This window comes from Thermobia domestica, chromosome 9, assembly GCF_964235325.1.
Source record: "Thermobia domestica chromosome 9, izTheDome1.hap1.1, whole genome shotgun sequence".
In the NCBI taxonomy this organism is placed as follows: domain Eukaryota; kingdom Metazoa; phylum Arthropoda; class Insecta; order Zygentoma; family Lepismatidae; genus Thermobia; species Thermobia domestica.
In genome coordinates, this window is record NC_137462.1 from 147,198,871 (window position 1) to 147,343,049 (window position 144,179).

General features: G+C 34.6%; 3 protein-coding genes across 3 annotated transcripts in view; all 3 read left to right on the forward strand.

Annotated features, from left to right (window-relative positions):
• The window catches only part of LOC145694165 (general odorant-binding protein 56a-like), a 16,256-nt gene extending 2,187 nt beyond the window's left edge, over positions 1-14,069 (forward strand). The window contains exons 2-8 of the mRNA XM_081770284.1: positions 1,287-1,362; positions 4,171-4,220; positions 6,308-6,343; positions 8,280-8,397; positions 9,501-9,553; positions 10,433-10,494; positions 14,048-14,069. Coding sequence (XP_081626410.1) covers positions 1,287-1,362; positions 4,171-4,220; positions 6,308-6,343; positions 8,280-8,397; positions 9,501-9,553; positions 10,433-10,477 — 378 coding nt within the window. The 3' untranslated portion in view covers positions 10,478-10,494; positions 14,048-14,069. The remainder of the gene's footprint in view (positions 1-1,286; positions 1,363-4,170; positions 4,221-6,307; positions 6,344-8,279; positions 8,398-9,500; positions 9,554-10,432; positions 10,495-14,047) is intronic.
• A 20,613-nt stretch (positions 14,070-34,682) lies between these two features.
• Positions 34,683-48,985, forward strand: LOC145694166 (uncharacterized). Its single transcript, XM_081770285.1, has 8 exons — positions 34,683-34,774; positions 36,964-37,039; positions 40,482-40,531; positions 44,771-44,806; positions 45,702-45,819; positions 46,613-46,665; positions 48,506-48,574; positions 48,904-48,985. Exons 1-7 carry the CDS (start codon positions 34,715-34,717, stop codon positions 48,545-48,547), a joined length of 435 nt encoding a protein of 144 aa, XP_081626411.1. The 5' UTR covers positions 34,683-34,714; the 3' UTR covers positions 48,548-48,574; positions 48,904-48,985.
• A 12,036-nt stretch (positions 48,986-61,021) lies between these two features.
• LOC145694167 (uncharacterized) lies at positions 61,022-103,694 on the forward strand. The gene is made up of 7 exons (XM_081770286.1): positions 61,022-61,101; positions 80,371-80,443; positions 90,840-90,889; positions 91,799-91,834; positions 94,314-94,452; positions 98,750-98,820; positions 103,547-103,694. Exons 1-7 carry the CDS (start codon positions 61,042-61,044, stop codon positions 103,577-103,579), a joined length of 462 nt encoding a protein of 153 aa, XP_081626412.1. The 5' UTR covers positions 61,022-61,041; the 3' UTR covers positions 103,580-103,694.
• The last annotated feature ends 40,485 nt before the right edge of the window (positions 103,695-144,179 follow it).

Consider the following 144,179-nt stretch of genomic DNA (forward strand, 5'->3'; position numbering starts at 1 on the left):
TTCAAGTATTGTAAAGCGTAAAGCATATAACAAGTAATTTCGAGAAATAATGAAGAAATGCAGAAATTAACACTGAGAAGTCAGAGAAGTAAAAAAAATCTTCTATTTTTAGGCAAAATACTTTTAATTAGGATGTTAATTTTTATCAATAAAATTCGAATATGTTGTATTACTCAACTAAAATAGAACATATTTTAATTTAATGCACCTGAAAGTTAGAATGATATTTTCTACGTACAGAAGGGGGCACAAGTTTGCGAAGAACATTAATTTGTTTTTATGTCACTGAGATTAACATTAGTACTTTTATAGTCTGTTTCTACTTGAATTCAACTGCTTTAAATACAATTTCATTATGTTTTGTGTTCTATCTTGAAACTTTTGATATTTGAATAGTAAGAAATATTTATTTTCTAATAATTGTAATTGGAGCAGTTGTCTTGTTATAGATGAGCTTAAATACCTATCTTTGTTAACATTATCTATAAAATATTAGATTTGCATATTTTTAGCTATTTAGGAGGAAATTTCCGATATTGATTGTATCATTTAACATAAAATAGAGATGTTATCAAATAAATATAAAATCTTAATATATAGATTGAAACACGTAATTTTAGTAAACATAGTTCTTAAATATTGATTACCATATTAATATGCACTTGCCCAATTACTGATATAGTGGTAAGGTAGCTATTTATAAATATCTTTGCTGACTAAACAAGAGAAATGCGTTAAACGTTATACTAAAGAAAGTGGTCAAAAATAACCCTTTGATTTTTGTCAGTATTTTCGAGCAATATTTTCTTAAATAATGCTTTTAGAAAAGTATGATGCCATTGTTTCAAACAAATTGAAGAGTAATATATAACTAAAAATGAACTTAACCTCGCATCGCAAGGAAACTATTTTACTATTTTAATTTATGAGATAACAATAGATAGAAAATTATTAAATCATCTAAAAGTTTATGTACATTATTTGAAGATACAAATATTCTTTGTGGCAGCTGTTTGGTTGGTTTGTTATATTAGATTTTACCGTTTCTTTCAGCATTGAGGCTATATGAGACGTAGACCTGCAGCTTAATGTGGAATCCTAGCCACCGAAATACATTTAAAATTTTTCAATATTTTACTTTCACTTTCACGTCTCATTCACTTTATTTTCCATACTTTTCTTCATATCCAATTTGAAACATTTCAATACAGTTTTCTTTTAATATTCCGTATTTTACTCATTAATCATGTTGAAGTAAAATGATCCAGTTTTTCTTTTTATTTCAGGCGGAAGGAATGAGCGATCTAGCCGAATTACGTGGGCTTTGGGAAAAGTGTGCAGAAGAAAATGGAGTAACAGAAGGTACGAGAAATTCACTGTAAACCTAGTTGTTTATTCATGAAGTTTAGCGTTTCCCTCGAGCACCGAGTCTGTGTTAACCTGAACTTACAGTTTACGGTGACAACGAAACTACAGTAATGTATTTAATGCTTTCTCACAGGATATCGAGCACAAAACTACGTGCACCGAAGATGTACGTGCTAGTTACTAGACCAACGAAGAGGGTGTAAACTTCCATGCATATTATAGTTATAGATTTTTGCTCTGTCTAAGTGCATTTGAGACATTTAGATGCTGGTGGGTTCTTTCTTCGTCAACATATGTGCCAACACATAAAATAGGTAAAACTAAATTTGAGATTTGAAGCAAGTTATAGTCTGCAATGATTTAACAATGCACAAAATAAAGAAAATATTTGCTTTTAACGTAAGTGGAAAATTAATCTACTAAATTTATTAATGCACTAAATCTATTAATGAGAAGTATGGGTGCGCACGAGACACAAGTTGACAATGTCTCATTTCGAGAATATATCATGAAAGTGATGTCTCTTCTCGCAATTTTTTTCTGTTTGTTTCTCAGCTTGAACACTATCACGAAAATCCTTTCTCGTATCGTATTGTGTACAATCCTAATTGTGAAACTTAGCATAGTAATGAATGAATTGATGTGTTCTAATGAAACGCCAATTAAACACAGCATTGCGACTTCATATATTCAAATTGAATAACGTCATTTCAATTAATATGTTTATAAAACTAATCTAGACAGATTCAACTGAGTATTCAGTCAATTCAAAATTCGAAATCGTTCACCATATAATCTAAATTACTTATTCTGTTTAGTGTAAAATCATAAATTTTATATCTGTTATGGCAGTTGTAACAGAAATACAACATCGTTTGCATACACTATCAGTAATAATAATAATAATAATAATAATAATCGTACGGAGTAATGCTAGGTGATCTTGGTAACGTATGGTGTTATAATTTAAAATAATAATAGCTCACTAATATGTGAGAAGTACATGAGTCGTAACAACAAACAAATATAAAATATAATTCCTTTTCATCTTCGGGCTCAAAGTTAACGCTTAGTGTATGTTAAGATATTATCATCAATGGACGTATTATTATATTAATGAACTTATTATTACTAGTATCTTATGACATCATTTTTCAAATAATTCTTAAAGAAGAAGGACGAGGGCATTATTACATATAAACAATTACAACTGAACAGAGTAAATTTACATCGCAAGGATGTTGTCTATTTTATGACAAAAAAAAGGAAAACTTTTGAAGCTTATGAATGCTAAAGAAGTTACAAACATTCAATGCAACAGCAACGTATCGTGCGAAATATGTTCAGACGATAGCTTAAGTCATCATACATGGAGCAGTGTATCACCACTATATATATGTTATTTTATGGCATAACTAGAGACATTACAATTCAGGCATATGTTATGGCTATGGTATCGAAAATATTTTTTATAAAAATAATCGTACGAACTAAAGTCGTTTGACCTTGGTTGCAAATCGCTCTGTGATTATGCGTAATCTTGTGAATATCTGCACAAATCCATGGACAGTCTCTTTCGATACTTCCGATTTTCGGATAGTTATTTTTTTATTTACACAAAAAGTTTTGTTTAAACTGACTATATCAGTGCTAAACATTGTTATGGATTCGTCGATCTTCACCAAAATGTGTGTGAAAATAGCCGACTATCGGCTATGATTAATCGCTTGGATTTAAAGTTAAAGCATAGTAAAAAGTGACTATGTGCTGTTACTAATAACAACAGATAATCGCAAATGTTTGACTAATAACCATAATAAAACAATTCTAGTTCTTGAGGAAGAGTCCATGTGATATAATATGCAGATAACCATCTTATATTATACTCGTTAGCATCATCTTGCAATGACTTGATCCATGTTTTAACATTTAATTCTAATCTACTACTGTTCACTTTTATTTTCTTACAAACTTCGGTTTGATATTTTGAAGATAAGTGTTCTGTGGAACTATATGAGGCATGGTCGAGAATCTTAAGTTGGATAGATACACTGTCAAATTATATATTTGATAAACTTCATATTTTAAAGCTAATTTTTATGTATAGACAATGAGTAAAGCTAAAATATCATTGGATCGCATAGCGGGGTGAGAAAAAATATATAACATTGCTCTCGAAGGGTTCGCTTCACTATTCTGTTTAGACACTTCTCACACAATACACTTGCCACTTTGCCTGATGATGCTCGTGCAGCAGGAATCGGAAATTTTGCATTTATTTTATTGCTGAGTTGTTATGGCTATTACAATTTTACAAGTCAAATTATGTTATTTGCTAATTAAAAGAAAAGTACTTCTTCAGAAGCAATTAACAAGATTGCCTATAAATAATGTAGTACACTTATTATTATCATATGAAAATAAACACTAACTTTCTACGTACATTCAGAAGAAGCATCCAATGTTTTATTTAAATAAAACTTACTTGAATCGTCATTTTGCTAGGAATTTGTGTTTGTGATTAAGAATTGAATTTGTGCGTGTCTCTAATATTTTGTATGCACTAACTTGATAGCTTTTCAATAACGTTAGTTTTTAGTGTTTCAGATAATTCCGTTAGGGACAGATGGCACAATATTTGGGCATCAAGTTGCTTTATAATGAGTTAAACTTTACGATTAAGTTATTAGTTTTCATGTAGAATGTCTTACAAGTGAGCAGTTTTGATTTTAAATTTGTAAAACTTTACAAAGCCTTTAGATTCTTATTAGTTAGTATTGAAAATCTTTTATAAATTTGCAGAAATGGTGAAGCAGTACTTCGAAACTGGAGAAGAATGTGAAAAATTGAAGGTAATAAAATAATTTGTTATTTATGAGTGTTGTGGTTCTCAGAGAACAAGAATTGAGAAAATCTGGTTGCAAAGGAGAAATCAATTAAATTATTTCACATATTTACAAATGTAACTTAAATCGTTAATAAGTGAGACTTTTGATGATTTTCAGTATTTGAAATATGTTGATATGGAATTGTGTAATTCAAACACATTGAGGTGGAATTGTATGTAGCTACTATCGTAAGTATTTAATAAAGTTTTTTTTAAAAAAAATCGAAATATCATGACACTTTAAAATGATATTCTTATCAGTTTAATCAAACGGAAAAGTAGAATTTGCTACTTGGAATTTCAGAAATATTATAAACATCATTAAAAAAATAAAATAAATAAACAAAATAAATAAACATCTTTTCACTAACAAGAGAGGGGACAAGTTGTCCCAGGTCTATCGCAATCAAACTCGGTGGGTACATAAGTCTTAACTTCAAACATTATATTGCGTTAAATATTTTGCAACTTTTGCCTTGAGTCGGAGTTACAAGATTTTTCAAAATTTAGACATTTTGCTTTTTGTATCCTTACATGGAGATAAGAGGCCATTTTTATATATCAGTGGATAGTACTCAGTAAGTACTTTAATTTGATACCTCATATGGTCCTTTAGCTCTTACAATATAGGCGTAAAACAACGAAACGTCTCAAATTTGGAAACTATATATCTCTGGTCTCGGGTTTGTATATTGAAAATCGCAAATGCATAAAGAGCTATTGCAATTATCTACCTACAGATGACTTTTAGTGACTCTGGAGTCAACGGTTCTTAGAATACAGATTTTCAAATGTATAATAGGATATTATGTTGTCATGCCCTAACTAGTGAATTCTACTCAGCTCAACGTTTTGTGTAGTTAGATACATCATATAACATACGACGTCTTTTGCTAATATATAATTATGTGACAATTTGATCTAATATTTGACAGGAATTTCACTAACGTTATACGGGGCCTCCTAGGCCCCGGTTGCCCAGTTACGTCAGGAAAAGATTTTCAAATTAAAAAAACAACATTAGCTTTACCAAATCGATATGTTCATGATTTTAACTTCGACGAAAGATAGAAGAATTCAGTATTTTATGTCTTCGAAATATGTATGGTTATTGAGAAATTTTAGAGAAATGAAGCTACTGGGCCTGGGAGGCCCCGGTTGCCCGGATAAGGGTTAAGCAATATTTCTTTACTTTGTAAGAAATAAAATATTAAATCAATTCCTATCTTACCGTTTCCTTCTCCGTTGGCACTTTAAAACTCCTTTCTTTACTACTGCCTCAAGCCAAAACGGAAAAGATGAAAAATTTAAATTTAGAAGTTGATTGTTTAAATTGAAATAAAAGTTTTACCATTGTATGTGGCATGTGTCATCAAGTTTGCACTACTAGTTCATATATATTGGTCGAGAGTGTCAGTAGTTAGAGCATTTATAAAATCAACATCCTATATTCCTTTTAAAAAATCTGTATTTTAAGAACCATTGACTCTAGTAATAAAAATCGTCTGTAGGTTATTAGAATAGCACTTAACTGCATTTGCGATTTTGAGTACATAAACCCAAGACACGAGATATATAATGAAGTTTCCAAATTTGAGACCTTTCGTCGTCTATATCATGAGTACTACAGAGTCATATGAAGTATCAAATTAAAATAATTACTGAGTACTATCTACCGATATATAGAAACTATTCCTTATCTCCCTACAAGGGTACGAAAATCAAAATACCAAAAATTTTAAAAAAATCCTTAAGTTCGATCCCCCCCCAAAAAAGTTGCAAAAATATTTCAACGGATTATAGTGTTTTGCGATTAAGGTTTACTTACCGACCAAATTTGATCGTGATAAGTAGGGGAGAAATGTGTCCCCTTCCTTGTATGAATGTTTAATGGTAATTAAATGAATAACTGAATATTAGGAAAATGAATTACCAATATAAAATTCTACTAAATAAAAAATGTCGGCGTAAAACATTGAACTTTGTTATTTTATTAACATTATACTTTTATATAAAAGATCAAATAAATATTATTTCTTTATTTTATTATAGTGTTTGCAGAAGTGTATGTTGCAGAAGAGCGAAATGGTAAGAACTTAGTATTTTAAAGACCTTTTGCATAAATTTTATCTTATGGTAGATAATTAATATATACATTTTAAGGGTAACTTTAAAAAGAATAAGGTATTTTCTAACAATTATCCAAGCTTTCTCAGTAGATTAAGTAGAAAAGTAAATATTTTGAACATATATTTTCAGATTAAGAAACAGTTACTTTGATGGATGCAGAAAAATCAATCAATTTGGGCTGTAGTGCAGTTTATATTAAACGTTTTCTTTAGATTTACTTATTTTTAACTTTCAATCACATTTCTCGTTAGTTTTAAAATTTAAATTGTTCACTGTCTGTTTTACTAGTTCTCAAAATAATTAGGAAGATCAAAACTGTGATAAAAGTAACTTCGAGTATATGTTGAAAACATTTTCAATGATCAATACCAAACACAAAGATGAGTCATATTTCCACAATCCAAACAGGAAGTGCATAAACACACCGTGATCAACTAAGTACAAGGTTAAACTGGCTCAACACGACTATATAACACGAAGATCGCCACTCCGTCATTATCTTCAGTCAGCTTTCAGTGGCAGTGACGATGAGTGCTCAACAACGTCTGATACATGAACTGTTACTGAATAAGACCGAATTCACGCATAATGTTGCAGAAGCAACTCAAGATATTTCCCAGGCGAAAGGGGAAGATGCAGTGAGCTACAGATAGCAACTAGTTTGTTCCAGAAATTTCGTGCAGATTGTAAAACTTTCGATGTTTAGCCAACGTCTGGTTCCAATACAGTAACAGATTTCGATGTAATACAACATACCATTAAGGAGAACACCCGCGAGCACAAGCCAATTGCCAAACTAACTCACCATGTCCCAATCCAATGTAGTATATCACCTTCATGAACTTGGGAAAAGCATGAGGAGCTGTCACATGGTGCCATATCAGTTAATCCTAACTCAGGCCCAGAGGAGAGTCGGCGTTTACGTACAACTGCTGAAGAAACCTGTGATGTGTGTTTCCTGAAACGGATTTTCACATTCGACCAAAAGTGGATGTTGTAAAGAAATCCGAATGTGAAAAAACAGTGAATAACAAAAGGTCAATTTCCAGAACCAGTCGTCAAACAGGCTGTTTCGAGTATGATATGTGTGTGATAAAACTACAAAGGGGTAGTTAACTTTAAGTTCGTTTCTGAAGGTCATAGCATCAATACCTACCCTTATTCCGAACAATTGGAGCGGATGTAAGCTGTACTACGCAAAAATATCCTGCATTAGCGAAGAGAAAGTGCGCCCTGCTTCAAGACGATGATGCAAAACTACACTCAACTCGAAGAGCTCTAAAATATAAATAAATAAAAAATAGAAAAATAATTACTTCGAAGTGATGCTACAGGCAACCTATAGTCTTGATCTTCTCCTTCGGACTACTATCTGTTTCGATCCGTGCTGCATTTTGTGAAATTAAGATTTGTTTTCAACTAGCATGAGATAGAAAAAGCAGTGACTGATTTCTTTGCGTCTAATTACAAGATGTGATATCAATGTGGAGTTGAGAAACTCGTAGGAAAGTAGGTGCAAACAGTCCAAAATGAGGGGCTGTACTTTGAATGATAACCTGTTTTCGTTACACTTTTTAAACATACGGATATGTTGGATACCAGGATATTGCAAGACTTAACAATTTCTTACATATATGATTATTATAGCCATGTCTGTCGTAAAGAATAATATAAAGACAATATATTTTTAAAGTAAGACTTATATAAACTAAGGACTACATATACTTCGATGCCCAAAATGTGAAGAAGTCCAACGTATTTAACTATATTTCTATATTGTGTTGATATATCTTGTGGGTTGAAAATTTCGTTAGTGGTATTAAATTTTTGTAGAATGATAACGATTAAGTTTAATTTAGTTATTAAATTAATAAATTATTTTCTACTTATCTAGGTTAAGGATGGAAAACTCGATGTGGAATCGATAGAAGAGAAACTAGGAAGTAAATTGGAAAATCCAGAGATTAATGAAAATTGGAAAAACGTTAAAGAAAATTGCCAAAGTATTGAAGGTAAGTACATTTGATAAGAATAATAATTGAAATATATTAATTAATTAAGGTGTTTGTTTGCTCCTCTGCTAACAGTTATCAGGGCAAAAGCTATCCGAAATAGTATAATATGTTTCTTGATGTAGTTTCAGCGTTTCGAGAATGGTTTCCATTTATATAAGATCCTACATTATGTAGCGGAAAATATATACTTTGGATATAATATTTTACATTTATAGAATTAACATTCATGAACAATTAAACTAAAAGTGATAAGAAAGACGGATGACATTTTGAAATGTAGATGTGGAGAACAACAGAGAGTATTAGCAGAGTCGAAAGAAAACGAATGAGAAAGTGTTAGAAATAGTAGTTGACATAAGTACAATTTTAGATGTAATTAAAGAGAGGAAAAGGAAATACTTTGGAATTAGCTGAGAAGGAACTGTATCATGAGAAGTGTGCTAGGAATGATAGTAGTAGGAAAGGAACGAAGAGGAGAATGCGCCAACAATTGATGGACTGTAATAAAACAGAAAGTTCCTACGTAAGGACAGAGATTAGATGAATACCGTAGCGCATGGAGGTTTCTCGGTGGTTTGTGGTATGTGGTATATGACTTCTCAATAGTTATAGAACACAAGTGATAGTGATGATGATGACGTAACAAAGATAATTAACATTTACTATTTAAAAAAGAAATGCATAGAATGTATAGACACAAAAGGAAAGAATAAACTTAGTCTTTGACTATGAAGGAAGAAATTATTGGGAAAAGACAATGGAAAATAAACAAAATTCTGTACTGATAACAATGCAGATGCAGTTGTTTACTGCTAAAGTTCTTAAAGAATGAATAAAAGTTCTAATTTTAACATACTCAACATAAGGTATACAGCATTGCATTGAAGTTTTGTCATTGGGTCTTAAAAATAGGTTTACTAAATATTAAAATACGAAGTATTGATTCAATGATTAATTTGTGTTAACCATTGGTAATAAGATTAGGAATAGAATTAGCATTTCTAATAATATTCTAAAAACACTAAGATATTATTCCAATGATATTCTAGTGACTACGTTTGTTTGATACCAATTAAGTGTACTTAACGATTTTATTTCAGTGGGTGAAAGCTGCGACGACTATAGCAAGTTAGGACGCTGCATAATGTTGGAGGTAAACTGAAAACTTGTTTCATGTATTAAGTTCTTATAGAATTTCTTCTACTCTATTTGTAAGATAGAATAAACTAAAATTAACCTAAAATACTTAGGGTTACTGTGAAATTTTAAGATGTCAACAAGTATTGGTATCAGAGGATCAAATTTTTTAGTATTATTGTACTTCGACGCTACCCTCTTGTTCAAGGAGTATTTTACATTTTCTCCCAATTTAAATATTTAAATTACTGCACAGTTCTTCGTAATGTATTCTACTAATCTACACGAATATGAATTATTCTGGAAAATTATTCTATTCATATTATGGAACAAAATAGATTTCCATGCCACTGTGACAAAATTGATGAGATAGTAACCTCTTTAAATTGTTGACATTAAAATAACCCTAATTATTAAAACGATAAATTACTGTTATTATTATATGAACTTAATATCAATCTTATTGCCAGCGCTTAGGATGTACGAAATTTAACATTCGTGTGATGGAAGCCTGTTTGCCCATGAATTTAATTTATTTGTTTCTTAACAGCAAAATATCATTAAGCTCTATTTATTATTTTGTAGTTGGTAATAATCTTTAATGTAAACATTTCAACGTACTATTGAAATGACGGGAGAGTGTACAGAAAGTAATTACTTTTTCTTAAGTAGCTAAGAGAAGTCACTATACGCTATGTATAGTTTTTTCAATGTAGTATACTTTGTTTTATTGATTATTTTGTGGAATGAAAATTTAATACTTAAGATTAGTAGTTAGATATGCTGTACTTACTTGCATTAACTATAAAAGTTTAGTACAAATCAGTGCCTTGATATGTGTAAATATATTTAGCATTGTATCCATTACGAAAAATAAATATTTTTTTTCTTATAGGCTGGATTTCCAATGGGACAGAATACAAACACTATGAGAAAATAGACAGCTAGATTGAACAGGTACGCTGATTAAGTATATGTAAATCGATAAATCAGGATTAATATTTAATTTATCAACATAAGGAAAAAGAAAGAAACAATAGTTTTAAGAGACTTATTTAAGAAAGAAACATACGTACGTGCGTACAAATGTTTTGAAACAATGACAATACGATACCAGAGATCGAATACGGCATAATATTCACTTCTGCAGTGTATTTTAATTCATACACTAATATAGTTAAGACGTAAGTCAGTGCAAGTTCTATTGTGGTAAAATATATGATCATTCAATAAGAAGGGTACCTACTTACGTAATTGAAAAACGAAGATGGATGGACATATAGGTGTAGTAGTAGAACTTCAGCCAAGGAAAGGGGATTTCTGGTTGATGGAAGATGGAACTATTTGAATTGAAATAATCTTCATTTCCTATGACGAACTCACCTTTAGGCACACTGTAACTGTGACTTGTGAAGTTTGCCCCTTTCCTAAAGTCGTTTCTATTAATTAATCTAGTTTTATTCAAAGAAATCTGAAAAAAGATAATCTTCTTTGTGAAAACTGTGCGAAATTAATTAAAAATATATGAATAGCTATAACTTTATGCAAACGAGAAATTTCACATGTTTGTATCTCTATTTATTCAAATATTTTATAAATGAGTTTTAAATAATAGGAAACATGAAAACAAGTTTAATGTCAAACAATGTATAGTGTTGAAGCATTGTCTAACTGCAGATAATACGAAGATTACTCAAATCTATACACGTCCATATGTTCTGTTCTGGGACCGGAAAGCATGTACTGATTGTTCCATCTAAATCGGGAGATCGACGCGTACTACTTTTAGAATGTGGTGTTTTGTTTCTCTACAGAACGCATATAACACACACACTTGGTAACCATAAAAAATCTATTGCTTTTTCATGTTTTTAACAACATCGTTTATTGGTGGATAAACCTACTGTCAACAACGGTTCTTGAAAGCAGTCCGTCCACTACAAAAGTGTTGCCAACAGGTACCTCGGGAGAGAAGCTAAATTACACAGAAACTAGCCCAAAGCAGTTTACTTTGGCTAGCAAGCGCTTCAGAAAAAAAACTATCTGGTCACTACAAAACAGAACAGAAGTTCTTGAGATGTCCGAAGGTCACTCAAGACATATGGGTATATTATTAATCAATATCTCTTTCGTTTTGAAGAAAATAGAATATTAATTCAATTATCTTACCTTTTCGTCGTTTTGCTTCTTCTTTGCCACCTCAAATCTCCTTCTACCCAAAAGAGAAAAGATGAAAAATATAAATTTAAAAGTTTGAATGTTTAAAATAGAAATAGAAAATTCATATTATTGTTATCTGGCATCTAGTTTGCATTAATTGCACTTTTACCTGAAGTGTGGAGAGCACGAACCACTTCTAGATTTCTCCAAATATTATTTAGAAGTAAATCAGACTAAAGTGGGTGCTGACAATAAGACACAATATTACATTACTCGACTAACTTAGAAATCCAAAATTTATATAAATTTGCAGTAATGTAATAAATCTGGAAATTACTACTCCTAGCACACATGAATGTGTTTCAGACTTTTACGTCTTTGACATCCATTACACAGTAATCAAGGACATAGAAGGATATATGTAATTTTTTTCTGTATAAAAAATGAAATGCAATCTTTGAGTTTTACGTCCCACGAATATGCCGGCTAGGCTAAAGGAGACGGTGATAATAAGAAGTGAATGAAATGGTGGAATGAAGAAAGTGGGAGGAAACGGAAGAATCCCGAGGAAACTCACGCACACGGTGTTTGTCCACCACAAAGTTCACTTTACGCGAGCTGGGATCGCACCAGGGATCCCATGCACCAGAGGTGAACGCTATACCACTGAGCCACCGCGGCCCATTTCTGTATAAAACTCTCTCTCTCTCTCTCTCTCTCTCTCTCTCTCTCTCTATATATATATATATATATATATATATATATATATATATATATATATATATATATATATATATATATAAACACAGCGTTTTATTTCTAAAATAAAGGTGCCGGTACGCTGGACCTCAAAATCATAATGGTTAAAAAGTTGCATATCTTTCAGGCTATGATTCTTCAGAATACTAATCATGCTAATAAAATGTTCTAGAGAGCTCCTCCGTGTCTAAGCGGTTAGCGTACGCGCCTTTGGCGTGGAAGACCCGCGTTGGATTCCTGGCGAGAGCTCATGTGGTTCGGATTCCACGTTAATCAGTAGGTCCACGTCTCATATATCCTCGCTGCTGAACAGAATGTTAAACCCAAAACCAACTCAAATTGTTCTACAAACCTCTACTAAATTAATGGATAAACTTTGCAAAAAAAAATCTAGGGAATGTTTTTACTTAATCCTCTTCCTGATAATGAATAAAAACAATTAATTGTATACATTAAAATGGGAAGTGAGGAAAGGCTCCTCTGAGGAGAAATTACAGAGGTGGAGTGTCAACAGAAATTTTGTATTGGCTTTCAATTTAATCGAACTTCAGCGACAGAAAAATTTGTTGGAATTATTTCGTTGTGGGAGGTCAGTCTTTTCAGAATCAAAAAATCTGATCGGTTCAAAGCCATTATGGTTTATATTACCGTGCGAAAAATTAATGAGAAAAAGGAGGCGCAAGGACGTGCTAGCGAGCGAGAGACAGAAGGGCCCAAATATTTCTAGTCCCTGAATACAATTAAGTGACTTCAAGAGGAACAAAGATCCTCAACTCTTCTCTAGAAAGAATACAAGGAAAATGAAAACAATAAAAACTCTATATTCATTGAAACCATATATTTAGTATTGGTATTTTTGAAGTTTTTCGTCAATCTCTTTTTAAGACAGAAGAAGAAATATTCTCATTAAAAAGGTACCAGTACGCCATACTTTTTGCACCGCCAGAAATAAAACACTATATATATATATATATATATATATATATATATATATATATATCCAATAATCATAATAAATAATATAGTTTCTCTCAAAGTTACAGTTAAGCAATTTACAAAATCGACTTGCATAAAATTCAAGTTGTGGAAGGGTGTACGCAAGTCTTGAGGTTACTGAATACCCAATGATAGCTTAATTTATCATATGAACTTTTAGAGCGTTTCTAATAATCTTTAAATAATGAATTTCATATACTACAAGTAAAAGGTGTATAGATATATCATATTCCCTGTAAGATAATTCAGGTCCAAGCGAAGTAGCAACACCCATATAATCAAACATACTGTACTAAAGTGGTACCGAAATACCTTCATATTGACCTGAATTGTCTTCTCCAGATGAAATAACACATTTTATATTAAATTCGTTACTCTTTAATTTTATTTCTTACAATTTGTTTTCTTGTTACGCATTATTTGTATATGTTGTGGTTGTGTGCATGTATCGAAAATATCAAGTATTTTTAATATTTTATTTAGTTTTTATATTTTTTGTATGTCTTAAGTGCAGTCATAAAGTGGAAAGCTGTCATTTGTGTAATTGTTCATGATATTTTAAGTTAACCTCACAACAGTACTTTTAACTTTGCAGATGGCAAACACTACAGAAGCACCCTTTAAGATGATTATTTTATTTGAAATTTGTATGTACAAGTTTTAAAGCAAATAAAAATCTTCAACCAATTCTTTATTTTTCAATAGGAAACCTTGAAATATATTATTTAGTTGTAATAAATTTCGTCAAGCTAATTATGCCAAGAGCAGTGTTTGAAGTGAAGAAAAAGCAGAGGCGGTATTTTTTATTACGATTTTGACTCTACATACCGGCTATCTAAATACTGAAATACAGTGAGAGTATGTTGCCTTAAAGACTGCATTATTTACACCATGGCTCAAAACCATGGGAGAGTTTTTCAGTACTTACAAGGGGCAATGAGAGACTTTACCCCACTCTAACTTTCTGAGAAAAATAAAAGAAATTCTTTATGTTGTCTTATAGGAAATTATACACGAAAATACTCAAAAACCGAGTCGTTATATTAACAATTTTTAAATAATTTCCCGCGGGACAACTTCCAGACCCTCACTCGACTGAAGGGTATTGCAGGCTCTCCCGGCCCGGCCCCACAAGGATAGCCTCACAACTGACAACCTCTAATCCTTCCAAGTTCAAAACACGTCATTTATATGCATTAAGGCAAGAAGACATACAAATCCATAAGAAAATATGACACAACAAAATATAAAATGCAAAGCATAATGAGAAAACATCTACAAAATTTATTTTGAACAACTTACCCGAAAGTTTATTGATTTAAGGCTCTCCATAAAGGTTTCAATCCTGGACATTGAATGTTTCCTTTTCTCCGTTTCATGCTGTTGACATCATCTGCGCTGCTGCGTCCCTCTCCAAGCCAGGACTTTTACATATTTTTTGTAGGTTAAACTGTTTCACCGGTGGACAAATTAGTTTCAAGAAAAGTAGGTTATTTACAGAATACATTTTAAGTTGATTTCTTACAGTTTTAACACGTTGTTCATAACAATAAATTGCCTTTCACATTCAGCTGCTAATATGATTATAGTGCCCATTGTTTTCATAATCGGTTTCAGATCTTTAACAATGCCGTCACTCACATACTGTCTAAACGCTGTAACATTTGTTCTCAAATCGATTCCAAACTTTTGACAAAAAATATAATATTCCCGTCACCAAAGCTCCATCAATTTAATCTTCTTGACACCACCACAAGATAACCGAACACTTAAGCAAAATTACATATTTTTGGATTGCACAAACTATATTTTTCTCGTAAATATCGGACTCAGTTATGTATTTCTTTATCATTGTAGATACAAAAGAAGTCTCGACGAACTCATAACAATATTTTCCGATTTCAGTTTAAACTAGTGGTCTCAATACACCATCCTTTGTTTGGATTGGACCTACGACTCATTCATTTCTGTCTTTGTAACCCTTATCTGCAACCAACAACCAACACAAGTTCTTACGTAGGAGCAAGGGGGAACTTCTTTGTACTGTATAATGTTTCAAAAATCATGAACAAAATAAGCAGTTCAGGAAACGAAGCATTATGCAATTCAATATACCAAACATGAATGAAGCTTAGTAATAAGTAATTTGGTAATTACGTTTATCCGTGATTGATTGCTTCAGTAGTATGCTCACAAATTTCAGGTTGTGTTCTTGACAGCAAGAAGAATACATTTCGACTTTCAAAAACTTTAAAATTCATGAAATTACTTTAATGAATCCACACCTACTGGAGTTTCACGAAGACAAAGAAACTCTGAATTGAATCCAACTAGTAAAATGAGATATATAGAACAGTTTTCGGTATAAGATTAAGACATTTCTCTTTTTCAGTTCATACGTTACTATAATAAGAAGTATATATATATATATATATATATATATATATATATAAGAAAGTATAACTAATTATATTATCGAAAGAGAACTTCTTTACCGTTCACAACTAAAATTCACTCTTGTTTCCGTCTAAAATCTGTTATAACTACTACCTGTTGTAAAATATTTGTTTACATTAACCCTTTAGTGCGCAGCTTTGCATATATGCGAAGTTCACTTTGAAATTTTACTGGAACAAATAGTTTCTAGTTCGGACATATAAAAGCAGCTTTGCGTATCAACTAAGATGCCCGTTCACTAATGAAGTTCTGAATTTCCCGCTAGATGTCATAGTTATCTATACTTCTATGTTAGACAGAAGTATAATGAGTGCAAAAGTGCAAGTACGCTGATATTCGTCGCGTTTTATTCGTTCTATCTAGTTTTAGTGAACTTTGCAGATGTCAACGCGCAACTTTGCATAGACCCTATATCCAAATACCATAAAACATCTCATAGTCCACATATTATTTGCATTAATTTTTTTTAAAAAAATCCCGTGTTTCCTACACAAAAGTCACTTCAAATTAAAAAAAAATCAGTTTGATTGAAAAAATTACAAGTTAAAGGAAAAAGTTAAAGGGTTGAATTACACAGTTCTGCGAGCAAAATGATGCCCGGGACATTAGCAGAGTTTTACGTTGGCAGGCCCGGCCAAGTCCCTAATTGTCACAGAGACATGAATTCTATCTCGTTAGAAAGCTTATAGAACACAGATTATAACGAGGTATTACTCATGTTTCTCTGTTCCACACCTTTAGAAGAAGAAAAATATTTTCCTTATTTTCCTTTACTTTCGAGGCTCTGGCAACCCTGATCGTTAGCGTACGCACGCAAAAAATTCTCACATGTAGACTAGACATTTATTCCATGCACATAAAGAGTAACGGGCGAAGATCCAATGGCAAGGGAGAAAAAATTTCGAAATTTTACTTTACTATGACTTTCGTATTTCCCCTCCACCACCATTTTCCCCCGTTTGGCCGCCCTGGCGATGTCAAATAGGGGCATGAATGATACCTCGTTGGAAATCTTATGGAACACAGATTCCAACGAAGTATCACTGTTGCACCATCTTATACCCTTAGAAAAAGTAGAAAACCGTAACAGTGTTGGCAAAGCTAAAAAAAATAAAACAGTTTTAAATAAAAATATTCTTGCACTGCGTAAGGATTCTGCTGAGTTATTAGGATCTCGATTGAAATCAATGAAACCTACTTGTGCCAGGTACAACTTTTCTTGCTACCGGTCCCGTGAAAAACTATATTTCACTGAAGAGCAAACTCTTGTATATTGTAATGATATTTGTGGTATAATGAGATAGTATCAAATACAATATAATATATCTGATTGGAGGTTGTTAATCGATTCATTCATCTAAACACAGTCTAAAAGCTGTCCTCCTTCATAATGGTAATACATACGCATCTCTTTCAATTGCTCACTCCACTCACCTGATAGAAACGTATGAGAGTTTGAAATTAGTACTGGAGCAAATAAAGTCGGGTGGTAGGTATGTGGTCACTTTAAAGTGCTCTCTATGTTATGGGACAACAAGCAGGTTATACTAAATACCCATGTTTCCTTTGCTTATGGGACAGTGGTAACAGAGAAAGTCACTGTACCGACAAACAGTGGCCACAAAGAGATTCTCTCGAACATGGAGTGGCAAATGTTGTGAGGGAGGGCCTAATTCCTGTTAATAAAGTTCTGCAACCACCGCTCCACATCAAGTTAGGCCTTGTAAAGAGTTTCATAAAAGTTATCCTTAAAGATTGCGAATGTATCAAGTATCTGTGCTCCAAGTATCCAGGTTTATCAGATGGAAAACTAAAGGAAGACATTTTGGTTTTACCTGATACAAGGAAACTCGTAGCCGACCTTTGTTTCCTTGAAAGTATGAATGACACAGATAAACAAATTTGGATTGCTTTCGTAAAAGTGGAAAGGTTCTTGGGAAATCTGAAAGTGTCAAATTACGGGGAAATTGTTCAAAATATGTTGGCAGCGTCAAAGCTCTTGGTTGTTCCATGAGCTTAAAGATCCATTTCTTGCATTCTTATGGTGACTACTCCGTTAACTTGGTAAGCACAGAACAAGGGGAGCGGTTCCAACAGGATTTGAGGTTAATGAAAAGAAGATATCAAGGCAAATGGAGTGTTAAAATGATGGTGGACTTCCGTTGGATGATTGTGAGGGACATTCCAGTCACATTGTAAAATCAGAAATGCACCAGGAGAAGTCTACAAGGCAAAAAGAAGCACTTCCATAAGCATCAATGGCAGGTGAACTTTATTCCATTTTCATAAATGTCTTGCATTTATTATCTTTTTGCTGGATCTACGACAGGTATTGGATATTTTATGATGCGTAGAATGATTTAGGTCACACTTTGTTCACATGCAAGTATAGCGCAGGGTTGCCAACGAAAAATAAACAAATGTTTCTTTTTCCAAGAAAGGGATTTTTTCGTATATTCTCGCTACCTGATTTCCCTCCTGGTATTGGGTACCGGAATGATTGCAATATTGTATGGAATCATTGTATTAGAGGAATAAGTTGATATATAATTTATTTCTCTACTGCAATTACGGAGGGCATAAGAAATTTGTAAATTAATTAGAATGAACTGGGGAGAATTTTAGGAGGAAATAGGTACAAAATATAATATTTTTCCCCATTTCAGTATTATCCGATCCTGACCAAATTTCCAGATTATGTTACCAGCATTTAAAAGTTATTTTTCGAATATAAATTATATTTTTACCACGTAGGGTTGCTAACACACAGAAAATAATTTTTTGTTAAACAAAAGGACACTTTTTTTTCTAGTTTTCAATCCATAATTTCCCACCGGTACATCTGACTAAAAGCATTTGTACATTTTCTAAAGGTGTGGTCTTCGACGATTATAAAAAGGTATGACTCATTAATCTACGATAATCAGGGGTAAGGCAGTACGTGCTTACACAAAACTTGACTGATTTTAAGGGAAATTATTCATTTGCCAGAAAACCTGACGTGATGCAGGGCAACGGAGGTCATTTCCGGCTTCAGCCCGCCTCGTGAATCAGAAGCCCAGCATTGAAATTAATATACTTGCACCTTCTGTTTCCTTCAAATCCATTTTATGACCTGTATGCTTCTTTATAACATTGCTCTCACTTTTTAACCTTACGCTGTCTATATTTTTTCTACTCTTCGTTTCAACATGTTCCCTATATATTCCTTCGCACTTCTAACAATTAAGTCTACATACTATTTCTCTCTCTTGTTTTGATAGCTCATCTAGTGGCTAGCCAGTGTACCTTTGGTTCAGTATGTCCCAGGTTCGAGTTTTTCTGAAGCGTTAATTATGTTGTTCAGTTCCCACTTCGAACTCTAAGGCTTGTCCTAAATTGTCCAACTTCTAAGAAAGCACATAAACAAAAATAGTTTAATCAGTCAATATTTGTCCTTCTTCTTGTATACCTTTTTCAGCTTTCTCCTTCTTCTCTGTTACAAAGTCTAATAGTTATTATTTCCGTTTCGGTTCCGTTTTACCTTTCCTTTATTTAGTAACTGACGTTGATTACCCTGCTTCGCTGGGTTGAAATGAAAGCTTTAAATGCACAACTGTATGGTCATGTGTTTGGTTATGTCATGTGTTTTTTAAAAAAATTACAGTAAGAATTTAATACTATTATTGTGAGCTAAATTTGGATTTAAATGACATGGAAAGTGTCACTATTCATCTCAGTGACCCCGAAAACTGTATTCGACATTAATATGGATCATTTTCGATCATTTTTATATATACATCTCACCTCCTTCAATTTGAGGGGCTGAATTTGACTTAAACGTCAAGATGGTAGAGGAAGAATCAGTATTCTTCTTTCATAGGCATTCGAAAACACTGTTGCTCTGATAGTTCATAGGTCAGGGATAGAAATAACCACTCGCCCGGGGCGAGTGCTTCACCGGTGCAGGCAACTTTTTAATATCACTATTAAAATACTGAAAGTAAGTAAATGATTCCTAATATGGGATGTGGGCTAGTAGCCTTTTCTTGGGCTAGTAAAATTTTGTTGCTTACTTACATCCCTGTCCTAGTTGTAATGTGTTTCTTCCTAAGCGGTTGCTGGTATAGGTTAAGAGTTTTCAAAAGCATCTCGTTATGTTTCAAAAATTTAACGCCGAGATAACTGCTCTCAATTTAACAGTAAAACAACTTGACGTTCACGAGGAGTAGCTTAAGGAGATATTCAGGAGATAACTAGTCAAGAAAACCAAAAATATTGCACATGAAGTTAACGATATGTCGTTGTTGCTGTCACATTCTGGTCACTATTTATCAATGTGGCATGTGTAACTGTAGTAATAATTTTAAATGATAGTTTACAATAAGAGACATTCGTATCTTGGCAGCGACTTGGGAGTAAATACTTTCTAGACACAGGTAATAAAAGTTCGAAAATAGAAGGCCAATTAAGTTCTATTATAAGGACTTTTCTGGCGATTATTTATATGATGAGATTTCTATTCCTGTTGGATAAAAAATAAGAAGTTGCTTGCGATATCTATGGCAAAAACTACTAAAAATACAACTTAAATTTAGTAAGTAGCGTGAAAACTAGGATTCAAGTACTACCAAGGACTTATATACATTGTTCAACGCACGTTACTATTGGTACATTGTTGCGTATTACATTCCAGATTTTGTTCACAAGCCCTCGGCTTTGGGGATTAAATTTAAATAGTGGTTAGGATTCCAGTTACATAACAGACTTCGTTTTGATAGTCAATAACAATGCATTATTACTAAATCTCATATCTATATATATAAAAGAGAACGTACAAATCCTTTGTTCCCTCATCACGCTAATACGGCTGAACCAATTTCTTTCATTTTTGGGGGGTTATTAGGATTTGGACCCTAGATTGTTTTTATCATATCACTTTAATTTTTAATTACCAGTGTCTTGAGATAATTGACCATTCAAGTGTCCATAACGTACAAATCCTTTGTTAGTTCATCATAGGTAAAAATAAACGTATTTATATGCAACCCGCATGACCGTGTCACTCGGCGGGTTAACATACATGACAGGCGATATAATGTTAACATTTACTGCAAGCATATTTCACGGGTATTAAACACATGAGATATGGAGTTGTGCATTTAAATTTTCATTTCAACCCAGCGAAGCGGGTAATATATGCTAGTCTTTCATAATTCTTCTGTTATTATAGTTACTGAATGGTGAGTTGATTGTATTGGAGACATAATTTAAACATTTATTTTAATGAACAAGAGTGTTTTATCACTATTTGTTAAATATTATCATTCAATACGTACAATCGCACTGTTATTCTGACATTTGTCAATGACATGTTGACATTTGTCAATTAGCTACATGTTGATATTAACATACACATTGGCCACATTTCAATATCGATCATGCGATCTCACTAATGGCATTCCTTTAAATTACCCAGTTTCTTTGTGAGTCCCCTTGCACAATTTCAACTTGGCCTCCGTTGTTGCATCCTTATTGGTTTGCAATCGTGCAGATCATATTGCATCGATTTGGTGGAATATTATTGATGAATTGGCAATGGCTTTCATGTTATTGATGCTATTCCTTATATTTCCGACGCTTTGAAGTCACGTTTACTTCGTATGAGTGCAATTTTTCTGGGAATTTTTCGTGAATGTGAATCACCCTCCTTCATCTGTTGTGCTCTACCGACACTCCAGATGTCTTTCTATAGCATTTAGTACCAATTCGCTACACTTAATATTCAGAATGTCACTGTTGGCCAGCATCCGTACCTGGCGATTATGCAACCACACACAACGTGAATGAAGGTGTCCGCCATTTTGTATTTGTTCCAGATATCGACTGAATTCAAACGAATTATTGTTACCTGGTAGAAACCCTATCAATTCATACCCATGTAGACCAATTTTCATTTGGCAGATTATCTGGGACTCCCTACGTTCCTTTGGGGAATTCCTTACGCGTGTATGGTAGGATTGTAAAACATGCAAAATTCAATACAGCAGGCATGACTTCTTCAGTGAATTTTTTACCCGCCCTCTTTACATTGGATAGTTTCAGAACTATTGGCGTCCGAAAGTCATTTTCCCACGCTTTCGGCACCTTGTAGATCCGAGAATATGTCCGATAGCCGAAAGTTCAAGAGAACTTTTTATTTGTCTCAGTAGCAGGAGTTACCTCCCAAGAGTTGTAACACTTATTTTGCAACACCCGATATATATATATATATATATATATATATATATATATATATATATATATATATATATATATGTGTGTGTGTGTGTGTGTGTGGTGTCACACAACTCTGTAACGCTTTTTTTCGTGAAAAATACTGAACTACGAAAACATGACATATGCCTTGTCGCAGCAGACGAGTTTCTCCATTTAAGCCTACGAGTAACGAAATCATCTACTGCCAAACAGCTGCAATTGATTCATTAGTCATGGCTCATCGTGGTCAGAATGTTCGCAAGCAGCTTACTGCTCTTGTGGAATACGGTGGTTGTGTGTGAGACAAGCTGGCGAACATCTTGGTGTTCCCTGTTCTACAGCATATACTTGGTGGAAGAAATACTCAGAAATAGGCAACGTGTCTAGAAAACCTGGCTTTGGCCTTCAGAGGGTTTCAACCCCACAACAGGATCGGGCCCTAGTTGATGTAAGCCGTCGCAATTTTTTCATGTCATCCCGGCAGATAGTGGTATGTCGCGTTTTCCTGGCTCCTTTCTCACAGCTCGGCAACGCCTTAAAGATGCAAGGCTTCACGCATATCGAGCCGCGTGTAAGGAGCAATTAACGGATAGTCATAAAGTTGATCGACTAGCATTTGCTGAGGCAAATATTGGTCGTAACTGGGATCATGTAATCTTCACAGACGAAAATATATTCTCTTCAGCAAATGATGGTCCTCGACTTGTGCATAGACCCACAGGAAAACGTTACGATCCACAATACATGCACAACACGCATCGAATGGGGCATGTTACTATCCACTGCTGAGGATAGCTGTGTAAGGATCCAGTTGGTGAATTACACCGTATAGAAGGCCGATTGAACAGCCAGAAGTATCTGGATATTCTGCAGTATGGCTTGCTCCCTGCCGCGAGAAATTTATTTGAAGACGGCAATGTAGAAGTTCAACAAGACCATAGCTCAATACATGATTCCCATCTAGTTCAAGCCTGGTTTCAAGAGGAACCCAATGTTGAGCTAGTCGACTGGGTTCCAAGAGGATCTGACTTGAACCCAATGGAAAATCTATGGGCGGAAGAACTCTACACGAAAATCGGCCTGATCCCCCACCAAGGACAGCTGACGCACTTTGTGAGCTAGTTTCTGACGCGTGGGAAGAATAGCACAGGGACATCAATATGTTGCTAGCTTGGTTAACTCATTACCAAGAAGATTAAGATGCGTCATCGAAGCTAACGGCGATTATACGAGATATTAATAGCTGAATAAAGGTTTGTCTTCATACCCAGGTGACCTTCGAGCTCTTTCAAGAGCTCACTAAGTTTTTCCATTTTTCCTTTAATATTGCTTTCATTGGGACGTTTGCGTTTCGTCAGAATGTGCAATATATATATATATTTATTTCTGCTCGTTTGTTTACCCTACACAGATAGTCCAGTGGTTAGCACGTGTGCCTTTGGTGCACGGGGTAGGGGGTTATATCCCCACTGGGAAATTCTTATGTTTTTACATCTGTGATAATTCTGTGTTCGTGCCCCTGTTGTGAAAGAGGTACTGCAAAAACTATAAAACCGAGTAAAACAATTAAAAATAAGAAAAATCAGTTACTGAGGAACGTTCGGTAGGTCAGTTTTGTTTTAATATCTAATGCATAGCGCGTTCGTTGTTGGCTCTTATAGTCGCGGGTTCAATTCCCGTTAAGGGTCCATTAAACTTTTACTTGAACTAGAATTTATTTGCATGGATCACCCGTGTTCTTTAGCCTAAAGGACTTAAACGTTGAGAAAAGTATATGGTAAAAATGAAATAAATAATAAGACAGTAATAATGCTATTAATCTGTATCTATCTACATAAATGAAAAAGACATCGTCTATCAGAACAACAAATGGCTTAACCGTTTGAAATGATTTTTATTAGTTAACACTTTCACCTACCTCTGACTCATGGGCACCCGAAGGGGCAGGGTGAGCCGCCTTCTGACTCACGAAATGTATACAAACAGAAATACCAAATACAATATATAGCAACCATGAAGATAGCCTCTCCTAGAACATTTTAGTGTGCCTTGCGCGGACTGGCTTGTTGTCACGCCATTTCTATTACAATGCGTATCCTAACAGAGGAGAGGAGTTACAATTTATGCCAAAGATAGAATATTTTACATTTGTGAGATGAAACTTGACCCCATGCCGTTAACGTCGCAAATATCTAGTGGCCCACTTGCCTGTAAATATGGATCGTCGATATAGCGACGCATCGAAAGATTGCCGCTAGTGTGTCCCTGGCGGCAGGGTTTCGTCGAGTCAAAACACACATCTAGAGTAGGTGTGTTGCAGTTACCACCACGTAGCGGCGATGACTTCTTTTCGGTCCGTCTTTCGACTCGTCGCGGAGAATCGGTGAAGGGACCGAAACGACTTATCGCCAGTCATGTGCATGCGTTTATTATTATATATTTGTTTTTCCTGACGAATGTTCCTAAAGTGAGATCTGGGGTCAAGAGTAATCCATGCTTGTACATCACAAGGTTGCTGTTTCGCGCCATTCCGGGAGAACTTTATATATATTTTGTAAGTGCTTTTTAGACTTATCTCAATGTAAATGAATCATGCATATAGGCTATTTAACATATTTTGGTGGAGTAATCTTGTAATTCGTTGGATTTCTTCGCGTCTTTACCACCGGTGGTCCACTGGTGGTATAATTTTCAAAACAGAAGTGGGGCCACGGCGGATCGTTCCAGTGGGGCCATCAATTTTTGGCGAGAGGTCGCTAGTTATCCATCGGTGGTCTACCGACGCTTAGGGCAAGGGTAACTCTAAATTAAATTTAATTAGGAAATCACTATAGTTGCTTTTAAGAACTAGGTTTTGAACTTGGACTGTGTAATATTGATTTTTTGAGGCAAACATTTCATAAGTTAAACTTCGAGTATCTTCGGGAAACAGTAAACCAAAGATGATAGTTTCGAACCCACAATCCAACGTTCACAATCGAAAACATTCTGTAAATCTGTATTTTCCTCTTTACTGTACTTTCTATTGAACTGTATTGTAGAAACAATTCATCATTGTAATACTTAAGGATAAAGTATTTCGAAATTATGTATACATGGGACCGCATTGTAGTTGACTCAATCCAGCTATAATGAATGCCCTCAATTTCCTTCGTGCAGTTGAAACCGATTTTCCTGCAAGCTGTTACACAACGACAATTAGTCTAGTTGTTACGTGTCGAACTGTTGAGCTAAAGGACGAGGGATCGAATCTCGGAGATGGACTTGGAAATTTTCATTACTTGCAGAATTATACATTTCACTCATAATAAAATGAGCATTAAAACAGTTTGTGTTTCCGTGGAAAAGTAAGAATTTATTTCAAGTTAAACTTGTGAGCAGTGAAGAAAACGAATTGGGCTCATGGTTGTCCGAATACCTGACGATTTGAATAAATCATACGACACGCCTTTAGTATGGAGTTAAAGAGCTTTCTGATACGCATAAAGAAATCTCACTGACTTAAAATCCATTACGAAATAGGACCTACCAGAAGCTTCAACACTACGTCTGCGTCACTTCGGTGAACGCTGTATCGAACCTTCCTATATAAATTTCACTCACTTGCGTCTAGTCAGTCGACCGTAATTGGTTTGTTAGCCAACTATATTGAAAGAGTATCGACGAAAAATATGCAAAAATCAATTTTTCAATTTTGTCAAGAAACGAAGAAAATGTGACGCCCTTATGTTTCAGAATTGTTGAACTTTTCTTTTTTTGGTGGGGGGGGGGGGTTGTTTTTACTCATCTGTTGTAAGTAGTGACTACTGCTAGTAACCATTGCTTTCTTTCATTTTTCATTTACACATCCTATCCTCTTTCAAGTTCGGTTCCAAATGCCATTCCATTTAGTTTCATACATTCTGTTCGATTAAATACACATTCCTCAATCTCATATAATATGTCCAAATTAAAAAAAGGTTCTCTTGCTTTCTTTCTAATAATGATTATTTAGATTTCAAGAGAGTTAATTTTAAATAAACATGCAACCAATTTGTTAATTACTACGAGCATTGAATTTTTCCTCATTGTGTGTCAATATATATTCTTCAGTGTTTACTTTCTAATAATAATAAATATTTATGCCAAACTTAGATATAATTGCAGTATACGAAGGTTAAGTGGGTAATAAAGCAGTTCAAGCCAATATCTTACTTCAATCTGTATCGTAGATTACAATTATCGTTAAATGAAATTGAATATTCGCATTCAAAATTGATTTTATCTAGGTAGGATGGAAAGAGATGCGCACGAAACAAGATTTGAGGCGGTCTCGTCTCGACAATATGCTGTAAAAGTGATGTCTCGATTCGAAAAATGTATATTTTTCTATTGGAAGAGCTGTGTCTCGACTCGAATTTTGTCAGGAAAATTCTGTCTCGACTCGACTCTGCGCATCCCTAAGGATGGACAGTTTGAAGAGCCCAGTATTCCAAAGCTGGCGGGGTAACCAATTACACCATTACGCAACATTTATTTCAGATACAGCCATTGTGATACACTTATTTCACAAGCTTCTTCTTATAATAACTATATCGGTTTCATACTTAAATTCAATTATAGATAATTGTTTCTTATATAGCAGCTAATATTCATGCTATACAGTATAAGACTAGTACACATTCAATGTAAATAAGTAAAAATGTAAGATATTACAGGTTACTGGCATTGCGATATAATCCAATTTTAAGCAGTACATATTTTCTAAATAATTGGTCAAATTGCTTGAGAAGAATCCAGATTATGACTTACCTAAGTTTTGGTAATGCCAAAAAAATACAAGGGTATATATATATATATATAAATATGTATTTTAGGGGACTTCAGGGCTTAATCCCCCCCGGAAATTTTATGTTTATTCAAATAAAATATTGTAAAGTGAATGAAATATCTTGTAGAATGTTTACATTTCCAAGAATGAAGTTAGCAAAGCCCCCCGAAATATATATATATATATATATATATATATATATATATATATATATATATATGAATCATTTTCATTTTGGACGTGTGGTTTTAGGTATTCAACTGTGTTCACATTTCTCATTTTAGCGTTTTCGTATATGATTTTTGGACATGGTGGGCTAGTAAATCTGACAGGGATTTGAAAAGTGACAGTTCGTCGGATAATGTGTTTCCAATTACTTCACAGTAGAAATTTATATTTATAAAAAAGTTCTCATATATTTAAAAAAGGAAGAAAAGCTTTAACTTTCCGCACGGAGGCTCGAACCGTCGCCCTTCGTTTCAGTAATGTCAGTAGCAGTACTAAACCCACTTGACCACAGACGCAACTTACAAGAGATTGTGTTATAATATTGATAATAGCATCGCTCCAAGCAGAGGTTCCTACTTGGCGGTTTAAATATCCATTTGCTGTCGTTTTTAGCAATTTCTACTTAAGATAATGGTTGATTTTGCATATTGGAACTGTGCATGAGATGTGCAATCAATATTAATCTCAGAAATAAGTAGTTTGATTTTGTTTTTACATTTTCACATCGCTCGGATGACAGTACGGTTTGCAGCTAGTGTCTATATAAAGAACGGCGGAACATGCAATTCCCTATGTATAGATATGCGGGAATTGTGATGGATCTAGGCTCAGTTTTTCGGACTTAGTTTCTGAACGAGTTGCCAGCTTTTTGTGCACAAGTGTGTACAATTTAGTAACTGGAAAACACTATACGGAAACCGACGAGAGCTTCAAGCTGACGTGCATGAGCATTGGCGATGGAGACTAGAGAATATCTTAAATTTCGCGATGATAGATTTATTAAAAAGACAGTAAAATGTTCAGTCCTCTGGAGAGAACAAAAAGCGAAGATTCAATAAGAAAACAAGAATTTTGACATGATAAATGAAACATCTGAAAGTATGAGGGTTATTGACAGCTAGGGAGAGAGAATACCAACTCGATCGCTTATTGTGCTACAAAATAACTTCATTTGGAAATAAATGCTAACAAACGACCGTTTCCTGTCCAAGTCAAACAAATCGGAAATGATACAAAAATTGGGAAAAGAATGGCCTGAATGCCTACTTCAAACCTCTCTGCGTCTTCTTTAGCAACTTCAGGTGCACTTGACTTCATGTTTCATGCGCGTGTTGCTGCTGCGTAGGCTGCAAAGTCGTTGATGACGTATGGAGATTTTGCACATGATATCTTGACTTGAATTCTATCAATAGCACAAGAATCAAGAAGAATAGATGTTATATTCAATGTGCATAAAGAATATAGTGTAAAATAACACAAACGCTTGAGAAGATGTGAGAGTCAATGCGTTGAAATTACCACCAATGGCGCAAAAACCTCAATGCCAAAAGATATGCATGCATTCTGGGCATCTTCCCAAAATAAGTACAAACTGTAAATGTTTCTCGCTGAATATTTGATGAAACAGTCATGAATTGGGAGGGATGGATGTGTATGTTGATGGGTTAGTAGTTTGTGTGGAAAGAAGCATTTGCCTAATAAAGGAGGAAATAAACGATGTTCCTGACTTGCAATGCGGCTAGAAGAAGCTGATGAGAGGATATTTTTTCATATTAATCTTGCAGTCTAAAACTCGAGCAATAAGCGCCTAATTCTTCCATCCTCTGATATTGATGCTTTCATTTGTGCCTTCTATTATTACTAGAAAGACTTCAGAAGTCCCGATTAGTAGAATTATGGGTATTATTTGGGGTTAGGATCACTTCATATCCCCTCCCATATTCTTAAAATATTGGTATCCGCTGAATGTTTGCGGAGTCCCGTGATTGAGATGTTAATACGCATTCTGCTATTACCACTGTAAAAAAACATGGCTGAATTCGCTGCAAAGAACATGGCAGTATCTGACTGAATTTGGCAAAGAAAAATTGTCAGAAACTATGATAATGTCTGCAGGAATATTTCTAATGCAGATGATGTCAAGTAAGTTCTTATCGATTAATAAATATAGAATTCACAAGTATCATTGCATGAAACGTCTGGATTTCTCCAAATTATAGCCAACATCATCTTCGGTACTCTTCACATAAGAACAGCTTACTTTGAATGCTACAAATGATACCACATGGTTGATGAAGCTACACAGACAATGATGGTGAACTGATCTCAGAAATGATATTTGGAACTCTTCCTAACGACTTCCCATTCCCCTGCACTTGCAAAAATGCACAAGAAACACATCTTTTAAGTGATGCATTAATGTCATCTCTTCTTGTCAATTCTGCAGTTGTGAAAGCAGCGAATTTAAAAATCCTTTCACGAAATTTTGATGTTATCAAGTCACATCTATTTTTATAAAGCGTATCTATGTGCACCTATTCGTGTAAAAATGTATATATTCCAAATTAAATAACACATTAATATCATTTTATTTGTTTATCTGTTGCAAATACAGTATATTTCAACTTAGTGTTATACCTTGTAAAGAAATAAAGTATTTGTTTGCATGTTCAGCGTAATAAATATTTGAAGTGATGGGAAAGAAAACAATTCATACAATTAAAAAAATAATAAACAAATATCAGTATATATAACTTCAAACTTAAAATGGTAATAAGAAAGAATCTAAATTAATTATCATTGCAGAATAAAATAATTTTCTCGTAAGTAAATAGGATTTATATTCAGAACTCTGATAACGAAAATATAAAAAAGTAGGTTATATACAGGGAGTCCATAAAGTCCTGCAGGAAACTAAAACTCCTAAACTACGAAACCATTACGTTTAAGTGTATAAATTTTTGGGGTTGGAAGAAGGGAAGTTTAAAGTTTTGTTCTGGCCACAATGCTCGATAACCTTTGCGCTGGTAATCGCGTGACTTATGATGGCGTCCATTAAAGAAAAGGCACAATGTGTTTTGTGGTTTGCTGAATTAAAATCTTGCATTTCAGTGCGGAGAAATTTCCAAACAACGTATGGGAAAACACCCCCAGGAGAAACAAGTATCAAGAGGTGGTACGAGAAGTTAAAAGAAACGGGACGTGTGTCAGATTTACCACACAGTGGAAGGCCAAGAACGAGTGACGATGTGATTCACACATTGCACGACAGCGTAGCCAGGAGTCCAATGAAGTCGCTTAAACGTATGTCGTTGGAACTGGGAATACCGAAGTCAATGATACACAAGATCGTAAGCAAGAATTTGAAGGTCCGGCCCTATAAGTTAAAATTTGTGCACGAGCTGATAGAGGAAGACTGTCACATGAGAATGGAATTATGTGAGTAAATGCTTACCCGCTTTCAAGAAGATGGTGAAATTCTGTCTCAATTTTTTTTTCAGATGAATCCACATTTTATGTGTCGGGAAAAGTGAACAGGCACAACTGCCGAATTTGGGGGGTGGGGGGTGAAAATACACGTGAATTCGAGGAGCACAGGCGGGGTAGTCCCAAAGTCAATGTATGGTGTGCTGTTTCAATGGATCACATTTTCTTTTAATTCTTCTTTGTCCTCACATTTTCTTTGGTAGAACTCTTCCCTTTCTCAGTCAGTTTCCCTTCGTAACTCACTGTTTAACTTTCTGTACATCTTTCTGCCCTGTTCTGTATCAACCTTTTCCCATGCCTTCCTGTCCCTCATTTTCTGCAACATCTGTTCCGTAACCCATGGTTTCTTATCCGTTTTGTGTTTGCGGTAACCTACTACTTCTTCTGCAGCCTTCTGTATGCAAAGTTTAATGTTCCTGCCATTCCTTACTATTTGCGCCTATCTTTTTCTCGTTTGAATAGTTTTTTCAAAAAGAATTTTTCAACCAAAATATTTCTCAGTTCCTCGTTCTTAAACTTTTCAGTATTCAACATTTTGTTCTCTGTTTTTCTTCTGTCTATACTTTTCAGTTGAATATTTACTTCGGCCAACACATGATTATGATCTGAGAAAATGTCTGCCTCGGGAAGGGTCTTCGCGTTCTTCAAGCTATTCCGATACCTGTCCTGAATCATAATTTAGTCTATCTGATATCTTCCGCCGTGTATCGGGGATTTCCATGTATATCTTCGAAAAGGGGCGAGAAATATGGTTGTGTATTTAAAAATGTATGGCTCGAGCCCGGTATATGCTTAGTAGAAGAGTGTCCGGCCCGCGGGTCGGGTCGGGCTTCTTAAGCCCGCGAGTCCAGCTCGAGACCGTGCAAACCTCTACAAGCTAGCTAGTATAAATCTTTTCACATCAGGGCAGGGCAAAGAAGAAAGAACAGCATAATCCCATTGGAAAGAGATGTAGCGGATATGGGTTTGCATATAAAGAAAGATACTTTTACAATGCCTGGTAGTACGACTCATGTTTTTTCCCTCATGGTTGAAAGTATCAGTCGTGTCCCTCATGCATTAGTCGTGTCTGCGTAAGAATATCAATTAGAGATATATTTATAAATCTTATCTATAGTTTTCAGTACTGTGCAGGAAATTAAGTTACTTCATCAAGTGACTTAAAATTATTAGACTTGATAGGGTTATTCATACGGTGCAGGCACAGAGTTGTAAGCCCTATAGTTACAAGAGATATTTAAGGATTAAGGCCTTCTTCTTAAACAATCCGGTCACAGGGTTCTGTTCTTCAAACTGGGACAGTGACCTGGGTTGCATTGAAATGAAATATAACACATTCAACACAAGGCATACAATGTGATGTAGGGTAATAAGGAAAGAAAGAAAGGATTAACAGAAGTAGTAATTTCTAGCATAGTACATTAATAATTCGATGTTGCTGACTTTCAGAAGTGATTCTCTCGATCAATTCAACAGGTGGTCAATGTCGAGGATTATGGCCAAACGGATGTATTTCAGTCCAAGTGCAAAGCGACCTTGAAATGGAATCAACTGCCAGGGCATCGAAAGATTGTCACACGTTTAGGAAACTACAAGATTAGGTTTGTTTACATATCTTAATGAAAGATTGCTCATGTGTTTTGTTGTACCTTGTCCATGACAAACAAGGCAAAGGCACCTAGGACCTTGAAGGGAGTCCTCTGGTCGCTTCACTATACTTCTCGGACCATCTAACATCACAACATTCTCTCTATCAATCCTGCTCGTACCAACGCATCCTCTGGTTTTGTTCCTGGTCATTGGTCAGTCTGAAACGTTGAAATGAAATGAAATGAAATCTTTGAGTTTTACGTCTCTCGGTAATGTCGGCTAGACTAAAGGAGACGGTGACAATGAGAAATGAATGAAATAGTGGAATGAAGAAAGTAGGAGGAAACGGGAGAACTTGAGGAAACCCAAGCACATGGTGTTTGTCCATCACAAAGTTCACTTGGCGTGATTTGGGATCGAATCAGGAACCAAAAGCACCAGAGAGGAACACTCTACCACTGAGCCACCGCGATTCTGTCTTGCCCATTGATCTTACTAGGGAAGGTCGAGGGGTGTTACTCTGACTTCATACCGATACTATGCTCAGTCGACTACTTTTTACATATGAAACAAAAACGCAATCAGAGAAATTCTCGATTGTCAGCGTGTTTCAATTATGAGCGTTAAAAGTTCAAAACTGAGCAGATTTGCCAAAAGTTTGAAGGAACGACTCTTGAGAGAGACGCTTCATTTTAGGTATTGGGGGATTTTCTTGGATGCCCAACACAGTGGTGAGATCAAAACGTAGTTATTTTGTAAGATAAGGGCACTTATTGGGAGGGCTGAAGGGTAATGGCGTTTTACAACTTGCAAATTGGCCCCTGTGTGGCACACCGGGTTGATAGGCTGATAAACTGTATTTGTCACCCCTATTCAACTGTATTTTCAAAGAATGTTATTTTGCTTTGTTTTACTTTGCTTTTTACATAATCGGCATTCTAATTCGCTGAAAACTAAATAACATGGCTAGCGAAGACGTATTGAAACTGTTCGAAGCAATGCATAAGTGTAGGCCGACATACTTCGTAGTAACGCTCAGGTTAGTTCTGCGGCTGGCCCCTCTGGCGCTGCGGGAACTATTTGAATCCCTGATTCCGTGCGATTGACTACAAATGAAATACCGTGGTGTAAACTGATAATTATTCACTGCCAGTGCCAGCCCGTGGTGGATAATTTATTTAGTTTAACTTCACTTTAACAATAAACTGCTTTTTGTTTTCCACATATACTTAGGAAATTTTTTGCTGGATCCGGGCAAAACAACATCTTGGTGACAGAGTCTCTTGAGAAAATATTGGGGAAGAACATCGCAATATAGATTATCACAAGATTAATTATGAATACCAAAACGTTCTTCATTGAATTTCGTAAGCCTGATAATGTGTTTCGGACACAAGTGGTATTGTTCAATTTCAAGGTGCCCACAAGGAAAGTGACACTTAAATAACAATACAGTTGAATAGAAGTAGCAAATACACCTCGTGACCTTCCCCAGTTAGTGAGGTTCGATCGAAATATACTGTGCAAGAAAGATAAGTGAAACACACGCGTGAGTTTAGGAATGCGGAACATGGGTGAATAATTTTCCAGTTTATTTTTGATTAATTTACATTGAAGGAAGAGAATTATTTTACATTGTTAATTAAATAATTTCAAGTTTCGTTGTCCGAACTGCTTGATGTTACAAAAACAAAGAAATATAGGTTTCTTATTGCCTCTCTATTTCATAGTTTCACGATATTAACACAATAACACGTACGCACAAATTCTTTAGTTGCACAGTTTAGCTGGCACAAATTCTTCAGCAGTTCTACAATTTCGGTAAGTGTGTTCTGGTAAAGTACGTCGTAAACCACATGCTCCGTACGATAGCATCTAGTTATCAAAAGTAAACATTGCCCCAATATGAAGTGTAAGATTATCAATCATTTAAAATGTTATAACAAAAAGGATTAATTGATTTTTATGTCTCTCTTCTTCAATACTCCTAAATTGTTCTAGTGTTAGGCTGTAAATTTGGTACATTGAAAAAATGAACTTGTGGTGGACAAACACAATGTGCGTGTTTTTTCTTGGGGAACTCCAGTTTCTTCTCACTATTCATTCCATTATTCCATTCATTTCTCATCATCACTGTCTCTTTTAGCTTAGTTGCATAATTGTGCGACGTAAAACTGAAAGATGTAATTTCATTTTCATTCTTAATAAATTGAAAGAACTGTCACTGCACACCGAATCTGTCATGATACAGAAGCTTAAGTTAAAAATACAAATAGGGAATTTTTAGTGTTGTCCTTGAGTTATACTTATTACAAGACTTCCAGACTTCTGATATTTACGTCAACGTTGATGTAAATATAATCATTTTCCTCTTCGCATTTATGAAATCCGAGATTAGAGGATAAGTCAATCATTTCTGTAATTTATCGCAATTTATTTGGCACATAGTCTGGTACAATTTATGTCAAGGAATATAAACGAAGTCTTTGAAATTATTAATACGAAAATTACATAGGAAATCGACAATTTCCTATTCAAACGTTTCAAAAAATAAACGTCTTTTCTGATATTAAATGACTCAACATTGATGTATATATATAAGCTTGGTTCATCTTGTAGTTATCACAGTCTTCATCTCTAGAAGGTGTGAGGAACTTACCAAACACAATCACCATGGTTTCTACATTGAGCGTAGTTCTGGTAACAATCATGGCTTTTACATATAGAACATTGGTAAGTTTTAGAGTATAAGTATAACATCTCTATTATACAAGTTACCTGAAATTTGAACACAGACAATGTAGAAGTGTATGAAAAGCATATTATTAAGATATAAAATGTATAAATACAACTTGTTAGTGAACTATATTAAAAAAACTGTAAGATCTGACTTTTCACATCAAAATAAGAATATAACTTCATGTGGATCTTGCGAAGAAGTACTAAGTTTAGATATAGCGTGGAGAATGAAGTGTTATTTCAAACATGATGAACTATGAAGTGGCTGTTCACATTAGCATAAATGAAGTCACACATACGCCATCTAAAACTATATAGTTCATCAATGTGCAATGGTGCGCATGGGATTTCTCACAGGACATAATTCTCAGACATGCTACTAATAGAATTCCCAGATATGCACGGTCTTAAATGTTTATTTTAAAGTAGGCAAAAGGTAAGCCTTGATAGCAGTGAACACGAAATGAGTAGTTAGAAATTCGAAAATTAGGAAACACCTGATTCGCAGTTCCTTGCATTCAGGGATGTATTGTCTAATGCGTTGGACGGCCTTATCTCCGAAACTATGCATATTCCCTACATGTTGAGGAAATTTTTTTAAAAAAAATTCTGGTGTGAAGAACCATCTCTTAAAATATGTCGTTATAGTTCTTTATCATCCTGAACCCTATTTGTAATATATATATATATATATATATATATATATATATATATATATATATATATGGACCCACATTTAACATTTCCGGATGTAGATAGCTACATACCCTATTTGTCTTTTCTAACCTTTATTTAGAGAAATGTGACTACTGAATAGTACATTCGTCATATCGTTAACCCTGTCCTCCAATTTTATCTGAACACTCTAACAGCATAGTATCAGGGGATTTTTGTGCTATATTCGATATGCGCCTCCAACGTCGGCAAGCTATTCCTACGAATTTAAGCTCTGTTGAGCAATTGTGGGGAATTGTGGAATGCTGTCAGGCCCCACGCCAAGATCTATAGTTATGGTAGCCTAGCATATCGCATACAGATATTTACTATCTGTCAAACTGATTACGCACTTACCCGAACAGATGATCGTGTGACTATCGTAAGTGGCTATACATTCTAGTAAAGTAAATTCTGTACATTTCTGAACGCGCTGTGTAACATGTTCGAATATACTACAGTACTATGTTGGGAACAATATCATTTATTATGTACAAACTTTGTATGAAGTTCGTGTATTCACACTGAATATTCTCAAATGCGTTTTCACTAGCGCATACGAGTATGTAACACTTGTTTAAAGTCATATGGGTAAGTTCTAGAAGGCGAGAACATGGAAGCTAGTTCCTGTTTCCTTTAGGTATCCCTGCATATCATTTCCAACAATCAGTGAGTGTATTAGAGCATAAGGAATATAGGTGTAAGTTAATTAATTATCTTAAAACACTTCTATATTCGATTGGTACAAATAAATTGTGTTTCTAGTAGGACATTGGTTACTAACTACGAATGAAAAAAATATTACGACGATACTTTAGGATTATATACAATCAGTGAGCTTTGCGTTATGTTCCACCATTAGATCACTCAAATTACTTGTATTTTAAGCTCGTGGAAAGGATTTAGTTAATTTGATACTATGTCGTATACCAAGGCCTGAAGATGTTATTTTTTCCATAAGTTTCTTTAATGCATTTAAAACGGAATAAAATGTGAAATACTGTTCTTACAAACGAAATGCTTATTTCAACGACAATCTACTCTATTTCTGTTTTATTACTAGTAACAATAATGTAGTCAATATGAACAAAGTTCGTTTCCTGCTCGTGTAAACAGTCCTTTTTTTCTAGACGATTTAAGAAAGACTAAAAGTAATTAAATCCTACAGGTTAAATTGCACTATGACCTATGATCTGGGTATTTACATTAACCTGAGACATCGCACATGAAATACTAGAAGGCTAGTTACACGAAATAGAAAATGAGTTTTGTTATTGGAGTAAAGCAATATATCATATTCAAAGAAATTAGATTATTGATCCAGAGATAGACGAGAAATAGCATTGTATATACCTAAAATGTTTTCAATATTTTCAATACAGTACAATATTATTCGGGCATCACAACCAGAAAATGATTTTAATACGAGACTTTTCTTTTCCTAATTAGTTAATTCTTTGTCTTTTTAGGCGCATGGTAACTCAGATTTTGCCGAACTTCATAAACTTCATCACGAATGCATGAAGGAACAGGGAGTAACACGTGGTATGATATATTTAATCAATACTATTTTTAAATAAATATATTTAACATATTTGAGTTGAAATAGAATAAATTTTCTCCCACGATTTGTCTTATTTAATTGCCAACTTCATAAATAGAAGAACGCTACATTTATTCTCACTGTCTTTATTAAACTACTACTAACGATGTATGTTGAAATTTTATGAATTTAAAATTGAACGACATAAATCAAGCCTCTTATAAACCTCTGCAAAGAATTACTTTCTATACATTTCCTATCAAACTATCTTTCCTTTTCTTCTTCCTTTAAATTCTCTGACATTGTGCTCATTCGACTTGTATGTTTCATAAAAGCATCGGGGAAAATAATGGAAATAGCGATTTAAAACATATGGGATTTTGAAATATGGTTTGCAAAAAAGAAACTATTTAAGTAGAAATTGAAACTTAGATGGTTGATTTGAAGTTTAATTTATATCTTTAGCACCATGGATAAGTACAACTTAATGTAAAATTTGAATCACATAACCTTTCATCAAGAGTCGAACCAGGTGCCCTTTTCCGCACGTACGAAGAAGTATTGTTCGCATCTCAAGTTAAACTATAAGTCAACATTTTGTTGGTAATGAGAAGGAACGATGGACTTCAGACCAATGATTTTTTCCTCCAGTCTCCTCTCTGCGTAAACCATATTACAACGACATGTAATTGTTTCTTATTTCGTTTTAGTGATACTCATATATATATATACATATATATATATATATATATATATATATATATATATATATATATATATATATATATATATATATATATATATATATATATAAGCATGCCAACACCCTTTCCAGCAATGGTTCCTCAGACGAGACAGCAAAGAAAGACACGTGTCTACTCGCGTTGCCTGAAGATCTACATTTTGTAGATGTGTTGGTCTTCCGGCTCGTAGTGCGTCTTCGAGGGTTTCGTCACCGTCCGTAACTCATTCGCTGCCACTTGACGCCATATGGCGTCATTCATAACTATTGCTGTGTACCATTTGGCATCAAGAGGTAGGCTGTTGGCACACAGTGTTGGCCTGGTTATTTTCTGTAGTGTGCTTGGTTTCCGATAGATGTAGCTATTTAGTTGCAAAAGCTAAATGTTGCATAAGTGTAGGCGGAACATTGGGTTGGGGTACTGAAATAAATATAGCAGCGAAAGAGTTAAACTTGTTAACCCTGCGTTAGGCGCGTACGTTTGTGTTGTACGATTAGGCGCGTGGGTGACAGGTGTCACCCACCCATTAAAATGTATCTAGAATAAGTAAAATCATCTTTAAATGACGATTCTTTCATTTATTTGGTAAAATGTTAATCACAGGTTAGAGTTTTGATTGTACACAGCGTTCTACTGAATATAACGGACTTTTGTTTCATGATCACTAAACTGATTCCAAGCTGATCCATAAATGTCCTTGAGATGTTCTCCACACATCCATCTCTTACATTTCAAGCAACACTTCCTTGTAGTTTTGTCTCTTAATATTCCGCAAGCATGACAATATCTTTTGGAGCCTGATGGCTTCTCAAGATCGACCATTTCCTCTTCCTCAACTCCAAGAAACAGTCACAGTTGGCCCCTCTTCCTAATTTCAACTACAACTTGGGAAATATAGGATAGGTGTTGCTTTTCAGACTTAGTCATTTTCTAGGTGATATCCTCCAAAACAACTCCTTCGTGACAATTGAAGTGAACTAGTATTGAATTTCAGGATGCAAAGTGCATTAATTACACATATGTTTAGAAGATCAAAAATATCATCATGGGTCATTTTATTCCCATTCAGTTTTGTGGTCACTTACACTTATGTGATAATTCCATAATCACTCTCATCAGAGCATACCACCGACTCCTCCTCTTCGTCCTCAGGCCACTGCAGAACAACATTCTTATCGTTTGTTGTCTTCGTCTTCCGGTGTTTTGGCATTTTACTTGTTACGTATATAGGCGCGTGGTTGACAATTTTCACCCAAATACGCAGCTGCAGAGAGAATTTATTTCTTACAAACTACAGACGGGAAACAGAAGTTTACTACTGCCAGAACAATAAACATCAGTAACCAACCTTCAGCTACTGAAAGGCGCTACTCAGAATACCAATACACAGTGTTGCAGGTTCGAGACAAAAATCCCTGGGGGACACCTGTCACCCACGCGCCTAATCTAGGGTTAAACCATCGCTGCACTGTCCGCTAGTCACAACACTCTCACCAAAGGCTTGGCATATCTTCCGCCCGCTGCAGCGGCATTTGACCCCAGTCCGTCCTCGCCGAGCATACACGCCCTTATGATGCTCTGTGAAAGTCCCATGTTCATTCTTTCCTTACGCTAGTTCATGGTGTAATTGAACTGCCACAACCAGGTAATATGTTGGTTATACGCACACCAACAACTGACCTACGCCTTATCTCCCTTCGCATTCAACTTATGGTCTAAGGGCCAGTGCAATTGAAGGCCAAAAGATCTCCACAAAAAGCGACAGGACTTTCTTGGTTACTTTTATATTTTTCTATCCAGCTCCTGTCTTTTTATCAGATAACTTGTTCAAAACCGCCGTTTCTTTTAAGTTTTAATTACGTACTTTTGCTTTAGCTTCAATTATTCCTTTTTTTATAGGAATTTCTAGGAAGTTCCACAAATAATCATATAAATGATATTCTAGTTTGTATTGGACTTCCTAATTAATATTCAGAATTACCAAGACTACATTTCGAAATTTTTTAACAAAATCTGATTCATATTGAAACAAAAGCCATCAGAATGAGATCAGAGCGAACAATAGTGGCAAAACTCAAGTTATACAGAACTACTTGTTGAATAAGCTACATAAATTACATCCACGCACAGAATTTAGCAGTCATATAACATCAGGACACTATAGATAAGGCGAATAATGATATTGCCGTTTGTCAGGAGCACATAAGCAATTTCCAGGGTTGGGCTCGAACCTTCTCCATAGATCTAGTGGTGGCTGTTAATTATATATCTGTAGTGCTTTCAGTACGAATATTTTTTTACATTTTTTATTCTAGCCGCAACTTGAGCTCCTATCCATGGACCTTTCAAGATGGACTCATTTACCATTAAGAATTGTATGAACATTCCTAAATCAGGAATCGTAGCATAGAGAATATTGCTTTTACTACTAATTATTTCAGTGACAAAGTATGCATTTGCAAAATTAAATATTTAATGTGTAAATGTGAGCACTTATTAGAATTAATGTATGAATGAAAAGAAGGGTAATTCTTTTGCATCAACAAGACTTCATTCCAATGTAGCAGTAATCTATTGTCTACAGAAAAGTTATTGCCTCTTTTGAATTCCAAATATATACCGGATTTAGGGACATCGTGGAGTCATCATATTCCTAAAACTTTGTTGTACTTAATAATAATGGATATGTATCTACTTGTAGAAATGGTGAAACAGTACTTTCAGACTGGTGAAGAAACTGAAGAAATGAAGGTAAGAATTTAAATTAAACTTAAGAGATTTGTAATATAAAAATGGCAACAACAATGAAAAGTAAGCAATTCCACCAATAATTGTTACTGTTACTACAAAGGCGTGTTTGACAAGGCTTCAATGAAATACAAACAATTTTATATTAACATTTCAGGTTTTCTATTAATACTATTTACTTGTAACACAGTGTGTTTGAGTTCGTATTAATATGATTAGAACGATTGTACAGTGTAAAATGATAAAACAATACACTTTTCGATAGTTACACCCAATTGCAGGATTCTGTAGAAATATTTAGTACTACATTATTATGTTCACACAATTCTATTTATTATGCGTTGAAATCGATTTTCAGATACCAGTATTTTGATAGATGGTTTCAATTGCAATAGACGAAATATTGGTGGTAATTATGAAAGATCTAACTACATTTTTGTAGAAATTGCTTTATGAATAATGTTATGACTTGACAGTAAGTAGTAAATGTAAAATAATGATGATAATTTAAACATGTAAATAAAATTGATAGCAGTTATACAATTACATTAGCATACAGTGAGTGCACAATATACGGATTACTGACTGATACTCTTCTATCCGACACTATTATATTATAGCCCAAGTACATTCTGCTTTCTCATTGTTAGTGATTCTCTTTCTTAGTATCATTACTATATAATATAATAATATGTAATTATTCTACCGTCCCTGGATGACTATTTGTGGTGACCACCCTCTTCGTCCAAAGATATTTCGTCCAAAGGACATTTCGTCCAGAGACATTTAGTCCAAAGACATTTGGTCCAGGAACATTTGGTCCAAAAGACAATTCATCCAAAGGACATTTAGTCCAAAAGACAATGGGTCCAAAGCACATTTCGTCGAAAGACATTTGGTCCAAATGACATTTCGTCCAAAAGACAATGGGTCCAAAGGGCATTTCGTCCAAAGACATTTGGTTCAAAGGACATTTCGTCCAAAAGACAATTGGCCCAAGGGACATTTCGTCCACGGATGTTTAGTTCAAAGCACATTTCGTCCAAAGGACATTTGGTCCGGTAACGCTTGGGGGTCCGGGGTTTCTTTCTATTAGAAGAGTAAAAAAGTGATGCCTATAACATTGTACTCAGTAGCTTCTTATTTCTAAAGGAAATTTGAAATAGAGATTTATTCCGCAATTTTCATTTCGATAGAACAAATATATGCTGAGATATTCAGCAAAACGTAAACGCTTGAAAACAAAATGGCCGAACAACAGGAATGAGTGAAAGGTTGGAGTGTGAAGTATGTTGCTGCAATAACTGCTAACATGACCTCTAAAATTTTAATGTTCTGAATGAAACAATTTTAAAATATGTACCGGTAACTAAAATTAATGGAGTTTAAATTTAAGTAAGTTAAATATTAGGTATTCAAACCCTTGCGTTAGAAAAGTGAAAAATAATGTGTGTCAAGTTTCTTTGAAGAAATACTGAGAATAGAAAAATACACATGTGTGAAATATATTCTTTTTACCGTTAATAATACTCTTAATCAGTTACATTATTGGCTGCAACATTGTGGTGAGAGATTGAGAAATATAAGATGAAAATTGGAACATTTCGTGTAGAATATAGGTATCTTTTCAGGTTAACCAGAAGTCTGGTTTCTATTCGTAGGCTATTGATAGTGTGTAACTTCGGCAGACGTTTCTCCATAATTAGTGAGTTGTATGACAAACCAGAATTGTTCATTTTTCTTGTAGTTTTATTTCAGCGTTACTCCTCATGCAAATACTGTATATACACTTTGGCTTCCATATTAATTTTCTCGCTACAGTACAGTACATTCAGGATATCCATTGCAAAATATCAAACCAAATAGAAGATCCCATGACCATGCGGAGGCAATGTTGTCCTCAAATGAAGAGGGAGTTTGCTCTTCAAAGGGTTGTTTGCCATTTCGGGAGGAGGTGAATTCCTTAACCAACGAAGCTACAACTGTATTTCTGCGAAGCTGAAACGGTATTTTTGTAAAATTATTAATGAAAACAAAGAAAGATGGCCATTTTGTTTTCAGGCATTTACGTTTTTCTGAATATCTCAGCATATATTTGTTCTATCGAAATGAAAGTTGCGGAATAAATCTCCATTTCAAATTTCCTTTAGAAATAAGAAGCTGCTGAGTCATAATATTATAGGCATGACTTTTACTCTTCTAACAGAAACAAACCCCGGACCCCCAAGCTTTACCGGACCAAACGTCATTTGGACGAAATGTGCTTTGAACCAAACATCCCTGGACGAAATGTTTCTTGGACCAATTGTCTTTTGGACCAAATGTCCTTTTTACCAAATGTCTTTTGTACGAAATGTCCCTTGGACCAATTGTCTTTTGGACGAAATGTCCTTTGGACCAATTGTCTTTTGGATGAATTGTTCTTTGGACCAAATATCCGTGGACCAATGTGTTTGGACTAAATGTCTCAGGACGAAATATCTTTGAACGAAACGACCCCCAACTCTATTTGTCCCAAAGACAAAACTGTCCAAGCAGCTGACAAGAAATGCACACTATATAAACAAAACGAATCAACAGCAACTGTAAGAAGAAGAATAACTATAAAATAAAACATCTTTATAGTTATGTAACTACATTATCATTGTTACCTCAAGAAGAAATTACAATAATTTATTTCCAGTCACCATCAAGTAACGTTGTTAACATTAAACCATTTCTTACCAAGAAGGCACCTGCCATTGGGCGGAAAACTTATTCTGTTGATTAAGAAACAATTCCAATATTAACAGAATCGAACAAAAAATCGTTAGAACTTTGTTAACAAAATCAAGATTGAGGGTTCCAATCTTTGTGCTCGTTTTCTAGATAAACAAAGACATTCAAACAAAATCCGAATGGTTCAAAAGGATTATTTGAATGTGTAAGTACAGGTGTTCTATCACATTTATTTGTTGACAACATTTGCTATATTCTCCGGTTTTGAAAGGAAAACTTACCGAAATTTATAAGAATCATGTTTTCATAAGAGACAGTCCTGCTAACTCGTTTGGTTTCATTCGACTACTTTAGCCGTTCTTCATTCCAATACAAGAATGAGACAGTTGGTTATTGATACGGGGAACACATAACTCTGCTTATAACGAATTATCAGGAATTTTGGCGTCACATGCACCACACCTATTGACTGGCAACTTCAGTAGATGTCAAAGCTTCTGATTGAAAGAGGCATATGGATAGATTGGAGGCCAAATGGCCTAATTTCAATAAATGAAAAACGACTAATATTTTCATTCATTTCTATAGGCGGATACCTTTTAAAAATATTTTTGTAAACAGTAAATATATGAATTGCTCATGAGATATTCAACATGAAACTTCACTTCTGAAATTTCAATTTTAATCTTACACTACCTGACATCCAAGAGGTTCATATGTGAAGACCAATGAAGCACAAACGGTCTAAAAGTGTCACTCTACACCATTGGGAGAAAATAATTCCAATCAACGATTGGTAGAAGATATGTGGAACATCGAATTCAATCAAGCATCGTAAAAGAAGATACACCTAAATAACGCAATCAAACATTAGCAAAGAAAGCATACGTTGAGTTCAGTGTTCCGTTCAGTGCCGAGGCTATTCGAAACATGAACATATAGTTTAATGTGTGGCCCCAACCATATGGGCTCCAGCTGAGAACCAAACTCGGCTAACTATATAAATACGAGGGAGCTATTTATAGGAAATTTGCTGATACTGATCCTTTATTAATGTATACAACTCAGATGATATGAATTAATCCTGAGATTCCTGGATCAGGAGATTTAAGTCTGAGATATGATTTTGGTTTATGCATCTCAAGTATCAAACTTGTTAACAAAGTAATCATATTAAATTCAGGATACTTAACGTATCTTTCTATATTAAGAAACTAAATAGGATAAGCATTACGGTAAAAGTGACTCAAAGTGTGTTATCTTCCAGAATTGTTTTCCATAGGCGAGTTACCAGGTAAAGCAAAAGTTCACATTTTGTTTGAGAACACAAGAACGGGATAACTTCGATTTCTGCCCTTCCTCGTTTGGTTTGACAAAACTAATCGTACTAGAGCAAAAGGTTTTAAAAAGAGTTATTCTCGGTTATACTTTGATACTAAAATGTATATACAAAGGTACTAGAGCGAATCTAACAACAGTACATTACATAATTTCTTACAAATAATAAATATTTTTACTTTCTAGTGCTTATTGAAGTGTTTACTGGAGAAAAGCGGATTTGTAAGTACGATTTCAAATTTATTTTATTTTACAAACAACGTAACTTTTGATTCCTTTTGCTGTTTTAGTTAAAACGAGTGAATTAATAAGCATTTAAATCCAATATATTTAAATCTATTCAGAAGTATTGTATTCTTGTTGGTGCATTGCCTTTCGTTTAATAATTTAAAGATTTGTTACTGTTTTTCTGTACAAAATACGTACACTAATTAATGATGTGTTACGTTATAGACCTATTATTTACCACTACTTTACAGTGCTCAATACGATCTTTTTTCGATTTCATTTTTGAAAAATCTAAAACTATTTTCGAAAAAACAAGCCAATCCGATTTGAAAACGAGTTTTCTTCATAATTACACAGTACAAATGTACATAGCAAATTGTTGGGGAGAGTCCAGAATGGGTAATAACCAGATAGAGAGGTATCTATTGGAAACGAAGCAAGTATTTCCATTTTGAAGATTGATATACTACAAATTTGTGAAGATTTCTTTGGAAAGTACACACAATTATGAGCTAACTATTTCTACATTGCTAGTGGTGTAATCTTTATATGAATACAGTGCAGTACACAGAATTTCAAGAAAGGTTAAAACGCTCAATTTCATATTACTATTCCCAACTAACTATTGATGCTGTTGACAAGCTTTACGAGGGCAGAGTACTTATGGAACACATATGTTATTTTCAGTCAAAATGTGGGGAACTAGTGTGCAAATTATTTATAATTTTTAAATGGGTTGTAACCATGTTAAAAACTATAGTTGAAAGAGCTCAGTAGTTCTCCCATAATGATGGAATATACATGCTAATTTCATTTTATAAAGACATAGATTTTCAAACGGCATGATTTTTAAGTAATTTAGTTAATAAAGTAAATCTTTTTTTTCCAGGTCAAGGATGGAAAACTAAATGTGGAAGAAGTAGAATCCAAATATGGAAGTCAGTTGGAGGAATCAATGGAGAAGGAAAAATGGGAAAAAATTAAAGAAAATTGCGCCAGTATTGAAGGTAAACAAAATGTAAACATAATATATAATGATGAATAAATATTTATTTAAAACCAAGGCTCTAAGAAATAAAGCTGTTGTAAATCATAGATAATTCACACAATAAAAAAAATAAGTAAACGCTTTGGATCACTAGTGACGTATATGTCAGCTAAAAAGATATTTCATTAATAGTTGAATTAACTGGAAATATTTCATTAGTACACTGCAAAATATAAATCAATGTTTGAATATGAATTGGACCTTTTTCAGAAACTAGTTTTGGTCATTGTGTTTAGCATATTCAAAATATTATGTATTATCAATGAATTAAAAATCTCTAGAATGCATCGTAACAGAGGTTAATAGGGACTACATTAAGAGTGCTCAAAATCTATCTGAACTTTTAATATGTCCAATGAGTATATGGGCTTAAACTACTTGTAATATATGTAAAATGTTCTAACATTGTTTAAAAATCCGTTTCTACCCACATACTTATTGAACACAAAATAATTTTGGTTTATTTTGAACACCCTTATGGCAGTTCCCATCAACTACTGTTAAGATGTATTCTAGATTTCTTTTTGTTCACTGATAAAATACTTCTGGACATGTTTGGACATGTTGAACATTTCTAGTTTCTACGACATCCAAATATTGAATAATAGTTTACAAAATAAAAACGCTTGAACTTTTGAAAGCTCTTGGGAGAAACGTAAGTTTAAAAAGTACGTAAGATACTACTTAGGTAAAATTTTCGTAGTATTTGGTTATTATGTGTATTTGATTTACATATAAACATTTCTTTACAGTTGGTGATAGCTGTGAAGATTACGCCAAATTGGGACGTTGTGTAATGATGGAGGTAAGATCTAATTTCTTTTTTTTTTTAGAGGGTAGTGGTTGGAGCTAACACTTTATTTCTGTATACGGAAGTATGAGGGCGTCTTATTATGAGTGGAACAAACTTTATTTTCGGGGAATTTGAATAAACATTAGTTGTATATAATCTGCCACTAGAGGGTTTCGCCCTCTCTCTTGGCGTAAGATCTAAGATCTTTACTTCATTTATAATATCAGTTTCTCGAAACTAGTGGTGATTTTGTAAGAAATTTCGAATTATTTTACAGAAATTAGTAAGATCTTAGGTACAATTTATCTATCATGTAATATTGAATATTATTGTGCTAATATAACATTAGTATCTAGAGGTTATATGACGTTATGAGTACAACCTCCCGAATAGTATTTCGAAAACATATTCAAACAATTTTAATAACTTTAAATTTTGATGGGTACATTTTTTTGTATTGCATTATTTATTTATTAGGCCACAATTCTTCTTCTTATTATTTTTATTGAAGTTACGGTAAAGTGCCTAATGCGAATGTCTTTTGTACTCATGATTTCGGATTAAACACAGGTGAGAATATTGCCTTAAATATTAACCTATTCTGGATTTCACTTTCAACAGTAGATCTCATCTTTTATAGCATTTGGTGCAAAAAAGAGTCTTAAATTCCAAATTATTAATAATTGTATGGATGGTAGTAAGAAGAAATGTAACGTTTGATTAATATCGAATGGTTATAGAATAACGAAAATGGAACAGGTAGAAAGTGCAAATTAAAAGACTATGGAAAAATTAGGATGAGATTCGATGATTTGGAATAGAATCAAACTACAGGTTACCTCCGAGCAATCATTTCTCATAATACTATTTAGACGCTACACCGTGTGTTTATTTGTGTTTTAAAATTAGACTATTTTTTATGAAAGTAGTTTATTTCGTGCATGAAAAACCTTACAATATGCACATTTTAAATCAGTAAACATAATTTTGTAGTGAGCAAGATGGTGTGACGTCAACTAAATGGTAGACCCTAATTTCTAGTTACAATGTGTTTCTCTTGATATAACAAAATAATATATGGTATCTGAAGTATGAAAGAATGATTAAGAGCTTCTTAAATAGTTAATCATAGTTCCATGAAGGTCACAAGGAGAAATATGAATAGGCCTATATATGTTTTACCTGGAGTAGCTTTCCTTTTAGCAAAGACATTATATGAGACTTGGACCTACAGCTTAATTTGGAATCCGAACCACATGACCTACCTCCGGGAACCGAACCGGGGTCTCCAATGCCAAAGGTTCGTATGCTAACATGCATACTAGTGGTCACAACATAGGACATACTTCATCGGGAGCCAGGAATCTGATTACATGTGACAATAGATGAACACATTAAATAATTAGGATGGGCGCATTTAAAACTTGGTTAGATGCTCTAAATGGGAATGTCATATACGTATGAGGTAGTAAATCCACCATTCTTTTATGAATGCTTTGCACGCACACACAGAGATTTATATATAATCGTCTTGAGCAAAGATAATGGTAAGCGTCATTTCTGTCGAAATTGAGTTATTACGAGGAATGGGTTATGGTCGAACCACCGAACACTATGTAGGCAATTTAATTTCTGAAATGTACCTGCAGATTTCGGGGAAGCATGTTTGGTATGTGTCATTCCATTGAATTGCATGGAAATGTTCAGCCTTCTTCTCGCGCTTAGTCAAAAGTTAAAAAATGTGACATATTATTATGTTCGCCTTAGCCACTGATATTTGTAACGTAATTATGTAATTATATTGAGATTGCTTTAGATATGTATATCATGTATACCTATTAATATTTTATAGATTGGATTTGGACCAATGGGCACAACACCAAGTTCCCAATAAACAATTTCATCTTACTGAAGAAAGTCGGTATGTACTATACGGAACAGCTGCACAGTTACTACACTTCATCTAAATTATTGATATTACATAAAACGTAATGTTATAAAAGCCACTACTTGTAGTTTCAATCTTGGAAATAGTAATACAGAGTTTAAACATATTTTATTTTCCATGAAAAAAATATATTGTGACTATCCATTTCTATTGGTGTTTTAAATGTAAATATTACTTCACTAGAAATGACTCCTGTAATTTTTAAGCTATCTTGAAAGTACACATATTAAAGTTAAATATTTTTTTTTTAAAAAAAGATATCTTGATATCCTAAAGTATTACATTCTTTTTTTTTCTTACAGATGCTTCAACTGGCTTTAACTTATAAAAGGATTAATTATTCAAACTGATTTGCTGGTGTATGTTCAGAAACGGAATAAAAAATTATGCTTAAAAGATTTTTACTTTTTATATTGAAAACATAAATCCTGTACAATATCCTCTATTACAATTCACTCTGTCACATCTATTTTCATTTTCTTACTTATCGCTTCGTATACATGTCCTTTCGATTCTTTAATCTTTATACTTCAGCACGATACTATGTAGGACTTCCAACTAAAATTTTTGGTCCTCCCTGGTAAAGATAGTCCTTCCCTAGTTTTTTCAAAAGGAAAGACACTTAATCTTAAAACCGAAATATTATTGCTTAGTATGCTGATGTGCTTGCACATACCATACTCTTCAATATTACAAGCACAATTCGTGCATCCTATATACTACTAATGGTTATGTAGAGGTCAGCAGTGTGAAAATGTTTACAAATTTAGGAAATACAGCCTTATTGAACTTAAGAATCTAAATTTCCATTGTGCACATTAATAATAATAATAATAATAATAATAATAATAATAATAATAATAATAATAATAATAATAATAATTATTATTATTATTATTTTACGTTGGTGTGAAACAATAAATTGAATGATCACTGCATGTCTCTTACCATTATAATGAAAAGAAAGAAGACATAGTAATACTATATGAACTATCACTCTACAGATTGTGTAAGCCTTTAGCTGGCTTTAGATGTGTCTATATAGACCTTTATTTTAAGTGCCATCATGAAACAGGTAGAAATATTACCCAGTCCACCAGGTGCATCTAAATCTTCTTTTAGGAAACAAAAATCTCAATAACTTGCAACTGCACGAATTTTAGCTTTAACCTAAAGTGATGGTGAAAGCAGTTACTATTACAATGTCTCTTTAGAACCATTGCGCATGAGTTCGTTTGATTTGATGGTGAATATTTCTTCATAAACAACATATTCATTATATGTATTTTCATACATTCAGTTACTAAACTCTTGTTAAGAAGGAGTAGGGTGAATGCGTTCATCATGGTGAGGGCGCGAGGAGGAATCTTTATTTATCATTGTAAGGACAGACAGCTTTGAGAGGATTTCAATATTAGTTGAATATAGGTAATTACTCTAGATCAAATGTTATCAATCGATGTTATTCTGCACTCATAAGGGTTTCCTGAACTTACTAATATTACATATCCTTCGAATGTTTAGAGAAAAAGATCTTTATCATTATTACACCATAACAATTACATATTTTGCTTGATGAATCACATGAATTTTTGCCAGGATGTAGATCGCTAGCTAATCGAGTTTAGAGATGGACGTTTTATTGAAACCGAAAGTGGTTGAAATCAACGACTATGGTTTTAACACTGACAGTGCCGTTAAAAAGTCTCTTCGCAGTAGATGTAGATCTTGTTGTTGTGACAAAAATATTGGAAAAAGCCACTTTTATCCTTGTGTGTCTGTGTTGTATATTATATTATGACAATGTCCAATCCTAACATAATGAATCATAACATAATCACCTGAATCAGGCTAAGCTTTGACCTTCAACTCATAAATGACTTATACGTTGCGAGAAATGCGGTGCGTGTCACATTGTAGTCAGTAGCTGTCCTATAACTCACTGCAGAGAGAGCGCAGGAAAGAACTTTACATATAGTATATATATACACACGGTGTTTCAAAACAACACCGACAACGTTTGGGAGGTGATTCCTGACACCCCAATCACACGAAAAGTATAGACCAGCCTGGGAGCACAAATGTTTCCTTTCGGAGTTATATCCTACCAAAAACATGAAAAAATGAAATTTAAAGGTCTACCTACCTAGTCTTATGGGACCTACCGTAGTCGGGTCAAGACTTTACTCAGGAACTATTATGTGTTCTATCCAAAAATACATATTTCAGAATTCTAAGGTACTTACGCAACAAATTTTGTACAGGCAGTTTGTTTACGGGCATATAATCTGAAATACTCACTAACTACCTCTATAAAAATTGTGCGGTATATATATATATATATATATATATATATATATATATATATATATATATATATATATATGCCCTTTTTTGATTACTCAAATTTATTACCCTAGTTAAATATATAAAATCCAGTACATTAGTTTCTGAGAAATTAAGTATTGCTCCATGAAAATAACAAGATAACTCCACTCATTGAGTTTAAATAACATTTCCAAAATGCCCACTTTTTTGTTCAATGATTTGTTAAACCTTACCAGCAACACTTCTACAAATCTTTGGACACATTTACACGTTAATTTCAGAAAATTTGTCGGAAATTGCTAGTTTTAACCCAGGTTTTTTTTGTTTCATACTGTGAACAAAATCTTTCAATACAGCCCACAAGAAAAAGTCAGGTGGTGTTAGGTCTGGTGACTTTGACAATTCAATTGCTCCACGTCGCCCTGTGTATCTGCCCTCAAAATGGACATTTAACCATTCCAGAACGTTAACGAATACTGGGGCGGTCTATCATCCTGTTTAAAGTAAATGCCATTCTGATTTTGAGCTTGAGGCCAGAATTTAGTTTGTAGCATGTGTAAAAATAAAAAATCTTGATTAACAATGCCATCAAAGAAAATCGGTTCTATTATTTCCATTGAAGAAATGGCAGCCCAAACTATAGCTCCTGGAAAGCTAACATCTGACGTGGCTTAGTATCGCTTCAGTATACATAATTATGGCGATTGATATTTCCATTCAACTTGAATGTTGCTTCATCTGACCACCATATCTTATCAAGGAAAGTCTAACCTTCATTAACTTTGTTCATGAAAGTTGTAAAATACTCTAACCTCCAGTCTTCATCTCCATCATACAAACTTTGTAACACATGGCGTTGTAAGATATCATCTTAAGTTTCTTCAGGATTCTACCAACACTTCTATCACTAAAACCTAACTCTTGAGAAAGACCTCTACAGGATTTTTAAGGAATAGTTAATAATGATTATCTTACTTCTGGGCACTTTTCACACTTGTTACTGAAATTGACCTACCAAATGTTGGGGCATCATTTACATTACATTACCTGTTCTTTCAAATTTTCTTACTAAACTTGTGATGTTTCGACTCTGCACCTATCGAATGTTGAATTCTGCAGCTAACAAAGGAGCGCTTTCAGTACTATTTTTCTTGTTTTCGTAGTAAAGTTGAACTGCTCTCACTGTTTGCTCCTTTGTTAATCGCAAGACCACATTTATTTCAAATTTCTACAATAAAATGGAAAAATGATTTATTGTAAAATATTGTAAAACAATGTAAAACTAAACAGATACAAAACATAAAAAAGCAAAAAATAATATAAATAGTAATAATAATATGTAATATGTAATAGAACACTATGAAAGCTAAAAAGGCGGTGTTACTTATATATGCCAGGTTATCATAAAATAAGTATCGCTGTTCAGAGAATTCTTAAGACGTAACCACTGGACAGAATGCAACCAAACTTGGTAGGTGTATATTTGGCAACATGCAGAAGTGATTGGTGTAGAAAATAAAATTAGTTCCAATTTTCGCCACTAGAGGTAATTGTGGCGCTATACAACACCAAGTAAGTGCAGCGTGGAAGGAAAACGACACTAGTGATGCTAAGAGATAAGAAAGGCTGTAATTACCTCTCCTGTGAATCTCGTGGCATTGATTACCAATGCTATTAATACCTCAAGGTCAGTGGCGGATTTGCGGGGGAAGGAGGCTTTTGAGCTGAATCGTCCCTTTAAAATTCTTGGATATCTTACAAAAACGACGTTAAATATTAGTTTTTGCTGTGCTCATAAAGTGCAAGCTTTCCCCAAAATTCCACGAAAAGATTAGTGTCAAATCTCGCCCCCAGAGTTTATTGCGTTTCTGTTCAGTGTTAAGTGTGGCATGGAAGACAAAATATATTGTTGATATTCAATGAAAGAAAGGCTGTAATTACGAACCCGTGAGACGCGTGGCATTGATTTGTACTCCTAATTATAAACCTGCGGTGTAGTGATGTGTTATGGGCAATTATGGTGATATGAGATTCTGCCCAAAGGCAGGTCTTTGACGTGAAGCAATGTTGGGCAAAATCAATTGAAATCAATTGCAATTGATCAATCAATTGAAAGTAATTAATCTGAAAATCAATTGCAATTGATTTCAATTTGTAATTGACAATTAATTTCAATTGCAATTGAATTCAATCATAAAATTTGCAATTAAATTTTCGTAAATTGTTAATTGTTAATTGGTCACCAGGCAATTGAAACTTTTAATTGTTAATTGTCAATTGCAAAGGGTGCAATTGAAACATTCAATTGTTAATTGCAATTGACAATTGAAACTTGTAATTGTTAATTGCAATTGAAATCAGCAATTAAAACTGAAGATAAGAAGATGTGTGTATATTGTATTGTCCACTTGTTACTGTTTTACATATTTCAAATAAGGTACTTATAAGAAATGCTGGATACCTACCATCCCTTTCCTCCCCTGGGAAGAAAGCCGTGAAACTAAGTATTTTTTAAATATATTATGTTTATGGTTCTATCCCCCTCGAAACGAACTCTATATGCCCGTCATGCATACAATAGGAATGAGCACGAGCGAGTTCGAGCGAGTTTTCTTTAAAACTCGACTCGACTCGAAGCAGACATCTTTGAGTTCGACTCGAGACCTCGGCTCGAAAAATTTCCCCCAACTCGACTCGAATTCGAATCGAGTTTCCAGTCGAGTGGAGCCAATTCGAGCTAAATCCTTTGTGTAGTTCCAAGTACTACTATCTTCAAGTTTCCTACATAGACAATATATTATCAATGATACTACTACTACTACTATAACTAATTATTATTATAACACCGTGTACCTGTATAAACATGGAATATAGACGGTTTGTATCAGAATACTAAAAATTAGTTGACTGTCGGTCTCGGTAGTCAAGAAATCTTCAGGAGGCAAGGACATCGGTCACGAGGTTCTTGGTTTGAGTTCAGGAGGAGCAAATATTCGGGCTCGAGCCAAAAATTGTTAGAAGTTATGGGACTCCAGCCAAACATGTTTAAAACTGCTCGACCCGGGTTTAGGGTTGTCAACGACTCAAGCGGCTCGCTCACAGCTCATTCACTTATCGAGCCGAACCGAGAAGTGAGCCGAGCCAACAGCTCATCCAACCGAGCCAGCTCGAGTCGATGGCTCACACGAACCGAACCTAACCGAGCTGATTGCTTACCCCAACCGAGCCGGTTCGAGCCATTGGCTCAGTTAAGCTGACTCGAACCCAGCCTATGGACTCGTTTCAGCGGAGCTGGTTCGGGCCATTGGCCCCAATCGAGCCGAGTCGATAACTCGTCTTTACCAAGCCGGTTCAAGCAATTGGCTCAATTGAGCCCAGTCGATGGGTAATCCCAACCAAGCCAGCTCAAGCTGTACGCTCAGTTGAACCGAGCCGGGCCGGTTGACACCACTATTCCGGTTAGGCTTCTACTTTGGCTAAAAAATTGGACCGTGCAGTTCTCAGCCTTGACGGTAAGAACTACAAAAAATGATATGAAATCTTTAGTTTTACGTCCCACGCTTATGCCGGTTAGGCTAAAGGAGACGGTGATGATGAGAAATGAATGAAATGAAGAAAGTGGGAGGAAACGGCAGAACCCCGAGAAAATCCACGAGCACGGTGTTTGTCCACCACAAAGTCCAAACTGCGCGAGCTGGGATCGAACCAGGGATCTCAAGCACCGGAGGTGAACGCTCTACCACTGACCCACCGCGACCCTGGTAAGAACTACAGTATGTACTTATATTCGTGATCACGGCGTCATTAACTTGTTCCACCACTAACGAATTTCGAGGTACTTTGTTTTGCATCTTTTGTGCGTGTTTTGTGTCGCTTTGTGCGCCTATTCCCACATTTTGTGCATCACCGGAAATGGGTCAAAATGGGCCTACAAATATGGAGAACAAATTATTGCTCTTCCGCCACCAATGAATTTCGAGGTCGTTTCCTTCACATCATTTTGTCCCGTTTTGTGCGTCTACTTCCGTTTTGTACGTCATGGGAAGTGGATTAAAATGAGTCCCGAAGGTGGGAGGAAAATGACCAAGAGTTCCGCCACTATTGAATCTCGAGTTCGTCAATTTCACATCGCGTACCCTTTTGTGCGTCTATTTCGACGTTTTGTGTGTCACTGGAAGACGTTCAAAATGGGCCTCAAAGGTGGGACGAAATTGACCCACTGCTCCGCCACTACCGAATTTTGAGGTTCTTCCTTTCACATCGACTAGTGAATGTTTTGTGCCGTTTCGTGCCCTTATTTCCACGTTTTGTGCGTCACCGGAAGTGGGTCAAAATGGGCTTCCAAGATGGGACGAAAATGACCAAGAGTTCCGCTACTATCGAATTTCGAGGTCGTTAATTTCACATCGCGTACCCTTTTGTGCGCCTATTTCGACGTTTTGTGCGTCACTGGAAGACAGTCAAAATGGGCCTCGAAGGCGGGACGAAAATGACCCACTGCTCCGCCACTACCGAATTTCGAGGTCCTTCCTTTTGCATCGACTACTGCATTTTCGTGCTGTTTCGTGCCCCCATTTCCACCTTTTGTGCGTCACCAGAAGTGGGTCAAAATGGGCTTCCAAGATGGGACGAAAATGACCCACTGTTCCGCCATTATCGAATTTCGAGGTCGTTAATTTCACATCGCATACCCTTTTGTGCGTCTATTTCGACGTTTTGTGCGTCACTGGAAGACGGTCAAAATGGGCCTCAAAGGTGGGACGAAACTGACACACTGCTCCGCAACTACCGAATTTTGAGGTTCTTCCTTTCGCATCGACTAGTGAATGTTCCGTGCCGTTTCGTGCCCTTATTTCCACGTTTTGTGCGTCACCGGAAGTGGGTCAAAATGGGCTTCCAAGATGGGAGGAAAATGACCAAGAGTTCCGCTACTATCGAATTTCGAGGTCGTTAATTTCACATCGCGTACCCTTTTGTGCGCCTATTTCAACGTTTTGTGCGTCACTGGAAGACGGTCAAAATGGGCCTCGAAGGCGGGACGAAAATGACCCACTGCTCCGCCACTACCGAATTTCGAGGTCCTTCGTTTCACATTGACTAGTGCCTGTTTTGTTACGTTTTGTGCCCCTATTTCCACGTTTTGTGCGTCACCAGAAGTGGGTCAAGATGAGCCACCAAGGGGTGACGAAAATGACCCACTGTTCCGACACTATCGAATTTCTAGATCGTTACTTTCCCATCGGGCTTAGTGCCTTTTTTAAGAAGTTTTCTGCACCTATTTCTCGTCTTGTGCATCACCCGAGGTGAGTTAAAAGGGGCTTTAAAGTGGGAGTTAAATGGCTCACTGTTCCGCCACTATCGAATTTCGGGGTTGGTTCTTTCGCATCGTTTAGTGTGTATTTTGTACCGTTCTGTTCGCCTACTTCCACGTTTTGAGCATCACTAGAAATGCGTCAAAATGGTCCATCAATGTGTGAGGAAATAGAGCCATTGTTCCGCCACTATCGAATTTGGGGGGTCGTTTCTTTCGCATCGTATAGTGCCTGCTTTGTACTGTTTTGTGCTCCTATTTCCACTTTAGTGCGACAACGAAAATTGGTCAAAATGGCCTACAAGTATAGCGGAATAACTTAATGCTGTTCCGTCACCATCAAATGTCGAGGTCGTTTTCTTCACATTTTTTATGCATGATTTGTGTCGCTTTGTGCATCAGTGGGAGAGGGTCAAAATGGACCTTGGAAGTGGAATGAATATGTCTTTTTCTGCCATATTTGTATGTCGTCTTTGAACCACTTTCGTTGGCCTACAAAACGTGAAAATATGCGCAGAAACAGTAAAAACATGCAATAAACAATGCGAAAAAGCGACCTTGAAATTCGATACTGGTGGGAGAGTGGATCATTTTTCTTCCCATATTGAATGCCCATTTTGACCCACTACCATTGATTCACAAAACATGGAAATAGGCTTACGAAACGGTAGGAAACACGGACAAGACGATACGAAGGAAACGACCTTGAAATCGTTCCTGACGGAACAGCATTAACTTGTTCCGCCATAACATTGACCCGATTCCGGTGACGCAGAAAACGAGGAAATAGGCGCACAAAACGACACAAAAAATTTCCATGTAATTTAGCTAAATTTCCATTTAAGTTTGTAAGCTTAATTATGTGGAAAATTTTATACATTTTTCCTTTATATTGGTCTACTTTACGTTGATTTGGGACTTCTAAATTTTATTCAGTTTTCCACTGAAAAGTATCTATAATTCAACAAGGAAATAATTATTAATTATAATTATAATTATTATCTATATAATTGAATTCATTGTAATTTGTTCCATAACAAACACTTTACCATTTCGTACTAGCTGTTATGCCCCTTCTTCGCACGGATCAGATAAAATATCAATGTAAACAAACTGAACAACGGGAGAACAATTAAGAAACATTTCTAAAATTGGATATATTTTGTGTGAATATATATCCAACAACGTACATGTGTTTTCATTGGGAAGGACGATGGGGGCTGAATTTCAATGTAAACACTATCGGGGGTGTCACTATACGTCTGAGCAACCCCAATAAATATGGATTCGACACAAATTCTACTACTTTTACATGTCCCGGTAAATCCCCCTCAGACCCTCTTGGTTCGTATTGTGAAAAAATCTCCTCTGTCCCCCACCAACCTCCAACCAATACCGCGAAAACTATGAATGTGACACTAACAGCTGCCATATTCTACTACTTTTTACATATCCCGGTAAAAGTCCCTATAATCCTCTGGTTCCAATTTTGAAAAAACAATGTCTCTAGCCCACAGCCGATGGGGGCTGTATTTGGAAGTCAACACCTGTGGAAGTATCACCATTCACCTCAGCTATCCCGAAAACTATGGATTTGACATTAATATCGGTCATTTTCGATTATTTTTACATGTCTCGAAATTCCCCCCTCTGGTGACCCAAGGCCCGCATACAACGGTGGATGAATTTGAAAGTCATCGCTAATGGTAGTGTCGCCATTGATATCAGCAACCGCGAAAACTATGGATTTGACACTAATATCGGTCATTTTGGATTACTTTTACGTTTCGGTATCCCACCCCCTTGTTGACCCACGGCCCGCAGCCGAATACGGTGAATTTTGAAGTTAATGCAATCGGAGTTTCACCATTGATCTCAGCGACCGCGAAAACTATGAAATCGACACTGATATCGTTAATTTTCTACTACTTTTACAAGTCTCGGTAAACGCCCCCCTGAGACCCCCTGCTCGAATTTTGTCGAAAACGCTTTGCCTTAGTGTGGGACCTGGACCAAGGTATCTTTGACCAAAATTTGGTAACTCTCGGTCGACTTTTCTGGTCCCCAGGCCGGTCCCGGTAAACGTCCCCTGGAGACCCCCTAGTAAGAAATTTAAAAAAAACAACTCTTCGTCTTGGTCTGGGGCCTAGACCAAGCTACCCGTGACCATATTTTGAAAAGTTTCGGTCTACTCGTTCCGTCCACAGGCTGCACAAAGATAGACAGACAGACACACGAACAAACTCTATTTTATTTATATTAGAAAGGTCAGATCCGCCATTATTGTATTAGTGCGGTGCTTGAGCGATTGATCGTAGAAATTCAAACTCCGATGAGTGATAATTTTATAGGCTTGTTTTATTACAAGTTTAAACTCTTTAGTCAGTAGAGAAGAGGGCGTGAATCATGGGTCAGAGTTGATGACAAGGGTTTTGGTGGGTCTGTGGGTCACAGTGGGTAAGAGTGGTTTATGGTGGGTGGTGGGTCACAGTGGGTCACGGTGGGTCGTGGGTCACGACGGGTGGTGAGTCAATTGGTCGTGGCTAAAGGTTTCATTGCCCCACGCCCTCTCTGAACTACAGTGTTGAAAATTAATCAGTGAAAATCAATTGCAATTGATCAATCAATTGAAAGTAATTGCTGTGGAAATCAATTGCAATTGAATCAATTGCCAATTAATTTCAATTGCAATTGAATTACAGAATTCAATTGCAATTACTTTCCACTGCAATTACTTTCAATCGATTGATTAATTGCAATTGATTCTCTTTTATTAATGGCCAACTGCAATTAACAATTAACCATTACTTATTTCAATTGTTAATTACAATTAACAATTAAATTTACAGATTAATTGTTAATTGTTAATTCAATTGAAATTTGCCCAACACTAACGTGAAGGTCCCTGGGCAAGGAAAACCCATGGTGACTATTGCCGTATGAGATGAATATGACGTTCTAAGAACGAAACCTACAGGTTAGCAAGGGATCCATCCGACTCACGTGTGTTTTCACAAGAAATCGAACCCGGAACTCCTTGATCACAAGGCAAAGAGTGTGGGAAGAAAAAAGAAGCAAACAACGGATCACCATCAATTCACTACTGGCCCATATGGCGCTCAAACCCTTATCACTGAAACATATGAAGGCGTGAGTAAGCATCTGGAGAGGTAATTGCAACTTTTCTTATCATTTAGCATCACGAGTGTCGTTTTTCTTCCACGCTGCAGTTGCCTAGCGTTGTACAGTGCCACAATTACCTCTGGTGGCGAAAATTGGAACTAATTTTGTTTCCTACATCAACCGCTTCCGCATGTTCCCAAATATACTCCTACCAAGTTTGGTTGCATTTTATCGAGAATTCTCTGAACAGCGATACTTATTTTATGATAACCTGGTATATGTAGGGACATGTTATCAATGGCAAACTCCTGCAGCATTTGTAAGTAGCCATCTGCACTCACCGTTGGGGTTGTAAAGAAAATGGGCCAATTACACCAATAGCTGTCACGGCACACCACACTTTTATCTTTGGGAATGCGCGTTCATGCTTATGAAGGACACGTGGATTTTCAGTACCCCAGAAAAATGTGTTATGACGATTAAGATGACCACTCGTATGAAAGGTAACATCAGCACTGAAAACCATTTGACTAACAATGCCTGGTCGCATTTCAACTAGAATCTCATATCATTCTACTTCTATCTTTTCTTCCGAATTTGAACGATTTATAGGTTATATGGTCGTATGCCAAGGTCTTTGCATAGAATTCGGTTCACAGTCCTCTGTGGAATCCCTGTTTCCAGACTGCAACGTCTCATCGATTTTGTTAGACTTAGTAGTATAACTTCCTGCACTGTAGCAATATATTTAATTCACTTCTGCCAGTTCTAGGTCGCACCGCATTTCCACGATAATTGTCTGCTATTGTTCCAGTTACTATAAACTTCTGGTAAGTGCGATAAATTGTGAAAGGAGTTGTCGTCGATCTGGAAATCATTCTGCAGACTTTTGACGCACTTCTGTTGCCGACTGCACAGCATCCATTAAGCTTGCTATCTATCTAATATATCTCCTTACTTGTCTATTAAAATTGGAAGGAAGACCTATCACTTTTAGTTTGAATATTCGAATTCTAGGAGTCTAACTTTCACAATGTGAAATAAAACTCAGTTATTCTTTTCAATATCCATGGTAAATTCTTCTTCCCATGTAAGTGATAATATCTCCTTAAAATTCTGTAACCAACTCACTAGTAAGTAATTTCGAAATTAAAGTTGTAAAATAACAAAGTTTTCACGATATTAAAGCAAATGTTTAAATTTTTGATTTGCCTGAAAATTTCCTACATTTTGCTACTGGTGGGTTCCACATAATTATTAACATAATAAAAATGTAAGAAATTAATGACGAAAAAAGTGTTGATTGCGTTTGACAATTACATAACGTATTGAAGAATTGTTTAAATATATCCATGGCGAAATTCTGGTTTTGACATTTAAACTGGTCAGTATTATAGTCTTGGGAAATCACTCAAAAGAACATGAAATGTGTCAGAATTAAAAGATTGAACATCCTGCCGGAAATTATGAAATAAATAATAGAATCCATATATATATTAGTGATTTAAAAGTACAAGGCCATAGATGCACCTAGATATGAGATGCATGTAAAAGATAAAATTTACTATGTAACATGGACGTATCCTCTCCTTTCTCTCTATACAGCGTCGTGTATAATTAACTAACTCTTTTTGCTGCCAGTTTCAGTAAATGTATCTTTCGCACAACATCACTAGCAATGTTGTTGTCACGTTTACTGGCTTTAACAGCGTTTGCCTATGCTATAGTATATGTTAAGGTAAGATTTATTAGAGTATTATATCAGTATTAATAGATTTCATTATTTAAAGCGACATTGTTTGATAGTACCAATTCGGAGGTAACATATTTCTAATCCTTCAAGCACTACTGATTCAAACAACTTCAAACTTATTTCATGAGTATATCTAATTTTGGGTTCATTTTATTTTATGGACTATAATAAACAAGAACGACCATTCAGAGTTTACAAGAGTGAATTTGAGAAATCTTTGGTACAAAATTGCATGGGCAAACCTTTTTAACAATGTACAAAAGTTTTATGATTGTGAGATCCAGAATTGCTATAAACAACTCATTGAAACCAAATTTGTCAATTTTTAAATGCCAATTAACAAATGTGGAAAATAGCCTTGAATTTCTAAGTATGAAGAATTTGTGTTATTTAAAAAAACAAAATTTAAAAATTATCTTGACATATATTATCTGCAGGTTAGGAATCACTGCCTCTTCTAGGAATGGGAAGTATGAGAAAACCAGTACACTTCATCCTTTAATTGATTGTATTAAAACTTTTAAACTTGTGAATCGTTGCAAAATAACAAATATTTTATGTCTTTTAGTGCAGTTTACGTAACACATTACAGAAATAGCGTAACAAGCAGGGGAAACAGTAAAAGAGTTATATAAATTCCATAACATAAACATATAGAAATGGCTTCAATGTTTAAAGTTTATTGTAGAGTTCAGCTGGTAGATGTGTAGCAAAGAGGTTATAGTTCTTACCTGACGGACATCCGATCTCTATTCGCGTCTTTATTAAATGTAATTTTCTAGTCGAAGAAATAGCTATAAAAAGTAATTCTGTATTACAGTTAGATTTGATTTTATAATTTTAAGGCTTGTTTTTGATAAGATAATAATATCAGGGAACAGGTATGATTCTAGACCAAAAATAAGGCTGTTCTTGATATTTTTCCATTAATGAAACAAATTGATTTAGGGTTTACATTTTTGGGCTTTCAGCATCTATGGCCACTTAGCCCGTCAGGTTTGAGGGACGACGCATAGTAGGGACAAGCACCCGTTTTACGGACAAAATTCTCGATAATAGTGTAATGTCGGTAGAAGAAACAGACGATGGTGTGCTCCCTTGTATGTTATGATGGTGTATCAAATGAAACAATTTCCGGAACGTTACGACTGACTGCACTCAAGATTTCGCGAGCAAACAGATCATTAAATTGAGCTGTGTAAACTTCTGATGCATACAATGGATGATGCTAGTCGGAAATATCTAAAAAAAAGTAGAATTTGAGGAAGCCCGACTCTGCGTAATATCGTAGAATAAGTAAATCAAAGAGAAATAAATAAATAAATAAAAGTGTACTAAACACAATATTGTGTTATTTTATATCTTAATTATAATACAAAGAAACTGTACATTTATAGGAGTGTTTTGACAAGTCCGTGACTTGGAAATTACAAAACATAGATTTCAGTCTTCAAAAACGTTTTTTGTATATTTTGAAAGTGAAAAAACAACTTGCTTTATTCATGTTGGGAAAAGGCTGTTCATTCTATTAACAACGGTGTAAAAATACATGTATATTCTTCTTTTACATATAACAGACTTTAAAAATAATTTACAGGATAAACTGAAAAGACAAGTGTTTTTCAAAGAAAATCTAAATGAGTAATCCTCTAGCTTCAGTATTTACTAGGGAAGTACATGAACTGGTACGCAGAGATCTGCATGTGTTATATATCGTTGAAAAGGTCAGACCGAGTATACTTCACATGTGAAATATCTCGCTTGAATGGGGCCTGTAGGGGGCGTGGTGGCCATTTAAAGATCAGAACAAGGCTCGCTCCGAAACACCCAAAAACGTGGATAAGAAGCTATGAAGTAATTGTTTTGAAACGTGGCATATATAGGTTTGAAAAGTAGCTGAATACGAATCTGACATCAAATGTTTACAAATCAAAATGGCGGATCCAACATGGCGGACACAAATTACAAGGAAACTTGCTATGAATCTGAAATCAGGTATATAGCGTTATTCGACATCGCTGTGTATGAATCACATGCTAAAAGTGTAAAATTCAAAATGGCTGATCCAAGATGGCGGACAAAATGTAAAATACTGCCATGGAACTGAAAGCAGGTAGATAGAGGTTTTCGTGGTCGCTGAATACGAATTCAATGTTAAACGTACAAAATGCAATATGATGGATCGAATGTGGCGGACGCAAAATGCAAAAAAGATATGTATATACAGAACGGGCATATATTATTCTCACACATGTAGTAGAAAAATACCTATAGTGCATAAGGGGTCAAGTAGATGATGTTTTACAATAAACAGGGAACGTGTTTTGCTATACAATCATGTCAACATTGAGGCACACAATGCAGGGCAGATTTTGTAGTGCAAACGAAAGTTTTATGATATGAACAGATTGCAATCATAGGCAATAATTATTTTACTACCAACTCCCTTCCCCGCCGCCGGAGAGATACGTAGGGATCGGCATGTGTTATATTTCGTTGAAAAGCTGCATCGATTACTCTTCACATCTGTAATATCTCGCTTGAATGGCCTCTGTAGGGTATGTTGCAATTATTTTCATATACCACCTGAAGATTCGAACAATGACAGTGAAAAGTAAGCGTTAAATATATCGTTATGCTTCCATAACTGTCTTTCCGGTTTCACATTATGTCGAGTACACTTGTGAGCAATATGTATGATAAATGTCCATTCTCCGTAGTAGGGATGGTACTGATACCGAGAGTAATTTCGATCTTGTGTGCTTTTCCAAATCGAGAGGAGATCGAGACGGAGCCCAGGCTCGTCTCGGTACTCATACGTCCATTCTGTACTTTTGCACCTTTTGTCCACCATATTACATGCGTCATATTGCATTTTGCACTTTTAACATTGAATTCGTATACCGCGACCAGGAAAACCTCTACCTATCTGCTTTCAGTTCCAGCAGTGTTTTACGTTTTGTCCGCCATATTGAATTTTACACTTTTAGCATCCGATTCATACACAGCGACGTTGAATATCTCTATATACCTGATTTAAGATTCATAGAATGTTTCTTTGTAATTCGTGTCCGTCATGTTGATCCGCCATTTTGATTTGTAGACATTTGAAAATCGGATTCGTTTTTAGCTACCGCACCTTTCAAATCTATATATACACACCACGTCTCAAAACAATTACTTCATAGCTTCTTATTTTATGCACGTTTTCTGGTGTTTCGGAGCGAGCCTTGTTCTGATCTTTAAATGGCCACCACGCCCCCTACAGGCCCCATTCAAGCAAGATATTTCACATGTGAAGTATACTCAGTGGGTCCTTTCCAACGATATATAACACATGCAGATCCCCGCGTACTACTTCATGTACTTCCCTAGTTAGAGGAAGATGTTTCTTCTTGAGTTCGGGCCTCAGGAAAGTTATGTATGGGTCTGATGACTGGAGGATTTTATGGAATGCATCTTCATTGGTGGCTGTACGGGAACATTTTCTTCTGTGGTGAAGCCTGTAATCCTTATAATCTTTATGAAGAGTTTCTTGCGCTTCCTCTGAAAGTAACCCGACAGACAGAGCTGCAGCTTGTATTATTTCGGCCCCATGTATCAATACTTTGTGCACTGTGGAAGGCATATAGTACCACGGGTAGTGTTGTGGAGGCCTGAAAAAACGGAAATTTTTGGTAAAAAACACAGTTTTTTTACCGTTTTTCCCCGGGCATGGAAAAAACGGCAAAATTGGGAAAAATTGAAATTTTCGAATATTTTACTTTGTTATGCTTTTAAAATGAATAATATTTTATACTTACTAGTTTACAGTTAAGATCATTGAGTGCTTATGTTTCTTGTATTAGAATAGGGAAAATTTGTGTCAACAAATGTATGTGCACCTCTCTTTTAATGTTAACACCATGATAGAATGGAGTTATGGCTACAAAAGATACTAAAATAAAATTAATTAAGAAAGATGCATTTAAATTATCTTAAGTAATCTTATGAAGTTCCCGCTTTATGAGAGGGAAGAGTTAAAGTAACGGAGCCAGAATCATTAATACCAGTATGTTAAAATGAAATATATATTTTATGGAGATACGTATCTTACTTGAGCCGTGTAAAGCAACAGGTTTTAAGTTTACTCTTTAGTTTTCTCATTTCTGGTAAAAATCCCTCTTTATTATTTGTATATTTTTAGAACAACTCAGAAGGAGAGATTATCTTATTTACACATACATATACACTGCATAAGTGTAAATCTGTGCAGCGAGAAATATATTAAATATTTAACATGTGAAACTTCCGTTCGTTATTAATAAATACTAGCAAACAAACGTTCTTTGCACGGGGAGAATACGTTTCATGTTGAACATAAAGGGCACCAAAACTGTCAATAATGTACTGGTACCCCAAAAACTATAAATTTGACACTAGTATCAGTCATTTTCAATTACTTTTACGTTACCCTCCTCCTTTAGGAGTATTGATGTTGGCTGAATTTGGATTTAAACAGCGTCGGAAGTGTCACTGTTCATCCCTCAAAAACGTGAAGGGCTAAATGGGCTTAAATGCCGAAAACCCAAAAATCTAAATCGTAAATCCTAAATCGGCTATTTTCGATCATTTTCCCCTTGTCCCTCCCCCAAGCTGCAGCGTTGAATTTGGATTAAAACGGCATCGGAAGTGTTGCTGCTCATCTCAGCGACTCCAAAAACAATGGACTCGACACTAATAACGGTCATTTTTGATCATTTTTTTATATATCAATCCTTCGTCCTCAATGAAGTTACGGCGCCGAATTTGTATTTAAATGGCATCAGAAGTTACTCTTTATCTCAGCGACCCCAAAAACTATGGATTCGACACTAATATCGGTCATTTTCCATTATTTATATATATATACATCTCCCCTTCCCCCAATTTGTGGGGATGAATTTGGATTTAAACGTCATCGCAAGAGTCACTGTTCATCTCAGCTGCCCCGAAAATTATGGATTTGACACTAATATCAACCATTTTCAATCATTGTTATACATCTTTTCCCCCCGAAACTTGCGGGCCTGAATTTAGATTTAAAGGACATCGAAAGTGTAACTGCTCATCTCAGCGGCCTCGAAAACTAAGGATTCGTCACTAATATCGATCATTTTCCATCATATATATATATATATATATATCCTTCCCAGAATTTGCAGTGCTGAATTTGGATTTAAGCAGCATCGGAAGTGTCACTGTTAATCTTAGCTAATGACACTAATGTCGGTCATTTTCAATGTGTATTTCCCCTTCCTCCCTCCAAGTTGAACATTCAAAGTGAAATGATAAAAACCATCCTAGGCCCAAACCCTATCTATGTTGAAATTTTTTCGAGATCGGTTTGTTGCTTCAAAAGTTGTTAAGTTACAAATACAGTCACTTTCATTTTAATATAATTTGTCACACTAGAAAATAGGAATTTGTTTACATACAAAATATTGTGCATAAAGTTTATATAAAAGTCCATATTAGAATATTAAATAATAGTAATTATATGTTTTAGTGCATGAGTATTTATGAAATTTGATACTGCTGTCTCTTTTAAGAAGTAGTTTGGTTAAAATTAACAAAATTTCAGCAGGTGAAAGAGCGCATTAAGAACTCAGTTTCATTCAAGAACTCTATTTGTTGCAACAGAAATGTTTCATGATGGTAGATGTATATGCAGCTGTGAAAGTCTTGTAATTAATGCACAACCACAAATAAACGTCTAAAAAAGTATATAAAGGAAATAAGTGTAGACTATTAATTTTCAAAAGAATAATTACAACAGGTTTATTTTAGATTGCTTCTTTTTTAAATAGTCGCAATATTGAAGTTTCTCAACGAATAACTTTCACGCATTTGATGAAAAACGATTCCATTACTAGTAAAGATAACCTGATACGAAGATTTTTGTTATTTTCCCAATTTTTCCGGAAAGAAACCGAAAAAAAAAAACGGTTTTTACCAACGGATTCAAAATTTCCGGAAATTTTACAACACTAACCACGGGTATAACGTTATATCTAATTTAGCCATTCCCGCTGTCTACAATCTAAATTTATCCGATTCAATTGCAGAGTTGCTGTTAATTACCTCCAGTATTATACCAAGCCGGCGAATCAAGTTTTCGTCTATGTGTGTAATCTCTGCTGTTAGAGAAAAATGTCGGAAGAATGTCCTGGAGGTATCTCCGGTATTCGTTGAACCATAACCCTGTTTTACGACATCAACTTTAATAACGAGCTCATTCAATCATTCATTCATTTCTTTGCAGCTTCTTTGATTGGGAGAGTATCTTTCGTAGTCCTCCACGACTTGAATTGTTGATTGTAGCTTAGATGTAGTACATATTCCATGAACTTGATTCGAGCCTGAAAAGGTGAAATCCCAAACTCCAATCCTTTTTCATTAGATTTCCTCAGTTCCAGTTTCGATAAGTCGTTCATCTACGATGGGAGTGCCCCACAAATGAAGTAGTTACTTGCTGGAGATGTCTCACTAAATGTTGAGCAACTTTTCCGTCCAACATTGTCAAACGTAAAACATATTTTACAGTGATACAGTTGGGCCCTAGGTTCAATCGTGTTTCTTGCAAGTTGTTGATTTCCCTTTCAAACCTCAATTTCTTAGTTTTTATGATCTCAGGTGTCTCTTTTATGAATTGATACCTGAGTGATCGACAGTGTCGCGTCGAGGAAGGTCTAGGATTGACCCAAATTGATTTATATTTATTCCCAGGTAGGGTTATTTGTAAAGACACAATAGAAGTGATAAATAAATTAGCATCTGATCTCGCGTTGCTTTCACTCACAAACCGTTGAGAGAACTCGTTCTGGCCAGACGAGCAGTCAAAACCCCATTTTGTATGCATTGTCAGTGCCTGCAGCGTCGCCACAGTCCAAACTCTGGAGTAGGCTGAAAAATAGTACCAAATTGAAACAAAAAGGGCTGAATTCAGTATTTTATACCAATGTAATACATGGCTCTATAACACAAAACTAAAAGAGATAAACAGGCACGTAGCCACGATTTCGTGAAAAAAGGGAGGGAGGATTCCATGACATGAAACAATGTGCTTAGCACACCAGCTGCTCGATCATTCTAAACTATTTTAGTGGCAACATATATTAGTTTGTAAGGACAATAAAATGAGGATGTGTTAATAAATATTTGATAAACTATGAAGAAATCTCGAGGAAAAGAATATAAAAAAATATTGAAAATGATTTTACAATATCTATGTTCCTTCCTCTGTTCATTCAAATATAACTATTTTCCTTTCATTATGACCTCAATTATTATATAAAAGGTACATATCCACTATTACAGAAATTACATATCCAATAATGTCTTGTAAAATATTTTAGAATATTTGCGTTCCTTTCTCTGTTGAATCAAATGTTAACAGAACTTTCTTTCCACATAACATTTTTGTTCTTATTATTCCACTAACTACTGTCTGCTCCAAATGACAGGTTAAAGGAGCAGTAGAAAATTGTTTCTGAAATAACATATGTTTGCTACTGCAGAGAAGCGATGACGAAAAATTATATTTATTTTTAATGCCCATTCTTCTTTTTCTCGTTTCTTTTTGTTTCATCTTTCCTTATTTTTTTCATTTCTGGTTTCGAAGGTAGGGGGGTCCGGACCCCCCTTGGCTAAGTGCCTGGAGGTAAAGTTCTAGAACACTGCCCCCTTTGAAAATTCAAATCAAGAAAGTGCTCTTTTTAAAAATTACTTGCTAAAACATCCAAATAGGACCCCGAGCAACCGTGGAAGTAGATGAAACTTTTCTCGCACGTAAACTGTAAAAAATCTTTGTGTTATTTCAACGACATGCGTATGTGTTAACACGATTGTGTTAAAATATAACACAAACAAGTGGTTAGAACAACTCACTCACCATTTGGAGTTGTGTGTCAAATGCCGGTAGTTGAAATGACACACAATCTGTGTGTTAAATTAACACAAGTGTAGAATTTTCGGTGTTGTTTTCTGCGTGATTGCCAAATATGTTGGGCATCTAATTATAAAGGCTTATGAATTGAAGCTACAGACAAACACAGTAGAAAGAAATACTTAAACAAATCCAGGTATACGCAAAATTTTATCTCCCACCTTTGATGCATTTATTGCTTCTTTTTCTAAGCGATTGTGTACTAGAAGGAACAAACGCACCAACTTTATTACATGGCAACTGTCGCCGATCATTTGAAAGTGAATATGGAAGAACTATAAAATAAAGTAAATACACAGTCGTCATTTTGTTATAAAATTACATGGCGAGCAGATTTTATCGTCGCATGGCAAATGGTAATCGTCGAATATACGCGGCATAAAGGAGCACTCTGATTAGCCAAATTCAAAAGTCCTCAACAATTTATCCCTCTACAGATGACGTTTTATTCATCGTCTCCGTGGTCAAGTCGGAAGAGCACGCGGCTAGTAATCGAAACGTTGGTGGTTCGTTCCCTCCCCCGCCACAGGAGTATTTTTCTACTTGTTTAAAGTGTTTTTTTAGACTCAGTATTACGCAACAAACACATTACGCATATAGGCGATTTAACATATTTTGGGGGAGTAATTTTGTGGTTCATTAACGCTTAAGGCACGGCTCAACACCGGTTGTGTGTTAAAGACGTAACACACACCCTGTGTTAAACGCCAACACCATAGGGTCTGTGTAGAACTAACACCGCATAGTGGTAGTCACCCTGGAACCACTGCCTTGTGTTAAAATTGAGTTGAATTAACACGACCATTTTTTACTGTGTAGGAACTATAATAGAGGACGTAAATGTATTTTTTTCGTGCTATTATCGGTTTGGCAGGCCCGTAGCCAGCCTAATTTATTTGAACGGGGGCAGAAATGAAGACTGAGGGAGAAATGCCAAAGACATCAAAGAACACTATAAAATTGTACAAGTATACTTATTTATTATTTACAGAATCTGTATTTATTTTTGAATTATCGAAACTATTAAATTTTTGTTTCATTTTTGTGTGCTTAATACGAGCTCTTTGCGAGGTACTTTGTTTCATATTAATAATTAAAATTGACGTATTTATTTTTAAAACATTAGAACAAAACTATATTACAGCAATTTTAGATTATATCAATACAAAATAGAAGTATATGTTTTATTCAACGTTTGAATTCAATTTTTATACTTTCCAAAATAAAAGAGACATTACAGTTTATTAATATTCACAACTAACGTATTCTTGGATGCTTATCATGGTTGTAATAATAGGGTATGGTTTGAAATTCTTGAAATGGATAACGGCAATGGAACATGTTTAGTGCATCTAGTAGCAAGAAACATAATTTTACACGGAAATGATCAGAATTCACAAAGTTGAATTTAATTTGGTAAATATAATTGCAAGAATTTCACTGCTTTTTAGTCAGTTTGAAAATTCTCTTTAGAGTTATTTTTAAAGGGAGCAGTGCTCCCTCTAGCCCCTTCCTGACTACGAATCCCTGCGTTCTGGTGTAGAATCGTTGCAACGACACATAAATTATAGACTTACTTGAGCACACGCTGGGCTTGTACAGAATATTCAACGCGTGTGTGTGTGTGTGTGCTTTTTTTTTTTTTTTTTTAAAAAAAGCTAAAATTTCCACCACACTGCTTCTTTCTCGTCTCTCCTTCATGCGCGACGCGGATGCGTGCAACTAGCATAATTTGTTTCCCGGTATAGTTCGAATTACGAATTTTCCACACAAAGTTCGAAGCGTTATGCGGTGCTACGTCACAGAATGAATGTTCAACAGCATTTTTTAACAGTCCGATACACAGTATGAGTAACGTGAGATCTAAGGAAAGTCTTACTGACACTTTTGAAAATGTGACAAGTATTTCTTAAATAGTGCTGAGTTGGGTAGAATTGTACCAAGTGTGGCAACACTGGTGCCTGACAGTTCAACTTTTCTAATTCCTTCTCATTTATTGTTTTTAAGGTCCTTTCGGCTGTATGGTTAAGTAAACTTTGGAGCGGGACTTCTGCGGAAGTCTCGGTAATTTTGATATCATTAGGGTGACAATCTTTCTTTGCGCGCTGGATTTTTTATAGCTGGGGAAAATATTGAACTCTTTTTCTTTTGTGGCAGCTCTGATTACCTCGTATTGATATTTGGAAAGCTTAGCCTGTGTAAAGATTGATAATACAAAATCAACACTGAAACTTTCCAATGTGTTTCCTGAATGCGACGAAGCAGCATCATCTATTACTCTTTGGGAATGTGATGCTTTTAGATCGTGAACTTTACGTCTTTTACTTCTCTCACAACAATCTTCAAAATACTTTTTAGGCCTTCCAACAGGATTGGAAGACTTCGGCGAATGACTATCATCACTGGGGAAACTAATCACAAATTCACCATTCATCCACTCGCGATACTTCTTACGAAAATATGTTTTATTATGATTAACTATTTTTAGTTTTTGTACATAATGCGGCAAAAATCTTTCCTTTATTTCATCACAAATTCGAGAAAGTTTATCTTCATGCATGTGCTGATATCTTTCGCGAATAAAACACTCCACTGATCCACCTGTAAGTAGCACTTCACAAAGTTCGGCATATTTTACTACTTCTTCCATTATGCGGAAAGAGCGCACACTCTCACTGAAACAACTACGGTAACTACTGAATAGAAACTTCATGATAGCCAATTGACTTTATAGTACTCGCTGCACACAACCCTATTTATACTTCCTACTATGTTGCTCCAGGGAACTGGGTTTTCTTAACGCAGTTAGCCAGCTTGTCCCAACGGTGCTATGGCTACATTTTACGGCATATTGTGATGCAATTTACAGAGAAAGTAGTTTACTACAATAGTTTCATGAAAATGTTTTAATTAGAGCGGAGTTCAGTGGAGCTTTTTTTATAAGCCTAGACATGTGTGCAATTCCTTGAGAAATTCACTATTTTGATCAAATTACCCCTCCTATGTAACTTTTTTTGGCGAACCAATTGTTTGTTCCATGCTTGCCTGTATTCACATCAGTCACGTTAGGGCAGCTATTTTGTTTTCCATAAAGCAAAACTGTATTTTACCCCTCAATAAACCTACGTAAACTCAACAAATTCAACATTGTTGCGTTTTCAACACAATATACTAATTGCAAAAGGATGCTAATTGCAAAATCATTATCACAACTGGATTCCTCGGTTCATTTACTATAGAAAACATATAGATTATCGCCCAAATTGTCACTTTCATCACATTCCATTTTTTCTGACTTGACCCCACTGTGCGACGACCCTCGGCGAGCACACTATCCGGGGAAAGGGAAGGAAGAAGGGATTGGAGAAAAAAAAGAAGCGACCTGGGACCTACAAGTTAGGCATCATCCCGGCATTTGCCTGGTATGAATGAGGAAAACCCAGGAAAACCTGATTCAAGATGGCTGGCTTGAAAAATACTTTTACAGTTTTGGAACCGAATGCCCCCATCGGAAACCGAACCCAGGACTGCTCAGATAATAAAATAAAGAAAAAGCCGTGCAACCGAAACGAAATATACACGTTATTGAAATGAACTTAGCAAGGTCTTACCATTTGAGCCAACCGAAATTTGTGTGTCTATCCGCTCATCTATCTGTTTCAACATAATTTTTGTCAAACTTATTCGATTTTAATGAAACTTGGGATGTATTTCGAATGTTTTGAAACAATGTTATTGCTTAATGTTGGAAGAATTCACCAAGAATAAGGGAGTAAAAAGGAGTGAAATCCATCCATGTTGCAAGTTTCAAGTATACAAAAATATTTTCTTGTATAAATTACTTAAACAATATTCTAATTCGATAAAACCTAATTCATACTTTCTTTGGGGTATCCCTTTGGCTAAGTGGACTTTATTTAAAAGCATTGTGTGTGTATATATATGTACGTTCGACGAAACGTATAATAAAATGTATTCAATTTTAATGAAGTGTGGCTTGTAGTTTCCTCCAATTTTTTTACAATAATCCTATTGTTTGGTTTTGAACTCTATCGAGAATAAGAAGATGAGTGCATGGGACAAACACTCTTTGTTGGAAGTTTGCACGCAGTGTATACATAACTAGCTAACTAACTCTATGGCCTATGGAACCCGGAGGTTCAATGCAGCATTCACAAAAGCTCTCCACTGACTTCTATCCTTAGCCAATTGGATCCAGTTTCTACTTTGTATTCCAATCTCTGCGCGATCCATCTTAATATTGTTTTCCCATCTGCGCCTAGGTCTTCCTAATGGTCGTTTTCCGATTGGTCTTCCAGTCAAGACTTTGAAAGCGTTTCTACTTTCTTTCATTCTAGCTATATGAACTGCCCACCTAACTTGACGACTCTAACAATGTTGGGTAAACCGTACACATTTTGGTTGGTACACATTTTAATGAATAAATGATAAAAGTCTGGCTGTAGCCGAGTGGCAACTAAACTATATTAAAAAGTTAATTTCAAACCGTTCGCTCTTCGTCCACAATCATGAGGCCCCGAAGCAGAACTGGGCTTAGTTGCTGCACAGGACTCTGCAACATGACTTACCTGTTCCAGTTCATATAAACAGCAGCTGTCACGTTACACGACATGGCGTTCTGCACGAAATTTTGACACGTAAAGCAGCGAAATTGACTTGGAATGTATGGAAGAACTTTGAGTTGATAGTAACCAATCTTCAGGATTTTTGAAAGTACAGGAAACAGAATGTGAGAATCAGTGACAGTTGAAATCAGTTCATCTGAATTTTTACTTTAGGTTTGAGCTACTTCAGCTACATGTTGGTCCATTAACTCTGACCTGATTTTCTTTCCTGTTCTTTAAAAGGATTAAAACATGAATTCACTCTGTGACTAATATTCAGAAGATGATGAGGTTCAACTGTGACACGAAGTAGTCTAATGAACATGATATAGTTTAATTTTACCAACGTCTTTTTGTCCCTCATTAATTATGCCCTTAACCACTAGCTGTGTACGAAAACAAAAGAGGACAATACCTTATTACTAATCAGACGGATAGCATCTGCTTTAGGAGTACTAACTTCTTTTTCTATAATTGCAAAGTATAACAGGGGTCGTCGCAATACTTGTCTTTTTCCATTCGCTGCATTAGAATAGTTTTCTTTCTCAATTATGTCAGATATGGTCCTTTTACGAAAGGATGAGTCCGAATTCGTATGATCATCTCAACACCACATCGGAGCGTCCATAAGGAGAACTAACATTACTTTCCGTGTAATTCTGTAGGAATGCTCGTACCATATGATCAGTGTGTGGCTGACATAGTTAAGAGGTATTTAATATATAACAAAAAGTGTTGTTATGTATTATTCTTTCACCATTTATTTTATTATCATAACTCATTTCTTACCGTCTTCTTAGCCTAAAGGAGAGAGTTCTTGAACGTAAAGCTGAAATCCACAGATTTTCTTCTCTTTGGCTAGACATTTATAATACACTGATAGACATTTTGGAAAGTGATAGATAAATAGTTTTTAAAATTATGGGGTTTCGTGTATGAGTCAAACACACATTCTATTTCAAGATTTTATTGGTTATGGGAACGAACAGTGCATTTAGGAATAATATTTTGAAGTACTGACATCTACAGAAGATTTTATGAAATAAATTAATACATCGACATGTTCTACAAGACAAGCGTTATAACATATAGCAATCAATAATATATTTACCTTCCAATTTTCAATATTGTTGGTGATCGGGTTCATATAAAAAAGCACCTATTTATAAATATTTCTACGAGCATTCATGGTAATGATTGAAACTTTAATATATGATAATTATAGGAACGAGGACAGCTGAAACATCAATCATTGTTCAAAGTTTCTACTACGATCACTGCCACTCCAATTTCTTAATCGTCCCACTGAGTTATTTACACACCAAAAATTACAATTTCTCATTTTCGGCTGAACTTACCTTGAGTATACGAGTGGCATATCATCTGCAACGCCTGAACCACTGACTACTTTACAACTTTCGAACTGTATGAACAAAGTAGGTATTTTTATTTCAAGTAACATTAGATAAAATATTCATGCCCGTCTACAATTTGGGATCTAAGGATCTCTACAATGCTATTACAAACATATACGACAACTCTTGTAAATTATCAAATACCAGACTTATTTCCTGTAGCTTAGACAGTAACATTTAAAATTTATTTTTTGTTATTTTCTATCCTTTATCAAAATAATGAACATCTTTGACAGGATACAGACTAAACACGCACCATTTGCTGTGGCTTGAATTTGGATCATCTTAAGGGTTAGTTGGAAAAATTATATGGAGAAGAAAACGAATATATTTTAATTTTCCTTATATTTTCCTTTCGTACAACATTAGTTGAATATATAATATTGTGTTTGGCATGGTCCGAGCCTGCGGACCTCTATGCCACAATACACAAATACCGCAGCATTTAAGAAGGGTCAAATCCGAGGTTTAATTAATATTGTAGTTTGGAAGGGTTGTTAATATATAGAGCAATATGTAAAATTTGTTCTCAAGTGAAGCACATATAATTTTTCATATTTTATTTGGTGTGATTCGGACTAAGATATATTACTCCATTCATTTAGTTCTACTTTAGCTCTTGGTAAGAATCGGAAACGAAGTTCACAATTCACTAAAGTTCCATATACTGGAACTCGAATATTACTTAGAGAGATTCTGCAGAAGTTTACATAGTCAAACAATGTTAAAATATGATTTCCATAAATTATTTTCATTTCTTGAACGTTAATTAAGGAGTGCCTTTTTAAGTTGTGCCTGAGGAAAAAGCCCGTGCCTGGGGAACGTGAAATTCACATTTTGCTATGCTATTGTTACTTAAGAATCCAGTTGTATAATACTCTATTAGATTTTTCGATATTGCTTTGACATTGTTATACAGAATATACTTTAACATTATTTTACATTGAAAGACTTATGTATCACTTAGTATTGTAAAATAATTTGCTTTGTTGATTCATTGATTTTAACTTTACATCAATTTTGTTACATTGAGATTATGAAATATGGATTATGAAACTGTCGACGCGGGTCAGTATCATCTGTGACTTAAATAGATGGAGTTGTTATGGCAGCACGGAGCATCACTGCAGCACTGCTTGTATGAACAGAACAGTTAATTTCCCACCGCACTGTATCATCTACAAGAACGTTGGATTACAAAGCTACGATAGTTGTCGATGCTCACTAAATTTAGTCGTAATATGCATACCTTTGTGTGAAAATTGAAACACTAAGAGAGACAGTGTTTGTGAAATTGCAGTTTTATAACAGATGCTTTATAATATTATTCAATGCTTGGCTAATTAGCATGTCATGAAGCATCAACGTGAATCTTCCATATACTGTGTAAGTCATGATATCAAACAAGGGTTTTGTATGTGTTCCTGAGGAATTATCGCTACGTTACTTGTATTGGAGTCCACAAGACAATGGCAATTCTGTAGTAGAACCGCAACGAACAAGTTACCGGTTAACTAATCCATAGACGCGCTCGCTGAGTGATGTCAAGCAACCGTACAGGGCAGGAAAGTACGGTACCCGTTATTCTTCGAGCAAGGCATATACATTTAAGGTTAGATGTAAGTAGGCATTGTTCTGCGAAAATATGGCTTACGAAATTGTTTGAAAGAAGGATATGGATTTTTTTAGAAGTTTCATGATGTAAGAAGTAGGGTGTCCTTAATGTTTATTAGACGAAGCTACATGTTAATCCAGTGAAACACCACATCATCTCACTTTCCATTCAGCAGCTATAACGCTCGACAATGTACCTTGCAAATTTTGCTTACCATGATATGCGCCGACTAATGTAGGACAGGTTGAAAAGCGATTATTCGAAAACTTAAATGACTGCCACCCAGCATGACATCGACTGTACTTACGTGCCTATTATAACCGAGTAATTTGTGATCCTTGGTCAATGGAAACCAAAACAAACGTATCCTTTCTCGAATTCAGCTATCAACAGATGCCATCGAACCACCGATGCAGGAACGTTTACATCCATTACTGGTTTATGCATTCTGGGTAACAAATAAAGCACACTAGCATTCGATCTGGAGACAAAACTTCATTATTTAACCAATCTACATGTATATAATAAAATTGTTTTAGAAATATGTAATCAAGTTACAAATGGATTTAGATAGCTGTTACAGATGGAGTATTGACAATAAATTGCCTTTTAATATAAATACATGTTCGGTAATAACGTTCTCGAGAAAGGTAACCCTACCTAATTCCAATTATTCTATGAGTAACATTATAATACAAAGAGTTAGACATGTAAATGATTTAGGCGTCCTTACAGATTCTAAACTATGCTTTAATCAGCATATATTTTACATAAAATGATTAATGAGGCATACAAATCTTTAGGATTTTTAATTAGAAATACAAATGAATTTACTAACATAAGAGCTTGTACGGTTTTGTTTAATAGCTTAGTACGTAGCAAGTTAGAGTATGCGTCAATAGTATGGACTCCTTACTATAAACAACAGGAAAGAAATATTGAAAAAATACAAAAGAAGTTTTTACGATATTTGTATTTTAAAATGTACAGGGTGAATTCCTATGACATGAGAGTTTCTTACAGCAAATTATTAGACATTTTTAAATATTCGCCATTAACTACACGAAGAGAAATATCTCAATTGATTTTCTTATTTAAATTGGTGAATGGCATTATAGATAATCATGAATGCATAAGTAAGTTAAGTTTTAATACTGCCAAAATGAACTTACGGACTAGATCGCTATTTTATACTGTAAAATCTAGAACTTCTATGCGTATGAATTCCCCCCTAATTCGAATTTGTCGAAATTATAATAATGTATCTAAGGAAAGTCCAGAGATTGATCTTTCTTTGCCATACACTTTATATTTGAAATTATTAAAACAAACATTAGATAAGAGGTGTGTCAGATGATTATTAAAATATTGTATATATTGTATAATTTTCTCTAATATATATCCTTTATATTTGCAATTGTTGAAACAAATATCAGACAAGCAATGAGTCAGATGATTATTCGAACATTGTATACATAGTTCTTTTTTCTATTACGTTATATATGTAACATTGTTTTTGTTTTTCTTTACGCCAATGCCAATCAAACGCATATCTTTCTTTATTTTATTTTATTTTATTTTATTTTATTTTTATTTACTCGTTTTTCTTTCTATTTTTCCTGTCTTTTAGTTTTATTTTATTTTTATTTTTATTTTTATTTTTATTTTTATTTTTATTATTGTACATGTATATAAGTATTTGAATATAATTTAATTCATGTAAGCCTATTGTAATTGGGACAGCAGTCCTGTTATAGGTGACAAATAAATAAATAAATAAATAAATAAATAAATATCGTTACCATTTTAGAAAATACCAATAAATGATATTTAAAACACTGAAAACACATTAATTAAGTATATACGAGGATCATTGAAAAAGTGATGGCAATATTTTTTCTTGAAAACGGTAACGAATCAAAAAAAGATACTGAAATATGAAAATCGAACCTTACTTCATGTGTAGACATTACATGTATTGGAATGTTTGAACATACACACCACCATAAAAATATAGCAAGAGAAAAAGATAAAAAGAAAATTGTCGTTTCAAACGTGTTTTACTGCCAATTGCAACAGTACAAAATAGTATATTACAAACTACTCTTATTCCATAGCATCAGGAGTCTCCCCAAGTATCCACAAGATGGCAGGTCACCATGGCACAGTTACGTGACGTGACGCCAGATGGCAGTCCTTTCCAGGAGAAATCATCGTGAAGAAAGACTAGAGTGTGAGTTGAGCAGCCATTCAGGATGGGTGTTACTCGACTCGAACAGGCTCTCACATGAAGATGGCAATTCTACGTGGAAGAAATGCGCGACAATGCCAGGAGGAGCTTGTGGAAGCATTACGAAATGCTGCTCTATCGTACAGAACGGTCGCTCGATGGGTAGATGCATTCGGTCGTGGCAGAGCTGCAACGGCCGACATGCACCTATCAAGTCGACTTGCCAATGTGCATCGTACCCTCGTACCCTGATTGCCCATTGCATGGAGAAGGACAGAAAATGGACGCTACAGAAATTACAGCACCTTACAGGTATTGAGAAGATAACAACTACGTGATTATACGTTACGAGCTACACATGCATAAAGTTGCTGCAAAGTGGGTGCATCATGCACAAAGTGAAGTGGAAAAGTGGACAAATTACGAAATTTGTTGTGTACATTTAGCGCGTTACGAGGAGGAGGGAGTCAATATGCTTGCGTGAATCGTCGCCGTAGATGAACTTTTAGCCAGGGCCTATGAGCCAGAACTGAAACTCTGTCCTCGGAATGGCGTCATCCAGGTTCATCACGCAGCAAAAATTTCGTCTCAATCCCTCTCCTGTCAAGTTAATGATCAACATAGCTTATGACATTAGAGGAGTGATTGTGTGTTAATTCTTCCCAGATGGACAAATTGTTTATGTACTGTACTACTGTCGCACTTCCCTGCAACAATACCTGTGACTGGCTACTCGGGAGAAACGTCCTGAGCCCCAACACGATGCATTAATTCTTCATGATAATGCCACAATCCATACAGCAGCTTGTGTACGGAATCTGCTCGCACGATGGGAAGTACTGGAACATCCATCATACTCGTCAGACTTATCGCCTTGCGACTATGACCTCATACCAAAACTGAAAGAGCCATTGCGCGTAACACGCTTTCGAACACGTGAAGACATTGCCACAGCAGTGACGCGTGAGATCTTAAGATTCGCTTATGGCGAGGCCACAGGTATTCGACATCTTCCACAGCGTTGACAGTGTGTGATGGATTCTTTGGGAGACTACTTCAAGGGCCTCTAAGATGTCACAGATGTGTATGCTACCCTATACTATTGTGTACTGGTTACAATTGACAGTAAAACACGTTTGAAACGACAATGTTTTTTTCGTCTTTTTTCTCGTGCTATATTTTTATAGTGGTGTGTGTGTTCAGCCATCTCCCTGCATGTAACGTTTACATGTAAAAAATTTTTCATTGGCACCTTTCAGATTTTTTTATTCTTTACAATTTTTGAGGAAAAATAGTTTTGCAATGACTCTCGTATATACATGTGAAAGATAATTTTTATTTTAAATGAGATTAGTGAATAAAGAAAAGACCTGATGGAAGTGTTTTCTTTCCATTTTGTACAGGCTGAAGGCATTAATGATGAAAAATGGAAGGCAGTATCAGAAGAGTGTGGAAAAGAAACAGGTGCCACGAAAGGTAAGAATATGATTTTCGTGTACTATATCCTAATTTTGAGTCGGTAAGTGCAAATATCATTTATATATATACAGTATATACAGTATATACATAATTGGGGATCAACAGACCCAAGTTTTATAAAATTTCAAAAATTCATTCCATTTACAGTGATGACTGTCAAGACAGAAACATATAGATATAAAGTAATGGACAAAAAGGAGGAGTTACAGACATTGTAAAGACGCCATGAAAAGGGACACTGGTGCAGACATTGGGAGGGAGTCATATCAATTTGCAAAAGAATTAAGGCATAATGTCAATTGTAGATTTTGATGCTATAATCATCTCAAAAGTTCCATAATCACACGCTATTTTAACTATATACGTAATACATAATTTTGGAATGCATATCTTCTGACAAATATTTTGTTTTGCATTGTAGTTTGATATTTTATTACATGAAACAGTCTCCACGTTTTAGAAATAGAGCCGTAACTCAAATTAGGTAATCGTAAGCGCACCGCCAAACATACACAAGATACATGATTTATTTATTTATTTATAATAGTCCTCTACAGAGCCAAACTCCATTTACAGAGGAACATAGGTACACACACGTAATTACATATGAAATGCATATATATCTATATATTGAAAGAAAGGAAAAATATACATGTAAAGAAAGAAAAATACAAGTTAAATAATAAAAACAAAATTAAAATAGTAGTATAAATTTAAAAAAATGAAAAATATGAAAAATGAAAATTTGTCTCCAGTATAATTTCAACATTCATAGAGATAACACTTCTTACTTAATTATTCCATACATAATGTCCTTTCTAAATATCATTTTTGAGAACACGCAAATATACAGAGATTGGATAACAGAAGTCAAGATCCAAATCTGATAAACCAGCTGATTGAAATTCTTACAAGCTCTAGCTATGAATGACTCCTGGTGGATTGTAATATGAGATATCATTATGTTAAATACTAAATTCTTACGCAATGATCGTTTTGGTATATTGAAATTAATATATTGGAGTAAACTACAATTATCTGTCACTGAGTTTACTGTCTTGTACAGTACAAATGTATTTGTTGAATAAGGAAAGTGCATACTGTAAAGAAAGTGCAAATCAAATTTAATTAAGTGTGCGTGGGTTTTCTCGGGGTTCTTCCGTTTCCTCCCACTTTCTTCATTCCACCATTTCATTCATTTCTCATAATCACCGTCTCCATTAGCCTAACCGGCATAATCGTGGGACGTAAAACTCAAAGATTTCATTTCATTTTCATTTTCAAATTTAATTAAAAGAGAAGAGTAAGAGATCTTGTTTTTAGTTGCTTATATACGATACAATTTGAAATAAAGATGTTTCAAAAATTTAAATTTGACTTGTTCTATGCTATTTGCTTGTGATATATGAATAGGATCCCAAAGAACACAACAGTATTCCAACTTACTCCTAACCATCGCTATAAAGAGGTCTTTTAAAGTTTGAATATTATGTAGATCTCTTGTACTCCTTATTAAAAACCCTGGGGACCTGTACGACTCTGCAATAAACTTTCTGTATCATTGTAGAGAAAGTAAATATTCGAGGGAAATTTATTAATTTTATTTTCGGTATTAAATTGGCTTCACTCTAAAAAATAAAACAGCATTTGAACAGTTTTAGTACAGATGTTGAGAAGGAAATACTGTATATCAAATGTGTGTTTAGAAAGTGTGCTTCATGTGTTCAAAAGCGTTCTTTCTCCGAAAACAGTGTCTAGTATGACATATTTAAAACACTTCTTGGCAAACAGTTCGAAAACAAAGTGACGACATACATTTTGTACATACATCTGGGACATACTTGGACAACACAGTATCTACAAGGCATGAATATGTGTCATCTGGAGGTGTTCACAGAGTGTCGGTTTATATACAATGCACTACTGTGTCTAAAAGTATTTTCTGTATTTATTGCAGTGTTGAGGGAGGGAATCAAAGCAGGGAATGTCGCACTGAGTATATACACGCCTATCCAGTGAGTCAATTCACCTCTGATCAAAAGAGCAGCTACTTTATACGTCTTCCTCGCAGTCTAAATGTTTTGTATGTGTGATCAGAGTTTCCAAACAGACACAGAGCTATACAATGAGATTTTTTTTTTCAATTTTATATTTTTGTTTACGGAATTCAAGCTTGTAATAGATATAAATAGAAAACACATTTTCTTATGCAATCCATGCCATACATTTTCTTATGATGTAGCAATTTTTACACATTTTGAAATAATGAATTTTTAATTCTAACAACCAAACGACTAAGTATACTTACGTTAGTCGATTTTGCATTCACCAAATGTTTTGTATGTCCTAGAGTAGCTGATGTTTGCTTTTGGCCTCTTTAAGTTCATCGAGACTTGAAGAACGATAATCAATGTAAATGGGTCCTATCATCAATATCAGCTATTCGAATGCACAACTAGTGAAAATACTTCAAGAATTTATTATTATTAGTATTATTTCCGAACTATGTATTGTTTCACTGTTTGTTTCAGGTCTTTCTTTCCACTTTTGATATCAGTTCAGCAGACTTCCGAGGTGGTGAAGGGGCCAAGCGTTCATGTTGTTAAGCACGGAACGCTGTTATATACCTTTGCTACATTTCACAGAAGGAAAGCCATTGAATAGACAATTCGTCGTCGTTCTAACAGACTCCACTTAACTCCGAAACTTATGAATGGAATTATACACATTTGTCAGTACGAAGACGATATGGAAAGTGAAATACATGACATTTTAATATTGTCAGGCCCAATGTAGCATGTGGCATAAATGTTTAATGTATAACCGGACTAAATATCACAATTTAACATCACACATCTAGCCTACTATCTTAGAACGCCGTGCATTTTATCTTACATATCGTCCTAGTACTGCAAGAATGGTTTAACTTCATCGGCATTCTTTTCTGAGTTAGTGATTACTGACTTAAGCTAAACTTTATTATTTTCACCCATTTTATGAGACAGCTGACCAATATCAGTCTAATTGTGAGATATTGCTAGTTAAAGAAGTATGATTTTATTAGGGTTTTTGCTAATCAGATCAGTTATAAATTTTATAGTATATTTCTAATTTGTGCACAAGATATACAAATACCCTCCCGTTCACTTTAATGAGTTTGATGGAAGATGTAGCAGATTTGAATCGTAGTGGGGTAGCAATGATGGTGGGATAGGATAGCACTAGAATTGTTAAAGTCCCGTTTTAAACTAAGTATCATCCTGTATAGCACTGCTGCTTGAAGATACAAATCATTCAACCAAAATACACAAATACTAATGTTTGGAAATTTAGATAGAAGGTCGATCCACAGTTACGTAAAATAATTCAAAATATCCCTGAGAACGCTGTAGCTGGGACGTGTGGAATAGAGCACAGCCTGCAGAAAGAATCTTGTGTGTTATCTATAAGTTGTTAGAAAGTGAAGTTTGTTGAGTGTAAAATGTTTCCGAAAATGACACCATTGTAGCCATTTATATACCACTATGTCTGGACATAAGCGCGTCCGTGATATTAGCTCAGGAAATAATGGCTGTTTTGTCGGGAAAATTCGAGACAAGCTGAGTTTCTGCCAGTTATTAGGACCCAACTAGAGGCGTATTTCCCAGAAGTCCCTAACCCTCCTCTTTGTGCTTTCCTCTCCTCCCCTTCAACATTCAATTTGCAAGGTTTTCGATTATCGCTCATATCTCTGTTATTATTAATCCGATCTTCAAACTCTTTTTATAGTTTGTTTTCCTTGGAAAACAATCTAAAAAATATTCTTAACAATTCTCGCTAGGTCTAATACTTTAAGAGATATTTGTAGAAACGTGTAAACTTTTAAATATTTCTGTGATTTTTTTCGTTTTGTTTTTTAACTTTTGTGTATTCGATAATTTGTAGAAAGGCTTCAAACAGTGTTGAATTCAGACATTTTCACCCGGGGGGAATGTGAATTCCTCTGGGGGGGAATAGTTGTTTTCCTGTATTTTTGCAAGAAAGCAGCATATTTAACAATTCCATTCACATGCACATCTTACCTAATATTGAGACTAATTGCTGATAAATATTCAATGCGAGATTATAATTAAAAAAAACAAAAACAAAAAACAATCGTTCAATTTTATCAAAACAATTAAATAAAGACTGGCAAAAATATTTTACACTAAAGTTTAACTGCTATTTACTGTAGCTATTTTTGTTATTATTTCCTATATTCAGTAGTTACTGTTTCTTACTAATGTAGAAGTTTCTTAAAAAGATTTAAATTAACTCAAATATTTTTGTCCTAAAACAAACATACATAGGAATATCTTAACAAAAAATTATCATTCTTTCTCACACTTCTGATTCTAAATCAAGCATATTAGCCTTGGTTTCTTCACTGCATACACATCAATAGTTTAGTTTATGAAATCTTCAGTAGGATTAGTGCCGTGTCGTGGAAAATCAGCGCTTGGCGCAAGAGTATACGACGGCACCCCCATATATATGAGTGAGGTCGACAGAGCAGGCGCGAAAGGTGAGAAAATTTTAAAAAGTAAACCATGCTTTTCCTTGATTTTTTTAGCACTTTTTATTATTTTTTCCTTTCATTTTATACAGTAAATGTGCACATGCCCACATGTGCATATGTGTTTCATTCCTCTTTTTTTCTTTCCTTCTTTTCTTTTCTTTTCCCTCCCGAATTTTGCGTCCCTTACTTCGGCTCCCGGGCCGTCACCCCGCTTGCCCCTTCCCCATGGCACGACACTGAGCAGGATCTTCATCACCTTCAATAGCAATCTTTCACTTATATACTACTATTATATTGATAAATTCTATATAAATCTCTAACCCAGGAGGGATATCTGTTCCTTGCTGATTCCTCTAAATGACGCCCTCTGAATCTCACCCTTTAACTGACTTCTTTTTAATGAAAGAAAGGTGTGTTTACTTTAACAATCATAAAATACATTTACGTCTGTTACTTCCGATGCGAGAAATGGGATTTAGGCGCTCTATTTCAAATAATGCAAGAACTGTACATTCTCAAGAACTGAAGTCTGCTGACATTAGAGATCATATGGAATGATCGAAAGATCTTCCCTATCTTTCCTTTCCTATCTCAATCTGTGCTAGTGCTACCTACTAATATACAGAGGGTTGATTAATTCGTGTGTCAATTTCATTTGTTCACTGTGCAAAAGTGGTATGAGGTAAAGCCGTACAATTTGGTGTAACTTTAGACGAAGGACATAAGTTTTGTTTCGCCATAGAAGCATGTCACTTGTACTAAAGATTGAAGAGACATAGGGTCAAAGGTCAAATTTCGATTTTTTCCTTCTGGGACTTCAATGGTAAATTATGAAAGAGCCTGAAAAAAAGTAAATTGAAGTGATAAGAAAGAAAACGCTGTATGGTATGATTCTATGTTCCAAGCCGACCAAATATTCGCCAATCAAGTGTCAAGGTCAGAGGTCACGGTCAGATCAAGTCACAGGTCACCTTGAGAACCCATTTGAATACACTGAAAACAACGCAATGTCCGTACCTCATCATGTCAAATGGGTTCTCAAAGTGACCTGTGACCTTGATCTGACCGTGACCTCTGACTTTGACACTTGATTGACGCATATTTGGTCGACTTGCGACATAAAATCATACCATTCAGCTTTTTCTTTGTTATCACTTAATTTACGTTTTTTCAGGCTCTTTCAGAATTTACCATTGCAGTCCTATAAGGAAAAAATCGAAATTTGACCTTTGATCCTATATCTCTTAAATCTTTAGTATGAATGACATGCTTCTATGGCTAAACAAAACTTATGTCCTTCATCTAAAGCTACACCAAAATGCACGGCTTTACCTCATACAACTTCTGCACAGTGAACAAATAAAATTGACACAGTAATTAATCAACCCTCTGTATAATATAGGGCGAGAGTATAGAACCTACTAAAATACAAACCTTTCTTCAACAGTTAACAATTTCGTGTTCTGCCAAACTCGGTCATAGCGTTAAAAATACAAGTTTTATTGACTATTTTGTATTCCATCTTACATGTTACATGTTTAATATTTATATGGGTCTGCGTCATATATATGTATATTGAGAGATCGGATTTCGTCTGCACGTGCACGGAAAGAAAAGCAAATATTTGGGTGAAGTAATTTCTACATTTTGTGACTGAAAGTTTTTGTTTCTCCGGGGGGGAATGAATTTTCTTCTGGGGGGACATTCCCCCCGGGCTACCCCCTGAATTCAACAATGGCTTCAAATAAAAGTTGTAGAGCGCTTCTTTAGCTTTAAAACAATGTATTATTAATATACTTTAGATGTATAGGAACTTATAATACACACCTAAAGAGAGCGAAGTGCGTGCTCACCATTGTTGCAAAATTTCAAGTTGCCGCGCCCTCGCTCGCCTCTCGTTTATCTCAAATATCGTAGCATAATAGCGCATGGACCTCTTCGCAATACACAAAATCGCGTATATTTTTTGTCACTTTTGGTTGGGCTCCTAATCCATATGATATAGGGTTGTTCCATTATTCACCACCTAAGGACCCGCCTTATTCCGGACTGACAATCGGCAGCTCCGAATTAATTAACACTATTAAAAACAATCGCAGGCTTTCACAGCATCACACACCTCCCACTCACCCTAGCTAATGTTCAAACCTCTGTGTTCCTTATACACGTTCTGTTCATTATTCATTTCTTGATTTTCGTTTACACATTTTTTACACTATTTACAATATATACACCTATTATGCACAATCAATTGTGTCTTGATCTTCATCCATGGTTATTGTCTTGTGACATGAGAGACCATTACAATGTTCTAATATAGCTGAACAATTCTTATCAGACTTCCGAAAGTTACAATAATCCCCACAATCAATTATGCAAGAACATGACACTAAACATAACAAATCATCTGGCGCAAAAGGCTTTGTAAAGGTAACTGGTTTAAGTACTCCCTACAGACTCTAGCTTCATTCCCATTCATAGCTGACAAATTAGCTCCGAACCATTTCTGTACTTGCAAATAAACCCCTAGTAAGTGTTTTGACATGCTTCTGGTGTTGGAGGTAGTTTAGCCAAATCGAAATTCGATCTCAAACTTGACTTTCTTGTGAGCATAGTGAATTTGAATATCGGACTTCATTCAAGTTTGAGTATTTGTTCAGTTCATACAAAACGTTTTCCTCTTCTTAGCAATTCTTCTCTGGAAATACTGTACTCTGTAAGCATCAAAGCTTGCTTGTTAGCGTTAGATGAGGATTTCTACATTTCTACTACTTTTACTTTTCCTAAACCATAAAAATAAGACATAGTGTCGCAGCCAGTCACTGCATGGGTAAATAAGAGACTTCTGATTTCTTTGTTTTGTTCAACCAACATTTGAACGTTGTAAAATATTTTGGCTTGTTCTTTACCACAACAACAATCTTGGAATACTGATTTAGTTTTTCTATGACAATTTCCACAATATGAACATCAGCATCTTCTTCTGCCGTGTAGACTGATACGCCCCTTTAGCCCTATTCTGATACTACTCCCTGCAATATTTTTTTTTCTTATTTTCCCCATTTCCTAAAAGGTTTTCTTCGGCTGTTAAACACTTTCTGTTATCCTCAAAGTTCATTTTGCATGGTTTTATTTGCTGCTTTTTGTTTTCTGCCTCATGTTTAGTGTTGGAATGCTCCGGATATCCATCAAAAATTATAGTAGTATTTTCTTCATAGTTAGATATTACAGTCACAGTAATTTTTAACTATTTTTCCGTATGTGGAGTCACTCGGTCATCTCACATAATGAATCAGGAACTCACCATCGACTACAATTGTCGCATCATTTACATCAATATCTTTTTGCAAACTACATTGGAATATGTTCACCAACGAGGAATTTGTGCTTTTACGGGGTGATACATCATCAAAAAGAAATAATGGTCTAGATGTTTTAATTTGTTTTAATTAGGTTTCATTTTAATTTGTTTGGATTGTTACAAACACGCAAACTGTTGAGGACTGACTTCACTTTCTTTGACTGAACTTTCACTTTTTTGGTTTAGCTTGAGTTTTCACCATGTCCCTTCTTTGAAGCTGTAAATCGCTAAAGATTTTGTCTTTTATTTTTCCTTCGCTGCGACTCCTATTTCATAAGCGTCATTACAGTTAAGAGAATCATCAGACACATATCCAGATGATAAAGAGACAAGTTCTCCAGATAACTTAGTGAATGGATTGTGTTCTGTAAGCCCTGTAGTGAACTTTTCCAAATCAACCTGGTCTCTTTTTCTTCTTGTTTCTCTAATCTTCACACGTTGTTCAGTAAATGTTATAAGAGCTCCCAAAAACTCTTCAATGTCTTCGTGAACCTTTAAAACATAAGGAGTTATCAACACCCATTTGGACAGCGTGCTTTCAGTTTTGTCTCAACCGTGTGTTAAACCTCCGACAGATTTCATTGGACTCATGAGACACTGCTCAATACACATATCTGCCAAGGTAACTGATGAAAATTTAACACTCCGTCTCGCTGTGAATATTCCTGTCTTCGTTAACAGCTCTAGTTCCCTTTCTGTCAGTTTAGAGTCGATATTCATCATTTGTTGGACATATAAATGAGCAGACTTTGCATAAAGTAAATGCCCAGCAAAATGGGAAAACGGAAGCATTTTTACTGTCGTAGCGAATTGCATATTCCAGTTTCCTATTCTTTCTGCATAAATAAATAACAAAATAAGATCTATGCATTTCAGAAGATTTATACAAATGTTTGCAGTTCTACTTGTTGATTCCAAGTTTTTCATAGTGTTGTCTATTTTACTACAAGCCTCAGTAACTTCTGATCCATCTAACACATCTTCTTGACTTATCTCTTGGTTAGTAAGTACTTTGTGAAACTTCTCCAGTGTGGCGAAGCTATCCTTCAACTCTTCACAATGATCTTTCAACAGATTTAGGATTTAAGTTGCTGTACGTGTGTATGCTCGGATACATCTTGCATATGAATGACCGTTGAGCATGTTTGCACTGTGTGTTTTACCATACAAGTAGCCTATAAACATTCAAGTCCACTATCTTCCATTATTAATCCTAAAGAGCTCATAAACGATATTAAAAGGTGAAAACCACCTAGCGTTAATACCATCTTTGAAATTTCACTGCAAATTTCAGCCGAAGCTTCAATTTCTGAAGCCTTCAAGAATAAAGGTTTGTCAAAAGTCACGATGCGGAATTGAGTTATGTTTTCTACTCTGTTCTACAGCAAAATACAATTCTGAAAAATTGTGGATTTATTAGAAGCATTCATGTTAATGAAAGGAACAACCATTACATATGTTGAGTCGCATTTCTCCTCTCTGCTACTAATAATGTTTATAAAACCATACCATTCTGGTTGGATATTGATTCCAGAGAACCAAATGGAGTTTAGGGAAAACATGGTTATTATTCTAAAGTATGAAATATGTTTCTCAGGTTTCAAATTATTTAGGTCTTTTACAGCAATACTACTTAATCCCTGGCGAGAATTCTTCTTTGGATAAGACCGTACATTCAGGATAAAACGTTCCAGAATGTTTTCTTTCAACCTTTACTTGGGTTCCTACGCTATTGTCTGGCGTAATGTATTAGATTCCTCCCATTGCATGAAACGTTTTCAAACATCCAATGTCCTTATATTAACATCAATATTATAAAAAACATGCTGCATAAAAGCATCTTCATTAACATTTGGGAATCCTGCATTTATCAGAGCGTTAAGGTACACAAAAACCTTACAATAGGAAGGACATATACCCATGGAGGATAACATATTGATTATATGTTTTGAACCATACCAACAATGAAGTGTAAGACCTAAGTCAATGTAAAGTGGTGACAAAAATGATCTAGTCCTTATAGCTGAAATTATAGCATGAAAGCAAAGATTTACTAACTTATTTCCTGCAGATTCAAGCATTTTCTGATTCATGCGTATTCCGTATTTTTATTTCTTTGAACATACAGCATATAATGAAGCAATGCATTACATATACGAGTGCGATTTATATACGTGTTCATTGGACAACACGCTCCGAAACATTGAGATTCTTCTTAGAATGGACAACTGTTTCGTGCGTTATCAACTCACAATTTTTCTTGCACAGAGACCTGACCTAGTGTTACCAACTGCTGATCCTTGAGAAAATGTTTGTCTAAGTTGGATTGGATTTGTCCAGGCGTTTTCCGACTGCAAATTTTCTGGACACAGAAGGAATAGAATTAGATCACTCAGAGAGAGTGAAGATTCTTCTGCTAGTGACTGTACCATACTTAGAATAACTAGTTATTAATTACTTGATATAGTTTAAATGCTACCTTTCATTTATTCTAGAAATGTGGGAAAAATGGCGTGAAGAACATGTGGCAGAAGAACCACTTCAGGTCAGTATTTAATTTGTGTTTCTTTCTCAAATAGTCTAATACTGTAAATTTTTATACACATGTAAACGAAGAAAAATGTTGGAAAAACACTGGTGAATTTATTCTTTAAAGAGATACTTTACAATTTAAGCTACCAGTGCTTCCACTTTTATTTTAATGTTTGTAATGAATATGGACATTAGTTCTGTTTAATTCAAGATGTAAAAGTTTTAAATGTGTATTAGGCCCTTCAATCAGTATAGTAGTTTATTAAAATACCTACAAAATAGTAGAATATTTCTTCAAATTAATTGACAGGAGATATCTGGTGGAGAAATGAACAAGAAACTCACAAAATTGGACATGTCCAATGATGAATTCGAAGGTTTTCGAGTGCGAAGGATAATAAACTCTGGGATAGTGGTAGAAAATATGATTTTCAATTAACATTCTTATTTCTAAAGTATCAAATATAATTTTCAAAATCGGTTATCCCATTTTAAAGTTTGCTCAAAGAAATTTGTTTGCTGGGTTGAGGAATAAGAAGAGGAAGTTACCATCTTTTGAATTCATTCTTATAAATCCTTACATAAGCACGACATGAGAATGGTCGAGTATTCTACCAAATTTAGGAATATTTTAGTTTTGTTACTAAAAAGGGTATTTAGTGTTAATAACATAGATAACGATTAATTTACGTAATCTACAATAAATTCAATTGTACTTAAATGTACTATAATTATATAAGTAAAATTAAGGATAGTAAAAGTAATTAGACTTGGCTCTTAAAGTACAGATTTAGTTTCCCGAATTTGCATTGAAACATAGATTCTTTCAGCGTTATTACAAATATTTATTTACATTTTCCTTTTAAATGTGTCTGTCTTTCACAAATCGCTTAATATTTCCTTTATTTATTTTTCTTTTCAGTGTTTTTTCAAGTGCCTGATAGACAAGCTGGGATATGTAAGTTTTGAGCTAGTTTGTTTGTAGTACACACAGTATGTCGGAAAAGTAACGGTACATTTTTCTTTACAGATAACTAGTTACTCCATCTATTGGAGCAACATATCATCGGAAAGCCGAATATCTACTCAACAAAACGAGACCACAATCATAAAAACCTATTAACGGAGTGTCAAGTTATAGTTAGGAAAGTGAGTGTATATCGTTTCACCTCGTCACAAAAACATGATGGGGAAAGATCCAATATTAAATTTTGTTTCAAGGTAGTTAAAACATTTACACAAACATCGGAAATGATGAAACAACTATATGATAATGAGTGTTTATCTTGTACACGTGTGTTTGAGTGGTACACGCGATTCCAGGACGGTCGTGAGTCCTTGGAAGACGACCCAAAGCCCAGGCAAACTGAGAAACCAAAATCGCGAAGTGTTGGTGGAACAAGTGAGCGAAATAATCGCCCACGGTGCGAATTCAACTGTAAGATGTATGGCGGAGGAATTAAGTATAACGAAAGACATGATTCACGAAATTTTGACAAAGGATTTAAAGAAAAGGAAAGTCTGTGCTCGATTTCTTCCGCAGAGCTTAACTGATGACCGAAAACTTGATCGCGTTGAACATTGTAAGGACCTGATTAAAACAGCCAGAAGGAACAGAATATTCTTGGAATCAATCGTAACTGGTGATGAGACTTGGTGATTCAAGTACGATCCGAAAAAACATCAAAGTGCTACGTGGAAGTCCCCAGGTTCTTCGAGAGCGAAAAAAAAAAAAATTAGAGTTTTCAAAGATCACGTGAGAAGAAAATATTGTTTTGTTTTTACTATTCCAAAGGTATTATACTTTGGGAATTCCTTCCACCGAGTGTTATGGAGCGTTTGTGAAGGCAAATCTTTCGCGTACGGCTCCAGTATCGAGCGGCAGTCTTTATTGCACAACAATGCACAATGTCACAGAACCGTCGCAATTCATGACTTTTTGGCTAAAAGACAACTCTCTTGCTTCCATATCCTCCATATTAGCATGATTTATCACCATCTGACTATTTCCTATTCCTAAAATCGAAGTTGGGCCCCAAAGGAACATTTTATGAAAATGTTACACATGTCCAGTCTGCCATGACGTGGGTCATTGAAGCGATTCCGAGAAAGGATACTGAAAACTCTATGCTAGAATTGGTTGAACGTACCCAGATGTGTATTGATGCTGAAGGGATATATTTTGAATAAAAAGAACTGCATTCGGTAAAATACCTAATTCCTTTTGTTTAATTTAAAAAGTTCCGTTATTTTTCCGACGTACTGTACACATATACATAATCTTCAATAATATGTTTGTACCTTATCATATATCTTACAAAATTTTCAGTTGAAGTATTATACTCAATAGTTCAGTTAATATGTTCATAATAGTTTCAGCAACTAAGCATATTTCTTTTTAATATTAACAGCTGCAACATCAAGCACTTCAATTTCGATACACACTGTTTTTAAACTCGGACTAATTGAACTCATTTAATTCCTTTCAACTTTGAACCTGAGCTTCATTAAGTAGTAAGCAATGTGACTGTTGTTAGACATGAGCAAAAGGAAGCTCTTGTAACATTAGTTATGAGTTATAGTACTTTTAGTAAGAAGCTTCAAAATGTGAACTTTGTAACTTTCTTGTTTCTAATAATCAGAAGGTAGAGTTTCTAGTTAAGCTCCGAGTCAAATACAATTGCAAAATATTTTAAGTTAGACTTTGGACGTACATCACGTCGAATCTTCTGAGGTTGATTGCAAATGATTGTGCTTTTTAACTGAATATGCGAATTTAACAGTATATTTATGTATTTAAATATACAGAATATTACAAAGTATATTTATGTATTTAAATATACAGGATATTACAAAAAATTGTCACAATATTTTGGAAATAGATTGCTCACTTCAAAATAAGAAAAAAATAGTTCATATGGACCTGTGGTCGGAAGTGCTGGCTAGGTAAACGGAGACGGTGAAGATGAGAAATGAATGAAATAGTTAAATGAAGAAAGTAAGAGGAAACGGAAGAACCACGAAACAACTCTCTCACACAAACACAATGTTTGACCACCACAAAGCTCACTTGGCGCAAGCTGAGATTGAACCAAGGACCGCATGAACTAGAGGTGAACGCTCTACCACTGAGCCACCGCGGCCCCTGCAGAGACATTGTGTACGTGGGTTTTTCCTCTTCTTTTATTTGTTCCATCATTATAATTCTACTCATAATCAACACCTTCGGCGCATAATCCTGGGACATTAAACTCAAAATAATAGTAATAATGATAATAATTCTCTCTAGCTCAACAGGATATATCGATTAATATACCTTTAATATTTGGACATTGTTTGACATTCAACGTTACTAATATTGTGAAAAATTAAAAACATATAATAAAAATAATAATTAAGTAAAGGCCAAAATGCAAGAAACACATTTATTTTTATAGAGCGATGATGAGGGCAATTATTTGAAGGACAAGGGATTAAAGTATTGCAACACCAATTGGGAAGAGTCAAGTGACGACGACAAGGAAGACAAAAAACGCGCGTGCCTTAAGGCAGTGGAGACGTGTGGTGACATGCCTGGTAAGTTATTCGAAATTTCACAAATTATACCATAATCTTGTTCGATTGTTCGACGAAAAGTCGGTTAAACCGGATTAAAGGTTTTTGATGTACTGAAATATGTATTTGACATATTTTCAGCGTGACAACATGTTGACAATAAATGACGTTTTTAATACTGTACAGTAAAACTGAACATTTCTATGTTAAAGCCTTACGACTAAAATCAAGGGGCCTTATGCAGAGTCGTTTTGACGTGTGATTAGAGACATACTAAAGAGTTCGACTAACATATGTTTCCTTCAGTAGTCAGGCTTTTAGTATGACACTAAACATATGTCAAAATGATTCTGCATAAGGCGGAAGAAGTTTAATTTGGCTTGTGAAAGAAATTTACATTTTCTTTTGGATTTTTTACTAAGGCTTTTTCTTAAAGATTAAGTTAAATCACATTCGGTTAATCGGGATTCTATTAAACGGGAATGTAGTGTAATTTAATCATAGTTAGATTAGTAGTTAATGGTATAACACATATTGAAATATAACTTATCAGTTACTAATGCTATTGTAATTAAATCAGATTCAGAAAACAATGTAAAGTTGAGTTTCGAATTTAGTGTTGCCTGAGACGTTAAAGATAATGTGTTTTAACGCTTTATGAATTACGATTCGGAGGCGTGGAATTATTTCTTTTCTGCCCAATATTTCATTTCCTATTTCAACTTACTTGAGATAATCTTATTCAAAAGCAAAAAGCTGATAGTTTTTAATTTTCTTTAGTACGGAAAGTTCCTGCAGCATTTCAAAAGATAAGTTATTCAGATAAGTTATTCTGAATAGAACTACCCAAACATTAGTGTTGCTCACAAAATGAGAAATTACGATTTAAATCATCTCGTAAATTTGTACAATTTTTGTCTAGTCATGATTGTAGAGGAATTCTTTCTAGTCTCGTATTGTTTTGTAAACTTTTATACAAAATTTATGGTCTGATTCCCTGGCCCCCATAATTGCATCTAGGATCTGTCAGAATTTTTCTCCATCACAAGAGACTCACGAAGAGTGTGATATAGGACCACTTAATAAATATCTATTATGGAAGTATATTGTGTAAGACTCGCATATCTTTAAGCGTTGATAAACGCTCTTTATACAGTATTTGTATAACCACTTTATCAATATATAGAGTTTATACTGTGAATCAAGTAACATTGAAATTTAGAAAGGTGTTCCTTATCTTGTTTTCGACACTAGGCGAAAAGTATCTTTATCGTACGTAAGTTTCTAGTGGAATGAAATAGTGAGAAAAGGAAATAATAATTCGAAACTTCCAAGATAAATTATTTTGTTTTTCTATTTGTAGCGTACTTGCTTTTTGTTCTCTGATAGATTAATTCACTGTACATCGTTCTACGTTTTAGAAAAATAAACTTTTGTATTAACTCTCTGTTGAAGTCTGGATCCGCAACTTTCTTAAACTGACAAGTATGTTGTTTTCACTGCAGTTTGGACTATAAAATGCTACTTGTGGTAACTGCTCCAGCACATAGCAACTTTATTTTACAGTTTATAAATTTTAAGACGATAATAGAGTAGAAGGTAAAAGATATATTGTTACAGTAAAACCTTTAATAATTTCCGTATTAACTAACAACCATGATTTATTTATTTTTTGTATGTACTAAGACAACGTATATTTAAAAGTTCTCTATATTCTCAGAAAATATTGGCCTAACCAAAAGAATAATATTTTCCTTAACTAACAGGCGTGCTTGTCCCTTGCTCTCTTGTGCCTCAACCTTTACTTTTACTTTTCTGTAAAGTGACTTTTTTTGTGTTTCATACTAGGTTTTGTTTACTTTTAGACACGACTTAGATTGTGGCGAATAATTGGAGGTTACAGTCCCAGCAATGCATAAGCATATTTTTCGTACAAGTCAATTCTCTTTTGCAATACAATAACTGAAACAGTTGAATCTGTGAAATGTTGGAGATTGAAACAATCGTTAACAATAATAAAGCAATAACGATTACCTAAATAATATAATCTGATGAACAAAAGAATTTTAACTAGCTAACAGTTTTTGTGCAGCCTCAAAACACTGACTAGCATATGTAAATGATTCACACAGAAGACCGGGCTTCGAATTGCCGGATAACCGAACGTTTTAATATGCTTCAATTTCAATTTCAATACATACTCGGCCGTGATAAGCAATATTTTCTTCCGTGGAGAAGGAAAATGATGTTTGAATGATGGAGAATTAGAATAGGACCATGAAAGAAGACAAAGATTAAAAAAAAACAAAAAAAAAAAAAAAAACATATATTTCCTTCAGTTGTTCTAGATTTGATAATTTCACTTTATATCAACTAACGTATGTATAATCAGTGTTTTCTCTTTCTTCTCGTATGCAGTATGTGGTAAGATAATACATTATATACAGTAGTTATCATATCTTTGATATATGGCACTAATTGGTCAATAACCTTAATAATAAAGAGTAATCTTGAATTTATTTTATTTTATTTTATTTATTTATTTATTTTGACTTATTTTACATGTCGAGGTTAAGGCTATATGTAGCCTTATCTACCACCTAAACATGACACAAAATTGAAAAATCAAAGGATATAGCTAACAATAGCAAAAGAAAAAAAAGTTAGAAAGTAAAAAAAAAAAACACAAGAAACAGACTGTCACTTGAACACACACACACACACAAATATAATATAGTGCTACACGAAAGTACATACATGTTATAATATGTAATAAGTGTTGAGTTTCATATCTTTATGATAGGCTTCTCTATTGGCTCTTCTGTCTCTGTGTCCATTCAACCCTGAACTGAACAGTAAAAGTTTGTTTCAGTGCTTCATAGGATTAAAAACTGTCGCTATCAGTTTGAAATTCTACGTATCCGAAAGTTAGAATCATCTGTTCTCAATGAAATGTTTTCTTGTCTCAGAAAATAAAGAAGAAAGACATAGAATCTTCATGCAGACCTCGATGTATTTGAGTTCCCCGAACTCCTAAGAATCTCATGGACCTACAGCGTTCGAAATTTTGTTAGCTGTCTCACGAAGACTAGAAACACGCATCATAGACTGCTTTATAATCGCCAGTAAGAGTATGGCAGTCACTTCGAGTACGTCAACTTCTCGCTACGAATCCGAAGCCATCTTTTCAAAGCAAACTAATCCAGAAATAGACTCGAGCTGTGCTAAGGCTTAGTTGAGAACTGGTCTTGAGAAGTTCGTGAATAATATACAATAATAATATTATATCTATATCTATATCTATATCTATATCTATCTATCTATCTATCTATCTATCTATCTATCTATCTATCTATCTATCTATCTATCTATCTATCTATCTATCTATCTATCTATCTATCTATCTATCTAATTACCGTCTGCCAGTTTTATGAATTGTCATCCTATTCTCATGCTTCGGACACAGTGGCCTTCTGTTGTAAACAACACTAAATCAAACTCATTCTCAGCAGAGCATGGTTTTAGAAAAAAACATCATACATTTATTACTCCAAGTGCTCTTAAATGTCGAAATCCTAAATTGCGTTAAGAATGTTTTATTTATTTTATTCTCTACATAATAGTTTTTATATGAGCTTCATAAAACAAATACAATCTTTCATCGAGAATATACCACGGAATTCGTGGACTTAAATGGATTATTCTTTCTTCCGCGAGAAACCTTCAATTTGCACATGGAGTCTCTTGCTTTCTTGCATACAGCAAACGATAAAATTTAGACTGAAAATTCGATTATTTCCTTTGTTCGTGCCTGTTGTAGGGAGATAGGAAAAGAAAGGTGTGACTACATTGTACATAAGGCTAGGCGTTTCAAGTTATGTTCCGCGCAGCAGCGTAGAAAGAACCAATGTGAACATAAGGTAACTTAGGCATTGTGACTTGCATAAGATTGCCATATCTGTCATAGAAATCAAGCATGGTTGCAAACTCCATATTAAAATAACTAAAATTTTTGTTACGTATTTCCTCCTTCGTGTATGTTAACAAATGCTCATACTTTCTTACGATATTTTTCTTTGTATCGCAAGCGCGAAGCAAGTAACTTCGGGAAAGCACGTAAGTTGGGAAAGTACGTAACTTTGTGACTATATTACAGAGCCGCTTTTGAGATATTTCTAGTAGTAAAATAAACTTTTCAAGATTTGTTTATGAAATTTAACATTGGAAAACTTATCGGTAAATTCACTAGTAAGTTTCAGTTACGTATATTGTTTCCATTATTCATTATATATCTAATGGAATTATTTTTCTATTTTAGTGAAAGAGTGTTCAGAGGCTTGGGACTTCAAAGAATGTCTTGTCATTGCATATTTTGGAGAGTTATACAATGTAAGTATTTGAAACGAATTGATACCTGGATGATAAGTACACGCACAAAAGATGGAAAACAAAGTACCTCGAAATTCGTTGGTGGCGGAACAAGTTAATGACGCCGTGAGCACCAATATAAGTATATACTGTAGTTCTTACCATCAAGGCTGAGAACTGCACGGTCTATTTTTTTTAAGCCAAAGTAGAAGCCCAACCGGGATAATGATGTCAACCGGCTCGGCTGGTTCAACTGAGCGAACAGCTTGAGCTGGCTTGGTTGGGATGACCCATCGACTGGGCTCAATTGAACCGATGGCTTGAGCCGGCTCGGTAGGGACGAGTCATCGACTCGGCTCGATTGGAGCCAATGGCTCGAACCAGCTCCGTTGAAACGAGTCTATAGGCTGGGTTCGAGTCAGCTCAACTGAGCCGGTGGCTCGAACTGGCTCGGTTGGATGAGCTGTTATCTCGGCTCACTTTTCTGTTCGGCTCGATAAGTTAATAAGCTGTGAGAGAGCCGCTTGAGTCGTTAACAACCCTAAACCCGGGTCGAGTAGTTTTGAACATGTTTGGCTGGAGTCCTATTAACTTTTAACAATTTTTGGCTCGAGCCCGAATACTTGCTCCTCCTCAACTCAAACCTAGAACCTCGTGACCGATATCCTTGCCTCCTGAAGATTTCTTGAAGACCGAGATCGACAGTCAACTAATTTTTAGTATTCAGATACAAACCGCCTATATTCTATGTTTATACACGGTGTTATAATAATAATTAGTTATAATAGTAGCAGTAGTATCATGGATAATTATATTGTCTATGTAGAATACTTGAAGAGAGTAGTACTTGGAACTACACAAAGGATTTAGCTTGAATTGGCTCGTTTTGGCTCGACTCGACTGGAAACTCGATCCGAATTGAGTCGAGTTGGGGGAAATTTTTCGAGCCGAGTTCTCGAGTCGAGCTCAAAGATGTCTGCTTCTAGTCGAGTTGAGTTTTAAAGAAAACTCGCTTGTGCCCATCCCTATTGTTTGCATGACTGGCATATAGATTTCTTTCGAGGGGGATAGAACCATAAACATAATATATTTTTAAAAAATGCTTAGTTTCACGGCTTTTTTCCATGGAGGGCGAAGGGATGGTAGTTATCCTGCATTTCTTATAAGTACCTTTTTTGAAATATGTAAAACAGTAACAAGTGGACAACACAATATACACATATCTTCTTATCTTCAGTTTTAATTGCTGATTTCAATTGCAATTAACAATTACAAGTTTCAATTGTCAATTGCAATTAACAATTAAATGTTTCAATTGCACTCTTCGCGATTGACAATTAAGAATTAAAAGTTGCAATTGCCTGGCGACCAATTAACAATTAACAATTGACGAAAAATTAATTGCGAATTTTATGCTTGAATTCAATTGCAATTGAAATTAATTGTCAATTACAAATTGAAATCAATTGCAATCGATTTTCAGAGCAATTACTTTCAATTGATTGATCAATTGCAATTGATTTCAATTGATTTTGCCCAACACTGGTATATGTCTCTCCCTTCTGCTCCCTCTAATTGTGCTATGAAGTCTTAACCAAACAATATTCTATTCCAGACTCGAGGTAATATGTGTACTAAATTTTATTAAACTTGCTCCAGGTGTTCCAGATTTACGGTGGAGCATTCACATTTATACACACACATACATTCATTTTTATATACAATAAAGATTGTGTTTCAACTATGCTTAGGTCCACAGTAAATCAAACCTGCGAAACACTAACAATTTGAAAGTTTACGAATATCAAGGATGGAGGTTTAACGTAAGAATTGAACGTGTCATTTGAAGAGGAAGACATTCCAGTGTTGGCCAAAATTAGGTTTTAAATTATAGGCAATAGTGGCATATTCAAAATACATCCATTGCCGTGAAAAATAAATAACCTTTACAATCTCATAGTTTTGACAAATATTGAAGGGCATAGTAACACAAATTTAAAGAACAAACATATTCTGACCAGCAGTAAGCTTTTTTTATTTTCCCAAAATAAGCCAAATGGAATGTTTCCCCTCCTTCAAACGACATGTCCCATCTGCATATATATTTTTTTCTCACAGTAGATCCTAACCGCCATTGTTTATTATATAAATATCTGAGCTTTGATCAGAAAAGTTTTCAATTCCTTATCTTTAGCTTTCAAACTCAAATCTCCTATAAAAGTAGCATATGTGAGATTATATTTCCAGGTGACCCTCATAGATTGAGGTATCTAGCAAAACCTTTTATTGAATGTGGTACATCTGCGCTCATTTCGTATAATGCCTTCTCATGAGTCAAATGAGAGTCAGTGACGGAGCTAGTAAGTATTTCCTGCCCACATATCCGATCGATGAAGTCCCGCGATACTATCTTTTTCAAGCAAAACGATGACTCCAGATAGCCTCTATAATACTGTTTGGCGTTATGGCGTCAACCTGAAAAGCAACAGAAGTAAAAGAAAACTGCCAACACTCATTTCTCAAAATATTTTGGAATGTTTAAAGTGGTTCCAGCTTGTGTTACATTCAGATGTTCCAGAATTTGATGTAGTACCACATCAAGAACTAACGCCATGTCACAACATTGGAATACGCATATCTTGCCGAATATTAAAGTCAGACAAAGTTTGTTACTCACAGGCTGATCACAAGCTACTGACGCTTTCTAAAGGATAAAAATAAACAAATAAATTAAATTATGAAGAACAATGAAGGATTTCCATGTCACCTAATTAGATTCTATCTCAGGTGCTTTTTTACTTCTGCGGGAAAAAATAAAAGCGGACAATTTATGATAAACACCATATGGTATCCTGGGAGAATACTATGGGAGCATGGTCAATATTATATATGTGTTTGCCAATTTAGCCATTAAAAGGCCAAATCTAACTGTTTCCATCCAACGTTTAACCAGCAAGAATGTACTATCCTATTATCTACAATTTTGACCAATACTGCATTCATAAGTCTCAATTTTCATCTACGTTTGCTTAGCGGTATGTGAATAACAACAAACTGCTTAGTTGGTTTCTCAAATATAAACTGAACTTAAATGAAACCAAAAATCAAATGATGTTATTTGGACTTAAACACCTCAAATATTGTTTAACTAGAAATCCTGAGCGTTTATATCTCATATGCTTAGGTTCTCATTAACATTACTTAATGTGAAGTATCTTGGCTTCACCTTTTAGAAACTTCTCACTTGGAACATTTATCACTACCAACTTCTAAAGTAATATTCGCCGTTGAATCTGTTTGCTGCGTAGTTTACAAGGTACCAACTGGGGCCTCAATTCGAAACTGTTACTTTATACTGACAAGTCTTTTGTACGCCCTGCTCTAACTCGTGGAAATATCGCCTAGTTGTCAGCTCTATTAAAAATTTATAACAGATTACAAGTACTATAACGTCATGCTTTATGCATTGTATACTCTACCACCTAGCTTTCGAACCCAAGAAGTCTATGGCCGCACCAGTATACTGACACTTTTTCCACATCTCTACCGTCCTCGCTCTCGTTATATTCACCACCGTATCAGAGAAGCTCATTCACTTCTCAATGAACTTCTCGAGTGGACTCCGGCCCTACTCCATTACGCTTATTCGCCAGTTGACCACCTTGCAATTCATAAGCAGACCCCAGATTTCCATAACCCTCATCGTACATTTATAGTTGCCATTAATACATCTATAGCACATGATCTCATTACTGCACTCCTTCGTTTGCACTAACAAGGCTTCAAGTGTTACACCTACTTTGAGTAGCCCCAGAACAGAAGATAACATTCTTATTTGAACTAACACATCTCCTAGTATTTTGTTCATTGCACTTCTACTCATCTTTACTTCATATACTCTCTGATATAACGAGTATGAATGAAAAAATAAATATAATAAATCCTGTGCCTATCTCAAATTACTTACTGTTAATTCGATTTCACTGACTAAAGAGAAGGCGTTACCTTCTGCGGCCCTTCCATCTTAAGATGAGATTGAAAATGCTCTTAAAATATTAACATTTTCAATTAAAAGCTTTAAAAGTATGCATAAAAACCATGTGATTTTTTATGTTACAACTTCTCTGCTTGCAGTAGTAGTTCCTGACATTTCACCACAATAAAATGTTTTTTATTTGAGTAATTTTCGCTTATTCGTCACTGTCTAGTGACAAATCAGTTTTCTCGAAATTCCACCTTCTTGTAACTACCTAGATAATGTCAATGGAATTTATTTTGTAACAAGTATTTCCGATCAGAATAATGTCGTTGAAGTAACATTCTTGCTAAACCAATATTGCTGTTGATTTCCAACCAACATCACTGGAGAATCAGTAATAAAAAGTTCAATGTGTCTGTAGCATCTCTCGCCAATAGTATGAAAACACTTACTGTAAACATTTAAATTGGCAATTAAGAATAAAATTTTCTTTATTTGTTTGAGAACGTCAGAGAACATTACTCTGTGATTTAAGAGTTCAATGAAACTGTGATATACATACTTAGGTTACTTCGTTGGTAAATTCTTTTAGCTATAAGTGTAGATGTAATTTTAGATGAGTTAAGCCATTTACCCAAATTCTGTATTGTATTTAGCGACTTTCTAAAGGTACAGACACATTCGTATAGACGTAGAGATCGTAATATACTAAGAATTGCTGAACGTTTGGTGGAGTTATTGTATCTAACATGCGCCTTTTTCTTTTAGGACAAAGAAGAAGAAGAAGAAGAAGATAATTGAATTGAATGCCTCAAATATCCCCGATAAGCATGAAATTCACAGCAGGGGCAACAGTAACAGTATGCAGGAAATTTTTCTAGTATAGAGACAATACAATATAAATAAAGATGATTTTAGCAAGAAAATATTATTTATATTGAAACCTAAGCCTACCTTTAGCTTTTCTTCGTTTTTCCATTTCATTCATTATCACCATCACTTCTCCCATTGCATCAAAACATTATTATTACTATTAAATATTTTGCTTTTTGACAGGTCCTGGGATTAATGAGTTATTATTATTATTATTATTATTATTATTATTATTATTATTATTATTATGGGCCTAGAATGGTTTTCTCCACGTTTCTCGACCTTCAGTTTCATCTTTTAACATCCAATATTTTCTTCTATTTTTCATATCATCGATCACTTGTGTTCTTCTTCTTCCTTTTCCTCTCTTTCCATCCATCTTTCCTTGTTTGGCGGCATGAAGAAGACAATTTCTTTGCAAGATGTATCCAATCCAATTGACCTTCTTACGAAAGATAGTGGTTAGAAGTGTCGTCTTCTCTCCTAACCGTTTTAAACATCTCCGTCTGTTATTGTCTCTGTCCATTTTATTTTCCCCATCTTCCTCCACATTTTTAAGCTCTCTAATAATTTCTTCTTCACGTCCGCAATTTCCAAGTCTCTGAATCATACTGTCCAATTATGGGACACTAAACTTTAGTTTTTTTTAGAAAGAAGAAAATAAAACAGTATTAGATTTTTTTATTTTCTAGGCATTTTTCCAACGTCACCTGGCTAACGCATTGGTTTGGTACTATTATCTCTGATTAAAATCTGAATAGTAGTTCGAAGCTGATTTACGCAGGACGTTTTGTTTCGGCGATGAAAATTTATATTCGTTTCTGGATAAAACCCAATCCAGAAAACAATTAGACAGTCACTGCAAAATGAAGGAACCAAAGTTGAAGAAACGGACAATAACCAGAACGTAAAATACTGTATAACACGTAGTATATTTTCTCATAGTATTAAGAATTGAAGTTAAATCTTCACAGTTGCATCCCATGGTTGTGTCTTGAAATCAGATGACAATGGTATATGATAACGAAATATAGCCCCTTTCACCACCCTTCTCTAATATTAAATCAATTATAGTATAAATATAAAAAACGTTCAAAACACGTATGAAACATACTAAAACGAATATTTATGAAATGTTAACAAAATTATAATAGATGGTTTTTTAAAAAATCGAAGAAAACATACCTCAAAATGAAACTTCTCTTGTTCATTTTTCACTTCATATGACATTTGTCAAATTATAGGTTCCTTAGTATGCTTATTTACAAAAACATGAGCAAAAGCGCCTGTGTAATACTTTTAGAAAATTGTTTGAAAAACTCATCTCAAGCATTAACTACCCTTTATTCATATCAAAAAAGAGAAAAAGAGTCACACCGCATTATAGGATTGTTTACGGTACATAAACGTAATCAGATGAGGAGATTTTGAGGAAACCTTATACAAACAGGGTTTAAATTTATATTTTTGAGTTTGCGGTTCTCTAAGCAGCGAGGCTCTTCTCACAGGAATGGAACTCGGATCTCCCACCCCGAAGGCATCTAACGAATCACTGATATTTTTTGGCGTTGGATACTCGGGTTCGATTCCCAATGGGAGCTCATGCGACAAAACTTAGAACCGGAACAAAATATTTGTAGCGGGTGTCTTCAGGAAAATCTGCTTACGTCACATTATAAGATTGTTAGTGATATGTTTATTTATGAAACTTGTAGAGAATAGCTTGAGCAGCTTTCGATAAAACCGTCTAAAGAAACTTAAGAGTACACAGTACCTTGTTTTCAAAAAAGAAACGCATTCAGAAGAATATTATAGGGTTGTTCATTTTTATTTCTCAAATATGAACAAAACTGTCTGAGAAATTTTCGATAAAATTACCTGAATAAAATTTACCGCAAGAGTAAACTACTCCTTGACCTTTTCAGAAAAAATTGCTTACGTCTCCTTATAGCGTTATAAACGAAATATATATTTACGAGATATGAAAAAAGTTGTCAGAGAAGTTCCTGAGAAAATCGTTCAGAAAAAAATCTGGCCCTCAAGAATAAACCACCCGTTTTGGATTTTACTTTAAAGGAAATGGATTCTGTAACATTTCAGGATAATTAATAAAATATTTATTTATAAAACACAAGTCACTTTAGTTCTTTGTGAAAAACTCTTCCGAGAAAACACCGCAGGAGTAAAATAACAGTTGCGGAATTTTTTAAAAGGAGAAATGACTTACACCGTATGTCTGTTAATGAAATATGTGTTTATAAAATACGAATAAAATTGATTGAGCTGTTCTACTACTACTACTACTACTACTACTACTACTACTACTACTACTACTACTACTACTACTAATAATAATAATAATAATAATAATACATTTCCAAAAATAAAAGAAACTGAAAAAAATGTTGTCGTGAAACAAAGATGGGAGTCAAAACACGTCGACCTGATGTTCTTCTTTAAAAATAAAGTTTTATTAGATATATTAAAACTGATAATTAACAAAAGTGAAAGTAACTTTGAAACGAATAATGTAAAACATTCAGAAATTTTACAAAATACTGTAACTTGTGAAATAAAATGAATGTTTGACAACGTTGATTTTTCCTTTTTATGTCCGAGGTTAAATAAAATCTCTTTGTGTCTTTCTCATGATATCAATTGTTCAGTAGATACTAAACGGTGTCTTCGACCCGATTTTGTATTCTTCGTAGAGGCATTTATATTTTTCTATTTTTTTTGAAGTTTGCTACATTAACATGTTTCGAACAAATTAACACATTTGTAGAACGCCTTATGTAGTTCTCAACCAACCAACTTTAACAGTAATGTTCGTTGTCTAACGTTGTAAGATATGAAAATTGAAAGTGTGAAAGCATTTTTGCTCGTTTGTATACAGTGTGTATAAGTACACCACTGATTTCATTTTATGAAAGGTAAGGAGAGCACAGGAGTGCAAAACCTTCGTGTAATTATGTATTTACCTGCACAACTTCAGTGCAGTTGAAGTATTTTTTTTTTGCTAAAGTAACATATTTCATCGAAACTTTTGCAAAAGTTTGTCCTGGTGTTCGATAGTACCACCGAATAAGTCTGAAATTCAATTATAATCTCTAGAAATTGAAATAATCTATCGAACAAACTTGGAAATTGTTTTGAAAAGAATACATTAATCTTCCCTGTTGCTTCTCATGGACTTGTGAATTTCATTTTCTGATGCACCTAGATGCTTACTCAGACATAAAAAGAACATCCCAACTACAGTGAGAATTCATGGGTTTTGAAACTTATTTTATATCCTTTTTGACTTTTGCTTTTTCTAAAACAATATGCGTTTCACGCCATTTCGTTTAATGAAATTACCATCATTCTACTTAGCCCTCACTATGTTTTATTTATGGTGTCATTAAGAAATTACCAAGAAATTTGTATAAATATATTGCTGTGTACCTCTACCTCCTTATCAATCATTCCTACCTGTTTACATTTCTTCACCTTGTATTTTCTTAAAGGGATAAATACTGATCGAAAGAAATTAATATAAGTTTATAAATTGTAATAACGCATTCTGGTCTGGGGGGAGTCAACGTGAATTTTAGTGAGTGCCTGCCTCCCTTACCTCTCCTGGTTGCGAATCTGCATAGAAACACTATATTTAGGTGCTAACAGAAATTTAAGAATGGCAGTATCATTTTGACATACTAATCTTCCTGAACTACTGAACGAAGTATTTTAGCATGAAAGAATTGTAACGGAATCGTCCTGGATTCCAGTTCAATGAATTTAGAGCTACATCTCCATTATTCTGTGGAATGTATGCAATAAAACAAATTATATATCGAAATCAGCAAATATGGTTTAATTATAAACACAAACTATACATATTTTTCTCGTAATTATGCACTTAATAGAGATTCAAAACCGATTCGTAATATTCCTTTTAACAATTGAAGGGTTTGGTGCAAGAAGGAGGCAGCTCCATTTTTGCCAGTATGTAGCAAATTAAAAAAAAAAAAGTTTTAAAAATTCAGTTTTCACCGAAACCAAACAATATTCAGGCTTGTGTTATGTTATGCGGTATCAAAATACAACTGACCAGAATACACCAGAAGACGAAGCGCTTTTTTTTGTGTGTGTGATCGGGTGTTCAACTCAATAGCGGCACAAAGTGGAGCTGCCTCCTTCTTGCACCAAATCCTTCAATTCTTTATCGTTTCAATTATATTTCAATTATTTACAAGAAATTGCAATATTGAAAAGGATCAAAAAATAGTTTTAAGATCTTTTGTGCCCTCATTGAGTCAACATTAAAAGTTTCGACATCCTATTTAGCTAAACCCAACATACTATGGGCCACTAACTAACTGAAATACAGTGCAATAAATATAACAACATTAGGAGAATAATCATAGTGACTGTAGTAGATATATCCGGTTCGTCTTAAGTTTAATAACTCATTTTTACATATAGAGTTTATAATCATGCCATTTTTATTTCCAATATGATGAAATGTTTGCATATTATTTATGTCTACACCATAGACCCTTTTCGAATAAAACTTTCGAAGTTTTTTCTTTCGAAAATGAAGCTTTTCGAAAAGAGATATCTAATTATATCTTCGCCTGTTCCCTTTTGATTAGAGTGCAGTCTGCGAAAAAAGAATGTAGTATTTTTATCTACTGTATGAATGAACATTTTTGCATACGAAGTATCGCCTTCTTTGATCAGCGTGTATAGCCCGTATATAGCCATGAAATTGCGGATGTTCATACTTCACAACAAGAAAGCAAAAATATTTTTTATTATGGTTTTGTATTATTCTACATGTGCTAGTAAATAAAGAAAAATAACAACAATAATGTAATAAACCATGGAGATTGATGGTTTTATGCTACAATGTAGGACTGATAATAATCTTTGATGCGAAATAACATACTGAATGGACACAAAAAGCAGAAAGTACTCTTTGTTGTTTCTTTACCGGAAGAACGAAATTTCTATGCCGCCACACATGACGTTGTTTAGTGTTGCATATGCTCATTCGTCTCTTTATTTCATAAGCGTGTTACAGTGTTAACAGGATGTGTTGGAACATTTTAGTAAAAAAACCAACAACAGATAGAAAATGCAAATATCAAACAAAATCATCTTTTCTCGCGTTTTGCGAAGATACAGTGAAATACAAGAAAATAAATTGAATTAGTAATGCAACTCTGAGGTCAGATACAATCCTGTGTGACAAAATAGCCAACACGTGTGCTTTTTGTTCCCATAGTTTTTGGTTGAGTTTGCAGGAAAGACAAGACACGAAACCTTAGATGCAACCCGAAGGAGTAGTGACAATCGCACCTTAAACCTCATCTGGCTTGACGCTAAACAGGATGATAAATTCCTACTCATCAATAAATTAAGCTGGCTAACAAACAAGATAAATTTTTATAATTCTTCTTTTTTTACATTCTTGTCTTTTTATTACTGTTACTTCCATCGAGCATAGAAATAACAATCTAATTGGACATATACATTTCTAAAAGATATCATTCACTACCGGTTTTCTTAACTGAGGTATAAGATATTCTCGAGAATGTCTGACAGGCTATTCTTTGGAACGACTTCTGTAGACTTTCTCAATCACATGTCTGGTTGAGATGCAGCCGTTATCAAGTATAAAGCAGCAGAAATTCTTTACTATTTAGGTATCCACAATATAGTTGCACTTCAGTCTATTATTATTTATTATTACCCGAGAGGACTGGTATGCTCTCGTATATAGCGTTGGGCTACAAGAGAAGACGAGATTGAATTTCCACGCAAGACTAGACTACACTTTCAGCGCATCTTTTTTAGACGAGAATGCTCCAAATATCGACTCGTGAGGAACACTATTCGTACGTCTGATTTTAGTTAAAAATTTATCAAATGGGTAATTTAAGTTAGTAGTCAATCATAAGCTTAAATAGCTTTTACGCCGCCCATTTTTTGAGTCTCTGAAGACTGATAGCCGTCGATAAAGATTAATCTTCAAAGAATTAAACACAAGCTATTTTCAAATGAAATTTTTGATCCATAAGATTTGTCAGAATGCATCAAATTTATTGGTAATATGTTGCCCTGACGTCTGCTAAAATTAATCACATTTTATATTGAGGCGAATAATATGGTCAATACAAGATTAGAAAAAAACTGTGTTATTTTCTTTATTCATTGTAAAGAATACTTGTTATTACAATTTCAATATCAAATGCAATCCTTATGTAGGTTCTTTATATAAAATAACAAGGATGACATGCATCAAGTAGGTAGTTATTCGTTCTAATTTGAGAAGAAACTTTTGCAGTGTAGTTGTTTTATCACCAAACCCTTTGTAGATTGATTGATTAATTCATTACTTGACTGTAATTTAACGCTTTTGCAGCAGCGAGTCTATATGTGATGGGACATACCAATTACGGCGGAATCAGAGTAACTACTATTCCACAGTGAGCCAGATCAGACTAGGTTATGGCAGGATGCGGTCACGAATAGGAATACATACTGTCGACAAACTACAGAGTACACTTAAAAATATGTGTAACACATAGTTTGGAACTATAGCGAACCGACTTTCCGGTGATGAATTTCCCACAAATAATCTGACAGTAGTTAAGGTAGCCAGTTTATTTTGACCGTCCTGGATGCTTGATGTGTGGTTAAGTACCATATAGGCTATATGAGACTATTAACAAGAGGAGACGAGACATAATTTTCGTGACAATCTTACGTCGTTTACAGAAACTTTCAAACGAAACATTTTGAGATCTTTTTCATGATTTGGTATCTCTGTCGTTCCTATTATTTTAATGGTTTGAACTTTATACATTGAAATATTGCATGAGAAATGTAATTTGTAAAATGAATATGAAATGAAATATTACGGTTTAAAGTCTCACGGCAAGTGAATGATGATGGAAGAATTGGTGAAATGACAGAAGAAGTGGGAGAAAACTGTCGACTAAAAGCAGGGAATTCGTTTTACTATTCGGTTCAAAATCTCTTATCGTCGCGAATTCTGTCGAGAAATTTGAAGCTTAAAATATACAAAACGGTAATCGTGCCTGTTGTTTTGTATGGCTGCGAAACATGGTCACTTACTCTGAGGGAAGAACATAGACTGAAAGTATTTGAGAACAAGATCCTGAGAGGAATATTTGGACCCAAGAGGAACGGGAATGGGGAATGGCGGAAACTTCATAACGAGGAACTACATAATTTATATGGCTCACCCAACATTGTTAGGGTCGTGAAGTCTAGGAGGCTTAGGTGGGCAGGTCATGTAGCTAGAATGGATGAAAGTAGAAACGATTTCAAAGTCTTGACAGGAAGCCCAATCGGAAAACGACCATTAGGAAGACCTAGGCGCAGATGGGAGGACAATATTAAGATGGATCTCGCAGAGATTGGAATACAAAGTAGAAACTGGATGCAGTTAGCTAAGGATAGTGGTCAGTGAAGAGCTTTTGTGAACGCGGCATTAAACCTCCGGGTTCCATAGGCCATAGAGTTAGTTAGTTAGTTAGTGGGAGGAAACGGGAGTACCCCGAGAAAACTGATAGACACAATGTTGTCCATTACAAACTTACTTGGCCGGGAATCGAGCTAGAGTAGAGGCAAGGACTCTACTAGTAAGCCATGGTGCCCTTCTAAATGTAATTTGTGATGACGAAGAAAAAGAGATGTTTCGTACCTCATTGCACAAATAAAAATTAGACTTTTTTCAAAATTAAACCATGTTTTACTTTTGAACCGTAAAAACACGGAAAAGTCTAACTAAAACTGCTCATAAAGGTACATAGGATTACTTTCCACTTCCTGGGACATAAATCCAATAATACAGGAAAATGTTTTTTGTATCGAAGAATAAAACATATAAAGTTGCTACGATGGAGTGAACGATGATGCTCAGTGGCATATTTACGATTTTGTTTCGGTGGGAGGTGGGCTTTGCTAACTTCATTTCTGGAAATATAAAAATTCTGCAACACATTTCATTTACTTTAACATAGTAAGTAAGATTTCGGGGGGGGGATTAAGCCCGGAAGCCCCCTTAAATATGCCACTGATGATGCTATTGTTTATTAAATTTACAAATAACAAGTGTGTCACTGTCAGGATAAATTAAACAATAAAAAATACAACTTGCAATTTAAGGGTTCATATTTTTCCTATGCAGTACATAAATTAATAATAAAAGACTTCCCCAGCTGAATTCAAAATATCAATTGCAAAAAATTTGGCAACGAACGACATCCATTTTAACGCCATTAAAATTTGTTTCTCACGATTTTGTTTGTAAAAATAATATCACCTTGAATATGTCATCATGATAATTCACTTTGAAAATATCATTTTGTTCATTTCAACGTGATTAGTGTCCTATCTCTGGACAACATATCATAACGAAATAAAAAATAAAGTTTAACAATAGATGAAAATTCTGATTACTCTGTAAATTTTTATCCATGGCTTTTAGGTTTGGTAAAGATAATACGGACATTGGTGAAAATCCAATTTAATTAATTAGATATTGCAAGAAATTAAAGTAGTATGTATGTCAGTAACTGTAAGGAGTAACTGTAGCCAATGTTTCTTCCAGACATGTTTTTTTCTGGGGAGGCACTGCCCCCCAGGAGCTCTGAGAGTGGCCCCCGGGAGGACACCAAAATAATACGTCTATAATATAATAGTAAATAGAATAGTACCAGCAGTGCCCCCCCCCAGAATATTAAGAGTGCTCCCCGGAACATTTTTTCTGAAAGAACGACTGTCTGTAGCAGTGTTAACAGAAGACACAATCTGATAATTAACACAGTACTTTATATATGTAATCTATATATCCATATCCATATATATATATATATATATATATATATATATATATATATATATATATATATATGAGGTGTGTTCAAAAAGAAGCCAAAATTTGAAATAGTGGTTCAACCGGCAGGGAGGAGTGCTGGGATCACACCTATCGGCAGATTTAGACAATAAACTACCATTTACTTCGTTTCGCTATTACCGTTAGTCGCCGAACTACAGGCGCTGAAGTGAGGACGTGCACAAGTTGTTCGTTGGATTAATGATGTAGTAACAATGAAAGAGCTTGAAGAAGAAAGTGCGTGTGTGAAATGTTGCTACGAACTTTAGAAAACATTTACAGAGACATTTCAATTGCATTTCAATCCATTCGGGGTCCCGTCGTCCAAAGAAAAGAACACATGAGTCGGTCAAAAATCAAGGTGATGTTAGTTGTGTTTTTTAATTGGAAAGGGATTGTGAATCATTAATTTTTATCGTGTGGTCAAATAGTAAACAAACAATTTTTACCAGAACATTTTAGCACGATTGAGGGATGTTGTGTGCAGGAAGAGGCCTAAATTGAGATAAAACCAGACTTGGATGGTGCACCTTGTCAATTTGCCTACTCACGCTCCACTCTTCATCTACAGTTATATATCAAAACATCAGGCTCTCGTTGTGTCCCATCTACCCTATTATCCCGACCTAAGCCCAGGAGACGTTTTCATGTTTAAGAAACTTAGGACGTCATTTCTAAACCATAGAGGAGATTCAGGACAATACAGAGACTTACGCACCATCCCAGGAAATGCGTTCCAAGAGTTTTTCAAAAACTGGAAGAAACCTTTGAAATAGTGTATTGCCAGTAGAGGGAACTACTTGGAGGGAGACAGCGGCCACCAAAAAGTACAGAAAGTGTTCAAGTTCAAGAGGTACACAGAACAGTACAGTGTGGAGTTCTAGTATACTATTCATTGTTGGCGGAAAGATTTCTTCTTTTCCTTTTTTCTTTTCTGCACATGAAAGTATTACACCGAGATGTCTACAAAATTAAAAATGAGATTTTTATTGTTGCATTGTTATGTTCTCAATGATTTTGTATTCTAAATATTAGTTTTAAAAAATATTAATACAGTATGTTAAACTTGCAGCTAAGCAGAATTTTCCAAGAATCGTGCTATATATTTTAAATTATGCTTTACGCTTTATTTTCTAAGATTATGCTTTATTATGCTTTTAAAATTAGTTTCTTCCGGACCCTTAAACAACTACAACCATGTTCAAGGTACCAAGCAAATTGCTATTATGCTTTTTTTTTAATGTTTTTGGGTTGCTCTAGTAATTAATTTAGATGTGTGTGCTTCCCAGTCACAACATACAGATCTATAGACTATAAGGAAAGTTCCTGAAGCAGAAACCTCGAATGATTTTCATGTTCTCCCCCCCCCAAGTGAAATTCTGGCTATATGCTTGAATGAAATCAGAATGAATGTTGCAATGCAGTCTGTAGGTTGCCTAATTATGACTTTGACAAGTGTAAGAAGATCATAACAGGCAGTGTAAAGAGTAGTGTAGCGGAATGGAGGAATGTGTGGTGAACAGTTAGCTCAATATCGCAGTTCGAGCAACGCGCAAACATCAATTTCATGTGCAAATTAAAGAAATTCGCTTAAGAGACTTGAATAACCTTAAAAACAGTTTACGGTGACAATGCTTTAAGGAAAAAATTAGCCTCAAAGGTACCCGTTTCGCCACCGTAGAATATATTAATATGTCACCGTAGGATGTGACAGATGAACTGTCGCCAGTGTTTAAAGCAATGGCAAGAGAGATGTAACAAGTGTGCATGTTTCAAAGATGCATACTTTGAAGACTATCAAGTCAATGTGTGTTTATATTGTAGCAATAAATAACCAGAACTAAATTCTGGGATCTTTTAAAACTGCTTCTCTTTTATCATTTTGTTCAACGTAGAGACTTAAAATTCAACATTTCACTGACATTCAACATTTACGAACAATGTTTCATTATGCAGACATCCAAGACTAGCCCAAGGAATGATTATGAAGTCTAGTTCTTGTATACAGTTGTATTTATAATTCTGTCATTTTTATGCTTAAGACTTGTCTATGATTAAAGCGTATGTACCGACGAAATATTGTCAACCTCAAGAATATATAGCAGTGACTGCGTTTTGTTAAAGTATTTCAGTCTTTTATTGCATAACTGAAAACATATAAAATTTTGTAGATGGTCAACTACTTAATAATATGCTAAATACATTAGATAATTAACTATTACATTATACAATATAAAATGTTCGGTAATTTGAATGTTTCCGTGTAAAACTGTATTAAGAATTTTGTTTACTTTCTTACTCTCTCTCTCTCTCTCTCTCTCTCTCTCTCTCTCTCTCTTTCTTTCTTTCTTTCTTTTTCTTTATTTTTGAAACTAGAACAAATCGTATTTATTTCTTACTTTTCCGTTTGCATAAGTACTAAAATTATGAAAGATAGTTAGAAAATTAAATTGTAGAAGAGGCATATGTATTATTTGTATTAATGATGGAAGACAATTCGAACACGTGTAATAAGAAACCAAATATTATTATGTTGTTATTCTTGCTGTTGGTTTCCTGGTTAGGGCGCACGCCTTTTGATGAGCATGGTTTCCCTGAGCATGGCTTACATTTGATGAGCATGAGCATGAATTTCCCTGGGAAAGCAATGACATTTACGCACATTATTTGGTTCCGATTTTATTTAAACTGTAGGTTCACGTCTCAAATAGTCTGTGTGCTAAAATAAACACTAATCTTCAGCGAGCAAACAACACTTATAATGTTTCCCTTCTTACTTATGAGCAACAGTACGAGACAAAGTATGATTACTGTGGATAAAAAATTATCGAATTCCAGATTTCAAGGGATTTACCCGGTTCATGGCTCCTATATAACAAAAACATATTTTTTATTTCGTTCGTTTGTTCGTTCCGATCAATGTATACTCGGCCAAAGGTCATATCGGTAACGTATCTAGACCAAAATTTAAATTTAATGTTTTTATAGGACTCTTCACAAGAGTTTTTGGAATTTCCTTTCTACCCCGAAAATAAGGGTAGTATACAGAAGGATGAAAATTTAAAAATGCGACTGTCTCGAAAACAGCTCTAATGCTTTAGTTTATATTTTTATAAATCAATAAAGGGAGCACGGTAGCTCATTGGAAGAGCTCTTACCGTTTGTGAGTGGGGTCCCTGATTCAATGCCCGACCAAGTAAATTTGTAAGAGACAACATTATATTCGTGGGTTTTCTCGCTTCACTCTCATTTCGCTCCATGTTGTCGCTCCACCCATTCTTCCATCATTATTTACTTCTATCAGTAATCATTCGTTTCCCTTAGCGTAAAAAGCATATTCGTGGGACGTCAAACTGAAATATCTGCCAATTATTGTATGTTCACATTTTTAAAATAGATGTTTTCTTAAGAACCTCACAATACGCAATATGTCCTTCCCATGAAGTAGCTTCGAATAAGAGGTAGCTTCCCGTACGGGATCAGTTTCTTTTCCGACGTTTCTTTCAAAAACGTCTTAAGTTATTTTTTTCACAGGTTATTAATAAATGTTTCATTAATAACCTATATTGTTGCGTAAATTATACTTTTACGAAAATATACAGAAGGGATAATTGACTTTAGAGAAAGAGTTTCTTTCGAAAACGCCTATAATTTTGTTCATGTTTCACTATCAATTATTTCTCTTATAACTGTAGCAGAACGTGATTTAGTTTAAGAAAATGGAGTGAGAACGTTTAGTGCAGTAGCCAGTACATTTTATTTATTACGGTTTGGATAAAATTAAGGCAGAAACAACATAAAACAGGTTGAGGTCAGTTGAGACCTATGAGGTTGAGGCCAATTGACAATTGAGCTCTCCTCCCAATTCAGCGTAGAGAAAACGTCATCCACTCAATGAAAAACAATTTTGCAATACCCAAGTAGTTCCATTTTTTATTAGCCTAATTTATATCCAAGCAAGTGTTATACCCTTTACTCGGGAATAGGTAGTAATAAAAATAGATTTGGACATACCTTTAGAGCGACAAGTGTCCTTTATTTATTTATTTTTTAACATTCTTTACTTTGCAGGATTTTATGATCTTGAGATCATAAACATAAACATGGAAGTGATGATTAAGTATAAGACACGTTACAAGACGTAGATATGATAGAATGACGAGTAAGGTAATTTTCGCGCTCCTAGTAAAAGCAGGCCACTGATATGAGATAGTAGAAGTCCTGTCAGTACTTTGGGATTACAATTAGAAATTAGATTTCTGTTCTTTCAGCATCTATGAGCATGTTAACCCCGTCACGTACGAGGGATGATGTCCCTCGGCGATCTCACTACCCAGGAAATTGTGGAGGAAAAAATGAATGGGGAAGGAAGGGTGTGGCCTTGGAACATTATGTTAGGTACCATCCCGGTATTTGTCTGGTGTGAATGTGAATAACCAGGAAAATCGCATTTGGGATAATTGGCTTGTAAAAGCATTTTCACTTTTTCAACCGAGTGTCCATACCGGGAATCGAAGCCCGGTACAAATGGCGAGAGCATAGTGTTAGTATATTAGGATTATTTTGTATGACGTGATGGGGAGATGCAAATGTGATTGAATATCGAGGTGCAATGCATTGAGGAGAGGAATATCGAGATGATGAAATAGTTGCAGGCTTACTAGAAGATTTTGAAGCTATATCAAACTTCCAAGCATTATGGTAAACTTAATAGAAGTACATACATAAGTTAACTATTTATTGTATCAAAACCTTATATTCTGTTCTTTAAAGGTAACTTTTATACAATTTGTTGTTGATTTGTTTGCTTTTTCTAAACTTTCTGATTACTCCATATGCATACTCAAATCTGCACTTCAATAAAAAATAAATCAAGTTGTGATTTTGTTCATGTAAACGAGTGTTAAAAGGTTAACTATTCAGCTGTTCTGAAATTGAACAAGAGTATTTATTTGCTAGGACAATTGCAAGGACGCTCCAATTGTCTCTGTTGATTTCAAATAATTTCCCAACTATTAGACAGTGTTTATAAATAACCGATGCCATTCAAAGAGAACTCGTTCTTGTTTCCTGTCATCTACTGCGACTACTTTACTGAAATATTAGCAGTGTTTTTTTTTATGTAATTCGACGCTAATATATTATTTTATCATTGCCTCGGGACATTTGAAATTCGAAACAACTTGGGGGAGGGTAGAGGGGTAGATGATGTAAACTTAGGACTTGCTTAACTAGACTTAGACGAATGGGAGTTTTAATCATCGCCAATATTGAACGGAGATATATATATATATATATATATATATATATATATATATATATATATATATATATATATATATATATATATATATATTTAGTGGCACTTAATTTCTTACTGTCAAGAATCAATTTGTTGCTATATCAGTAGTAAGTTTGAGACAAATAATTAAAGGTTATTGAAAAAAACATTTTAAACATACATTTCTTAATTGTAGGATTAAGTTTAAAAAATGTTAGCATTATTTTATAGGCAACTTTTCTATAATTTTGAAATCAACAAAACGGACATTTTGGCAATAACATAGGATATTAAGAAACGAATGTAATTCATTCGAGAATAGAACATTGGGACAACATGTCTACAAAATTCCTTCCACATTGCTTTATACGAAAATGAGAGGTTTTGGAGAGATACACGTGATTACATCTCTACCTATATCAAGGGGGCACGGTAGTCCAGCTGTTCAATGCGCGTGCGGTCTTTACTTTGATCACCGACCAAGTAAATTAATGGTGGACAATATCGCGTTAGAGGGTTTTATCGTGGTACTCCCGTTTCCTCCCACATTTTCTTTCTATTAATTCTTTTATCATCATGAAGGTGCATTAATAACACGTCATTCTTAGCCTATAAAACAAAATCGTGGGACATTAAAATAAAATATCACATTCCATTTTCTATCTAAATCAATCTGGCTGTCGTCGCACTAGCAGTAACGTCAGTTAGAGCAAAACATTATGTGACTACCAGTATATATATCCAATGTAAAATGTCCCATGTAGTTTGCACAAGAGGTATTTTACCTACATCAGTGTTTCTTTTAAGCATCCCTTTGTGAAGTTGTGTCCCAGTGTAGCCATCTTCCATTTCGATTTTTACGACTGCCTTCAAAATTTTGGGGAATGCAGTAGGTTAAGTGTATCTTTTCGTATTCAATACTCTTTCCATCTTCAATATAACACTTTTAAAAAACCTTAGTAATTCATGAAGTGAGAGATAGAAATTGCTAAACGGAAATGTAAATTTCACCACAAAAAGAGAAAATAGAGTATTCTGATTTAGCATAGGTCCACACCCCTGTCAGTGTACAAAGAAAAATAACATTAATAATGTAATAAATCACGAACATTGCTAGTTTTGTGTTGCATTGTAGGACTGATATTATCTTCCATGGGAGAGATATAAACTAAATGGACGGAAAAACCAAAAAAGATATTTTCTGCTTTTTCAATGCCATACGTCACGTTGTTTGATGTTACACATCTTTACGCTTTCCTTCATTGCATAATGTTGTAATAGTATTAACAGGATGTGTTTGATGATTTTTGTACAAAACCCTACAACAAATAAGAAAGAAAAATAACAAAATGTGTGTTGTGGAAATACGGTGCAATAAATAGATAAATAAATAAAAAATATAAAAAGAATTAATATTGCAAATAACGAGGTCAAATACGTTTTCTTCGTAATGTAATAGTAACACACGTGTTTTTTTTTTTTTTGGTTGAGTACCCGGTAAAAACACAACACATTGGATAGAAAACCAAGGACTGATCGGAATCGTACTTTACGCAATAGATCCTACTTCATTTAGCTTTGGTTCTAAATACGATGATAACAATTAATCCATCAGCAAACACAAGTCTAATATTTTCTTGGATTGGAAGGCCAATGTACGTGACACCTACAGTATTTGATAGTTAAATTATTGTTCTTTAACATTCTTGCAAACTTGTAATAAGGAAAGGAAGAACAATAACATCTAATTAAAAAAAAAGAAAAAAAACTATTTCATGTAAAACAGTAGCACGAGCTAACTATAGTTTATGGAACTTTTCCCAGGGAAAAGCACGAAACTTTATCTCTTTTTTTTCTGTATATATCTCTACCTATTCATCCTATTTAGAACCAAACTCAAACAATAGTTTCATGTTATGATTTCATCTTTAAAAAAAAAACCCATTCCATATGTTTCTTGGTTTTACCAAAACTTCCTTTCAATACTACATTACAACTAGCGTCAATGGCGGGAATATGTACAGTTTTCCCAAATTCGAGCTTAAGAGCTCAAATAAATAAAGAACTTTTGCAAAGATTAAAATTATAAATTAATGCTACATGTTTTCTTATATGTATCTTAAGTTACGTCTCAGTATCTTTAACAGTAATTGTATTAAAGATAATAGAAGAAATCAAAATGAATACTGGCAAATCACCGTACCCTATTGATAAAATGCTCATTCAAGCAGGGGTAAAATGGCCCAAAACGTAATATTCGGTTAACATAAAGTCACATATTGTAATTATTTAATACAATATTATTTGTACATAATAATGAGAAAGTATAATTTGAGAGTGCACTTAATGTCATATATAAATAACATTATTAACCCACATATACGTACACCATTGTATTCAATGACCTTCTGCCTTTCTCCTGGCAATATTACCTCACTATAGAACTTACGTCGTTTCTCGTAAAAGAAGGGTCGTGATTTTAACGGCTTCGTTTCAAAGTAATTTAAAACAATCCACAGAATTCCACAGAGACCGAAAGAAATGGTAGTCTGAAGGTGCCAGATCATGGAGATATGGTGGATGCATTACAACCTTCTAGCCAGCTTTCGCAGCTTCTGATTGGTCGTGAAAGATATGCGATCTGATATTGTCACCATCGTATGTGACTCCCATTCTATTGACCTGTTCTGGTCGTTTGCAAAGTAAACTGAAGCTAGTTGTCCACACTACAGGTCTGAGAGTACCCTTGTGTCCAGCAGCAGCAGTTCCTGATGCAAGATAACCTTCGAATCTCACCAAACGCACAGCATAAATTTTCTGGACATCGTTACGTCTTTTAAGTATAGAAAATATACAGAAATATCGGATAGTATGTTAATAGTGAAAATAAGTAATTTTGTCTCATAAATGAAAATGTTAAAGTCTAAAAAAAATATAGTAATTTTATTGTAGGAAAACAACATGAAAATAGGAGAGAAATAAACAAGTATATGCAAAGTCCTATTTACCTTAATTTTTTCTTGAGTTGACTATCAGCAAAAAAAAAAAAAATGTTTCGGGGTCATTTAATAATTAGAAACACATCTAAATAACAAATCCTTGAACAAAATTTGTGGTTACAAAAACTCCAAACTTAAGAAATAAAAAGTAAAAGTAAAGATAATTACATACCAGAATCTCTTTTTCTAATGTTACTCACTGTCTTATAAACTTCCATAATAACTAATCAAAAAGTTTTCTAATACTAATTCCTCATGAATTAATTTCCACAACTTTCAATAATTTTCGAATGCATCTCAAATATTTACGTTTCTGTATGAAAATCGTAAAAAAAACAGAAATTTGAGGGAAAATTTCCCGAAAATCCCTCTGTCACGAAAAAACTGAGGGTGATGGTGAAAAACTGATTGCAGATTCGAATTCTAAGTGAAAAGTTCTGTTAGAATCAGGTATTTTCTTCAGTGTGCCAGAGAAAAAGTATTTTTTGTCGACTAGTGTTATTATTATTATTATTATTATTATTATTATTATTATTATTATTTTTAATCCAGAAGCTGATAGAATAAATTGTTAATGAGAATTTTGACGGCAAAGTGTTGAACAGATGAGGTTTCGTTTCACGACGTTTTGGCCAAGGAAAAATTTATTATTAAATAGGAAGGAAAAATAAAAGGTGAGCTATGAACTTCATTCACCATATCTTTTTCTACAGTTTGTAAGTTCATCTATGAAAAAGTTAGTTCGTTTATGAAATGTTTTTGCAAGAAATATGGCTGTTGCATCCAAGGATTATCGTCTTTCAGCAACATTTCATATTTAAAATTCCTAATTGTCTCTAAGTTATCTGAAATTGCATCAGAATAATTTGCATGTATTCAGTATATACTCATATGTTTGAGGATTATATAATTTTGTTTGAATGTTACTAATACCTTGTAGGTGTTGGGAAGGAATTTCCCAAACTTCCTCATAAATTGTATTGAAGACAGGACTGGATATGGGCTCTTCTAGTACTGGATTATAACAGGTAACATTAGGCTCAGTGGTTCTGTTTCGACTTCTTTTTTGTTCAGACTAATATTATGATATTTGTGATATGGCTTACATCCAAGACTATTCTTACCCCTTTCAGCAATGTCTTGATTGTATGTTGACATACTTGTCAAGTGGGCAACCCTGGAAAAAGAAATTTCACAAGAGGAGTGTTCTGGCTTGAACAAAAACTGCTCATAAAATTTACTGTATTGTCTTCTTTAGCCAAGTAAGGATCACTATATTTATTACATTCCTCATGTTAATGTTGAGACTTACCACCAAGCAACATTGAGATATCACATGGAATCAGCCTGTGTATTTCTTGTTGTTAATAAAATAGTGAATTTCTACTGCTTGTTTAATTGTTACAGATGCCTGATCTATCGACGTCACTACAGGATTAATTGCTTTACTTATTGGTGTACACTTTACTTTAGTCCTTTCTAGAAATGTTTTTCCCACATAATTTGCTCTGGTTCCCGTGTGCTTAAAACATTTTGTAAGAATATGCCATAATGAAATCATGATTTGCACTTAAAAATCTGATTTAGTACTATGAATGTTAAACACTTAACATAATTGGCATTTATTTTTTTCTACTTTTCTTCTATATTTAAACTTAAATCTACTGAATCAGTTTGTCAGTGTTTAGTGTTTATAAGTAAGTAAGACAATCTTTCCTTCTTGCTTGATGCTTTCTTTCTGCCTCATGGATACTTTGGTCTTTCCCTTCGATATTATATCTTACTGTCAGAACTCTGGAGCTTTGTATTCTTCTTTATCCGGTTGTTTTCAATCTTGCCATTTCAGCATTATTTGCTTGTTATCTATGCAAAGATGCTTCCTTCTGTTCTTAATTCAAATAACCTCTTTGGTTCTTAAGATGATAACATTTAAGAACTATGAAAATTATAATTTTGTTTTAAAAAATGCACTTTTTCGGTTTCTTTTTTTGATAAATACATATAATAGCTGCTAAAACGTCGTGTCTCGTTAACGTTTCATCCTAATAGATTTACAGCCGATAGCAAATTTACGACCCTTGTAATATTATTAATGTTAATTAACAAATAACCATTAAATTAATTTATGCTCCGAAATTTCTTTCACCATATTATCTCAAATCTGTGTGCGATTGTATTTAGTTTATACGGTATTTCGTGCTACATGTAGGGTTTTCGATCTGTATATCATGTTTGTTCCTTTGGCTTGTAAATATTGGTGTTTACGGTACTTTCTCACTTTAGTCTACAAGCATTATTTCCTAAGGAATTTAACCAAGTTTTAACAAATACAGGTTTTCTAAGTTTGTTCCTTATAAGTGTTTCTTTATCGTTCCATCTTAAATTAAACTTCGTGTACTAGAATTGGAATCTTGTGTCAATTTCTTTGTATATAATGCAACGCAGTGAGGCTGCAGTTGTGATAATTTCGTTTTCGTGGTAGGAAATATTTCTGTGCGTTTCTACTTTTTGAACGCAAGGTCAGAAAATACTTGGTTCTTTTTCTATTTTCGCTGGTACGATGATAGTGTATCGTACTTTTGGGATTCATTGATGTTGATCAGTGCTTTCCGAGTTCTCCGTCGAGCATGAGATCTCGGGTCTTTTGGGAGCTTTATCAATTTTGTTTTCAGCCTCTCCCCCTGTTACAGCCAAGAATAAACTGAGCATAATCTATTGGTCAGGACAAGGCATTTGCTATTATAGAGAATTGATTGGTAACAAATTCCAACATATTGTTTTTTTTCTCCACCTAGAAATTTTGGTAGTTCATTATCGTTTTTGGGAGCATAAAAAATATTATTTTACGAGTTCCTACGTTGAAGTATTACTAGTCTTCATAATAGGTTGATTATCGTGGCATGTCTTTGCTGTCTGAGTTATGAATAAAACATTATAAAGATTGCATTTGGTTTAAAGCTAGATATTTTCCTAATTTTCATTGCCTATTCGACTAGTTGACCATCATATAATTTTCATTTTTGAGATGACGAGTGTGGACGCTATAAATCCTAATGGAAGTTAATGCAGTACGAAATGACTGCATATTATCTAATGTAATAACAACCTATACCTCCTCCTTTTCTTTTGTTTGGTTTTAAGTAAGGCCTTGAAGTAATTACTTTTCTATATGTATTTCTTCTGGGATGTATCTCATCCATATTTACCCATTAAAGTTTATAAATAGTAAATTTGAGTATGTTGCAGGTAATAACAGAAATGTGTACGTGAAGAATCATTTTGCAATTCTACAGTTGTTGGCAATTTATTTGAATGTTTGGATAATTGATTAATAATGCTTGTTGGCAATACTTTCGCACATTGCTCTTGCTTCCATAATTTATTTATTCATTTTCAATTCGTACAGGAAGATTTCATTGAAATTTCTTATATTTTGGTATTCTTCAATTTTTGTTACCATATTATGTTGCCTTCACATCCTCGCACCACATCCAACCCTGACTGATACTTGATATCCACACCTCATTTGTCTTCACAGTTGCTCCTTTTAGACCCCTATCTTAGTCTAGATTCCACACTGAGCTATATCCACAATACAGAAACTGATTGTTGCTTAGTCCATAGGTTCTCCACGAGTTATCTTCAGACCTCTTTTCCTTCCGCTGTCTCAAAGGTCAATCACCTATCATCTGAGAAGTTTCATGGGCAGAGATTCAGGACTGCCACCACGTTTCTACCACCTGCTTTTGGAGGCGTAGAAAATCGTTTAGTCTCGGCAAGAACTGGAGTGGCGGAGTGTAAAGGAATCCATTGACATCCATTCCAATTTCTCCTCACTGTCAGCATGAACTGATACTTCGCCATTTCCAAAAAGAACACCTCAGAGGAACGATCTCCGTCATATCGTAGTTCATAAGAAAAAGGCCCGGAAATCCGACGCTCTTGAATGCAGAGCACAACCGTCCAGAAGCTAATTGTCCAGAAGGAAGCAATCTTCTTGTTTCGAGATCGAGTCCTGACTTTGCTAAATTGGTATTTTGATTTTGGCTTCATTTTTGAGAGCCGATTCACGAATTCAGTACAAGGGATTCTGGAGCAGACGGGACGTAGATCTAATCACGAAAGTAACGAAAAACGCTAGTATTCCCTCTCCCTCACAAAACCCTTGTTTGCCTGGGCACACTCTTCTGCACACTTTCTTATTTGATTGTTGAGTATCATTTCTATGTTCATGTTAAACTTACATGATATTTATCCATCTACACGCATAGCCTTCTTCAGTTTTTCACTCCATCTATTATACTGGCTATATCTTCGTTGATGTAAAGAACAGATTCCCTAAGTCCCTGGTAACAGGTCTCAAAGTATAGCCGAGTACTAAACGTTAGCGTAGTCCTAAAATAGCAAGGTATGTTAGTTTAACATCATTATTCACAGAATTACTTCTTTTGTTATTGTCATATTGTGCCACATTTTTTAGAATTAAAAAAAAAATGTGGATAGTGTTTTAAATGTTTTCAGATTTTAACCCGTCCAATAAATGCTGTATATAGTTATAATGAAGTTTCGTATTCGTAAATGTTAAATAATATTTTTCCTACGAAATCTACTACCTTTTCGGAACGGCTATTCACGAAACTACCAATCCTTTTACTGAAAGATTTTTATCATTAAATGTTAATCTAATACCTCAATAAAAATGTTGGAAATGGGAAACAAACTGTACACCGATTTTTACTTCCTCTTTTCTATAGAATGACCAAATTCTTTGATTATTGATTTTATCAGGATTTTCTTTTAAGAATGCAATCGTTAGATATTTTTTTTTGTTTTATGATAAGACAACAAAGTGTTGCATACTCATATATTCCACTAAAACTGAAATATTTTTTAAATAATCAAAATTTCCCTGGCAAAAACCGAGAGAGAACTCCCGTTTTTTCTACACAAAAAACTGTTTTTCAGAGCTTCTGAACCTCTACATATAACTGGTGTACCTGTTCTCATTTTAAGCTCTCGATGAGAGTACTTAAAAAATGAATGTAATACAGTGGTTACAATTACGCCTAAAAGTAGACCTATGTTTGTTATAGCATCAGTGCTCAAGAAACAGGCTATTTTTCAAACAGTAACCAAACCAATCCAATTAAATAATCATAGTCTGGTCTTGAAATGATTGTATTAACCTTAATGTGAACATATTTTTGCAATTATTCCTTCTAAACAGAAAAATGTTACTGATTATTTCCTTTCTACAAATATGGTTATGATAGAATATTTTCACAAAAGAATATAAGTTTTTGTCAGATACTTTTCCTGAAAGACAGCTCCAAAAATAATATGTACTACTGCACGAAATATCAGAAACTGATATTACGCATTTCCAATCAGTGTTTCGTTCTCTAACTTCTTTCATAATTTTCTTACAGTAATACCGAAGGCTTGGAAAACTTGGATACTTATTGGAAAGTGATTTCTGGAAGTGGTTATGATAAGTTCCATAGTTTCGGAGCCATACAAACAATTTTACATTTTTTCCAGAAACTTATAATTTTGAAATTAAATATTACGAGATATTCAACACGATTGTTATCTCCGTTGTAATCATTAATTTAGAACCAGGAACATATAGTCTATGTGTACATATTTTATGAGAAATGTATTTTTATGTTGATGAGCAAAACATTTTGTACTTGGTTGTATACACATAAACTAGATTATTTCTTTTTCTTTACTTAACATAGTTACGTAACTATGTTTTACTTATTGTGTGTAAAACATGGTTAAATTCGAACTAAATAGCTCATAAAAGTCTGTTGGATTACTTTGCACTTCCTGGATCATAAATACAATAATGCAGGAAATGTTTTTGTAAAACCGAATAGTAATACATGTTATTAAGATTAAATGTATGATAATACTACATCTCATTGAGCTTTTTAGCAACGTACAAGTGAATATAAAAGAGATACAAAATTCAAGTTTTCACTGGCATTCAATGTTCAGACCTGTTCTCTATTACGAAGACATCTCGAAACTTATCAAAGAAGAAATTATGAAGACCATTATACTTCTAACTATTCCACTTTTGTGCTTGAGTACGGCTTTTAATGATGAAACATGTAAGGTAGGAAATATTTTATTTTTAAAAACGAATCTAGTGGTTGCGTTGTTCATAAATTATCTTAGTCAACTGTTATATAATTAAAAACCTGTAAAAGTTTCCAGCTATAGTTAACTGTTTAATAATACACAATACACGACACAATCAAGAATTGAAATATGAAATATAAACAGCACGGTAATTTGAATATGATTCCATGAACAACTATAATATTCAGTTTACTTTGTCACCTCTTTCCTCTTTCCTTAACTTATCACTTAATTTTCTGTTTAATTTCATACTGTAACGCTCTCCTAACCTGTGGCAGCTTGAAACTTCTCTTACAAAAGGTAATTAAGTTCAACACCAATTCAAAAGTAGTTAAACCTTCACTATGGTTGGGACCTGTTTTGCTACATTTCAAATGCGATCGACGAACAAGGATCAACATAACCAGCTGTCATACACACTGCACAGTGGTTGAAATGAAGCAATAATTTCAAGAAACCCTAACTAACACAATACAAATTGTCTCTTATTAATCCTGTTTCAATTTTTAAGTGAAATTAAAAGCAAAAGTTCAATCCTGAATTTTATTACAATTAACTAACAACAAGATTAAATTGAAATTTTAATTGATCTTATCAAAAGATTTCAAAATCAACAAGTTAAATATGACAATTAACTATTTTAATTTCTATTATTTTTTTTAATTTTTTAATTAAAATAGTTAATAATATTTTAATTAACTATTTTAACAATAAAAATATTAATACATTTAATTTCATACTAAAAAAATTCCATGGTAATTCCTATGTTATTAACTCCACTCCACTTCATATCCTCAGAAGACGGGATGCCCAAAATACGGGATGAGAGCTTTTCCAATAGAAACATTTAGATTCTCCGAGCAAACATATCATTTTTACATCTTTCCGAGATGACACAGCCTCAAATTTTGTCTCGTGCACAGCCCACTCCACTTTCTTTCAAGTCTCGCGATGGTTTAGGCGAATAAAGTTTGATAAAAAGAAATAACTGTTCAATAACGGAACAGTTGTGCTTTCAACAGTAATCAATAGATTTAAAATTAGCTGACTATTTCTGACAAAATTTCCATTGAATATTAATACTACTTAATTAACAAAATATTTTGAATACAATTTATCTTCAACTTCACGTAACTCATTTTAATATAGGTTTGACTGCTTAAAAAAGAAGTCGGTCCACTTTGTCCTATCTAGCAATTATCGTAATCCGTAATGGAACCAACAACTACTCTCATTCAAAAATATTCGCGTTACTACAAAATTGACTTCAAAATAATTAACCGCATAATACTCGGCAAGTTAACAAGAAAGTAATAGGAACGAGAAAAATTATATCATGAAGCTAATAACCAATGAAATACGCAAAAATTGTAATTAACATTTGTTTAGTCGAAGCCTAATAGTAGCAAATTGAAACATCGGAAAATTGCAACGCTAATTTTCTCAAATATAATCGTTATTTTTCCCAGTTCGCTAATATAATGACTATATGATATCACGTACTATAAAATCACACATCATCAATCACTTACTATTTTGAAATAATACACAGTGACGTTAACATTATTTATGTTATCTCTTAATATCACGATTAATCAACAACTACTGGTTGTCATAGCAATCCCCCCCCCCCAAAAAAAAACGAATCTGGTATTACAACAACAGTTGTTAAATATCATATATATGTCCAGAGTGAATCAAAAGTCTGGACACGGTGAAATAAGTCGAGAATTTATCTTCGGAACGAAAAACCAAAAAAACTCGTCTTTAGTAATATTAGAAAATATATCTGATGAAACCAAACTCGACCCTTTAGACCCACCCCTGGGGGCGGGTGGGGTTTAGTTTGAAATTTCAAATGGAAACCCCAATTTTTGATTGCAGGTTTGGATTCTAGGGCCCAAACTATGTGAGGTTTCATCCACACTTTTCCGTCGATGCATAATATGGCGCTATAATCGGCGAAAATAAATTTACTGTTTTTGGTGAAAAAGAAAGACATTTTGCAGTTAGCCCGAGAATCGTTACCAGCAGATCCGTCACCGTTAAAGACCTGCCACTTATATACCCTAAACGAATCGTTCAGGTGAACGTCACTTTAACATGTGAATGAACGAACGAGCAATCCCATCCCAATGTTGCAATCCCATGTCATGTGTCACTAAACGTGTTATAATTCACACATCCGTACATTGCATATGAGAAGAGAAAACAATAGTGAAACGAATAAAACACACACACTCACACACAAGGTATCACTTCTTGTACAAATGCTCCACTATAATACCGAAATTACAGGTTACGCCTATAACCTTCGTCATGTCTATCCCGAACGAAAGTTTGTGGTGGACAAACACCGTGTGCGTGGGTTTTCTCGGGGTTCTCCCGTTTCCTCCCACTTTCTTCATTCCACCATTTCATTCATTACTCATCACCGTCTTCTTTAGCCTAACCGACATAACCGTGGGACGTAAAACTTAAAGATTTCATTTTTTTTCCCAAACGAAAGTTCGATCAGCGTCCTTAGGAGGCCTCCATGCCACGAAATTAAGTGGTACCAAACATACGTATTAAAATGTGCACTCTGTTCACTCAATGCTCTTTAGTGGTAACTCCTTTAGTTTTGAAATACAATTAAATACAATTAATAGTAATAACGAAACTAATTCGTCCGATCAATAATATACACAAACTCTAACCTCCTTTCTGCAGCGAGAAATCCGATCTCAGAAACACGAGAGAAGAAAAGGGTTGAGTTGCTGCAGGGAACGCATAACGCTGTCTCAACCTGCGGCAGCTGAAAACTACTCTTGAAAAATATCAAATAAGTTTGATACCTATTCAGAAGCAGTTAAACCTCCACTATAGCTGGAACCTGTTTTGCTGCAGGTCAAATACGATCGATGAACAAGGATTAACATAACCAGTTGTCATACACACTGTACAATGGTCGAAAACCCTAATTAATACAATATAAATTCTCTCTTATTAATCCTGTTTCAATTTTAAGTGAAATTAAAAGCAAAAATTCTATCCTGAGTGTTATTAGAATTAACTAACAACAATATTAAATTGAAATTTTAATTGATCTTATCAAAAGATTTCAAAATCAATAAGTTAAATATGACAACTATCCAATAACTGAATGTTTGTGCTTTCAATAATAATCAATAGATTTAGAATGTGCTAACTCTTTCTGACAAAAATTCCATTGAATATTAATAAATTTAATTAACAAATATTTTGAATACAATTTCTATTCAACTTCACGTAACTCATTTCAATATAGGTTTGAGTGTTTGAGAAAGAAGTCGGTCTACTTTATCCAACCTAACAATTATCGTAATCCGTAACGGAACCGACAACTACCCCATTCAAAAATACTCGTGTTACTACTAAATTGACATGAACTTAATTAACCGCAAAATACTCGGCAAATTAACAAGAAAGTAATTGGAATGAGAAAAGTTATATCCTGAAGCTAATAACCAATGAAATCCGCAAAAATTAACATTTATTTAGTCGAAGCCTAATAATAGCAAATTGAAACATCGGAAAAGTACGCTCTTTACTTAGTTATAGTAATTAGTATTTTATTATACTACTAATTAAAATTCTATATATTACTTCAAATAATCGCAAACCTATTAGTTTTTTTAACAATTACTATAAATAATTTTTATTATTGAAGAAAGGCAGAAAAAGTTTATAGTAGAAAAACTACTTCGACACTTGCAGCAATTACTCGGATCGCTTTCTATCCTGGAAAATTCAGGCCGTCTTTTCGTTTAGGTAAAAACCCATTACATTATTCAAATCCGTTTTAGTAGTGTTAATGTTGAAGTAAGCAGAATTTCATTCAGCATAAAATGTCATTTTATAATGACTATGCAAACGTGTACTCGAGACACGAAAGAAAATAATTCCAACATTTTCGTGAAACTCCACATTTTATTTCGCTGCAATACACAGTTGAGCTCAAAACAAGTATAATAGCAAGATAACATTCCTTGAAACAAATGCCGTCAGAAGCCAGCTGGCAGAACAAGTTAAGGTGGGCGTGACGAGTTCGTGCAGCGAAGCCAAGTCACTGCATTGACATAATGACAAATATTTCATTCTTTCTGTCTTTTCTTCTGTTTTTTCTTTATTATTTTAAACCACATATAAACTAAGTCAGAAAAACAGACTGCCATAAATAACATTTGTTTCCTTATGAAGAGCTTAATGATGCATCTCTTACAATCCGGTTTTCAACTTCAGTACTGTCAAGATCCGTCTTCTGAAAGGTAGCATTGTGCAAATATAATATGTATTGTATGTATGTATGCACGGATAGTTAAAGGTATGTATGCATGCTTTCATAGTTTGAAAGAGGTTATTTGTTCTGCTTTTAATATGGGAAAAGCTTGCCTCGTCCTGAAAGTAATGTTCCCCTAGAACAACTTGGTGGCTACACCCTTGATTATCCTGTAATAAAAGTTGTGAGTTCTATTTCCGAATCGAAACAAAATCCACTAGAAAATAAACGCGGGACTCAAAGCTCGTTTTAATAATTGATTTATACGGAAATCTTTAAAAGGGTGTATGATGAAAACCATTTGACATAGAAAGATATAGTTTTTACTTATGTGTTCGTAATTCTTTTCTATACTTGCTAAAGTGAGCAGTTAATGTACTAATACAATAATTCTAAGAAGCGTCTCTGGTATTGTGAAGACTCCCAGTACCGCGAGAAGTCAGCGTGCAGCTGCTTGTCGGGAATTCTCAACACCGCTCAAAGGCAATTGGACAACGGGTAAAGCCAACTCAACATCATGTTGTTTTACATCTGAAACACATATTAGGTTAAGAAGCTGTTCGTATGGTCAATGACTAATCACGGATAGAGAAATGGACATCTCACACATAAGTTACGTTATTGCAAAGTAACTTTCTTTTAGGCGGTAAAGCAAGTTCTGTAAACAATGACAATAACATATTAATGTACTTCGAAGCGCTCACTATTCAATACACTTTATTTGTGTCAAAATGGTTCTATACTTACTAAAGAGATAGCACGTTTTAATCAAATTACGTTATATTGTGAATATGTGACTACCGCCGATATAAAATGTGTTTAACTCACACTTTAACCTCTAAGCGTCGGCATTGCGTTAAAACATTTATTATTGGTTTAATCTTTAAACACAAAATTAAGCGTTTTCACTCAACAAATTCAAGTTGCTTTTCAGTTGTAGTGTGTTGCCTTTGTGCAGTGATTAGTTAATGAGTACATCACTGTTTACAATAGTAGTTTATTACTTTCAGACAGGTTATGACGTTAGAAGTAGATACAGACACCATAAAAGTAATCTGAATACGTGATTGTTTTACTTCATGTTGTAAATGTATTATGCTTCTAAATTTTCTTCCCTCCAAATGTTCTTGCATACTCGTTAAGTAAGCAAAGTTTGATTCCAATTGATTACTTTGATTTACACAAGAAAAATGCTGCGTTCTGTGTTACAAGAGTTTGGGGAGTTCTTTTTGCAGCATATGAGGCTTTGCTCTTTGCTGTATGCATCAAATCTTTTGAAACTACCTGCAGCTGTAAAAAAATGTTGTTAGCACTTCAGAGGACAAAGTGTTTTTCACTGTTTGATTTGCGCTGTGGTTTCTAAGGACTGTTTTCGGATTATCCGTTGTGCTTAGTGCTGTGGTCTAAAAATGAAGGGACTAAGAGAAGATAGCAGGACAGATTTGGGGGGGGGGGGACCGTACCAAGTGGAATAAAGTTTTTTCTTTGATTTTTATTATAAAATAGAATGTCCTCCGATTGATGCCACCTTGGCATCCTTGGACAGTTTTCAAATATTACGTTATATGTGACGTCACTGTTTCACACCTCTAATTTACGGCAGTAAACGCTAGTGGATGAGTTAAAGTGTCAGTAACACAGCAACCGTACACAGAAAAAAGACAATGTTTGGCAGGGTACATGTAGTCAGACCTTTACACAATTTGGAACACTTGAGTTCCTTTGTAGCTAAGCGGTTACCGTACGCACCTTCGGCGGGAGAGACCTGGGTTCGTTTCCCGGCAAGAGCTCATGGGATTCGGATTCCACGTTTATCAGTAGGTCCACGTCACACATAGTCTAGCTGCTACTAAACGGGACGTTAAAGTCAACTCAACTCAATTAGGAACTTTTTGCTGACCATTCCTAGTACAAGAACAATATAGTGACGTCACAATTTTGAAACAAAAATTCATTTAAAAAATGCACTTTAATAATTTATTGTGATCAAAGTTTTTAAACAAATTGGACCAAACTAAAGTAAATGGCTAAGAAAAATATATCCCGAAACACTACAGTAAAATTTTTAGAAGAGCTTGTAGCTTTAAACTTTATGTTTCTTTATTTTTTAAAAAAAACTTGTTTTTTGCCTTTGTAATAACTAAAAATGATAAGAACTGTACAAAGATAGAAATCGTAATTTCCATCCAGTTTCAATTTTTACCAACGCGGGTGCTTGAATATTAAATATGATATACGAACAAATTTAGCTCTTGAGCTAAGGGTCTATATACTCAGTCACTGTCATTGGCATCACTATTATATTCTGAACATGAACCTTCATTTTCACTCCCAATTTACTGAAACATGGTAAATCCGTTCAAACTCATTTCAGATGCACCACATTTACAATAGGTTGTGGATGACAGTTTTCCATGTTTACATCTACAGTTACTGACACAACTGCAAGCACCGATTTCGATGAGTTCAGGTGAACCTATGTTGTCAATGCCCGTAATCGGGCAACAATATTCTCACATACATCAGAGGCCAAATTTACATCCGGCGGACTTTGTATGTGTGCTGCTTTCCAGAACATAGTTTGCAGGTGGGCTCGTTTTAAATGTTCATTCAAAGATTTGTCCTTCGGATGTAAAGTTTTCAAATTGACGAAAGTACCTTTCTTCGATACGAATAAGTAATATCGTAGTTGGTTCATTGGAATGAATTCTTTGCCTCCATACAAAAGAAGAAATAATTCATACCTGTATGAATTAGATCACCTTTATCAGCGTCGGTTTCAGAACAAACTAAAGTTACGCATCCATGCATTTTGATGGTCACCATATCGTCTTCAAAGAACTCAAGTATTCCTTTAATCACTCTTGAACGAGTAGTTCGCAATTTATAAGAAGCACCACTATTGTATAGTTTGTACAGTTCAATAGAAGTCCATATGTGAGTTGGATCGTTTAGCATCTTTTCAACGACAAACGATAAAGCTGAATTCGTGGTCTGAGAAAATATTCTCCCTTGATTATTAGCACTTTCTGTTACGTTTACTTACGAAAGCACATCGACAATTCACGTAGTATACAGTATCTACTGTGTATAAATCAGCTGTAGCTCCTTGTAGCCTTGTCTGTATTTCTTCAGCATGATCATCACCTCATATCTTTAGTTGCTCCTCTTTCAGTGATTCTCCTGCGGTGGTAATTGTTGAACGAAATTGAAAATAAGGGCACGATTTCTATGGATGTTAAGGATCACGTTCTGCACACTCTTCCCAGCAAAACATACACACTATCTCTGAAACTTGAAGGATGACATTGATGGCCTTTTACTTGATATAGGCTGTGAATTATTTTATGGTTTGTGGGGAATTGCTCTCTTTTGAGCACGTAAAATATGATGTTCAGACATGAATGTAGATACACAGGCATCTGATCGATGAAGACGTTCTAATATAGAATGGTCGTCTTGCCTACGTTTGCTTGCATCAATAATAGAGAGAATCCTCTGTTGTCCAACAGTTACCAATTGTTCGTCCATCCTACAATCGAAAAAGCAATTAGACTCTATCGCTCATATGTAAAATAAAAATTAAAAAAATAAAAACTACATATTGCTTATACATTTAAAAATATATTGATGGCTGCAGAGATTTACATGCCGTAAGGAAATAAATCAAGAAATATTCATTTTACTGATATTCTAGCAGTCATATAAGTTTCAGGAGATTATGTTTGCCGTGCATATCAATCTCCTCTTTCTGAAAGAGAATCGGGAGATAAAATTAGGAATTGCGAATCATTAAAACAAACGGTACATAAATATTACTTTCCCCAGTGAAATTGTCATTAGTAATGACACATTGAAAATAGCGCAACACTGGCAGGATGGCTTCATTCGGAATATGAAACAAAACGCTCTAATCCATAGAACGAGAAAAAGGAACACTATATGTATTAGCTTAAGAAACATCTTTATCCCACATTTTATCTTTACACAAGTTTTACTTTAAATATTTTGTTTATAGCGAATTATTAAAGTGCATATTTAAATGAATATGTTTCCAAAATTGCGACGTCACTTATTGTTCCCATACTAGAAATGGTAAGTAAAACGTTCCAAATTGAGCTGAGTTGACTTTAAGTTTAACGTTCAGTTCAGTAGCAGCTAGACTATGTGTGACGTGGACCTAGTGTTTACGTGCAATCTGAACCACTGAGTTCTCGTCGGTAATCTAACCCGGGTCTCTCACACCGAAGGTGCGTACGCTAACTGCTTAGCTACGAAAGAACTCAAGTGTTCCAAATTGTATAAAGGTCTGACTACATGTATCCTGCAAAATATTGTCTTTTTTCTGTATACGGTTGCTGTGTTACTGAGATTTTAACTCATCCACTAGCGTTTACTACGTAAACTAGAGGTGTGAAACAATGACGTATATATGACGTAATATTAAACATTGCCCAAGGATGCCAAGGTGACACCAATCGGAATTTGAAAGAGAACATCCCGTTTCATAATAAAATGCAAAGAAAAGATTTTATACCATTTGGTACGGAATAGGGAATTTTACCATTGCTGTCTTCTCGACTAAGAAGATTTGCAGCACGAGTTAGGGAACATTTTTGATGACTTTGGCTTAGTCAACAAGGACATTGATATTGTGGATGGCTATGGTAGAATGGCGATAGTAAGAAAAGATTCTGGAGACGATTTAAAGGATAAAGATAAGCAGGAAGAAGTGGGAGAGGAAGGAGAGGGGGAAGGTCAAGACAATAGACTGACCAAAGATAGCAAAATGACGGTACCTCTAATTTTCAACTTTAATGGGTACTTTTGGACCCAGGCTTTGACACCTAACAACCGCTTCGACTTTCTTTGACATATTGCAAATAGTCTTTTGAATTAACATTATGACGTGTATTTGCTACGAGAAAAGTAGGTTTTACGAAAAATGTATTGCAAAGAACCCTGGAATAGAACGACTAGCACCCATTATGACTACTGACTTTTTGACATTTCTGGTAGTGCCTTGCTATAGGGCAGAATAAGGAAGTCAGAATACAAGACTATTGGAAGACGAAAAGCTTCAATGATTACTCATGGTATAGAAACTGTATGACTTGTGACATTCAATCATATACTTCGATTTGTTAATTTTACAGGTAACGAATGGGCCAAGAACACACAAGCCATGAACTACGATAGAATTTACAAGATAGGTATTTTTTGACATGATACTAGACCAATACAGTGCTTTGTACAGTCCGCAGCAATAAAACCTGGAACATGAGCATGTAATTTAATTGTGAAACTACGCCTAACAGCGCAGGGAATTAACATAACGTCTAAGTGGCACAAATCACGCCAGTAGAAGCCTCGGCGTCCTGCCTTCACACTTATTTTGGAGCAAAAGACTTGATCATTTCACAATAAACTTACATCTCATGTTGCATTTTTTTGCGCGGACTGAACAGTCTCAATGAATATCTAAATATATATGCAGTCATTGTACTGTGCAAAAACCGCGTGCTATTCAAATACTATATCGCAGAGAAGCACAAGAGATTCGGCCTAGACCTACATGAAGTATGTGATTCTTTGGGATATGTTGTTGACATGACAATCCACTTCGGGAAAAAATAGAGACTTGACAACAGACAGTCGCACTGTTAAACATTCGTTAGTTCTTCATATGAGTTGACGAATACAGAGGATTGGACGTTTATGGGCAGAACACACGTAACTATGGTACAGTAAATTCATGACGACAAGGAACGCCTTCGACTTTTGACTTACAAGAAGAAGACCGGAAAAGAGAGATGTTTGAGTTTTTTTTGTAAAGGGTGACAATGCAGCATTATGCTGTACAGACAAAAGATTTGTCCATATTTTTACAAATATGCATATCCCACCTTTCCACAGAAACTATCAAGACAATGAGCAAAGAGTGCAGAAACCTACAATCATCTAAGAATGCAATACACATACGGAATATGTTGACAAATTAGAACGAATGCTCTATACAGAAGAACTAGAAAATATAATAAAACTGTTTTTCTACCTCTTACAGTTAGATCAAATTATAATAAACGCTTTCCTTTTACTGTCCAATGTGACTGATCAAACAGCTTACTACAAAACATTTCGGAAGATTCTAACTGAAAGACTAATTAAGGAACCTACCAATTCTCCATATCAATCCTCTGGACAGACAACCGAAGGCACAAAAGAGGTGTGAAAGCAGCCAAAAGAAATGTGTTGTTATATTCTACTTAAAAAAGCAAAGAAAGTAAGTATTGCGTGGGCCACCCATACGTCCTGTTGGATCGAAAAGATCTAGAGCAAATTATTACTGAACATTGTCTAATGGTACTAATGGATGATATCTGGCTTGATCACATGTTCTGAAACTCGTGAGATTTTTGGCAATATGGCCGCCAAGGTCAAAGGTCGCCGAAAAATTACTCCATATCGGAAATCTTGAAATATATTTAAAACGGTTTGGTTGAGAAAATTGCATATAATGAGAAGTTTTTGGAGCAAATCCATTTTAGTGACGAAAGTTCTTTTACATTGACCGGAATGGTCAATACTCATAATATTCGATTTTTGGGAGATTCCAATCCGCATGTTATCAAGGAAGGGCACAGTTAACGACCTGAGGAGATAAATCTGTAGGAATGTATTTTCGGAAACCATGTAATTGGCTATTTATTTATCGATTCAAATTTAATAGGTGGTGAGTAGTTGCAGCTACTATGGGACACAGTGCATCCTTTAATAGGGAACTAGTGGAACATGCAATGGATTATTACGGAGAGGTTGAATTTGATGTGCACGCAGTAGTTTTCAGCACGACGGATGCCCTACATGTTATTACCAGGGAGTCTGTGCATATCTAGTAGTGATCTCTCTTCCTAATATCCATATTTTCGCAACTCTTTATTCCCACTTTTGAAATAACCAATTCTTAAAACCTTACTTACACCCTGCCTTAAAATAACGTAGAAGGACCATATTCACAAGCTATAGATATCTAAAAGGCATCAAAGACCTTCACTCCGAGATTTGATTTCACTGCTAAGTTAGATATCGGAAACCAAGCAAATTCAGAACTTATAGCAAAAGTTAGTTGTCGAGCTCGTTCAAATTATAAATACTAGACCCCCTGTGCCATTTGAAATGTTCAGTTTATCCGCGTACCCTATTTGTGACACCTGGGATGGAATTTTATAGTACATAATTTCAACTCCTTACAATAATAATGGACGTATTTTTGCGTTTTTTTCACATTCACTGTGATAACGGACTTTATGGACACGAAATGTGAAACCCCGCCATTTTGGATGAGGTCAAAATAGCGACCTTGAACTTTTGGCAAAATATTTCTTTTCTGAAGACCTTTCCAACTCGACCCCTTTAGTACTTGAAATTTTCAGTTGAGTCCGCGAACCCATTATATGCGGATACCTTGGGTGGATATTTTAGAGTTCAAAATTCAAGACAATAATGAAGAACGTGTTTCTGCGTTTTCTCATATTCGTAGTGGTTTCTCAAATGCTGGGGGTGGAAATTGTCATTATGGACAGTCTATACGCCACACACACACATACACACTTATATATATATATATATATATATATATATATATATATATATATATATATATATATATATATATATATATATATATATATATAGCTTGGGATAAAATACAAAGCAGACCCATATGGTTCTTTATTTCAGTATTTCTCTCAACTAGAAGCTGAGATATTTGAGACATTTCTAATTATGTGCTACTCATTAAACACATGTATAAATTCTCTCCCCTTTTAGGGATTTTCGTTATTTAAAGGTTAGTAATAACACAAATTCCATTTACAATAACCATATAATTTCAATTTACCACAATTTCGATCTAATACGCAAGGATCTTGCTGATGATTTGATGTATACAACTTGCACAATTTATGACAATATCTTTTGCAAGGAGCGTGTACCATATTAGCAGAGTAAGTGTTGTGTATGTTAACCATTTGACAGTAGAGTATAAATGTATTCACTTAGATGTTAAGTTATCTAACATCTTATTTCTCTACAACTAAGCATTTTTTGTATAATTAACTATATACTTCTTGCATTTTATTTACTTTTTGTTTTTACAGAAATTTAATATTATCCATGAAAACATTCATAAATTCTCTTAGAGTGAACGAAAGAGTTAATGTTCCAAATTTAACATTCTGGATTTACCACGTAATTTCTCCATTTTTCTATCCAATTGCATCCTTCTAATATAGTACTTTGAGAATATACTTACGTTTTTTAAAAGTATAATCGCCTTACGTGTCTATTTATCTAAATAACTACAGTATTTTTTTTATCAAAGTCTACGTAGTGATCATTTATATGCAGCACCTCTTTTTGGTGTTCCCTTTCAAACGGTTCTGTATGTCATTGTTTAAACATAAAAAAGAAATAGAACATGGCCATTTATCTTATTTCTTCTCAATCTATGCATTTACATGTATCTCAGTAGATTATGTTCGGAAATATAAAATAATTTAAAAGTAATAGTAAAAACTTAATATGAAGACTTTCACTCCATTCATTCCAGGGAAAGAGCGAATGCCAAGACATAGAGACGGGTCTCAAATCATTTTTCCTGAATAAAGGTATGTTGTTTATATAATTGTTAAGAATAGATAAAATAAAAGAAAGTTGTGTTACTAATCTACATTAGAATAAATCATTATAAAATAATTCGTGGACTGTGCTCACGCACACTTCTCCATCATTAGGCGAGATGCTGCTCTTGGTTCAGAGAAGCTAAAGTAAGTTTTACTTACCACCAAGGAGAACATATAATAATTCTATAATAAATTTACCTAGCAATAGTATCATTTGAGTATTATGTTAATTTCTATTATACATTTGTATTATTTGCAGTAAGCCGTGATGTATATAGAAAAACCGTGTAAATTACTAAATGGCGGGCCTAACCTAGTTATCCACTTTAGCCATGATCAACAACAGTTTTTGTTCCAAAACACTTATTTAATATTACATTTATAATTCAAAATTAAATTCTCATATTTTAAATTAATATATTCAACGTTTTATTTTCAAATAATAAAATATTTCTAACAATTTTACGTCTATTATCTAATTTATAATTAATAAGTCGAAGATTGATCTGTTAATTCAAACTTTAACCAAACAATTACAAATTATGTTTGATCAAAATGAACATTACTCTTCCTATTAATGTATCTAGCAAATTTCTGCAGCAGTTGTGACCATGTTAGGAGGCAAATTACTTTCCCCAACAAATAAAAGACTGTACTCTGGAAATTTCAACCAACTCACAGAATAGAAGTTATCAATAAACATGTAACTACGAATATTTGGCATATATACATAAATGACTTAAATGTTTGCTATTGTATTTCCATCTAGAATTTTCGGTAAAAAATTTTTTGAAATGAAGCTAAGAAACGTACAGTCTCTCACATAAGTATCTGGACCCCTAACTGTTATAATTCCATTACTTGGGATCCAGGACATTTGCAGTTGTGACAACGCCTAGACAGATGCAACCCAACTTTCACGTAACTTTTTTTGGCACCGACAGGAGTGGGTAGTCTTGATCCAGGTGTTTATGCAGGTAAAATGTAAGTAGGTGACTAACGAAACAGTTCTCCATTCTAATATTAATCTCTATGGTTCGAATCGTGTTTTCCAAAGAACACCATGCAATAATGTGAATATTGCTGTGTATGTAATGCATTATTTCTTTATATACTATATGTTTAGAGAAATAAAAACTGCTGAGCACGCATTGAATCAGGAAATGCTTAAAAATAGCTGTAAATATCAAATCTAGAACAACTCCTGGAAATAAGTTTGTAAATAATTACCTCCATTGAGAGACTTTCTCCAATTCTCGTCATTTCAACATCTTTATCTTTCTGGAGAGGAGATAATTATCACACTGAGTATGTATTGAAATTAAAATCGAAACATTTGAAAAAGTTTGAACCTGGCAGGGATTTGAACCGAGGTCTCCCGAACAGAAGTTCAATACGCTAACCACTTACCTACCGCGTCACTTCAACTTTCACATACGTTATTAATTAGTTAAAATCGTTTCATGGAAGACTATACTTAGATACTAAGGATTGTATAAGAAGTCGTTGCTTATGTGAGTGTCACAATGACTTATTCGAGATTTCCTTCTTTAACTCAAAAACAATTTGTATAGACCTTCGTCAATGAGAGAAATGTCACAAAACGCTCTTCAAGTTGAGGTTACCACATAATTATAAAGGATGGTCCAGATTTACATTACTACTGTCCTTCCTCACCTTAACTTCAAATATCCGGAGAAGAAAAGCCAGCAAAAAATATTTTCATATTGTTTCAAATTATACGTGTAAAAAGAGAAAGTTCTATGTTTATATTCCGTGACTACTATTTATTCTCCTATCCTTGTCTGAGGAAGTTGTGTGAAAATAACGAAATGGGAGACTCGTAATGCAGCGTCCCGGGTTCGAATCCCATCTTGAAACTATAATTTTTCTTTATTGAAATGTATTGTTTACGTAATTTGTATTGTAATTATGTTATTCCTTTATTTTATAATAATAATAATAATAATAATAATAATTATTATTATTATTATTATTATTATTACTGCAAAGATGATGACTTGGATACATATTTTACATGAAATTTTTAATGGAATTTCAAGTCTTTTTTGTTGAAAAATCAACACACATCACTGTAAGGCTTTAAGGAAGTGAAATGTTATGATTTTTTTAAAAAAAAAATGTTTGTATTTTCACGCAAAACCAAGTCTGCATACTAAATTTCCTGGATAGGGGGCCGCAGTTGCTCAATGGTAAAGCGTTCACCTCTGGCGCATGGGGCCCTTGGTTCGATCCCAGCTCGCGTCAAGTGGACTTTTTGTTGACAAACACCGTCTGCGTGGGTTTTCTCAGGGTTCTCCCGTTTTCTGATGCTTTATTCATTCCATCATTTCATTCATTTCTCATCATCATGGTCTCCTTTAGCCTAGCCGAAATAACGTGGACGTAAAACTGATGGATTTCGTTTTAGTTTTCATTTAAATTTCACCTTTCTATATCGAAGGAAAATACTCTAAAGTTGTCGATGGTCGTAAGGGCGTAAGTGAATAAGCGACAAGGTCAATGAACTTCGCGTATTAACAACATCTAAAGTATCAGGTTGTTGGAAAAGTCATGAAGTATTCTGGTAAAAGATGACAAATGATGAATTGTGATAATAATAGAGTTACTCGGATCTACGCAATTGTTATGTCATAAATAGCTAAGAGGTTGAGGGTCTTGTGTGTTAATATTTCTCTTCGTGTAATTTTACAGATTTGACAACGCATAAAAGATGGAAGACTAAAACTTGTATTTCCACCATATGTTATTATTGTTTTACTTCTGAAAAGGGAAGAACATGCGAAATATCTTTGTCATATGAAGTGTCCTCAGTGCTTCTGTCTTCTAGTCCCTGTTCTTACTGGGAAAACTGTAAAAATGAGTGAAATAAATAAAATTAAGGAAAACGAATAAAAATAGGAAACATAAGGTACTGAAGAAGGTTCGTTAAATTAGTTAACTTTAAAAATAATAATCCAGTGCTCTGAAACAACAGATTCGAGTCAAGAGAAGTGCCTCTTAAGGGTTCGAAGCCCTCTAAAGACCAGATTCTCTCTCATGTCCTTGCGTGTTTGTACATCTTTTTGTTTTTCAATTTGAAGTTGAACTCGCTACCCTCGCTGGGACTCCGCCTCCAGATTCCCAGTCATGGCTTTGCCATGAGCTGTGTTAACTTTATATACGAATTTATTTCCTTTTACAGCAGACACCTCTCATCAAACACACTACATTTCAAACGGCATTATTTCCTGCATATCATCTTTAACTTCAAATAAACAATTTGTTCCATAACTTTTATAACCGTCAACAATCATCTAGCGCAGATGAGCAACTCAAAACTGAGACATTCTCAAGAAACTTGTATATAGACAATAAGTAGATAGAAAACTTTAATTTGTTTATAATAGTACTAAAGTAGCCCCTGCCATTTTCATTGTTAGTTGTAACTTTTTAAAGCTAAACAAACTTATTTAAAATTGGATACTCTGCAGCAACGATCCGTTGTGGCACCGGTTTCAAAATTATACCAACCAGCGGCAGAGGCGCTATGAAACGCCAATGAACCAGAAAACTACTTCTCCAAATATGTTAAATCACCTATATGCGTGATTTGTTCACATTAAAATTGAGTCATACAAACACTAAAGAAAGAAGAACTCCAGAGTGGACGCGAACCACCAACCTTAGATTTATAGACGGATTATCTTCCGACTTCGCTACGGAGGCGATAAAGAAGACGTCGCATGTAGAGGAATAAATCGTTGAGGTCCTTTAATTTGGCCAATCACAGAAATCCTTAATGCAAACAACCTGAAATTCAAGGCATAGTTTTGAAATAAATAACATTTGTATTAATGATGTCCATTATGGAATAAAAAGTTAAAACAAGGATATTTTCAAATTTTCCACTTTTCCATATAAATTCTAACAGAGTAAAGTTTTAAATTAATATTAACAACTTTTAAAATTGAGACAACTACTAAGCCTCAGATTTTGGTATTTAAGTTTTAGAAAATGGTTGACACTTTTTAAAGATTAAGTCATTTCTGGAAGAATACAGCTTTCATTCTTTTAATTGTTGCCCACAACATTATAGACAACTGCTCAAGTGGCCCGATAGTTTCAAAACAATAGAAAGACTAACTACAATGTATCTACTAGAAATGTTCCAAAATATTGATTAATCGGTTAACC

What these genes read in the sequence shown, in the direction of transcription:
- LOC145694167 (XM_081770286.1), top strand. Translation starts at nt 61,042, where the DNA reads ATGTTGTTGTCACGTTTACTGGCTTTAACAGCGTTTGCCTATGCTATA. An exon ending in AGAAACAGGTGCCACGAAAG is followed by an intron (nt 80,444 to 90,839) that starts GTAAGAATATGA and finishes CATTTATTCTAG; the next exon opens with AAATGTGGGAAAAATGGCGT. An exon ending in TGATAGACAAGCTGGGATAT is followed by an intron (nt 91,835 to 94,313) that starts GTAAGTTTTGAG and finishes TTATTTTTATAG; the next exon opens with AGCGATGATGAGGGCAATTA.
- LOC145694166 (XM_081770285.1), top strand. Translation starts at nt 34,715, where the DNA reads ATGGTTTCTACATTGAGCGTAGTTCTGGTAACAATCATGGCTTTTACA. An exon ending in AAGAAACTGAAGAAATGAAG is followed by an intron (nt 40,532 to 44,770) that starts GTAAGAATTTAA and finishes TTTACTTTCTAG; the next exon opens with TGCTTATTGAAGTGTTTACT. An exon ending in TACTGGAGAAAAGCGGATTT is followed by an intron (nt 44,807 to 45,701) that starts GTAAGTACGATT and finishes TTTTTTTTCCAG; the next exon opens with GTCAAGGATGGAAAACTAAA.